Source organism: Kogia breviceps, chromosome 18 (genome assembly GCF_026419965.1).
Source record: "Kogia breviceps isolate mKogBre1 chromosome 18, mKogBre1 haplotype 1, whole genome shotgun sequence".
NCBI lineage: Eukaryota > Metazoa > Chordata > Mammalia > Artiodactyla > Physeteridae > Kogia > Kogia breviceps.
In genome coordinates, this window is record NC_081327.1 from 43,884,085 (window position 1) to 44,023,075 (window position 138,991).

Below are 138,991 nucleotides of genomic sequence, written 5' to 3' on the forward strand. Positions count from 1 at the left end.
AATCCACCTGCCAATGCAGGGGACACGGGTTCGAGCCCTGGTCCACGAAGATCCCACATGCCGCGAAGCAATTAAGCCCTTGCGCCACAACTGCTGAGCCTGCACTCTAGAGCCCGCGAGCCACAACTACTGAGCCCGTGCACAACAACTACTGAAGCCCGCGCACCTAGAGCCCGTGCTCCACGACAAGAGAAGCCACCGCAATGACAAGCCCGGGCGCCGCAACGAAGGGCATCCCCCACTCTCTGCAACCGGAGAAAGCCCGCACAGCAACAAACACCCAACACGGCCAAAAATAAATTTTTAAAAAACAATTAATTATACACAAATAATCTAACAAGAGCATTGATTGAGCACCTATGTGTAATATGATAATAATATAGAGTGATGTGTGCATTATCAGTGTAAACCAATGAGTAGACCTCAACCAGAGAGGGCCCTCTGTTAAATAAAGTAAAGAAACAGTGGAGTCAGAGAGAAACGACAGTTAAAGGGCATGTTGGCCAGGTACACTGTGCACGTGACTTTCTGGACGCAAGTGCTATTTGAGAGGCATTTCCGTGGTCTTTTTTAAGAGGATAAGTGATGAGAGGAGAGAAATTCAGTTTCCAAGAAGGCTCGGCAGGGCTGAGTGCCTAGGCCCAGCTGGGTACGTGGGATCTATTTAAGAGCAGAGGTGGGAAAGGGGGGCAGCACAGGTGAAACATGGAACTAGGATTCTAGAAAATCATCTAGAAAAGTTCAAAAAGGATTTTGTCACTACTTATCTCTAAGGTATTGCAGACTCTGAATTCCTTCCTTTTAAGAATTGCTCTCTCTCTTGCTAGATCATTGATTAGATGGGGACAGGTGTAAGGAAATGTCACTGTGCCACTGTCAACTCACCACGTGGTCCAGCTGACAAAACTGCAGATTCCTTTGCTCCTTCTGACCCATCTGACACTAATGCTTGAAATGTGTATTTCCCCGTATTTAAGTAAATGCTAAGGCGGTCGTCATGCTGTTAAGAAACAGATCCATTTTGCATCAATGATGAAAATCCACAAATATCATGGAAAAATTAACTTTGATTCTTTCGGTATGCTGTGTGCACCTTTATCCACAACACATTTTAGATCATGGGCTGAATTTTTCCTCTGCCCCAGATCATTGCTGAGCCACCTGCTTCTGCCAATAGTTGCCTGCCGAAAAAAGCAAACCAACTTAAATTTACCTTTGGTCAAGTATACTTAGAATAGAAAATTGTGTATTCAATTTAATAACCTTCCAGGGCAGTGGGGGTGGGGTGGTGACTGAGGGCACTGAATGTCTGTGTGAAATACCAAAGAAGAGTCAAGTTAAAAAGTCTCCTCCATCATGTAAATAAATCTTGGTTGACCCTGCCGCCCCTTCAGGTTAGCATGTGATTTTACTCCTTTGTTTGGCTGCCAGCATTCTCAAGTGGGTGATTTTGTCTTCCTGCCTCCTTTCCCCCATCACACATTTGTTATTTAGCTCCCAAAAAGCTGACTTCGTGACACTTGTGATGGTTAATTTTACATGTCAGCTTGACTGGGCCTTTGAGTGCCCAGACATTTGGTTATCCTAGGCATATGAGGGTGTTTCTAGATGAGATTAACATTTGAATCCATACACTGAGTAAAGCAGATTGCCCTCCCCAATGTGGGTGGGGCTCATCCAATCAACTGAAGGCCTGAATAAACAAAAAGTCTGAGCAAGAGGGAACTCCTCCTGCCTGAGCAGGGACACTGGTCTTTTCCAGCCTTCAGACTCATACAGAAACATCTGCTCTTCTTGGGTCTGGAGCCTGCTGGCTTTCAAATTGGAACTTATACCATCAGCTCTCCTGATTCTCAGGTCTTTGGGCTTGGACTTACACATCAGCTTTTCTCGGTCTCCAGCTTGCCGACTGCAGGTCTTGGGACTTCTTGGCCTCTAATTCCTTATAATAAATCTCTTTAATACACACACACACACACACACACACACACACACACACACACACACACACACTCTTTTGGTTCTGCTCCTCTGGAGAAGCCTAACACAGCAGCATTGAAGCTACACTTTCAAATGTCACCAGTGCTCTCCCTGTCTGGTTCTATGGGCTGGTCTCCACGCTCACCCTTGCTGAGGCTGACATCCACTGTTCTGCCCACCCTTTGGAGGTCCTCCTTCCTCTCCCTGTCTCTTGGTTCTCAGTCCTCCTCTCATAACCTTCCCCAATTCTCACCGCTGCCATTCCCATTTCTCTATTACATCATAACTCTGAGTTGCCCTCTACCTTTCATCACAGTATCTCCTACCACCTATTAGCCGTCGCTCCTCAATACTCCCATCTCATCTAAAATTCAGTGCCTGAATCTTCTTTCCCTTAAAATCATCTCTTTCTCCTCTTAATTCTTACTGTGGGTGAACACCTCTGTGTCTGTTTCCCCCACCCCCGGTTCCAATAATCACCAAGTCCTCTTGGTTTTTCCTTTCATCTCCAGACACTCCATCTTTTCATTCTCTCTGCTTCAAGCCTAGCCCAGCCCTCATCCCCACATGCAATAGCCTTCCTGTTGGCCTCCCCGCCTCAGTCTCTCTTGCTTCTCCTTCACCCTGCACACCACTGCCAGATAGACTGTAGCAGAACATTATTTCATCACATCTGTCCCCTCCTCAGTGACCTCCAGTGACTTAAGGAAAAGCCCAGACTTCTTTCTGAGCCTCTAAGCCTCACCACCATCTGACCCACCTTTCCAGCGTGGCTCTCAAACAAGATAGAACTCCAGGTATGGGAGCCATGTTGCATAGGACTGCCCACCTGACACACCCTATACTCCTTCCCACACTGAAAAATATAGAATGTGAATGACTTATTTTCTGATTCAAAATCCCCTTCCTACCTGCATTTTTTTTAACTTTGAGATTACATATAATCTGGGTGAAAATATGATTCACAGGAAGTTCACTATAAAACTTTTAGGGAGATAAATATTTCCTAGCCTGCTTTCAGTTGTTACTATTAATTACAGTCACCATTGCCGTGCTCAGCTGAGCGAGCTGAGAGCAGTGACTCTCAAACCAAACTCCCTGGATTTGAATCCCAGCTCTACCACCTACAGGCTGTGTGGACTTCGGCAAATCCTTTAACCTCTTGGGACCTCAATTTCTTCATCTACAAGATAGAAATAGCAATAGTCACACTCATAGGACAGTTGTAAGACTTTATAGAAAGTGGTTAGACCAGTATAAATGCTCACAATAAAGGCTGAGCTTTAACATTCTTCATGTTGTTGCTGATGGTGAGCTACCAATGTACTGAAATTACCCCATGCAGCTGCCCTCCTGCAATGCTGATATCACAGCCATGCATGAGTGGGCATCCTGATGCCCCCCATCTTGGCTCACCCTCAAAAGTTGTAAATACGTACAGGTCATAGAGGCCCCCTACCTGGAGGTGCCTCTGATTCTCTCTGTTTCTCAGACACTCCATAAGGACTGTTATATACGTTATCTCATTTCAACCACTCAACCACCCATACAATGAAACTGAGGCTCTCAAGAGACTCAGTAATGTGCCTAAGGCTACACAGCTAGAATTTCAGCTCAGATCTAGCTGTGCTTTTTTCTTGTGCCTCTCTGGTTTTGTCCTGTCTCTGCCTTACCCTCCAAGTCACTCTCGCTCACTTCCTCAGATCCCTCCACCCCATCTTCCAATAAGCTGTTATCTAGTCAGGACATTTACTTATTTTTAGTTGATTCAAACAGAGGCAAAGCAGTGAGATATCTTTTCTGGCTCTCTGGTTGTTGTAATTGGAGTTTCCACCTTCCTAAGCAGTGGAAAAAGAAGAGACTGAGGCCCTCAGAGCACCTGATACTTCTAAAGTTTTCCTGCTTATGTTATGCCGTGGGGCGTTGAGCGCGATAGGCAGGACTGACCTGCGCCATGGCTCCTGCTTAATTGTTCCCATGCCAAGGAGGCTCAGAGAATTGTACTTACCTTTTTTTTGCAGCTCAAATGCATGATTATCACAACGTTAGCAAATGGGAGAGGTTTATAATCATTCCACACAGTGTTACAAGGGCATGCAGTGCAGTCTGGGGAAGGCTGTTTCTTATGTGCCTCCAGTGGTTGTACTGTCATTACCAATTTAGTCAGTATAAGATCAACTAAGCTGAAGTAACAAACCCTGAAATCTAGTGGCTTAATACAACAAAAGCTTTTTTGCTTTTCATGCAAAGTCTGAACATTGGGCATCCTCTCTGCAGTGCCTCAGGGATCTGGCTCCCGCAATTTGGGGCATTGCCATCTCAACAGGAGGCTTCCAGAGTGACCATGGCAGGAAAGGAGAGAACACAGAGGTGGCACATGGGCTCTTAAACACCTTAGCCTGAAAGTGACACATGTCACATTCCCAAATACTCTAGTGGCTAGAACTCATCACATGGCCCTACCTAACTGCACATGGGCAGAAGAATGTCATCTTCCTGGGTGACTAGGAAGGAGAGGAGAACAGGATATGCAAGCACCCTAGTAACCGCTACCACAATATTTACATGAGAAACTACACAAACAAAAACAGAGTTCCCCAAACTTGTCCTGATGAGAATACACTTTTTTAAACTATAAAAGTAATACATCTTCTTGATAAAAAATAATTCAAAATGCACAGGAAGGTACCAGGTGAAAAGGAATGTTTCCCCTCCTGTCTTATTGTTGCCCTCTCCCTCCCATCCTTCCCAGAAGTTTCTTATATATCCTTCCTGCTATTCTTTTTTACATAATAATGTCTTAGTTTCATACCAAAATACATAGAGCGACCACCTTCTTTTAAATCCTTACATGAATTTGGTATAAATGGCCAAACAGCCCATTTAGGTTTTTTCTCATTTATTGCTCTCATAAACAATGCTATCTTTCCATAGTTTAGTTGATGTAGTACATCCTAAGAGAAATTTTTACACGTGGAATGCAGAGTCAGAGGGTACAGGCATTTTAAATCTTGAAATCTACTGCCAAATTACCCTCTCAAAAGGTGATAGTTACCAATTCGTATTTAAACAAAAAATGGTGTACCTGCTATTTAAATATTGGTGACATTAAGAAATTTTCCTGGATTTAGTTAGACATGACAATGATACTTTTTAAGTTCTTATTTGTTAGGGATAATTTCTAAAGTATTTATAGGAGAAATGATCTGAAGACTTAAATTTGCTTTTTAAAAAACTTCAAACAAAAACAGACACATAGATCAATGCAACAGAGTAGAGAGCCCAGAAGTAAATCCATGCTTATATGGTCAATTAATCTGTGACAAAGGGGGCAAGAATATACAATGAGGAAAAAAGAGTCTCTTCAATAAATAGTGTTGAGAAAAGGGAACAGCTACATGCAAAAGAATCAAACTGGACTACTTTCTCAAACATATACAAAAATAAAATCAAAATGGATCAAAGACTTAAACATAAGACCTGAAATCATAAAACTCCTAGAAGAAAACATAGGCAGTGTAACTCCTTGACTTGGTCTTAGCAATATTTTTTGGATCTGTCTCCTCAGGCAATGGAAACAAAAGCAAAAACAAACAAATGGGACTACATCAAACTAAAAAGTTTTTGCACAGCAAAGGAAACCATTGACAAAACAGAAAGGCAGCCTACTGAATGGCAGAAGATATTTGCAAATGATACATCTGTTAAGGGGTTAATGCCCAAAGTACACAAAGAACGCATACAACTCAACATCAGAAAAACAAACACCGGATTAAAAAATGGACAGAAGATCTGAATAGACATTTTTCCAAAGAAGACATACAGTTGGCCAACAGGCTTGTGAAAAGATGTTCAACATCACTAATCATCAGGTAAATGAAAATCAAAACCACAATGAGGGCTTCCCTGGTGGCGCAGTGGTTGAGAGTCTGCCTGCCAATGCAGGGGACATGGGTTCGTGCCCGGTCCGGGAAGATCCCACATGCCGTGGAGCAGCTGGGCCCGTGAGCCACGGCCGCTGAGCCTGCGTGTCTGGAGCCTGTGCTCTGCAATGGGAGAGGCCACAACAGTGAGAGGCCCGCGTACTGCAAAAAAAAAAAAAAAAAAAAAAAAAAGCAACACAATGAGATACCACCTCACACCTGTCAGAATGGCTATTATCAAAAAGACAACAAATAACAAGTGTTGGCGAGGTTGTGGAGAAAAGGGAACTCTCGTGTGCTATTGGTGGGATTGTAAATTGGTGCAGCCACTGTGGAAAACAGTATGGCAATATCTCACAAAATTAAAAATAGGACTACCATATGATCCAACAACTTCGCTTCTGGGTACTTACTGAAAGAAATCAAAACGCTAATGCAAAATGATATATGCACACTAATGTTCCTTGCAGCATTATTTACAAGAGCCAAGATATGGGATCAACCTAAGTATCCATCAATTGATGAATGGATACAGAAGATGTGGTATATACATTCAAAGGAATATTACTCAGCCATTTTAAAAAATGAAATCTTGCCGTTTACAACAACACGGATCGACCTAGAGGGTGTCATCTAAGTGAAATAAATCAGACAGAGAAGGACAAATATGTATGATCTCACTTATATGTGGAATCAAAAAATCAAAACAAAACAAAAACAGACTTACAGATGCAGAGAACAAATGGGTGGTTGCCAGAGGGGAGGGGGTTTGGGGGTTTGGCAAATATGCGAAGGGAATTAGAGGTATAAACCTCCGATTATAAAATAAATAAGAGACCAGGATGTAAGGTACAGCATAAAGAATATGATCAGTAATATTGTAACAACTTTGAATGGGAACAGATGGTTTCTAGACTTATCGTGGTGATCAGTCATTTCCTAATGTATGTAAATGTTGAATCACTATGTAGTTCACCTAAAACTAACACAATATTTTACGTCAAATATATTTCAATTAAATAAATAAATGAATATTTCAAAGATTAAAAAAAACTCAAGCAAAAAAAGTGGATTGGGAATGGATGAAACAAGAATGGCAAACCCTTGATCATTGTTGAAGTGGGTGATTCATTATACTCTTCTCTGACATTTGTATATATTTTATATTTTCCATAATAAAACGTTAATTCTTTAGGTTTATCTAAAAGGAGATGTGTGAGACCCTCATCACAGCACATTATCAACTTCCTGATTAAAGTCAGATGTGCCCTGGGTGAGAACACTGTCTAATGTGGTCAGTCAGTCGGGAAGAATTGGAGGGAGATGGAGATTTAAGATGAGGAGGAAACTAGAGTTATAAGAGAAACAGGAGGAAAAGGTTGAAGAAGAAGAAGAAGTAGAGAGGTTGCCATCCTCTCCATCCTCCCTTCCCCCCAGGCAAACCACACAGAAGCTCCTGCTTTTGAGGGTGGAATTACATTTGGGCTTATAAGACTGTGCTCAGCAAGGGAGGGTGCATGGCAGTGGATAAGGAGAGAGGAGCAGGGAGAGTAGGGAGAAAGAGAGAAGAAAGCTCACCGAGTACGCAGCACCTCCTTTGGTGAAGCCATTTGCCATGATGGGGAAGGCCTTGGGCTTTACATTCAGAATTCCGGATTCACATCCCTCCCTGGGCCGAGCAGGTGTGCTTATCTTCCCAGCAGTGCACCCCAAATTGTTTGCAGATCAGCCAGAATCAAGCCAGTATTTCGATGATTCCCCTAGTGCCCCTAAATTGTGACCATGGATGTATGAGTGTGTCTGTGTGTAAATCTGTGTGCCCAGCAGGAAAAATAAATAATACCTGTGAGAGAATTCAGAAAGAGAAAACCCTATTTTTTAGGTAAGAACATGAGCACTTAGCAGAGTGAAACCAAGTGTGAGTGCGGTTGGTGATTACATCCTCCTCTGGCAAGTTCACTGAAGAAACGTCTAATCCAAGAACTGTCTTCTCTTAGGATCTGAAACCCCAATCTCTAAGAATTCTGTGCAACAGATCACTATAAATGAAAGGTCCCTGCATGGACATTCTTAGAACTTCATGAAAGGAAGGCACTCTGCAGCCAGATGACCACATATGTGTACTGAGCATATGTACTGTGCTCTGCATCTGCATCATTGATCCCAGTCCTGTCCTTGCATCATACCCTTTTGTGTACGTAGCAAGAGCCAGCAAAGTGGCCAAGACTAGGATGTGTTGGGGTCAATATACCCACAGCAATCCAGGATGCCCACAGGAGGTTATTTTCATCCTTGACATCTAGCTGCAGTTTGACATACCCTTGTGGTTGCTATAGAAGATGCCACAGAAAGGGAAAAAATGTCTTGATGAGAAAGTGATTATCCCTTCCAATAGGAGTCATCCATTCAGTGCTGATCCATGGAAGGAAATCCACTCGGCTCATAGCCAAACAGTTCTTCTAGTGACTTTCTGCCTCTGCACTTCCACAGCCCTGCACTTCAATGGGGCAAGAGGTAGAAAGCATCATTTGCTTCTAAAGAGTCAGATCACTTTTTTAAATTATGAAAAAGAGCATTTGAAAGCTGGTCCCCTGTTTGTAAGGTCTCCTGATGAAGCTTCCACTACTCTGTCTTTCTCCTAAGCTTTAAGGCCTGGTCCTTGGCCAGAAAGGCAAACTCCCAGCCCATAAATACCAGAATGACGTCCACAGTGTTCTGGCCTGTGGTGACAGAATGAATAGTAAATATAGACTGGCCCGTGTGCCAGTCAGAATAGTATGTACCCTGATGTTGCACTCTCTAATACGGCAGCCACTAGCCACTATGGCTCCTTAAACTTAATTAAAATTAAACAAAATTTTAAATCAGTTCTTCAGCCACACTATCCACATTTCAAGTGCTCAAAAGTCACCTATACTAAGGGCTATCACACTGGACAGTACAGATCTAGAACATTTCCATCATCACAGAAAGCGGCTGGGCAGCCTTACAGCTCTGATACCATCATTTAAACTGGCATGACATCTATGAAAGGCCCCAAAACCCACGTGAAGACAAACGACGAAAAAAATCGTAAATCAGATGCTAGCCAGGGAGCATAACTACGCATACGTCCTCTCCTCCGTTCTTTCCTTCCTGTCCTGAATGTTATCATGTGTCTATACATACAGCGTACTCCCAGGTGTTGGGACTCTCAGGATCTGCCAAGACAATTCAGATTCTTCTCCTGCTCTTAAAGGACTAACAATTTGGTTCAGGAGGTAAGAACTGTACGTAAGTATCGACAATACTAGTAGAAAGTGATCGTTTCATTGGAGAAGTTTGCTGAGTGTTCATGGAGTTCAGAGGAGCAAGAACGACTTCCAGCTCAAGAAGAGGAGTGGCTCTCAAAGCAGGAGGAACGTGGAGGTGGAAGAAAGACTGTCATGAGCTGGAGGAAGGGCCTGAGCAGAGGCCCAAAGGCAGACAGCTTCTTCCCTGGTGGAACAGTGGTCCTCCTCTCTCCCAGCCTCCAGCCTGAGGCTCTGTGCGGGACCCCTGCCGGCTGGCTGATTACCTCTATGCACCCTGCCAAGCAGTGGGGGATGCGTGTCTACCCCATTTGCCCTCTGTTTTGATTGAGGGTCAGTCATAGAGAAGAGAAGTTAAAGCAGCATATTACAAAATTACCAGAGAAGCTAAAGACACAGACACGAGGTGGAGCTTTCAAGAGTGACTCTGAGCACCAGACAATGGATGAAGCTGCTGTCTGGTTTGTGATCAGGAAGCCACCGTGACTGGGAAGCAGTACAGTGAGGAAGTGGCCACCGTCAAAAACCCGGACACAGTCACAGTGGTGCCGCGAGAGAAACGGTGGCCCCAGAAAACATGGGCTCCACCCCATGCCACCTTCCATGTTTCATGCAGGGTCATCTAACTGGCAGAACTTAGATCACATTCAAAACCCTGCGTGCAAAAGCACCTGGTAAATAAAAGAGAGTATGGAAAATAATGGTTGCTAGCTTGCCAGGCTCCGAAGCACAGGAAGGAACGTTGGAAGGAGTGGGAATCCATTCTGCCTCCAACTTGCCATAGCCTCATACCCCCCAGTGATGGGAGGCTGGATGGCCAGTCATACTCCAGGCTGGTTAGAACAACCTTCAAAGGTCAGAAACTGAGATATTTGGGAAGACTGCTAAAAGCAGCAAGCGGGAGACAACAGTCATATAATCACATTAACAGGAAAGAAAAATCCAGAAAATATTTTAAGGCGACTGGGAGTCTTTTAAAAATCAAGAGTTCTAGAACTATCCAACCTCTTTCCTTGGATGCAGCCACTGTGATTTCTAGCTGTTTCAAAGAACTGCTGGAGCCAGTGGGGTTGTACAGTGTCCCACCCAGACACACACTGCTGAAGACTGAGGGAGGCTATTTCTAGGGTGCATTTCCAAGTCTGAAAAACGCCAGCAGGAAGCTGGCACCCAGCTCCTGGTTTTGTTTGTCATATCAGTCCCTGCTGAGGAAAGCAAACAGCAGGTAACTGTAGAACACACCTGTCTAGAGCAGCTGTTTGATGTTAGCAGGCTTTGATTGTCAACTGAGCAATTTGCTTAGGATTTGGAAACAAAGGAAGGCAGTTGTCAAGAGCCAGAGGAGCAGGCGACATGCGGCATGCCTATGTGCTCCCAGCAGTCCAGAGCAGAGCACAGGAGTGAGAGATTGACACCAGAGGTGGTGCACTTTGGGGGAGTGACAGCCTCCTACAGGGAAGTAATGGGATCGCTGCAACAAAGTGCCAACTCCCTATCCCAATAAAGCCTCAATGTCACTAAAGACCATGCTACTAGTAAACAATTCTAATGAGTGTCAGGGTGGGACCTAGGGGAGGAGACATGCGTAGTTAGAGAAAAACATCAGTAAAGACTCCAGAGGATGCTAGCCAAAATGGTTTATAGTGACAGATTTGTTACTTAAAAAAATGTCTAAACCTGCCTGTCTGTCCTTCAAGATCCAGCTCAAATCCCAAATCAATTCATTCATTCATTCATTCATTCGTTCATTCATTCAAGGGAATCTATTCAACTTACGACACACCATGCTAATCAGGGTGTCCATAGGGAGATAAGTGAAAGAGACAATCTTCTCTAAAGCAACTTCTCTCTAACAGGGAGATAAGACATGAATAAATAACTCCAGTACAGGGCAACAGGTAAAATGAAGTGATGTGAACATTTGAGGATGAGATTGTTAACTTCACTTTGGTGAAGGGAAATGGGGAGAACGATCTGGGAGACCTTCCTGGAAGAAGCGGCCTCTGTGAAAGCCTTCATGAGCACCCCATCCTTGGGTGTTCAGTCCCTCCAAACAACCAGAGTACTTTGCCGCTTAGCCAGCACCTCCTTTATAAAGTTAGTGGTCTGTCAATATATCTAGTCTTCTAAGTTACAGCTGACCTAAATAATGAACTTTGACAGTATTTTTTAATGAACTGAGATAATATATATAAAGAAGGGTGTTTATCCATATAGTTGATAATTAATAAATACTAGTCCTTTTCTGGGATGGAAATGGGCCCAGAGGGAAAGGTAAATGTTGTAGTTGAATATAAGCTGGAAACGAAGGACAAGTCCTGGACCAACTGCAATGTTAAGGATTGGTATTGGCAGCTTTGCTTGAATTCTTTATTATTACTTGTTTTAGAGCCAGTCCCTTCTGTATTCTGGAAAAGTGTTCACTATCATGTCAGGGAGAATTACTCTGAAAATCGCTGTTTGTTTCTAACTATGATATACAGAGGAGGCATACATGGTTCTAACTGAATTAAAAACCAGATGTAATGTGGGAAGTGTTGAAAATCTTTCTAACAACTGTTGGGAATGAGGAGTATCTATAATGAAAACGTGGACATAGTTCTTTTGACTTTTACACCTCTCAAACTCCAATTTAAATTTAAATCCGAATGCCTTGTTCTAAGGGTAATTGTTCAGCATAAAATTATGAACTCAAATTAGCGTCTCATCACCCTCGCAAGGGAAAGGCTGAGAACTGAGGACTTGGAGCCAAATGTTAGATTTCCCATCAGACACTTCCAGGTCAACGTTGAAGCACTGCTGGGGAGAGAACTGGAAATGCAAAGATGTACTCACAAATTAGGATTCCGTGACAGTCTGGGGGGCTCTGTGAATCTGTCGCACAGGTGGGGTGGGAACAAGGAGTTCTTCAGTCTGTGAAACAGCAAGTGGAGGAGCAATGAGTGGACAGTCGTCCAGAGGATCGTAACGCAGCTAAAGCACCCAGAGACACCACCACGGACAGTCTCCATGTACGTCACCGGCGGTGTGCAGAATTGGGGCCCATAAGCTACTCCCCTCTTCCCCAGGCAGCCTCCCGTCCCCCAAGGCCTGATCAAGAATGCCCAACTAAGACATGAGCTGTCCCCTTCAAGCAGAGCCCAACACTAAGTGGATAGTTCCTTGCCGCCCCAATATAGAGGAGTTGAGAAAGGAGTGCTGGGTATGGTAAATTCTGGAGGTTCACCCAATTTTTATAGGTATTCCACTGAAACTAAAACCCTGTGCTGCCTGAATACAAGAGGGTGTAGCTCAGAGGAAGGTCCCACTCATGACTGAAGCCAAGACACACCTAACACTGTGAGCTTTAAAATGCTCACCTAAAATAAAATAAAATAAAATGCTCACCTATTTTTGTCAATTTAGTAAGTCTTCTCATTTGAGCAACGCTTGTCAAATATAGAAGCATTTGTATCACAGGAGACTGTAAGACTCCTTAATCCTTAAAAAATGAACGTTCTCTCCCTGAGTTGATAGGCGAGGCAAATGAATTGACTTCAATCGAGGGAATCGGTGCCGTGGTCAGGCCTCCTAGCAGAGCAATGCTGGGGCTCTGGGAACACAGGGCCTGAGCTCAAATGCTGGCTCTGCTACTTCCTAGTGTGTGACCTTTGACAAGTTTCTTAGTCTCGCTGCGCCTCAGTTTCCTCATATGTAAGATGAGGTTGTACCTACTTCATAGGGTAATAGTGAGGATTAAATGAATTAAAATTTATAAAGTGTTTAGAATGGTGTCTGGCACCTAGTAAGCACCATAGAAGAGTTAATTGTTATTACTGCTACTTCTGTTGTTGTTGTTGTTTTCACCTGGTTCCTATAGCAACTGAGTTTGCAACCCTTGGCCTAGAACAGTGGCTCTCAACTGGGGACAATTTTGCCCACCGGGAGATATCTGGCAATATCTGGAGACATTCGAGTTGTTGTGACTGAGGTGGGGTTTCTACTGGCTTCTAGTGGGGAGAGGTAAAGAATGCTGCTGAACATCTTTCAACGCACAGGATAGTCCCGCAACAAAGAATTATCTGGCCTGAAATGTCAACTGTGGCAAGGCTGAGAAACCCTAGCCTGGATGCACCATACATGCACCTCACTCTGAGGTCTTGCCCCCCATGTAGACATATTGTCATGTCTCAGGGGACAAGTCCCTTCTGCAGTCAGGACTCCCAGACCTTTCTCTACTCCTCCTCTTCCCCTCCCACTCCTCCCCTTTCACTCTTCCCAACTTTCACTCTTTTAGGACGTCATCCTTTTGCCTTCATGTTTCTTCAGAACACCATAGACATTTGGTGAAGACAAGTCCTGCTTGTTCATTGTTAGATGTTTATCATCCCCAGCTCCTTAGAGAACAAAACGCCAATGATACCTCCCATTCGTATGAACTACCAGTAAAACTCAGGAGGGGCATACATTTCCAACACCACCTTTTAGATCTGGTGATACCCCCATGGGAACCATTATCCTAAGAACTTAAGCTTTAGTACTGTGCAAGTCAGAAAGACCTTTGCTCTGCTTGCAACGTGCCTCCCTGGACGCAGTGACCAAACTACTTGCTTTCAGGAAGAAAAGGAAAAGAAAAAAAGAAAAATTAGATTGATATATCTAAATAATATCTGGGCCACATTCAGAATACTTTCTGCAATAGACATTCAGCGCAAGGATCCCTAGAAACTTGCAGCAGCACAGGGGCTTTCTTTGCATCAGCCAGATAGCCCTCAAGCTGGATGTTTTCATGGGGCCATTTCCATGAAGCCTCATTCCAACAGCTAGTGTTAAAACTCTAGTTTTTTGTTGCTAGGCAATGTATCTACCAGACATCCTTGACCCTATCCCTGTACCACCAAGGACTGGTAGGGGAGAGGGTGTGGATGGAGGGAGGCCCAGGAAGGGTCTGTTCCTTTCATTACTCGGTAGCTGAAGGTACAGTGGTTTGTATTTTGACAGAGTCAGTATAGCTACATCAAAACCTCAAATTCCATCTTCACTCTGAGTCCTGCTGTTTCTTAGGCAAATTTGTACAGCAGGTTTCTTGCAGGAAGAACTAGACCTGCCTCCTCATTTTCCACCAGGATTCACGCTTTCCAAAGGAGAAGATTGGATGGGGTTGGGTTGTCCCCATTCAATCTGCAAAACCCTAATGAGCAGAATCCACACCAGACTTGTGCAGAGGCAGTGGCCCCTCCCTCATGCTCAACCCACAGATGGTTGCCCTTTGCTAAGGCACCAACCCCTTCCATTCGCCCATGGGCCAGTTCTTTCTGCACATAGGACTATAGCAAATTGTGCAGGGAGGCTCCCCTTTGGCTCAGAAAAGGCAGGCAATCTGGCTCTCAGCCTGGCCAGCACACCATGGGTGGTGTAAAGAACACTGCATCAAGTGTCCTAAGATCAAGATCTTGTCCTTGCTCTGCGTGATTTTGTTCCAGCCCCAACTTTTGTAGATCTTAATCTCTCATCTGAAAAATGTGCCCCACCTATATCATAAGGTTGCCGTGCAGTTCAAATAAGGTAATAGTTATGAAAGTACTTTGAAAAGCTGTAAGAACTGCAATAATGTTATTCCTTGACTATAGATTAATGAACATAATAAAATTGCTATTGTAGATATTAGCATAATAGCACAGATTGCGTTTCCCTTTAATGAAATTCATCATGGATAAACACTCAGGCTTTTTCTGAACACTCTCTTGTCATCTTTATTTGGTCAAAGGCCATGAGGTTCAGTGGTCCCCAGCCACGTACCTCTGTATGCTTAAAGTCTCCAGAAGGCCACTCTGCCTAAAGGGACATTGCTTAGATACAGATTAGACATCTTCCTGGAATCTTCCAAGGCTCGATTACCTGAACAGCTCTAGCAAGAGGATCAGCAAGCATTTTTAACTAGTAAGTGTAGAAATGATGCTTCAGTATAAATCAAACCAATTTTGATTAGAAAGCATGTTCAGTGTTGTGGATAACTCAACATTTTGCCAGTTACAAGGACAGTGCTACCCCTACCTCGTTAGAAGTAGCTTGATCTTGTTTAAAGTCCCTGATAGAGGCTGGAGGGCTGGCTCTGCCTGAGGACACCCTGTTACCCAGCCCTCTGGACGTGCAGGTGTGGGGCGAGGCTGTCTGGCAAAGGCCTTCCAGAAACTTCAGTGCAGTAGGGCAGGCACAGAGCCATGTATGCTGCCAATAGCTTGGCATGTGGTTTTCTCTCTCCAGATCCAAATGTCACACTACTTCTATAAAATTCACTACAATGCTTCCCTTCATTTCCTCTCTGGCGTCTTTTCTCTCACAGCCTCCACGGATACATCTCATCACCAAGCCCTCTGTGTAGAGTCAGCAACGACTACCAGCAGCTCATCCTAATTCCAAACTGCCATTGTCTCTCTTCTCAGTTTCTCTCTGTGTTTCCTATCCCAGCACAGCGTTAGAACAAGGGCTTCGTATGAGCTGCGTTAAGTGATTTGTGACTACATTTCCGCCCTTATTAGAGGAACCTACCCTCTAAGGGAAGCTACTGCAGAAACTACCTTTTTTATCCCTTGAAAGACCTTTCCAATAATCTCCCTATATTTGTAAGTTTCCTGTTGCTTGACCTTTGATGTGGACTGTCTCAGAGCTGGGCTCTGCCTTGTCTTCATTTGGCTATTAAAGCAGGCTTTCTGTCTTTTTAAAAGAGACATTCCCAGGCTTCCCTGGTGGCGCAGTGGTTAAGAATCCACCTGCCAATACAGGGGACATGGGTTCAAGCCCTGGTCCGGAAGATCCCATGTGCCGCTGAGCAACTAAGCCTGTGAGCTACAACTACTGAGCCTGCGCTCTAGAGCCCTCAAGCCACAACTACTGAACCCGCATGCCACAACTACTGAAGCCCTTGTGCCACAACTACTAAAGCCCACGTGCTTAGAGCCCATGCTCTGCAACAAGAGAAGCCACCACAATGAGAAGCCCGCTCACCGCAACAAAGAGTAGCCCCCACTCGCCGCAACTAGAGAAAGCCTGTGCGTGGCAACAAAGACCCAACACAGCCAAAAATAAAATAAATTTTAAAAAATAAATTTATTTTTAAAAATAAATAAAAGAGACATTCCTAAAGAGGGAAGGTCATCAGAGGGCTAGGGCCACACGAAGACTGTCAGCCTGGAGAATGCTGCCTCCTGCCTCGGAACACAGGCAGGCTGCTGACAACACCTCAACGCAGGGAGAGGTGACCCTGGGTTGGAAAGCAAGGGCTGCGCCCTGGAAGCAGTCTCCTTAGCCCCTACAACAACACAGCCACTCACCCTGGGAAGAGAAAGGGTACAGAAAACAAAGGCTCATTTGGCATCTCTGATATATTTGGAAGTGAATAAGACAAATAACTTAAAAGGGGCAGGGGAGATGGAAGACACTGCTAACTTGAGACTGTCCATATGAGAGTCTCTGATTTATCAGCCTTCATAAGAGCGGATTAAGCTCTCGAAACGAGTGCTCTGTGATCGGCGGCTGTACCTCCTGCTAATCTGTGTGGCTCTCCTGGCTGGGGGTGTATGTGTGGAGGCTGCAGGTGACTGTCACAGGGACTGAAAATACACACTTTGATTCCATTATTCACTGATCCACTGGTTTGCCTTCTTATGCTGGGGCTGTTCATTGTGGCATTCCAAGGTGCAACCCAAAGCTGGCGGGAATTATATTTCAGAACAGGTTTGGGGTGGGGAAAAATGAAAACTATTGCTGAGAGTGGAGCCCTGTCATTTTTTTTACCCCTATTATTACGAAAGCTGTGTTCCTTGTTTTAGCAGAATGGAGTCAGAGAAACCATGCAGCCATTCAGAAAGGAGGAGGGGAGTTCTCCCCAGGGCAGGGGGACATGCAGGACCCAGCAGGGGGAGGGAAGCTATTATTAAACATAAGAATAAGAAAATAGAGCTGTAAAGTGGGCGAGTAACTGGACTGAATATTGGTGCTGAACAGTGGCTGGGCACTGTCTGGGGCTGCCTGAGTAAGATTAAAATCTGCAGGGAAATTTTGTTCCTTAGCACTGGCAGAAATTAGGAATAAATTCAATTGCATTCTGCACAATAGCTGGAAGCGATTGAGGTTAAGTGGCCTCCCTCTCTGATGTGTTAGTATTACTGAGCACTCTCTGCCCATGTGACTCCCTGCAATCTGCTCTTGGAACACGTCGCCATGGCAACTGATGATTTCTATTACAGTACATTCAAGTTCACATTCTAGGCCTGTCATATGCTTGGAAATTTCCAGTTAAAATATTTATTTATGAAAAAAGAAAAAAAAAAAAAGCCACCCCCAGACTCTTTCACGAATAGAAAACAAAAAGATGCCACAATGCAGCGTGATTTATCTACAGAAGAGAAGAGATTGTTGCATTTTCACTTAGCTGTTTGTTGCCACCAAACAAAAAATTCCCCATGGGGTGGCCGACTTGAAATCTCACCTACTGTGGTTTGTGTGCAGGTGTAATGTTGGTCTGAGTGCAGAGTGACAGAAGTGGCCTGAAAAAACTGCAGATCAGAGTTTCCACTTGGCTCTTTGAGACGCATGGTTCCAATTGCAGCTTCCTACTAAGGTTCTGCATCTCTTTATCTTAGTCAACCCTCAGCTGGGAAAGAGCCGCACTCATTCCTCAGCCATGAGGAAGGGGAGGCAGGATCCCTCATTTGGTGGGTCAATATTCTGGGGTCCCCAGGGTTTCTCAAGCTGACCCAGGAAAGGAGGAGGGCAGCCGGGGACATAACAGGGCACACTGCTCTCTCATAGAAGCCATACCGTGTTCCATGATAAAGATCGTCATGGCTCTCTGTGTACACCTCCCAGGCACTACCCGCAGGGCCCCAGGGACCCCCAGCTCTTTCAGGAAGACTTCTGTTTAGGCTTAATTATGCCCAGTGATTTCTCCCCAGAGAAGGACAATCAAGGGTTAACTAAACCTTTCCTGAGAAAGAAAACATTGTTTCTTAGCCAGGCATACACAGGGAGGAGCTGCTAACAAGGCCTCCTCTACTTTTTCCCCTTAGTCAAGCACATTAAATATGTTAATAAAAGATTCCCCAATGCTTTCTCTATCAGAAGCTTCCAGGTGGCTGCAATGACCCTAGGTGCCCAATTACCTGGTGAGGGCATCCCACAACTCACAGATGGTTCTCTCCCTAGCTATTAAAATCTCCAGTATCGCGTGTGTGTGTGTGTGTGTGTGTGTGTGTGTGTGTGTGTGTGTGTGTGTGTGTGTGTGTGTGTGTGTTGTGGCTTCTGCTGTGGCTGATTGGAATCATATCCTTGTTCCTAGCTAGAACCCACTTTGTTTAGAAGGCCTGTGTTTTCTTAACTCGATCATAAGAGCCACTGGACTGCTTGTTTAAAATACGTATTCCCAAGTGTACCTCAGACTTACTGAGTCAGAATCCCCAGGGAGAGGCCTGGGAATCTGTATCTTACAATCAAGCCAATTTGAGTAGCACTGCACTTGGATTGTGAACATATTGGCAATGTGAGGGCTATCTTTCGAAAATTATCTAGTGACATACTCCTGATGTCTATATATAAGGCAGTGGGCCAGAAGCCTTCTGGGAAATTCCTCACCATTATTGGTGTAAAATGTGACGAAAAAGATTGGGCAATGTTAAAGAAATGTAAAGAATAGATGGATGGTTGTGGTTCTGGAGAGTCCCCAGCAGAAGCATGAATGAATTCAGTCCTGTTGATACGAAAGTATTTTCTATGCAACAAAATACTCATTCCATGTTTAAGAAAATAACTTTTTAAAACTCAGATTAACCAATGTGCCAACCAGAGGCTCTAAGAAAGGAGTATTGTGCATGTATAACAGATAGGACTGTTTGAGAATGAAGTCTGAATTCTGGGGTTAAATTTCTAGTGCCACTCAACAGCTTCGTCTATGAGGATTTACAGGACAGGTGTTATGTTTACAGATTGCTGACTGCACATGTAAGAAGGTAGGCGAGGCAGCATAAAAGATGCCAACACTAAAGCCAGAAACCTGACCTGAGAGATGCATGTTCTGTGTTCAGCAGAGAAGATACCAAGCGTAGAAGTAGCCCCTGCACTCTACACTCCGTGTCTCTCTACACCCCTAACACAAGTGAGTGATGCCTGGACGTGCAACTGTGTTGAGAGGCTCTAGATAAAGACTTTGGGGTTGATATCACTCAAATATTGTTCTTTTGATCCAAAAGGGTAGGTAGTCATGTAAGGTGGCCTGAGGGACACTTGGAGAAATTAGAGCAGACATGGTTAGTTTTTTAATCAATTCAAGATTTCCAGAGAACAACTCCTTCACACACACACACACACACACACACACACACACACACACACACACACATTTCTGCAAGCTCTGAGAGAGAGAGAGAGAGATTTGACATAGTCTTCTAGAGCCTGGACTGATGGATCCAGAAATTACCTTTTCAGATTCTGGGGTAGATTACAGACCTGTAGGCCCTATCTAACCAAGGAAACAACAGGACCCCCAGCCCAGAATGGCTCTGGCCAAGCCTAGCTCAGGCTGTCACCTTTATGTGGGGCAGCAGCGTCACCTAGTGATCCTGTGGTTTAAGTACAAGCTTTTTTCCTGGGACCGATCCAATTTGATCAAACTGCAATGAGATCGATTTTCCATATGAATGAGTGAGAGTAGTTGTATGTATAATCCCAGACTGGAGATGACCCCCAATTCTGTTTCTGTTTAGCTTGGAATGCATTTCATGATTATGTGGCATTTGGATTTTCCATCAAGTAACATAAAAGAGAGCATGGCTGAGCTCATGCCAGCCAAGATGGGCAGGGGAGACAGAGGGGCTGACCAGGTTAAAGGGGGGTAGGGTCCTTGTGTCAGTTCATTTCTCCAAGAAGCAGATGCTGAGGTGAAGTTAGACGTGCAGGAGACTTGGTGAGGTTAACACCTGTGAAAGGGAAAGGTGAGAGGGATCACCAGTGGGCAGGGAGAGCCTTCAGACCACCGTGCAGATCTGACAGCTGTGAAAAGAAGATGGGATAAGAAGAGCCTCAGACTGCAGTGCAGCACAGAGAAGGGGTTGGCCATCCCAACTGGGAAATCTGGTGCCAAGCTCCAGAAAAGGTGGGCCCTGCTACCACTGCTGTGACTGGTCATTGATCGGCCTCTGCCTTGGAGACATTCAGAGCAGGAGGCAGCCAGTGACATGCACTCCAGGGGGCTGATCCCCTCTTGAAGGGAGACCTGAGCAGCAGGACACTATGGTCGCCACAGGCTGGAAGGGAGACTGTGCCGGATCACACGCTCGCCAGCCAACCCGCACGTCCACACAGACACGGCCGGAAACAGAGCATGCGGGGACACTGTCGTCTGATGCATTTAAGTTGATGAGCGTAAACCTAGTACTTGTTCTCATTCCGTTAATTAACGTAAACCAGAAAGCGCAATTCCTGGGCAGTGTTTATTAATCCCACCTTTCTAAACAACAAGCTGCTGGCTATCCGCGGTGTGACACTGAAACCAAGTTCAATGTCAACAACGTGGAACACCAACAGCATCTTAGCTTCTTTGTTGAGGATGGATTTGAGTCTGAAAATGTCTATATCCTGCCCAAGGCATGAACAATAATCTCACATCTGTGCTGTTTCTCTTCTTCCTATAAACGGTCTTTGTTGCTGTTGACCATGGGACACCACTGCCCTGGTGAGATGACCTGATCTCTGTATTTAAAAACATTAAGGAACTTGCTCAAGTTCAAAGATTGTCAGAAATCCAATTTGGGTGAATTAAGAAACCCAGATAGCACAACAGGCAAGGGCACAAAGTTTTCAAATAATAGTTAAGCCACAAAGGCCCAGGATACCTTGAATAAAAAATACAATGAGCACTTGACAAAGAACCTTGGAAAGATCTAAAGGTAGAAGAAAGCCTACTGTGGAAATAGAGAAAAGATGAGGAAGAGCCCCCCCCCCCAGAAAAAAAATGAATGCACAACTCTTTCTAAGGCTTCTCAAGGAAAGAAAGATAATAGCAGTGGAGAAGGCAGAGTGAGTTAACACCCCCAAAGAGGTTAGAGGCGAGGAAAATGGTCTGGGGAGGAGGAAGCCTGGGCAATAAAGCGGCTGGACTAATAAATGAGAAGGGGAGTAAAATTAATGATGACTCTGAGTGGCAGAGATACCGAGCTGCTCTTTTAAACAGATCTTTAACAAGAAAAGTAAAGGAAGGGAGCATAGATAATTAGGAAGTAATGAAGACCTTTAAATATAGATGTTGAAATAAACCAGGTAAGGGAATACTTGAAAACATGGTACAATATGTAAATCAGCAGGTCCAGATAATGCACATTCCCCAACCTTAAGGGAATTAGTTAATGAACTTGCAGAACTACTGGCCATTATTTTCAAAGGCTCCAAGAGACCAGGGATTATAAAATGAAAATATTTGACCAGTATTTTACCAAATTTTAAAAAAGTAGCCTTGATAATTACTATACCTACCACTATACCCTCTCCCCACCTCATAGGGCTGTTGTCATGACAAACGGAGTTAGAAATATTAGCTGGTGGTGGCATGGACCATCCAGGCTGATAGACTGGAGCTGGGACGTATGATTAGGGGTAATGCAGATATTTGACTTTTTGTTCAATGGAATGTATTTGGAGGTTGTAGAATTATATTTGCGGGGTTTTGTTTGGGGGGCTGGTATAAAATCAGTTTACATTCCCAGAAAGCAAGGAAGAGAAAGTCTTCATTGTAGGTGCCAATCTATGATGTTAAGTTTTCTAAAGATAATCCACAGATAAAGCAATGTAGGCAGTATCAAAAATCTCCAAGTATTCTCTTTAACAAATAGACTGCAACAAGTTATTCTTTATTTTAATCAAGATAAGTAATGCATTATTTTTATAGAAAAAACGAAAAGTACAGACAAGCAATCATCATCATTATCATCACCTAACATCTTTCCACGCACTATAACATGCACATCCTTCCCTCCCTTTAAAATTGCTGCATAGTTATTTAACCAATAACTTTCAGACATTTAGATGATTTCTCCTTCTTTCTTCTTGCTACCAGTAACTCTGCAGCTAACATCTTTAAACAAACATCTTCATATACTTATTCTTCTCTTCCCTTAGGATAAAGTCCTATAAAAGTAATTGCCAAGTCAATTGAAATTTTCTTAGGACTTTTGTTCCATATTGCTAAATTATTTTCAAGAAAGAAGGCAGTTAGCACTCCGCAAACAATAAATCAAAATTCCAGATTCTTCATGTTTACACCAATTAGATTTAATACATTTGTTTAATCTTTCAGTTCAATAACATGTTAGACATCCTAAAGCCGTTGAATTTGGATCATTAAATAGAACAAAACACCTAAGGAAATATATGTATTTTCTATATTGGCCTTAAACTATTTGGGGATAATTCTCTTTTCTGTCTCTCTCTTTTCTCCCCCTCTCTCTCCACCTCTCTTCTTTTCTTTCTCTCCTTCCTTCCTTGCCTGTCTGCCTGCCTTTCTTTTTGAGTCATAGCTGTAGTGACATTTTTTCATTAAGGGGCAAGAAATTCAAATGGCACTGTTGAGAATAACAGTCTGGCTCTATCTTACAAAGTTTAACGTTTGCAAGCCTCTGAACCAGGCATACATGTTGGAGAAACACTTGCAAAAGAGAGTGAGAATGCCCAAGAATGCACACAGCAGCCCGGGCATAGCTAAGGAACTGCCAACAGCCCAAGTGTACATCCGCAGGAAAAGGGATGAGAAAGTTGTGCCATATTCCCACAATGGACTGTCATAGAGCAGTGAAATGGATGAACCACGACTAAATGCAATCACATGGTTGAATCTTAGAAACAACATTGAATGAAAATAGCAAGCTGCAGAAGATTAAGTACAGTACGATACAATTTTTATAAAGCTCAAAAGCAAGCACATTTTAAAAGCTTGTTGCTTATACATAGGTGAAAAAAGCATTTTTTTCATCAGGTAAATAATGAACACAAAATTCAGGACAGTGGTTACCTCTCGGGGGAGACAGGGTCAGAGGAATGAAACAGCAGGTACTCTTAGATGCCACACGGGGAATGGTTCAGGTCCCAGAGGGATCACACCTACTCATTTCATTGTTCTGTTTTATATGTGTCACAAGCATCTGAGTGTATCAACCACAGAGAGGTGGTTATGTATTGCATAGTGACTCGTTAGCAAATTTCATTTGCTAATACGTCACATAGTGCTCTTATGTCCCCAAAGAGCATAAGCAGTTTTTCACTGCTAAAACCAGGCCCCATACTTTGCCAGCTAGATGCCTGCCACCGAGAATACAGAACAGAGCCTCTCTGCAGGATTCCACAATTCCCCAGAGAAGTGGCTGTGCCCTTGCACCTCAAGTGGAGAATTCCCTTCGCTCTGGAGAATCCAGAAGGGAGGAAAATGAGCTGGCATATACTATATAGGCACAGCTTCTGGAGGAATTCCCTAAGGCTCAGGGCTATGACCTTACCCATTCTCGGCTACTTTTCTAAAAATAGATCTCCAATTCTGGTGAATGTTTAGAGGACAATAGCCTATTTTTAAAGAAGTCCTAAATAGCAAAATCATTTTGCTTAAGCAATGAGCCAAGTCACTTCTAATGAGGTTGTGGCATTACTGGAAATAAGAGATATATTTAAATAAATAGTCCATACATTACCTCAATAAATCACTTGAAAAATATTCTCGAATGTACTTAACGTATTTTTAGTGGCATGTGCCTGACCTTTCTGGAAGAAGAAAGATAATGCTGAAACGTTTTGAGAATAAACATTTATCCAAATTAGTAGCCAAGACACTAGTGAAATTGTTTCACGTTTTCTTAACACCTTTAACTGTACCCTGCGTTTCAGAAACAACTTATTTTTTCTACCTTTAATAAAATACAGAATCTGTCTGTGAAGTAGCAGGAATATGAGAGATGAAACTTTTTTGATGACCCAATGAGAAATCCTATAATGGTCCTATTACTTCGAGGCCTCGGGCAGGATGGACACAGGTATCTGCAACATTTCATAAAATGACACTCAGTCCATAAAATGTTAGTTTTTTATGACTGTGTTTCCAAGTGTTTTATAAGCAGTGTCATATTCTTTCTTAATATTATTCACAATAAAAATGTAAGTAAGACCCATTTATTCATTTAACAAACACATTCTGAGAACCTGCTGTCTGCCTGATGCTCTGCTAGGGACACACAAGTCTTCTCTCAAAGTCCTCACAGCCCAGGATGTCTTATAAAGCCCCCTGAATTAAATCTGCATCTGAACCTCTTAATATTATTTGCCACTGCCTGAAAAAAAATAATAATATTGACCTTGCTCTCCAGAAAATGCTTCAGATTGAGATTTGGAGGGAGGAGGTTCCACACCTCAATCTTACTCGTCTCCAATGCTTCCTCCAACCCCACCTCCCTCTCACTCCTCACCCTCTGCTTTTCCCCCTTCTCTGATCATTAGCCAAGGATCACTGTCTTCCCTTCCTTTTCCTTTCCTCTCTCTCTCCCCTCTTCCCGTTACTAGAAAACTCCTAGAAAAACATTCACACCACTCTCTTCTCCCAGGAACTCCTTGTCAACTACAGCATTAACTTGAGTCCTCTGTTCTACCCACACTGTACTCACAAGGTCAGCGGGGGCCTCCTCATCTCTAAAATAATGGCCTGGTTTTCCTCATCTTACTTGAACTTCTGCTGCAGCTGACACTGTGGACCCTGCCATCATTCCTCTGCCTTCCCTTTGGAGAGGACCTTCTGCTAGTTTTCCTTCTGTGGGCTCCTTCTCAGCCCTCCTCACCAGCTGCCCTTTCTCTGCCCATCCCTCCAGGATTGGCGCTCACACCCCAAACCACACCCCCTCTTATGCTGCTCCTGTGACCACGAGGGTTCTCCTTGTGTGCCACATGTAGTCACACATCAGCGGCCCTGGGCAAGCTTGTCCCTTTGCCTGGAATGCTGAGCCTGAAATTCTCATCTTACCCATTCCCCTTTCCTCCATCTGCCCAAACCCCACTTATCTTCCAGGGACTGGTTTAAAAGGAAGGCAGCATGTAGTGGGTGGGGGCATGGACTCTGGAGCCAGACGATGGGGGTTCAAATCCTGATTCTGCATTGACAAGCTGTGTGACCTTGTCAGTTAACCTTAACTTCTCTGTGCCTTTATTTCCTCAACTATAGAATGAAGATAACAATAGCACCTGCCTCCAAAGATTGTTATGAGAATTAATGAGTTAATATTTGTGAAGTCCTTAGAGTGGTGTCATTGTAAGTACCATGAATGTTTGTTTAAGGGGAAAAAAGTCAACTCTAAAACTGTTTTCCAAATGTCCGAGCTTTTAATCACTTCTTATTAGCCCACTTATAATCACGTACTGTGTTTTTAGATAAGTATTTCCCCAGTATACTCTGTGCTCCCTTGGTCAGGGACCCTGTCACCTCTGTATTCCAACCTGGCATGAGGCAATTCTCAGGAAATATTTGTTAAATGAATAAAGTTCATAAGGGATGGGTTTTCCAGGCTACTCGATCTTAATGGCAAATCAGAGAGTGTGAGCCTAGACTGTCCTTGGGAGGTATTTTGGCAGGAGCTGCGGTCAGGGTACTGTTAGGCACTAGCACTTTCCATTCCCGCAATTTCTTCAGCCCAGTAAACTGATCAGGTGACAGGAGCCATAATAGTGCCAAGCCCAATTAATCTAAACCAGAATGGCACACACTATACCTTTCTGTATCACATCAGTTGAGTTTTATTTTCCATCCTTCATACCTGTATCCTTCTCTGTGTGTAGCTAATGAGCTTTACATTTAAAACATGAAAAGCCCATAAAACATGAAAATCACAAATCAACAGTGCTTTGTTCAAGAACATCCTATTTAATCAAGAAACTTTCCCAAGTAATGCACTCAGTTCAGCCACCAGGTGCCAGGTGGCAATAGGCGCTGTAATGGGAGGGCTAGGAAGAATATAAGAGAAAAGCTGTGCGCCCTTCCCTTGAGTGTGAGGGCTCACAATGCCATAAATGATTAGAACACACCATCCCCCTCCTAGGCGAGCATCTTAAGAAATCAAAGCTATTCCCATAACCTACTAATGCATCTGTACCTTTAATTAGCCCAATCGAGCATATAACTCGGTAAAAATCTCTCACCTCTTTTGCTCCTTTCAACTAACTTCTGAACATTTCATTTTCTAGTAAGCTTTCGCTGCATAACAAGCAGTAATGAAATGACCGATATTAACCCATTGTTAGATTAAACAAAGTACGTCATTGGCTGATAGCATTCCATAGTATTGAGGCTTGAAATGGGTCCTATCCTATGATGAAAACATTTGGTATTTGTCTAATGAGACCATTCTTGTACCTACAAGGGAAGAAAGACACTGTATTAAAACATTTCATGTTAACTACGCTGCGTTCAGCACTTTCCGCTCCCAGCCACATCTGAGGGTGAGGCAGGTTTCTCGATATTAAATGCTGCAGTTGGGCCCATATTCTTAGCAAGATGTCTGATTGGCTACTCCCCAAATATAACTAAAATTGGCTTAAAATAGAACAATCACATGCTAACCCATAGCATTAGCAACTCTATTAACAGCCAATTTCACATCCCCACCAGAGGGAGTAAAAGGTAATTTGCTCATTATCAACACCCTCTGGCAGTGGAAGGAAATGACTGTTCATCAAGAAGTATTTTCCAGCCTAACAGTAGCCGTGCCCGTATGTAACCACCTCACTCGCCCTCCCTCCACAACTTGATCACTGGAGAACAGCTGCAGGAAAAGGACTTGGAAATATAAATGGGTTTGATATAAGTAGCCTACCTGCCCACCCCTTCCAAAATTAGCCCTACTTCTGAAATATAAATGGGTTTGATATAAGAAGCCTACCTGCCCACCCCTTCCGAAATCAGCCCTACCTTCATCTCACCTCGACAACCCTTTAGGGCTACAAATGAAATGTAGCCCTGTAGTGAGATCTACCCCCCTGCAACAGAAATTGTTTAGATCGAAAATGTTCCCAAGTCCCCCCTACTTGACTAGTACCTATAGGCATACTTTGACTAACCAACTGAGTGTGGACAGATCTTGGAGCCCACTGTAACCAGATCTAATCTGTATACTCATCTAGTAATTGAACAAAATGAACCATTTAGAAATACAGTATTGTCCCGATGGGGCAATTTTAAATCTCACCCACCATCAGTATTTCTTCAGAAGTGAAATTCATTTGTTTGCTTTTCATTAGTGTTCAGGAAACTTCAGCATGATGTGTTTATGTATTTAGATACACTATGGTACTAGTATAGTGAAAAAGTAAAGAAACAGATTTCTTAACCATAATTCAAAAAGAGACATGTACTACAATGTTCATTGCAGCACTGTTTACAATAGCCAGGACATGGAAGCAACCTAAGTGTCCATCGACAGATGAATGGATAAAGAAGATGTGGCACATATATACAGTGGAATATTACTCAGCCATAAAAAGAAATGAAATTGAGTTATTTGTAGTGAGGTGGATGGACCTAGAGTCTGTCATACAGAGTGAAGTAAGTCAGAAAGGAAAAAACAAATACCATATGCTAACACATATATATGGAATCTAAAAAAAAAAAAAAATGTTCTCGTGAACCTAGGGGCAGGACAGGAATAAAGAGGAAGACGTAGAGAATGCACTTGAGGCCATGGGGAGGGGGAAGGGTAAGCTGGGACGAAGTGAGAGAGTGGCATTGACATATATACACTACCAAATGTAAAATAGATAGCTAGTGGGAAGCAGCCACATAGCACAGGGAGATCAGCTCGGTGCTTTGTGACTACCTAGAGGGGTGGGATAGAGAGGGTGGGAGGGAGGGAGACACAAGAGGGAGGAAATATAGGGATATATGTATACGTATAACTGATTCACTTTGTTATACAGCAGAAACTAACACAACAATTGTAAAGCAATTATACTCCAATAAAGATGTTTAAAAAAAGAAAAGAAAAGAAAACAGATTTCTTACCTGTCACTCTGCTCAGCTAGCTAATTTTTTTTGAAAATAGTCGTCTCCTAATTCCAGTCTAGTTCTCTGGGCCTTCTCCTCTTCTTCCTACATCTGTCTACCCTGTCTCCTACACACAGAGTCCAGGCTAAACTGCCTGAATCAACTCTTGAGGTGTCACTCCCCAGCTCAGAAACTCAATGGCTCCCTATTGCCTCTAGATAAATTCCAGATCCTGCATCTTAGCATCTAAAGCTTTTCACAGACCTGCCTCTCCTTCTCTTCTGGCTCTCACTGGAAATTCTCATTTCTCCCCAATATCCTAGAATACAGCCCATCTTCCCTTAGAATCAAATGCAAGATCAAATGCAACCACCTCCATAGTCTTTCATGATTGTTCCAGTGGAAAGTGAACCACTGCACCTCTGAACTGCAGTAACCTTTTAGTATACTTTGCCACTTCATAGTGAATTACAGGGGGGCTTACCCCAGAACTTGAAAATGAGACAAAGATTTTTCTGGGAGAGCTGAACCCTATCTAGAGTCACCTTAGAGAGACAGAATAGCTTTCATATCTTCAAAATCAGACTGTACCAGAATAGCCTACTAGGAAAGAGATTATCAATCTTGAGATGCATAAAGGGTGGGGGGAACATAGTCACAGAGGGGATGATGTCTGGACCCCTCCTAGTGATGTCCAGGAGACAGAAAGCCTTGGCCAGCAGATGATAGTACAAGCTCCATTGGTGAGACCTTTGCAATCTGAGACGGTTATGTGATGCTATCCTAGCCAGTTGCCGTGCAATATTGGACTCTTTAGATATCCCTTAGTCCTAATTCTGTCACCCAAAACCCTTTTTGGTTTCTCATGTTGGTCTGCCTATATAGAGAGTGTGCTGGTCACATGGACTGAGAGTATTCCAGCTCCTGTGACAGTGATTTCTCACTGTATATTAGTTAGTTGGCCATTCATTCTTTCAATAAATATTACTGAGCATCTACTATGTGTCAGGCACTTACCTACTCATTTGAGATAAGATGGTGAACAAGACAGTCCTTCAATCTACTGAGTTTACAGTCTAGAGGGAGATACAGACAAGTATGCCTGCGATTCTAATAGAGTGTGGTGACTGCCTTGTTTAGGGATGTTCACGGGATTAGGGTGGGAGCACATTCTTGAGAAAGAACCCAGGCTCGAAGAGCCAGACAAGGCTCTGTAGAGGAAATAATATTTACCTGAATCCTGAGGCGTCAGCTGGAGTTAGCCTGAAGACGGCAGGAGGAGGGAAATGGAACGATGCACATAGCACAGGCAGCATAAAAAAGCTTCAGGGTATGTCTGAGAAACGGAACATGGTTCAATGGTGCTATAGTGGGGAATGTGAGTAAGGGCAGGCAGGAGGGTCAGGAGAGCTGCACGCAGATCAGGGAGGGCCCATATGCCATTTTAAGAGTCTGTACTCTATCACGAGAGCAGCGCAGAATTATTGAAAGGTTTTAAGCAAGTGAATGATATGCTCATATCTCTGGTTGCTGGAGGAATGGGCAGTATCATTGGAGATGAAGAGAAGAGGACCAATAGAAGATTTATTTAGAAGATACACTAGGCAGGACTTGGTGAGTAATGGGACAAAGGGCCTGGGAGTGGAAGTAAGCAAGAGAGAGAGAAAGAGAGAAGAATCAAGATGGTGCTTGAATTTCTGGGCTTGAATAAATGGGGTGGGGGGTGGTGCCTTTCACTGAGGCAGTGTGTAATAGTGGTTAAGAGCACAAGCTCCAGAGCTGGGCTGCCTGGGTTTGAATCCCTGCTTTACCACTGACTACTGTGTAGTTTTGAGCAAGTTACTTAACCTCTCTGTGCCTCATTTTCTCATCTGTAATGAAGACAGCCAGAGTACCTATATCAGAGTTGTTATGTAGATTACGTGGATTAATAGTGGCATGCGCAGCACAACGCCAGGCGTGTAACAAATGTTATATGTGTTTGTTAAAGAAACAAAATAGATGACAAAGGAGGAGTAGCAGGCTTGGAGTAGAGGATTATGAGTTTCGTTTTGGAGATACTGAATCGCAGATATTTGTGGAGCAGTCAAGACTAGCTCTCTAGATGGCATTTGCATATATAGACCTGGAGCTCCAAATGGAGATCTGTGCTGGGGATTTTGTTCTGGGAACAATCCTCATATGAGTAGGAACTGAAATCAATTACCTTCAAGCCTGGGTTCTTCCCCCAAGCATGTCCTGGTCCCCTGAACATCCCTAACAAGGCAGTCACCACACTCTATTAGAATCGCAGGCATACTTGTCTATATATCCCTCCAGACTGTTCACCATCTTGTCTCAAGTGAGTAGACAAGTCCCTGACACATAGTAGATGATCAGTAATATATATTGAGAGAATGAATAGCCAACTAACTAATACACAGTGAGAAATCACTGTCACGGGAGCTGGAATACTCTTAGTCCATATGACCAGCATAGGAAGACCCACATGAGAAACCGAAGAGGTTTTTGGGCGACAGAATAGATGGAACAGACCACAGAGGATGTAGGATGAGAAAGGGGAGGACAAGACAAGAGAGAACCTTTGAGACCATTTCAGGAATGGGCAGAGGAGAAGTACTTGCCAAGGAAACTGAGGAGCAGTCAAAAAGCAAAAGGAAAACCAAGACCAGAAAGTGTTTCTAGAAGGAGGGAGTAGCCACTGGTGTCAAGTTTGTCAAATACATTAAGGACCGAGGAGAGCCCACTGGATCTGACAACAAACGTTGACTGCCGCCAATCAGAGTTGCTGCTGTCACGGTGGGGGTGAGAGGAAGGTGGCAGAGGAAGTGTAAAGGAGACAGCAAATGCAAACAATTCGTTCATGAAGATGCGCGAGTAGCAGGGAGGAGGGAGAGCAGACAATAGATGGCGGTCAGGAGAGGCTTTTTTTGGTATAATAGAAGATACTTGAGTGTTTTTAACTGATGTTAATATGGGTTGAATTGTGCCCCCCCCCCCGAAATTCACTCATTGAAGTCCTAACCCCCAGTACCTGAGAATGTGACCTTGTTTGGATATAGGGTCATTGCAGATGTAATTAGTTAAGATACGGTCATACTGGAGAAGGACAAGCCCCTAATCCAGCATGACTGGTGTCCTTATAAAAGGGAAATTTGGAGACAAATAGGCACACGAAGAGAAGGCCATGTGAGTACAAAGGCAGAGGTGGGAGGGATGGGGGCAAACTACTGGAAGCTAGGTGAGAGCATGGAACAGACCCTCCCTCGCAGCCCTCAGAAGGAACCGACCCTGCCCACACCTCGATCTCAAACTTCTAGCCTCCAGAACTGTGAGACGATAAATTTCTGTTGTTTGAGCCACCCGGGTTGTGGTACTATGTTATGCCAGCCCTAGCAAACCAATATGATCGCTAATGGGACTTTCCACCATTTATCATATTAATCAGGAAGTAGATGGCATGCTCCAGCTGAGTAATTCATGGTATGGTTCATAAAGGGACTAGGCATAAAGGTGTGGGCAGGATGTAAGGAAGCTATAAGGTATGTACAGTGCCCAGGTAGAGTAAGAATGGGCCTTGACCATCCCCAGAACTCAAGGGCCATGGGAGGGAGCAGACCTACGTGAAAGGGGTGACAGAGCAGCTGGGGGGAAGGGCCTGTGACAGAAGTGTGACTGGAGCCGCAGTCACTGCTGGGGACCTGCCAGGGCTGGATCTAAGGACACACATGCAAATATGGCACAGTCCTCCCTCCCTATGATCTCCTGCAGATGCTCTATATCAGCCAAGCCAGCCAGAGGCCTGAGGGTCAGGGAGCTGGTTGATGCAGCGCCCACAGGTCCACCTCATGGCGCCCAGAGCAGAGGAGAGAGGAGTAGAACGTAAGGGACAAACAGAAACGTGGCCCAATGCCTTTTCCCATTTTGGAGCCACTTGGCTACATTACATATTCAAATGTTTAAACTTTTAACTTGCTAATAAAAAGAATCATAGAGAGGGAGAGGCTACAGAACAAGGCTGCACACTGTGTAGGGCCCCTTACCAGAGGGAAGTGGACTATTTTATGGCACCAGTATTCTCATAGTTATATTTGTCATTGTTCATTTCTGCTTCACCAGACGCATACTGGGTTCTTGGCACTTTTTAATTGCTAAATAAAATTTTATATTTTCTATTTCTCTTGTTTCATCTTTGGAAATATCCATTGAGAGGGACTTTTTCTGCTATCACCTAACCTCTTGATTATTTAAAGTGACTGAGGTGTATCTCTCTTCTCCTAGAATACCTTTCAGATATGCCAGTACTGTAAGGAGAACAGGTCTGGTTTACCGTATGGGCACATAAGAGGCAGGAATGGACTCCAAGAAAAGCTTCTGTTTATAGCAGAATCGGTAAGAATCATTTCTTTTTATCTCTGACTACAAACATTTATTTAACTAAACCTACCACAAAAACTATATTATCTAAGCTAGTATACGTTGACATGCTATCATTTTTATATGTTTCTATATTAGATTTAGCCAGTGCTTTATTTCAAATAGAATCTTAATTAATTACAGAAATTAACATCATCATCGATAAGAATAACAAGTCTTTTATAATAAAGGCCGACATTCACATGTTCATAGCAGTTCATCTTCAGGTTTTGCAACCTGAATAATTTTTTAATCCCACAAAGTAGCACCAGCTATGTGATAGTCTTTTGAGCCCTTGGGTTGGCTTTTCCAAGTGAAATTAAGGAACTGTGACAGTCCATCTCAGAAGTCTTCAGCTTCTTACACCATAATTAGGGCTACAATCCATCAGTTCCCTCCTTCTTGAAACAGAAAGACCAAATATGGAAGTCAGTCTAATGCCTAGACTATCCACATAAATATCTGCACACTGTATTATTTATCTATGGCAGAAATAAAAAGGTTGTAATAAAATACAGAAATTTTTATAGTGGGAGGAGAAGGTTGCTCCTGGGTAAATCATTTGAGGAAAATCAGAATTGAGCTTTGACACAATTTCTCCCTCATATGAATAATGGGATTAAGGGGAGGCGAGAGAGTGGGCCTCAGAGAACATCAGTGATGGCAAATGAGGAACCCAGGTGAGTCAGAGAAATGACCATGAAGGCAACCCAGAAAAGCAGCATTCAGAACCTTCCTGGGGAAAAGATATTTGAGAGCTGGACGGCACTGTGGGAAGGAAACCTGTGAAGCAATGAGGAAAAGCCATAGATAGCCAAAAACTTTAATTTAAAACAAAATTAAAATTAAAAAAGCGAAGACAAAATGGAGAGGAAGTGTTGAGTACCCCACAGCCCAAGCTGTCTTCAAATAAAATGCACTTCCATGAATGGTCCTGACTATTCCTAATTTTTTTTAAAGTCACTTCCACATGCTGCAATGCACAGTAATCTTTTTATTTTTCCCTTCATCTGGGGGACAGAAATTCCCTTTGAAGCCTCTTTGTGATCGGAACTGAGGGAGCGCCGGGGTTCACAGGGCCTGGCGGCTCTCCTCCCTCACTGCCACCTGTGCAGTTGATGCACCCTTAGTTACAAAGCCTTGGACCGCTGCTGCCTTCAGTCAATCCGTTTAGCCGAAGGCCTCTGATTTGTTCACATTTACTACAACCCATACAGAGGGCTGGAGGAATTTTTTTTTTTTTTTTTTTTTTTTTTTTTTTACTATTGATCTGGTGCTTTAAGAGGGGAAAAAATCTCCTTGGCTGTCTAAACACTATTGATCCCTGCTTGGGAGTCGCAGCAGAAGTGTAGAAAGGGCGTGGATGAATTGAAATTTCATTTCCGACAACTTGTTCCTGTTATTTTTACCCTTTTGGACGGGGAGAAACAAGTTGCTGCGGCTTCAGTCAATGTGGTCGATAGCTCCACTGAGAAACTCAACACGGCTTCTGCCAGAGGTTTGGCAATGAGACATGATGTTGGATTTAGAGTGTATGAAGCTGAAGGATGCTGATGAAAATCACGAGGTCTTAACGGCAACCAGAGGCAGAGCAACTGGCTTTGGGCTCGCTGAGACCCAGGGGGCTTGGGGCTTTGAAGAAAAGAAGGCTTACAGAGACTAGCGACACCCCCGTTTGGGAAAGGCCCTGAGTAGTCACACAAGAAGCTTCACCAATTACAGGGTCCTCACTTCTGACTCGTGGATGGCTGCACGTTATAACCAAATGAGAGGTAGTCTCTAGCTGAAGCTAAATTTCAGACTTCAAAGAAGAGCATTAGGTTGAGCTATTCCAGGAGGTTGCCCGTGACCTGTCCAGGAAAGGACCAACGCAGAAACTGGAGCTGCAGGCCCGCAAGGAACTAGGGGATGATACTGGCTCTGCAAGGCCACACGTCTGCAGCCAGCGGCCTCAGGAAGCCCGCCTAGCCTGGAGCACGCTGAGTAGGTGTGGTTTGGTGCCAAAAACACCAGCTTTGTTCTTACTTTTATTAGATGCTCAAAGAATACAGGAGAGAACCAGGCTCCTTCTTCCAAATGGCAACATCTGGCACTTATGCAGCCATGCACCTTTGATCCTTAAGGATCCCAAAGCCCTTTACAACCTGCTGTAGTGCCAATGGCCAGAGCAACGATCTCACAGTAAACGTGCCAAGTACTCCCCACACTGGCTCCCCTTTCTCAGTTGTGCAGTGTATAGAACAGTTCTCCACTCTGGGAGGGAAGAGTCCAGTTTGGAGGCCAAACACGTCTTTTGTCACGTTTTTTGCTAAGTTTGTCCTCCCCTTTTTTAACTAAAAGTACTTCATCACCATTCTCAATAAACAGTATTTTATTTACATTTCCAATTATTTTACAGGCCCATTTCTGCCCCTATCCCCATCCCTCCCATTGCAGAAAAAGATGGAAATTTTCTTCTCTCCTGGGAGCCAAGAATCTGCATTGCCGATGAGGTTGCAAATTCAGACACAATAAACAGAATTAAGAAAAACTGAGCTGGCGTCTGACAGAAATTGTAAAATGACACTCAGAAATGTTGCTCTTGTGGAAATTACTGATATTAAAATATAAATCAGTGTCTTGTGTTTCCCGAAGCACCAGGGGCTCTATTAGGTTATGCAGTTTGATTGCTGAGCTGAACCTAAGAGACTTGGCAGTTCAGTGCTGAAGTTATCCCAAAGAATTTAACCCCTCTCCTGCTGGAGAGCAGGCGCCCAGGCAAATGCCTATTGATCATAGCATCTCCAAAAAGCCTTTGCTTTTCCATTGAACCCTTTGAAAACTGCAAGAAGGTGGAGGGGCCCAACATGGGGAGAGAAGGTAAAGGAGTTTGGAAAATCCTTTCTCAGGATAACAGTCTTATTGCATAGGATCAAGAAGAAGGCAGCAGAGGGCAACTCAAGAAGCAGATTCTATGAAATTTTTTATTAGTTATAATGGGGAAAATAGTAACTCGGTAGACAACAGCATGACCAAGTGACCAAGGTCAATATCATTGGTAATAAGACATACTGATAATGTGTAAGATGCTAACACTGGGAAAGTTGAGGAAAGGGTATATAGGAGCTCTCTGTACTATGTTTGCAACTTTTCTGGAAATCTAGCATTATTTCAGAAAGGTCTGTATGTTCCTGTTTTTTCACCAGAGTCAACCACTGCTACCTTTGTAGAGAGACAAAGCAAGTCACAAAAAACCATAATAAAGGCAGATTGTGTTGTTTTAAAAGGTGAATAGATAAAGTGCCATAGGAGTCTGAGGGGTTACCTACCTGGCAAGGCTGCTGTGAGGATTATTGTTCTTTTATGTTTAGAACAGTACCTTACATATAGTAGCTGCCACACAAGTGTTAATTAACGCATGTGGTTGGAAGGAAGATGACAGAAATGGCTATTGAGTTGGGTCTTGAAAGTGTATGTTTTTTGGACAGAGAGACAGACACCTCATTTTTAAAAAAAGAAAGATACTGAGAAATCAGGTGGGAGAGTTCTCGGTATGTCGGTTGATCCTAATGGCAACCAAGATGAAATGGAGTGTGTACTTCAAAAGAGGAAATTTTGGGCTTCCCTGGTGGCGCAGTGGTTGAGAGTCTGCCTGCCAATGCAGGGGACACGGGCTTGTGCCCCGGTCCGGGAAGGTCCCACATGCCGCGGAGCGGCTGGGCCCGTGACCCATGGCCACTGAGCCTGCGCGTCCGGAGCCAGTGCTCCGCAACGGGAGAGGCCACAACAGTGAGAGGCCCGCGTATCGCAAAAAAGAAAAAAAAAAAAAAAAACCAACAAAAGAGGAAATTTTACCAAATGGCATAGGAATAATGATGGTGGCAGTAGAAGGGCTAAGTATGTTGCTCCCTTCCCTACCTGAATCTTCCTACTCCATACCTCAAGTGGAGAAAGAGAAAGAGGGAAAGCAATGAGCTGATGTATCAAGAGAAAACGAAGTCAAATCAAGGCAGAGAAAGGAACATTTGAGAAAAATCTTTGTAGGATCAAAGAGTTGGTCCACAATGAAACAGGGGTTCCAGAACCTATAGTAGAAGCAGCTAGTGGAGGTCCTAGAAATGAAGAGTGAATTGTAAAGAGGTCTCTTGGAGAGGACTATAATTAAGGGTACTTTATCCCTTTGTATTAGATCTAGCTGCATAAAACAGAGAAAATCCAAAACAGTGACTTAAGATAGAAGTCCCTTATGATAGAAACTGCTCTTTCTGGGGAATTCCCTGGCCATCCAGTGGTTAGAACTCCACAATTCCACTGCAGGGGGCACAGGTTCGATCCCTGGTCGGGGAATCCCTCGTGCCACGTGGTGCGGAAATAAATAAATAAACAAACAAACAAATATGTAAGAAATTGCTCTCTCTCTCCAGGTCTGGCATGGTGGTTCCACACCATCAGAGACTTAGGTTCTACCTCTTTGGGCATCACGTCATGTTCCAAATGGTTGCTGGAGCACCAGCCACTAAATCAGCATTCCAAACAATCAGGAAGGAGGAAAGAACAAAGAACTGCACATTACTCTTTAGGATTTCCAGGAAGTTCCCACAATATTTCCTCTTACATCTTACTGGCCAAAACTTAGACATATAGCCATACTTGGCTACGAGAGAGGCTGGGATAGGTAGTCTTTTGGATAAGTACATAGACACCCCAATAAAATTATGGTTCTGTTACTATGATTAAAAGTATGGATATTGGAACAGGCAACAGACAGCCTCTGTGAAAAGTACCAAAAGACATAGCCATGGGGAGAGATTTTTCATCTGCAGCAGTGAGTCTGATAAATCCTGGGACCCCTTCTCTTGTTCCTTCTAGACACTTATTTCTTCTGACATTCCAAAGTCTACTTTAGGAAGACCCAACAGGCCCTGCTTCCTCTCCAGAGAAGCCTCAGTCCTGGGGTTGGACTGTGACCCAGTCAGTAACCTTGGTATCAGGTTCCTATCACTAAGTTATGGTGCAGAGCCCCAAACCCTGGCAAAACCACCCCCTCCTACCACCTCCCCCTATCAGATATGCGCTACATGACCAGGGACTTTTTTCTTTTTGAACTGGATTTGAATCCAAAAAGGTAGATTGTTCATGCCAGGCCTCCACACAGTATGGCTCTGTCCATGCATTCTTGGAAGAAGTAATTTATTGTACAAGGAGCATCCTGTCAGTTCATGGTGTTCACATATTTTTAAATGGAAGAAACATTGAACATCCTTTCATCATTTCAATAATTAAGACCCCTAGGACCCATCACCCTTTTTTTCATTGGTAGGAGATGGAACATTGGAGAAAAATCGAAAACCTAGCAAAAGTAAAGAGAGACTCATGGCTAAGTGTAAGTAAACCTGTTATTTTGATTAATCCCCAAGGATAGCTTTAACTTTAAACTAAATAGCATCTCTTTCTGTGAAAACCTAGAAACATGTTTTAGATGAGAAAAATAGGTCCTTGATATTCTTCTGTCTAGGTCATGAAGGAGAAGGAACAGGTGGTGTGGCTTTAAGGCCAGTAGTCCCTCCATATACCCAAGCAGTTACCAGTTCCTTGGGGAGAGAGCTAGCATCAGTAATCTGTGATGATGGCATTTGTGTAACCTAACGAAGGTAGATGGTGTATGAAGTACTAACGTGTTTCCCATCCTGCCCATGCTCAACCTGTGTTTCACTGAACTGTTCACTTGTACTTTTTTCCTTCTTCCCCAACAAATAAACAAAGTCTCTCTGAGTTAAGAAAGGGGACGGAGGGACTTCCCTGGTGGCACGATGGTTAAGAATCCGCCTGCCAATACGGGGGACATGGGTTCAATCCCTGGTCGGGGAAGGTCCCACATACCACAGAGCAACTAAGCCCGTGCACCACAACTACTGAGCTGGCGCTCTACAGCCCGCGAACCACAACTACTGAGCCTGTGTGCCACAGCTACTGAAGCCCGCGTGCCTAGAGCCCGTGCTCCACAGCAAGAGAAGCCACTGCAGCGAGAAGCCCGTGCACCACAACAAAGAGTAGCCCCCACTCGCTGCAACTAGAGAAAGCCCGCATGTAGCAACAAAGACCCAACGCAGCCAAAAATAAAAATAAAGAAAGGAAAAAAAGAAGAGGAAGAAGAGAATTTGACCCTGGTAAAATCAATGAAATGGGCACAAATGGGGAAAACAATAGGACCCCAGGTAGGTTTAGCAATCCAGGGGCAGAAAGGACTTTTGACAAATACCAGGAATGGGGGACAGAGAAGTAAACAGAATCTTAAGATCCTATCCCCTTCCTTTCAACACCTTTCTAGAGAATGGTAGAAATGATGGTAGGTACAATGATGGTAGAGCGGGTCCAAGAGGAGAGGGCCTGAGACCACTGTCACGTGTGTGGGTGTGTGTCTTTCTCTCCTTCTGCATTAGCAGCTTCCTCAGAGGATGAAAAAGGGCCAGAAGACCCAAAGCTTACAGTAAGACGAAGATGCAGTCTATGCAGCCTGATGACCGGGACACAGAAAATCTCAGCACACTTCAGCTGGGAGAGATGCCCATGACCATGGACCAGGAGCCACCCCTGATGCCAGGTTGCATCCTAGGACCTCAGAAATTAGGCACACTCTGGAGAGACCTAAATAGGTGGAAGGAATCGTGAACTGCTTCATCTTTAACCTAAAAATGATGGAGTTTTCTCAGAAATAACTAAGATTCTGTTTTCTGCCATTTGGTGGAAATGAGGTTTAACAAAGAGGTTGAGTAATAGAAAAATAGTTACCTTTTCTTTGCAGACCTGAGTTCATACCTTCTACACTAGTCACCCATGTGAGAAGCAGTGTTAGGTGTTTCTCGGAAATCTATAAAGTGCTCTTTGTGGGGGCCGAGGCCAACTTCAGGGGCACAAAACATCACTAGATCCCCTGACCAAGTTTTTGTTTTCACTACAATTTTTTTTTTTTTCCTGCTCACAGCTGTCATCAAGAAAAAGCCTGCTAGAAATACAAATGGCAGAACTTTCGAATAAAAAAGAGTAGTTCCCTGGGCGGTTGCAACAGAATTGGAGATGCTGGTGGAGGAGATGAGGCACAAGGATGTGAAGGTCTCAACAGTGATGCAGGAGACAGCAGCACAGAAGATGTAGAATCAGAGTTTGAGAAGAGAGAAGACATTCAAGTCCTGGGCCCAGATATCAGTATCCACTGATCAGGTAGGGGGCCCCTCCCTCTGTGATGAGTTCTCTCCTCTACAAAATATTTGTCCAGCCACACTCCTCAGAGGGCATTGTGAAGGTTCCTGTGTTCATTTTATGAAGCATTTGAGGCTCCCTCAAAGCACTCTTCCTTATCCATCTGGCAAACATTACTGTCAAATGCTTCAAAAATTTATCATATAACCCTTCCCTTTTTTTCATCATAAACACTTCCAAATTGCCCACTGCTGTTGTTAATGACTCACAGGATTCCCATGTCTCCTTCATGGAATACAATTCAGCTCTCTATTTTTCCTCTGACTTATTTTACTTAGTAAATATATTTTCATACAAATATGAGAGCCTGTGCCTGCCACTTTTCCTTCCAAATGTTCTTGGCCCTTGCAACGATAGCTGTGTAACTCCATAGTAGATGAAACCAGCACAAGCTAGACAATCATTTTTCTGTCTTTGAGACAAAATTTCATTTGATTTAAGAATCATTTCCTGACTATCCAGTAAGTCTACCTCTAGAGGAATATTATTCTCAAGGATATGTTACTCCATTCCAACTTTTGTGTGATGCTTGGGTTAAGTTCACAACTCCTATTAAAGAAGAATGTCCATCAAAGTAGAACCCGAACCAGTAAACTTTAGAGCTAAGAAAGAAAACAGTCATTTAGTACAACTCCTCAGTTTACAGAGGGAGAAACAAAGGCATGGAGAGGTGAGTGCCTTTCCAAAGGCTACTCCTTGACCTAGGTGCTGGGTCAGGTTTAGCAGTTTACTGGCCTAGAGACCTATTCAGTGTTCTTTTAAGCCATGCTATTTTTAATCTTCTCATTTGCCTAACACTGTAGAGTACATGTTTGCATCCCCTCAAAATTCATGTGTTGAAATCCTAACCACCAAGGTGATAGTGTTACAAGGTTGGGTCTTTGGGAGGTGCTTAGGTCATGAGGATGAAGCCGTCATGAATGAGATTAGTGCCCTTATAAAACAGACCCCAGAGTTCTCCCTTATCCCTTCCACCATGTGAATTTACAGCAAAAAAAAAGAAACAGTCATCTCTGAAGTGGGTCCTCACCAAACACCTAATCTGCTGGCACCTTAATCGTGAATTTCTGAACCTCCAGAACTGTGAGAAAAAATTTCTTCTGTTGTTTATAAGATATGCAGTCTGTGATATTTTGTTGCAGCAGCCCAATCAGCTAAGACACCTTGCATGGAAATGATTTGTAAAATTCACCAATATTTCCTCTTGGGGGTAAAGGAAGAAGGTAGGCATAGCCATATGACTTGTTTTGGCCAATGAAATGTGAGCAGAAGTGAAGTGTGTCACTTCTACTTTAAGAACCTGTATGTAATTCACCTAGTTCCCTTTCTGCTGGAATGGCAACAGGCAACATACTAGATGACAGAGGTTCTACTAGCTGAGGACAATAAAGAGCAGAGCCCCAGCTGACTCATAAACGACAAGTAGCACAAATGAAAAATAAACCTTCATGGTTTTAAGTCACTGAGATTGGTGAATTGTTTGTTACTGCAACATCACCTAGCCTCTCCCTACTGGGTAAGCCCAAGCTACATCACCATTCCCATGATGCATCTCTCTGCATGAAGATGTAAGAGGGTAAACAATGCAGCAGATCAGAATACAGCCCCATAAAACATTCCAAATTCTCACCGGCATTCTTTCTTCCTCTTGGCTTACATTAGGGATGGGGTATGTGGTTCATTACAAAGAATGAGTATTTTGATAGCTTCTCATTCTTAGAACTATACTGCAGGTAAGTGCTTGGTGGAAACTTCCTCTAGTCTTAGAGTTTAAAACATAATGAATTAGATTGTTTTAATAAGTGCAGTGCATTATGACCTCAAATGCATCATCCTATACTTACACACATACATGTGCACAAATCTTTGGTTTTCCTTGAGGCTTTTTATTTAGATAATTCTCAGCACTTTACAAGTTTCCTAACTTTACAAGCGCCAACATTACAGTAACTTGATGCTGCAAAAAAATCACATTATCAGATATTTCCAAATTAATAGTTAGAAATTAATGGAAGGGACGCTCCCCATGGAGTAATAAGAGAGCCTGCCTGGCCTGGGTGAGTCACTTAGCCTCTCTGGGCTTCAGTTTCCTCCTCTGTAAAATGGGGACAGTAATAGTATCTACCTATCAGGGTTATCATGAGAATGAAGTTGGTGTGCACATTCCATTTGATTCAGAATTAGTAGTTAACTATATTTGAGCCATTGAATACTTAGAAATCTAGAAAGTAAAATCATTTCCGACCTTTTACTTTCCAAGAAGGATGTGTTCAGAAACTATTTAGCCTACCAGGTGGTGATTTTTTGGAAAAGATGTAAAACCACGGTCCTGTCTTCCTAGCAAAGGCTTTGACACACTTTTGAAAACACAAACAGATGGGTAGGCAAGTAGGTATCGCTAACAGTTCAGAAATTTTTCCAAACTCCCTGCTCAGAGCACACATCCAGGTGGGAAAATGTTTAAAGGGCCAGACTCATTTATGCTTTTTCCATCTTAAATTCTTGGACTCTTTCAGATTTATAACAAAGCTCAGGAAATGCTAAAGCTTAAAGGAGAATTGAGAGGTACCCAGGAAATGAAAGATGAGGTAAGCATCCTCACTCCTCTATGTACGTAGAGTTGAAACTTTGCTACAAGGGACATCTTTTCCAGTTTCATGATTCAAAATTCCAATAACAACATCCCAAAATGTCACAGACAGAGGTGGGCAGCAAAGCATAACATTTAAGAGCCCAGACTTGAGCTAGGTGAGTCTGGGTCCATATCTAATAGCTGTGTGATATTGGGCATGTTACTTACCCTCTCTGAGCTTCCTTTGCCTTACCTAGAAAATGTGAATAAGGAGCACCTATTTCAAAGGCTTGCTGTGAGAATTAAGGAAGATACTGCATGTAAAACACCAGTGCTTGGGACTTAAGCACTTATTAAATATCGTGGCCAACATTTTCTCTTTATCTGGAATGGTATGGAAACGGAGTGCTCTGATGAGTCTATTATTTTGGTCAAACTGTGTTTATGTATTCCCTGACTTGTTTCAGAAAGGTCTTAAAGGGGATGTTTTGGTTAGTATAGGGTTGTCCCACATGACATATGCTTTTTAACAGACCTCCTACCAAGAGGTCAGCAGCTTCTAAAAGAGGTGTTTGAGCTCCTTTCCTGCTGGATTACTAGTGGGAGCCATTGAGGATTCGCTGAAAGTTCTGCGGGGAACGAGGATCTGGTATGGATTTTCTAGAAGGGCATTTCTTCATTTAGCTGATATCTATGGGGCACCTTCACTGTGCCAGGCATTGTTCTAGGGCCTGGGGATAAATCAGTGGACAAAATCAACAAAGATCCTTGTTCTTGTGGGGGTTACTTGCTGGTGAAATAATTTCTCCAAGGATATGATGGAGAAAAGTATGTGGCAGTTGCCCAAGTACCAACAAGAATTGGCCCATATTCCAAAGGTGGTGGACTGCCTGCCATATGCCATATGTATCCTAAGCCATATACTTTCTACAGTGTGCCAATTTGTAAAGAATTTAGAACACAATGAAATATACTCAGTCTTCACTATATGAACATAATTGGCTCCAAAATTTTTGCTCACAGGCAAAACCTCATGTAAGTGCCCATTAATTCCCATCATAAGTACACAAAAACTGTAATGTTTTTATAGATGGAAAAGTAAGCTCAGGAATCAAGTTATTAATATCAATAACAATGTTTGAATGTACTGTAGATAACTTTAAACTCTTATTACACAAGTAAACTGTAAAAATTCCTGTAGCAATGTTAATTTTTAAGATTTCCTGCTTTTAATGTAAAATAGCTAGCTAGTGGGAAGCAGCCGCATGGCACAGGGAGATCAGCGTGGTGCTTTGTGACCACCTAGAGGGGTAGGATAAGGAGGGTGGGAGGGAGACGCAAGAGGGAGGAGATATGGGATATATGTATAGCTGATTCACTTTGTTATAAAGCAGAAACTAACACACCATTGTAAAGCAATTATACTCCAATAAAGATGTTTAAAAGAAATTAATTAAAAAACTAAAATTGTTGGTAGAACAAATAAAAAAAAGATTTCCTGCTTTTTCTCTTTTTTTAAAAATTTATTTATTTATTTTTGGCTGCGTTGGGTCTTCGTTGCTGCACACGGGCTTTCTCTAGCTGCGGCGAGAGGGGGCTACTCTTCGTTTCGGTGCACGGGCTTCTCACTGTCTTGGGTTCTCTTGTTGCGGAGCACAGGCTGTAGGCACACAGGCTTCAGTAGTTGTGGCTCGTGGGCTCTAGAGCACAGGCTCAGTAGTTGTGGTGCTAGGGCTTAGCTGCTCCACGGCATGTAGGATCTTCCTGGACCAGGGATCGAACCCGTGTCCCCTAGAAGTGGCAGGAGGATTCTTAACCACTGCGCCATGAAGGAAGCCCAGATTTCCAGCTTTTTAAAACATAGGTCTCACTAGAAACTGCTATATTTTGAATGGTAGTCATGGCTAAAGGTGGTTTTCCATTGTTTATTGAAGATTTGTCCTTATCCTCACAAAGGTAATTTCCCAAAGATGATGAATTTTATGGTATTGTTGGTGGACTCCAGTATTACTCTGGGAAGTGCCACCAAGCTTTCTTGTTCAAATGCCAAATCCTGGGAAATGCTGCCATCTTGAATCTTTGTAATGCTCCTAGGGCCTGAGAGTGCTACTGAATCACAAGCTTCAGTTTAACATCAGCTCCCCACAAGAAGAAGCATGAGACTATCTGTCAGTACTTTGAAGCCCAGAGCAAGATTTCTTCCTGTCTTTTGAAATACATGTTCGAGAAGGCATGCTCTTTGAAAAAAAGATCCTTTAATCAATACAGAAAATTTGCTTCAGTAAAAAACCTATTTTCCAATCACTATCATGCGTCTGGTAGCAACTGCAGCCTCGGCACTCACCATTTTGCCTGTGGTTGGTAGCTGCTGCAGATGTCGCGTGCCTTCAAATAAAGGGACCAGGTTCCGTCCCCATATAAGCAAAACTGGGTACAGGCGCGCTTCATTGTATTGAGCTTCACTTTATTGCACTCCACAAATATTACACTTTTTACAAATTGAAGATTTGTGGCAACCCTATGTCGAGCAAGTCTAACGACCCCATTTTCTTTTTTTTTAACATCTTTTTTGGAGTATAATTGCTTTACAATGGTGTGTTAGTTTCTGCTGTATAACAAAGTGAATAAGTTATACATATACATATGTTCCCATATCTCTTCCCTCTTGCGTCTCCCTCCCTCCCACCCTCCGTATCCCACCCCTCTAGGTGGTCACAGAGCACCGAGCTGATCTCCCTGTGCTATGCGGCTGCTTCCCACTAGCGATCTATTTTACATTTGGTAGTGTATATATGTATCAATGCCACTTTCAATAGCATTTGCTCACTTTGTGTCTCTGTGTCACATTTTAGTAATTCTTGCACTATTTCAAGCTTTTTCATTATTATATTTGTTATGGTCATCTGTGATCAGTGACCTTTTTAAAATTTTTATTGGAGTATAGTTGCTTTACAATGTTGTTTAATCAGTGATCTTTGATGTTACCTTTGCAAAAAGATTGCGACTCACTAAAGGTTCAGATGATGGTTACCATTTTTTAGCAATAAAGTATTTTTAAATTAAGGTATGTAATTTTTTAGCTATAATGCTTTTGCAAACTTAATAGACTACAGTATAGTGAAAACATAACTTCTCTATGCACTGGGAAACCAGAAAATTTGTGTGACTTGATTTACTGTGATATTGGCTTTATCTCAGTGGTCTGGAAGCACACCCACAACATCGTCGAGGTATGCCTGTATCTAAGTGCACGGCTTATGTAAGTGAAAGTCACCTAGCAGTGGAGGCTTGTGATTTCGGCCGTTGTTGAAGACTTTAGATCTAGGACAGGATCAGGTGGTGCCTGAGAGTCAGCATTAGTCTCTCAGTTCTTCTCATGCCCCAGTGCTGGTTACAGAGCTTTGAATGATGAAATGTCAGATTAAATCCATTCCTACTGCATATTGATACTCAAAAGGCATCTGTCTGGAATTTAGCATTCATAAAGTACATAAGATTAGAAATAGTGTACAGTGACCTCTGTGCACAATATTAGCAAGAAATTAAGTTTACTGGAACCTCAGAAACACTTGCCTTTATGGAGTTCTGAGGTGAGCACAGCCTCTTCTTACAGCTACCTACAGTAAAAATAATACATGGTTCATGGAAATCACCTTATTACTCTCCCAGGATTTTCATTCTGTTCTGATGAATAAAAACCCTTGTGTAATTTGGCCTTCAGGAGTGAATGGTTAGGTTCTGATTTCAAAAGCAAATTTTATTTGACATCCAGCAAAATACATTGTTATTCAACTGGTTTAGGGAATCCTCAAAGAAAGGATTATTTATTCCGAACCTCAAAGAAATTGCCTCAGAGACTCTGAGTCAATGCTAATGTCCAAATTAGATGAGATCATCTACATTAAAGATCCAGTTCTGAAACCCTCGTGGTGCAACCATATTGGGCTAGCAGGTCCTCTGCTCAGAGGACATCTAAAACTAGAAGGAGTGGGGATTTTAATTGGCCTGAGAGAGAGGGCACTGAGCTTTTTACATAGAGAGGCTCAAGTTGTGTTATCACTGGTACTTTGTTAATAAGACCTCAGTGTGCCAGGCTTCATATGCAACAATCTGGTGACAGCCTTCTCACCTTAGGATGCATATATTCAGCATCAAGGCAAGAGTATAGGGCATTTGACACTTCCATAGAGTAGGCATTGTATTGTCACCTAATCTGCTCATAGATGCGAAAGACAGTCCTGTGGCAAGGGGGGGAGGGGATCCCTAGGGCCCCACACTCCCTAGTGAGTCTCCATACTCTATTCCGAGTACGGCAGCTATGAGAAAAGGGATTTAAAGCACTAGAATCAAACCGCTGCTCCTTGTCAGGTCAAGGATTTTGTTTTCTATTTAGAGAACAGTGTCTGTACACCATTTTCGAGCCGTTCTACACATATTCTCTTAAGAGAGTCCCTGGTAATTGTCTTAATGGTAATTACATGCTTGGGGCAGTTGACATGCACTGTTATTTTTCAGAAAGTGGGGAACAAGGGACAGGAGCAGGAGAGGAGGAGGGAGAGTTTTGAGAGAATGAAATGCTTTTAATGACAGAGCCACACCGTTAACCTAATTAAACTGTAAAGTGGTTTTAAAAAAAATCCAGGTACTAAATGGAAATGAAGGAATAAATCAGCTGAGACAGCGGCACTTCTGGGAAACCTTCTGAATTCCGAATACTCTGACATTGCCGTGTCGGATTCTCGTGGTTATTCTCTGTCCACCCCCCTCCCCGGCCTTGTGCAGAGGTCTCTTAAACTGACCTGTCCAGTAGGCTTGATTTATGATGTCCATATCAGGTCTCCAGCTCCCCTGGGAGTGTGCGTTATATAGCTCATATATTTAAGAAGCCAGTGCAATCAGTGGGATATGGTGGCAGAGCACTGGCTACAGGGTCAGGAGAGCAGAGCTCTCCTCATTCTGGGGCTAACCACCTATGGGACTTTGGACACTGTCACTTGGATCACTTTGCCATTTCTGTGCACTCATGGCTTCTGTGTGCTTTTGCACCTGCAACTCTCTTAGAAGAATTGCCCTTGGGCTTTTGGGTTCACTTTGCTCATAAGAGCAGAAAGCTGGAAGTCCTTGGGAGCTTACATCCCATGAGGCAGCCCTTAGCCAGTGACTGGCTGATGCTGAGGCTGAGAGCCCAGCTTTCACTGCATCTAATCAGGACAGACTCTGAGGTGTAACTTACACTCTGGAGTTTCCTGTGGAATTAGGCTAAAGCCACTCCCGCAAAGCTTTGTCTGAAATTGTGTCCTTGCTTAGTTTCTTCCTCTTCTCTGTCCTGCTTCCACCACCTCCTTTCTGATTTATCTTGGGAGTGTTTCTGTAATAGATGCCATGAATCCTCACCTAAGAGCCTGCTCTGAGTAATTTAACATAAGCAAGCACCTACTATAAAAGCTCCAGCCTCAGTTCCAATATCTAAAACTTGGAGGTGGTAGTGCTTGTCCTCAGGAGTGTTACAAAAGTTTGCACAGTGATAGGACTAAAGCACTGGACAGGTTCACAGAGGGCTTCTTGCTAATTTCTTTTTACACCGTTGTCACCCACAACACTGGGAGTGGAAGGTGGCGTCCTCTATGACAGGGCACCCACCCTCTTCCCACAGCTGTACACCCCCAACCCCACCCAAGCTGCTGTGCTCCCCATTCTCTATTTTGATCTTGATCACTAATTTCCATCTGACCTAGCAGTAATTAACAAATCTTTTTCTCTCATAATCAAAGACAGGGATCTTATGCAATCAGCCCAGGGATTTTACTTTTATCCCCATTGGTGTACATCTCCAAAGAAAAGCACTAGGTTTATAGGTGAGGGAGGTCTTTGGTTTAGTGGGTAGAAGGGAAAGTTAAGAGACTTTTCAGAAGCCACATCAACTCCATCACTGATTCACAGTAGTCTTGACAAGTCCATTTGACATCTCACTATGTTCATCTCATCAGTGACAGAGCCATTAATATTTATAGACAGTCCACTAGGTACCTGAAATTATTCTAGGCACTGACTTTCTCTTGAAAAGCAGGGGAAGTGTGTATGATGCACCTACAGTAGTGGGTGAAGATTAATTAATGTAAATAAGTAATTGTCTGAATAATGCAGAGCACCCAGACACCTCACAAATGGATACTGTGTAAATATTACACTGGATGAGTAATGACAGCTAAGGGTTGATGGACAAATTTCCAGCAAATTTAAAGTCTCTGTCAACCAGTGAATGAAAGGAAGCATTTTCTTGATAGTTCATAATTGATGCTTTTGTTTTTCTGACTGCTGAGGCGGGGGAGAGAGACAGAGAAGTGAGCAGCCTGAACAGCAAGCTCTTGAGCCTGCAAGCTGACATCAAGAATCTACACAATGTCTGCAAGAGACAGGGGAAGACCCTGCAGGAGAACCAGCTCTTTGTGGAGGAGGAGATGATGAACAGCAGTCACGTAAGGGATTCAACATCCGTTTCCCACTTCTGCCCCCTCCGCTTCCACCTTTGCCCCCTTGCGCAGGACCAGTAATAGAAAGTTCTTCCACTGGTCATTGAAGAGCATTTATTGAGCAAGCAATGAGAAAGAATTAAACACACACACCCTAACACACACACACACCCTAACACACACACACACCCTAACACACACACACCCTAACGCACACACACAAATGCCATCCCCGCCCTCAGGATTTTTCAGTCTAGCTATCTCCAAGGTCATCTACATCTGAGCCTCTGTCTTTTCCTTATCTGGCCTTTCACACCTGGATTTGCAGCATCTGAGGCCCATTGCCCTGAAAAGACCAGAACATCCTTATATAAAGAGAGTAGCATCTCTTAATGGATTTTAGACAAACTTCTAAATCACCCATGAAAATAACAACCATCCCATTTGCTCCAAGGTGTCACTTCCTATCGGTGCAGCAGGAGCTCTTTATTGCCACACCTGCAGCTCTCTGCCTACAAGTTTTTCTTCTGGATGCAGGAACCCAATCATAGGACAAGCTGAAGTACAGAAGAGTTAATACCCCTAGAAGCAGCCCTCAACTAATGACTGATGGGGAGATGGTTGATTAAATAACCTATCTCCCTTGCCCTATCTCACTGGAGATAACTCCAAGCATGCTCTTTGCTCTGTCCCAGAGTTCCTCAGTGGGGCCCAGCATCAGTTGCCCAACAGTGGTAACTAGGTTGGTAACACACCCTTTCACAGTTTCCTTCCCTGCCTTGTTCATTTCCCTGCTCCCCCGACCTGAGTTTCCTAAAATCACCTTCCACATAAACTACTACTTGACATCTGGTTCCTTGCCATAGGACTTGCTTCCAGAGGTGCCCAAGCCAAGATACTCAGTAACACCTGTCCTGAACAGGAGGACCTCCTGGCATGATCATCTTTCTTGAGACTGTGATTTTGAACTAATACTTATCCATAGCCTAGGCAGTTCATCAGCTGAGGCAACTTCATTTCACCCTGAGGTTTTCTCCCTAGGAAACTAGCTCTAAGCTCTTTAAGCCAGCCTCTAAATTTATCCACACAAGCTGGGGAGCCAGCTGGGAGATATTTTCCCATAGCTCTGTAAACACTTTGGGTTGCCAAGAACTCCTAACTTGCAGTCTTCATTTCTGCTTAGGGACTTGAGTCCTTGGCAAACATAAGGCAGGTACTTGTTGCACAGACCTGTTGTTAGACCTCCAAGTTAGCCTCTTAGGTGCTGTGTAAACAATCACCATCATCTTCAACATTGGAGTCAAGGACCTGGTCTCTCTTAATTGTGTCTGTTAGAGTTTTCCCAGGACTTGCCACCTCCCAAATTGCTCCTCTGCAATGCCCTAAAAATGCTAACAACAAAGTAATTCTACCTTGTCTTACTGAGCACTACTGTCCCTTCTGTAGGAAGTCACAAATATAGAAAAATCCATTGGTTTTCCTAAATAGATCCCAGGAAGAATATTACCATAATTTATCTTCTTTCAGCGTTTTAGGATATTTTCACCATTGCTGTTGCAAGTTTATTTATTCCCCCAGTCAGGGAAAGCCATGTGGCAAATAAATGTACCTGGCAACTTGGAGAGAGAAAGGTATTGTCACATTTTTATTCTAATTGCCCAGAAGAAGGTCAAACAGCTTGAAGCAAGCTTTAAAACATGCTCTTTTTTCCCCAGCACTTAGTACAGAATTTAAATTGCAGACTACGAATACAAATACACAATTAGATGCAGACTTAACACTCATCTACTCAGAAAATCCATGCAAGATCTGCCTTCCACAAGGAAATATAATATGGGAACAAAGGGGGAACCCAAGACTTTCTGAAATTTTGACTAATATCTGACAAGGAGCTGGAGAAATGAGCAGGAGGTCATAGTTCAGGACACAGTTGTGTGAAAAAATCAAAATATTATATCAGATGTGTAACTAAAGGAGTGGCAGACGGAGGGTAGGTGACCTTGTAAACCAAGAATACATTGTGCTCCAAATCCCACAAGCAGAGAGAGCTGTGCCTAGGGAAAACCAAGGGAGGTGCCTAGGGTGCAAAAAGTGCCAACCCTGTACTTGTTCAACCCTGAGACTGAATGCCTCCTTTAAATTTGCACATCACTTGCCTCACTCTAGTCCCAACCCTGCTCAGGTATCAAAAGTGCCTCAATTAAAGTGAAAAGAGAAAAGGACAACAGAGATATCATAGTAAAACAATGATCAAACCAGAAAAAGAGCAGTTTCCCAGGCTCCTTTGGCCCTGGTGGTGGCATGGAGAGAATACCCTGATATTCAGTAGAGTTTGGATTGCCAAATTCATCTTTGCAGTGGACTGAGGAATTATTTTTAGCATAAAACTGTAAGAAATTTGATTTCTGCAGATAAAAGTAATTCATTGAATATATAAAGATTAATACACTCGATGGAAATTATCACATAAAGATATCATTTTGAATCATTGGGAATAAAAAAAATTTAAGAGAAATTGCTAAATGCAATGTGGGATCTAGCATTGGCTCCTGGAACAGAAAAAAAAAAAATAGTAGAAGAACTGATAAAATCCAAATAAAGTATGTAGTATAGGTAATAGCAATTTACCAATGTTAACTTCCTAGTTGGACAAATGTACCATGGTTTTGTAAAATGTTAACATTAGGGGAAGGTGAGTGAAGAGTATATGGGAACATTCTGTACTACTTTTGGAATTCTTCTGTAAATCTAAAATTATTCCAAAATAAAGAGGGGTTTTTTTTAAGTGAATCTGGTAAATAGAGATCACTGATAAGAAAAAAGTCTAAACCATGAAGATGTGTCCAAAAGAAATGGATGTCAGTGAAACACACAGTTCTACACTCTACCAATATAAGAAAGTATAAGAAATGCAATTTGTAGAAAATATAAAAAGTAATAGGTGAACCTATCTAGTGATATAAGGCTAAACCAGGCTTACATGGGAAATATGTCACTTCCTACCTCAAAAATAGGGAAAGAAGTTCTGACAATGAGTGGGAAAAGATGGGGCTTTTCCTCTTAAATGAAGAAAAATAAAAATTATCAGGGATTCAATTTTCAGAGCAATGCTAACCTGAGTAGAAGAGAGTCAGCACAAACTAGGAGAGAGAATAAAATGGTTTAAAAGTATTTTGAAAAGCCGGCTTTAGGTAAAGCAGCAGGGCCTGATGACATACTTCGAAGAGAAGCAGCCACATAGCACAGGGAGATCAGCTAGGTGGTTTGTGACCACCTAGAGGGGTGGGATAGGGAGGGTGAGAGGGAGGGAGACGCAAGAAGGAAGAGATATGGGAACATATGTATATGTATAACTTATTCACTTTGTTATACAGCAGAAACTAACACACCATTGTAAAGCAATTATACTCCAATACAGATGTAAAAAAAAAAAAAAAGACCCAACGCAGCCAAAAGAAAGAAAGAAAGAAAGAGAAAGAAAGAAAGAGTACTTAAGGAATTGGCAGGTGTTATTACATAGCTGCTAGTGATTATTTTTGGGAACTCAAGGGGATAAAGAAAGTCCCTGTAGACTGAAGAAGGGTAAATGCTGTGCTCATCTTTTTAAAAAGGGAAAAAGGACAATCCCGGTAATTATAGACCTGTCAGCTTAACTTCAATATCAGGGAAAATATAGAACTTAACATCAATCAATTAGCATCAACTTGAAAAGCACAAAGTATTGGGTGGAAACCAACATGACTTTTCAAAAGGCGAATCATGCAAGGCCAATTAATTTCCTTCTGTGACCAAGTGGCCACATAGGCAAGGAGAGAGCAGTAGCTATAATCTCTTTGACTATAAGTAGGGCTGAAAAGTAGTCTAAATATGGCAACAGGTTCCTACAGGTGGCCAAGTCCTCTATCTTTTAAGACAACTGAGGCCTGGACAGAAATCTATATGAGAAACACTGGTAGACCAGATGGCCTCCGGAATCATGTCCAACCCTGGATGGTCATTTTAGGAACTAATCTTACTTCCATGAGACTATTTCCGACTGCTCATTTTCTCCAGATCTCAGTTTAAAGGTCAAAGCAGAATCTAGTAAAATATCTATGTCTTCACTGTGAATAAAACTTTTTTAAAAAAGAAGACAAAGAAGCAGTAGAAAATGCATTGATGCCTTTGTGACACTGCTTTTTGGTACAAATGTAAGTGAAATTCAGGCTTAATCCATAGTATGTCATTTTCTATTCATGTAGAATTAAGAAAAATAATCTTTTGAATACTTAAGGATAAATAAGTAGAAATTTAATAGGTCTCAGATAAGTCTAGGCATTTCTCCAAGTCTTTGAAATTTGATTCCTAAGCCCATAGGTATCTACAGTGTTCAAATGTTTAATTCTCATCCAAGAAAACTCTAGTTTCTCTGCAGGTATGAGCAGTTCTTGGATCCTTATAACCAGGCAAATTAGATCAGGTGCTACCTTTGCCCTGTACTGAAAGATTTTAGTGAACTCTCATCATCTGGTTGGTCTCTTATATTACCTGAAACCAAAATTAAACCCAGAAGTTTTAACATGTCCTCTGAGGAAGAGATGATTAACAGTTCACCAGTATCACTGCCAGGTTACTAAGCTTTATACTAGGAAAAGACATTCTTTACCCACAGGAGGCTTTAAAGTCAAAGAACAATTATGAACACACCAAAGTATAGATAATGTACTTGGAGGGGAAGCCCTAAGGAAAGAGTTTGGCTTCTTTAAAAGAAGAGCATTTCTCTTATTCTTTTGGGTAATGAAGAGACAGTGGGGTCATGGAAATAAGGGGAGGCAGAGAAAGAATATAATGAGGAGACTAGTCAGTTTTCAACTGGGTCATACACATCCAGCAGTGGAGAGGCAGGTCCAAATCAATACTTGCACACAAGCACTAGAAGGACCAGGAATCCTGTTTCTTAATTTTCAGAGATCAAGTCACTTTCAACAAAGCCAAGAGAAACAGGATTGGAGCAAAATTTGCTAAGGATTTTATTGGGTATTAACTTTACTAAAATAAGCCCTTCTGGGCTTCCCTGGTGGCGCAGTGGTTGAGAATCCGCCTGCCGATGTAGGAGACACGGGTTCGTGCCCTGGTCCGGGAAGATCCCACATGCCGCGGAGCAACTAAGCCCGTGAGCCATGGCCGCTAGGCCTGCGCGTCCGGAGCCTGTGTTCTGCAACGGGAGAGGCGACAACAGTGAGAGGCCCGCATACCGCAAAAAAAAAAAAAAAAAATAAGCCCTTCTGCAGTAACCACACCCCAGATGTTCACTCCTTTGCTTTAGTTCTACCCACATTAAGTATTTATTCCTGACCATGTCTTTTTCCAATTAGCTCCCCAACCCACAGTTTACCTGTATAGACAGAGGACTTGGGCTCTTGAGAACCTCCCCCATACATGTTTGTGTGCATGCACACCTGAGCGCGCACGCGCGCGCACACACACACACACACACACACACACACACACACACACACCACTCCCAAGTCCCTTCTCTCTGAACCTCATTCACAGAGGAGTTGTAAGAATAGCACAATTCTTATCTTGAAAAGAATGAAAGCACTTAACTAAAAACATTTATTATAAATGTTGGCAATAGTAGCTACACAGAGTAAATACAAAATTCAGCTTTGTTTGGCCTAGGAAAGAATTCTCTCAGGCCAAGAGTTCAGCTTGTCTTTGCCTGGGATTTTTTTTTACCTGGTGACCATTGTGGTGCATTTTCTGTCTTCTCTTTCAGATTGAACTGACACAGTCAGCTGTTGTCTTTCTGGTTCTGAACTGGGCTGAGCCTCCCTGATCTTATCTGTGCTGTCTCCACCCACTGTCACTACAGAAGATTTTCTCTCTTTTGGGTACCAGCTCTTACTGAATTAATCTCTTTAACACTCCATCTCTCCAGTTACTCAGAGCAAAACCATGGAGTTATCCTGCCTTGGATGACCATTATCTCCCACCATCCCACATCTAACACAGAAGCAAATCCTGTGGAGTCTACTTTCAAATATATATCTAAAATCCAGCCATTTCTCCCAACTCCTCCCTTGGTCCATGCCGCCATCACTTCTCACCTGGATTCTTGCAGTAGCCTCCTCACTGGTCTCCCTGCTTCTATCTTTGGCTCCCTACAGTTCATTTTCAATCTAACAGCCAGTGTGTCCTTTGTGACATCTACAGGAGATCACATCACTTCTCTGCTCAGTATACTCCAATGGCCTTTCACCTCCCTAAAAGAAAAAGTAAAAATTTTCAGAAAGGGCTACATGGTTCTAGAGGACCTCACCTCCCTTTCCTTTCTCACCTCATCTGGTACCATTCTCCCCCTTACTGTCTCTGCTCCAGCCAGAACAAAGTGGGTCCTCAAACACCATCAGGCACCTCCCACCTCCAGGCCTTCGCGCCTGCTGATACCTCTCACTGGAGTGTTCCTGTTGTAGATTCCCACCAGGCTCCTTCCCTTCCTCCTCCAAGTCTGGACTCAGATGTCACCTTCTCAAAGCGAACTTCCATGCGAACAAAATTAATTCAAAATTACAACTTCCTTCATCCTGGCATTCCTCATCTCCCTCTCCTGCTTTACTCTCCTCCACAGCACTTTCTCCTCTTAATAAACTATGTAATTTACTTCTGTAATTTGCTACCTCTCTCTCTCCCTCTCATTCCCTCTCTCTGTCTCTCTCTCCCTCCACGCATTCCCCCCAGTAGATGCAAAATTCTTGAAGGCAGAGATTCTGTTTTATATACTTCTGTATCCCCATTACCTAGTAGAGTGCTTGGCACATAGCTGGTATTCCCTTAATATTTGCTAAACAAATTAACTAAATGAAAATATATTCACACAATAACTACCATGTTAATGTTCATAGCAGCATTACTCATAATAGAAACTGAAGCAATCCAGCTATCTATTAACTGGTGAACAGATAAACAAAATATGGTATATTTATACTATTCAGCAGTAAAAATCAGTATTCAGAACAGAATCCTGATTCTTGCTACAGCCTGGATGAACCTCAAAAACATTATGCTAAGTGAAAGAAGCCAGACACAAAATATGACATATTATACAATTCCACGTATATGAAATGTCTGGAAAGGGCAAATTCATAGAGGCAGAAAGCAGATTAGTGGTTGCCCAGAGCTGGAGTAGAAATGGGAGTGACAAATGGGCATGAGGGAATTTTCAAGGTGATGGAATCATTCCAAAACTGGATTGCAATAATGGTTGCCCAACGCTATAAATTTGCTACAAATCATTGAATTGTACACTTACAATAGTTGAATTTTATGATATATAGAGAATACGTCAATAAAACGATTAAAAAAAAGTTTATTTTAAAAAAGTTTGAAATTACTCTGTTAATGAGGCCAAGGCCACAAGCTCAAATTCTTGGGAGCCAATGAGTTGCTTATTCACTATTTTGTTTCCTTCTTTCCTTCAATACCTAGCTGTGTATGAATCTATAATCTAGGCCCTATAGGAGTAGACATAACCCCTGCCCTTTGGGAATTTATAATCTAATTAAAAGATAAGATGCACAGAGATCATTACAATGCAAGGCAGAATATGAAAGGCCACATTAAGGACATGCCAGGAAAGTGTTAAGTAAGAAGACAAGCAGAGAAGGGAGCTAAGGAGTGCCTACAGGCCACCCTCTTCATCCACCTCTCTTCCACATGTCACCATGTTACTGAAAGTGGGATCTGACTGCTCGCTACTCTAAAGCCAATACTCGAGAGGCCAGTTTGGTAAAAGGAAAGATTGCTTTATTTCAGAGGCTGGCAACTGGGGAGGAGGGCAGACTCACATCCAAAGGCTGACTCCCCCTACTGACAATCAGTGGGCAAGAGCTTTTAAAGCGGAGTTTCAGGGCTGTATATGTGGAGGGAGGGGGTTACATGCGGAAACAGCACAGTCAGCCCTGACAGTCATCTTGAAATTGGTCATCGGTGGGTCTGATCAGTGTCATCTTGATTGTTTTAAGTACAGTTAATCTTCAGTTCCAGGGTGGGTTTGTTCCCATTTCTTTGAGCCCACTTCTCAGAATTGTGGCAGCTTATGCCATGGCTACAGTCTGGTCATCATGTAATTAACTTCTTTCACCTGGAGGTTTCAGTATCTACAAGACAGCTCAAGGGATATGGCTCAGAATATTATCTATAGCCCTTGAGGAGGAACTAAAGGTCCTTGACTTTGTTTAATGACTAAGCTATTATTATTTGGTCTTGTTTGACTGCTTTACTTTGCTTCTGCATTTTCTCACTTCTCTGTTTAAACTTATTCTTTGGCTAAAGTTTTTCTACAGACAAAAGGCAGGCAGGGCACATGGAAGGGAGGACCATAGGGTCCTGCTCCATTTCAACCAGGAACATTGGGCAAGAAAATATAGAAGCATCAGTGCAAAGATCTCAATTGTACTAGAATAAACAACTCAGTGATGTGTCCTATTAGCAGAATACCTGATACAGGCAGAAAGAGGTTAGTGGTTGCCTGGAGCTGGGGTAGAAATGGGAGTGACAAATGGGCACGAGGGAATTTTCTAGGTGATGGAAACATTCCAAAACTGGATTGCAATACAGTGTAGGTGTTCACCATATGCTTATTGAATGAATGAATGAAAATGTAGGTGGGGTGTAGCAGCATTTCAGGTTGATTGTAGACTGGCAGGGAGAGATCTCACATGCACACACACACACACACTCAGCATCTGCAAGGCCACATCTGCCTTCAGAAGGAGGCAGAGTCAGTGCCTAGATGTGCCTGAACAATATCTCCGCCTCCTGTTTCCCAGCATTCCAGAAAGCTATTTCCCCAAGAGTTTGTCCTTTTATCTGGGCTTTTTTTTTTTTTCGGTACGCGGACCTCTCACTGCCGTGCCCCTCCCCACCCCCGTCGCGGAGCACAGGCTCCAGACGCACAGGCCCAGTGGTCATGGCCCACGGGCCCAGTCTCTCTGCGGCATGCGGGATCCTCCCGGACCGGGGCACGAACCCATGTCCCCTGCATTGGCAGGTGGACTCCCAACAACTGCGCCACCAGGGAAGCCCCCTATCTGGGCATTTTTAATAATCAAGTTTAGTGCAAGAACCATAACCAGAAATTCATTCCCTTCCAGGTCAATTGTGTTATCTTTATACATGAAGACAAAACATAAGCATATTATCGAGTGTATCTTTATACTACTCTCTAGGTTCTTTATATGAACGTTTTTTCTTCTGACCTACATAATAGGAATGGTAGATCTAAATAGTAGGAAGGAACGATGGTTTTTTTCCTTCTTTTAAATCCTTCCCATAGAGTGAAAGTGCAAAGTGATGTTTAATTGTGAATAGAGTGAAATGTTTAATAAGTGCTCTGGAGATGAAAAGATAAATGGATGGATAGATGGATGTGAATGGTTGAACAAATGAAAAAAACCAAAGACTGAATGCCTGCTTGGTGACAATCTAAAACCTTTCTGTATATTCGATCTCAATTACAGAATAAGAAGCAAGTGTCAGCATTTGAGGAGTCACACATGAAGTCTGAGCCCAATAAACAGTGTCATGTGAGGCAACTCCAAGAACTCAAGAAAAAGTTGCTGGCCCTTCAGCAAGAACTGGAGTTTCGCACAGAGGAGCTGCAGACTTCTTACAGTTCCCTCCTGCAGTATCAGTCCATCCTGGAGAAGGAGACTTCCGACCTGGTTATTCTCCACCATCACTGCAAGATGAAAGAAGATGAGGTATAGATAAAGTAACTATGGAAATGTCCCATATGCCCATGTACCTACAGAAATCAGGCCAAAGCTACTAGAAAGCAAGCATTGGACTTAGAGAAGAGCTTCACAACATCTTGAGCAGGTTTTATCAACTTTCCCTCTTTAATTCTTGATTTTTTTTTGAAGCTGAACAGAGGGAACTAAACAGAATGGCATAACTGGGTGAAAGCTCCAGTATTAATGCACATGGGGTATGTGGTATGTGTGTACATGTGTGGGAGTGTGTGTGTGCATGCACATATATGTGTATGGTGTGCATGTAGGTTTATCATCTCCATTCTATTACCATGGCAATTTAAATGCAAAAGACTCTGGGTCTCTGAGGGTTATGAAGGAGGTATAAGGTCCATTAAATCAATCATTTTTAGAAAAATCAGGTTTTGGTCATATATAAATTCCTGGCACTTGCACAGTTGATAAGATAACCAGACACTGAGTCTGAGTCAATCACTGACAGTACCAGATCAGTCATTTTTTTCAGGCTGGAGTTTTAGATCACGTAGACTTAGCTTAAGTACATTCTGGACATTCATTTCTATTCATGTCTGAGGATAGTATTTTTTTTTTAACCAGAGAGTATCATCCTCGTAGAATCCCAAGTAAATTCCAAAGACCAAAGCCATAGAACTAAAATCAGTTGGAAAGTGATAGCACTGGCAGTAGTAAAACCATGGGTTCAAAGGAATGGGACAGGGACTTCCCTGGTGGCGCAGTGGCTAAGAATCTGCCTGCCGATGCAGAGGACACAGGTTCGAGCTCTGGTCTGGGAAGATCCCACATGCTGTGGAGCAATTAAGCCCATGCACCACAACTATTAAGCCTGCGCTCTAGAGCCCACGAGCTCTAACTACTGAGCCATAACTACTGAGCCTGCATGCCACAACTACTGAAGCCCACGCACCTAGAGCCTCTGCTCCGCCAACAAGAGAAGCCACCACAATGAGAAGCCCTCACAGCACAACGAAGAGCAGCCCCTGCTCGCCACAACTAGAGAAAGCCCGTGCGCGGCAACAAAGACCCAACGCAGCCAAAAATAAATAAATACATTTATTTTTTTAAAAAAGGGGGGGAATGGGACAGGCAGCCTCCTCTGGCATTTTCTTCCTCTGCCTTTAAAGATAAAATTCCAAGGGCTATCTTGAATGGTGCTGTTTTAAGAACTAACTCCAGGGGTTTTATGAAAGGCCTTAAAGAACATGGAATTTTTTTAAAGGAAATATTACGGCCAATAAGAATTTGCTGAAAAGGACTGGGAGAGAAAGGAACAAAGAAAGTTTATCCTACATAATATAATCTGGGACAAAGCCTGTGAGCATAAACCATGGTTTAATAAAGCTAATGCAGGGCTGTGTTAAAACTGTCTGGTTCATCTTAACTTAAACAAGAGTCCAGCCTAGATAAAGTGACCCTGAATTAGTTGGGATTCTATTTGGCTGCATATAACAGAAAACCCCATAGTAATAGTGTCTTAAATAAGATAGTTTATTTCTATGACATATAAAAGGAGGTCGGAGAGAGGTAGTCTAGGACTGTTACAGTAACTACATGTGTCATCAGGTACATAAGGTTCTGTCTTTCAGCACCACCATCATCAGCCCAAGGGTTCCATTTTCTAGGTCACCTAAGACAGCTGCTGGAGCTCCAACCATCACATCTTCATTCCAAATAATCAGGTGGGAGGTGGGGTGGGGAGAGAAAGGCACACTCCTCCCTTTTAAGGACACTTTCCAGAAGCCGCACACAACACTTTCACTTATCTACCATTGGCAAGAAATAGTCACATGGCTACAGCTAGTTCTTAGGAAGTCAAGGAAATGCAGTGTTTTAGTGAGGCTCACTATTGTCCCAAATAAAGTCAAGGTGTGGGATTCGGCAAGCAGCAGTCACTGAGACAGAGCCCCAAATGGGAAAACTTTGGAAAAATTACTTTAGGCATTCTGCCAAGTTCCCCCAATATTTTGTTCACAGAAGTATCAAACTTCTGTCTAATGTTGGGTTTCCCAACAACAGATCTTAAGACAAGGAGATGAATATAAGTACTAGTTGATTCAGGAGGTGATCCCAGGAAGCATGGTGGGAGAATAGGGAAGTGAGTCAAACAAAGGTGGGAAGCCCATAAAGAAAATCACTATTAAGAAGATCACTGCTATGGGAAACTGGGGTTCAATCCCTCTGGAGAACTCTGGGAGATAATGTAGAACGCACCTCAGATTGATCCCAGCCAACCACCCGAGTCACTGGTTGATGGCTGCACCTGAGGGTAGTAAACTCCCCAGTACTTGTCACTTGCCTTGTCTTGCTCCTCTGCTTGAGTGGACTCCTGGGGCCAGAGCAACGCTCAGGCAGAGAGTTGAAGATGCTTATGGTTGGAATGGGGTTAGCATGCAGAGTGATGGTGAATGTCAAGGGGATGTGAGCTTCCGTTATAAATGTTTGAATATAAAATATTCCTTGCCTCGTTTCCTTACCAAAGAAACACCTCAAACGAAGTGATCTTTTCCCAAGACGAATCTCAGATGACAGGCAGCAAATATATTAGCTTAGACCAGTAAAATGTGTTCTGTCTGAATTCTACTGAACAAGTTGAACCCAAAGGAAGCCTTCCTGATGACCCTCCTGCCCTTAACTTTTTCAACACATATAATTCAAGCTGTATAGTTTAGCTCACTTAACAGTTGTTTGCTAATTTTAAATCATATCTCTCCCCGATTTGTAAGAGTTTGTAAATTCTTTGAGGGAGGAGCCTATATTATATAGGTATACGTACCCCTAAGCACCCAAAACAGTGCTCATGAGCATTCAATAAATATCTGTCAGTTGGTTGACTAATTCATTGATCAGGAAGAAAAAGAACCTAAATAACGATGCTGCAAATCCCAGAGGAACTTCGGGTCATGTTTCCCCACTGTCTCTAGGGAACTTTGCTGACATGGGTCTGTGTGCACGGTGGGCTCCACATTTTCTAAATTAGACCTCTAGAGAATACATAGGAAAGAAAGAATACTGGCATTTTAAGCCCTTAAAAAATGGAGCTATACATTCATTCTTATTAATCAGCTAACAAGTCTTTATTGAATTAACTACATACCAGACAGAATGGGAAATAGATATGGTCCCTGCCTTTAAGAAGTTTACCGTCTAAACAGGACAAATTGTTTTTAAAAAATTTCTAATCATTAACATTCTGATTTTATGTATTGTAGTTTTTAGATCTGAGCTGGGCCTATTCTTTGCATCTGGGTTTCTAGTTAAGATATGAGACTCCTCTGCATGTGGTCTTATAGCAATATCCTTTCCTCATTAGATGCTTCCATGGGTTCAGTGTTGTTGTTTTTTCCTACACCAACAGGTGATTCTCTATGAGGAGGAAATGGGAAATCATAATGAGAACACAGGGGAGAAGCTCCGTTTGGCCCAGGAGCAACTCGCCTTGGCCAGGGACAAAATCATCTCCCTAGAAAGGAGCTTAAACCTCTACAGGGATAAATACCAGACTTCCCTGAGCAACATCGAGTTACTGGAGTGCCAAGTGAAGATGTTGGAGGGGGAACTCAGCAGGATCATCGGTCAGGTAGGACTTAAACCAGACCACTCAGACCAGGAGCTCCCAGGTGGTCCCTGTAACAGTCCCAGCCTCTCTGCCAGAAACCCAAACCTTCAACCAGTTGTCATTCCTTCCCTTGAATTTTGTAGCCCTCAGCTTTGAACTTCCAGCCTTCACATCTCCTGTAAGATTGCTCCTTAGGAATTTTAAGGCTCCTTAATTAATTTAAGGAGCCACCACTTCAAATAAGGCAGAAAGTGAATTACCAAATGAGCTCTCAAATCTTCCATGTTGCCATGGGGGTCCGGCAGGGGGCTATTCCAGGTCACAGGACTCATGGAAACCATAGCTTCAGGATCAAATAGAAGGAGAAAGCCACAAAACATAGCAAAGAAGTGACTGAACTTGTTTTTTTTTCTTTCAATTGCTTTTTAAAATTACACAAGTAATACAACAATATAGGCTCTCTAGACAGAATTATGGAGATTAAATGTAAAAGTCCACCTTCAGCCTTCTCCACCCCACTCTTACCTCCTAGGCAATCACTCGAAATGTTCTGGCAATCTTCCCCATCTTATTGCTATGTAAAAATTTAGTGTTTTCTTTTTACATAAATGAGTCATTTTATAAATATGGTTCTACACTTTGCTTTTTAAATGTATATCTTGATGATTTCTTCTAGTTACTACCTTGTATTCTGTAGTATGACTGTACCTTGTACCATATACTGACCTGTTTGTCTACTAAAAACAAGCTGTAAATGAACATCCTTATCTCTACGGTGTTAATTCCTGAAGTGGGATTTTGCTGGGTCAAAGGAAATGCTTATTTTTAATGTTTAAAGATACTTCTAAATTGAACACCAAAAAGGTTCTCAGTTTACACTTTTACCAACAATAATTTCCCTACACTCACAGGGTATGTTTTCAGTCTTTTTAAGTTGTGCTAAACTGATGGATGGGGAAAAAAATAGATTTTCTCATTTTCTCAATTTTTATTTCCTTTAGTTCTAATAGCTGTGGGTTGGGTTCCCCAGAAAGCAGACTCTGAGACAGATTGGTATGCAGGACGTTTTTAGAGAAAGCTCTTGGCATTAACACCTGTGAAGGGGAACGAAGCAGGGTTGGGCAGTTGGAGAAGCTGGGCTCTGATGGTCCCAGCAAAGGCCTCAGCCAACCTCATGGGGAGCTCTGGGGCTGGAAGGACCTTTAGAGCAATTCTAAATTGGGGAGAAGGGAGCTGGCCTTTATAGCTCCATGTTGATCAGTGACTGGATGTGAGCTGTCTTCCTAGGAAGAGACATGACCTTGGGCAAAAGTTTTCTTCAGCCCAGGCAATCCCCAAAAGGGCTGACAGCTGAGGCTATCTTAGGGCATCACCCCCAGCAGCTGGAGGAGTAAGTCCTTCACTGCTGAAGGGGGTCTGGGAGGCCCATCACAGCGCCCACCTTGTGAATGAACTAGTGAGCCTGTTCATAAGTGTATCGGTCCTGTGGATTTCTGTTTTACGAATTGCTTTTAAATCCTTAACCAATTTTTTATTGGGTTGTTAGTCTTTTTTGTGTTGACTTATAGGAGGTTCTTAATATATTACAGGTAATAATGCTTCATTATATGTTATAAATATTTTCTCCCAGTTTGTAACTTTTCATTTTCTCTTATTAATGGTATTTTTCAACATACAAAACTTCTTAATTTTTATGAAGTTAAATCTCTTAGCTCTTCTTTATAGATTCTAGGTTTTGTGTCTTGTTTAGGAAGGCCTTCACTACCCCCAAAATTGCAAAAGTTTATCTTATATTGTCTTTTAGCGCTTTTTAAAAAATTATTTATTTTATTTATTTATTTTTAGCTGCTTTGGGTCTTCATTGCTGCGCGTGGGCTTTTCTCTAGTTGTGGTGAGCAGGGGCTACTCTTCGTTGCGGTGTGCGGGCTTCTCACTGCGGTGGCTTCCCTTGTTGCAGAGCACAGGTTCTAGGTGCACGGGCCTCAGTAGTTGTGGCATGTGGGCTCAGTAGTTGTGGCACGTGGGCTTAGTTGCTCCACAGCACGTGGGATCTTCCTGGACCAGGGCTCAAACCCGTGTCCCCTGCGTTGGTAGGCGGATTCTTAACCACTGCGCCACCAGGGAAGCCCTAGCACTTTTATAACTTTGTATTTTTATGTTTTTAGCTTTAGTCCACCTGGAATATACATATATATATATAATGCACACACACATATATATATTTTTTATATATACATAATGAGAGTATCATCTTACTGTTTCTTAACTTTTATTGTTTTCCATTCCTTTTTCCACATAGACACTGAATTATTTATACACTCATGGGCAGCTTTCATGCTCAGTGAACATGAACTATTTCTAACTTTGCCTGAAAAAGCCCAGTTAGGGAGACAGTTTAATGGATAAAGTATCTACCATCCAAACTAGGACTTTTTGCTCTTTTTTGCCTGTCTGCATCAGTTCACCCCATTATTAGTGCAGACCAGTGAACAAGTAGTAACCTTCATGCATGATTTCAGATGATCTAGAGAAAGACATTTTTTTAAAAAACGCACTTCTAGGAAAACAGCCATATTCATGTTGATGAGAGTGTCAATTGGTATGTTTTCTTTGAAGGACAATCGTGCAATATCAAAGTTTCAAATAGATCCAATTTAAATAGATTATTACTTCTACAAATTTAATCTACATATAAACTAGAATAGGTACTCAAAGATTTATGTGCAAAAATATTCATTTCAGCTTCGTTTTAGAAAGAACTTGGAAGCAACATATATTCCCATCAATAGAAGACTGGATAAACATATTTAAAAGCAATTTAAAAGAGCAAGATAAAAACACATGTACTATCATGGATAAATTTCTAAGGCATCTTGTTGAGAAAAAAAAATGTTTCAAAAAGACAAAATAATATATGTATTGTACAATATTCATTTATATGTATGTAAATGTATAGACAAAGTTCTAGAAGGATATGCACAAATTGTCATCTCTGGAGAATGCAGCAAGTATGGGATTAGAGGTGGTGGTCAAAGAGAAATTTAGACTTGCCTGTAATATTACAATGTTTTAGAAAGATTATATATGTGTGTGTGTGTGTGTGTGTGTGTATTACTCGTGTGGTTTGAAATTAATTTTAAAAGAAGAGTAAGATAGATCCACAAATAGCAATGTGGAAAATATCCTAAATAAATTGCCAAGTGAAAACACAACGTTTAGAATAGTATGCAGAAGACTTTCATTTGGTAGGGGAAGAGTAGGGGGTTATATACGTACACATATACGCATACATAAATATGCATAAATTATCCCCAGAAGTATATACAAAATACTGGTAACACAGACCGTCATGGAAAAGGGGACCTGTGTCATGGAGGGTCAAGACTGACTTTTCAGTGTATTCTCTTGTGAACTCTTTGAACTTTTTACCATGGGTGCACTTAATTTTTTTCTTTTGTTAAGGAAGCTCTGATTCACATATATGAATATAAACTTTTAGAATATAGGTCTAGAGATTTTCCATGCTCATGGCATTCTGAAATTGACTCGAAAATTATGAACAAAATCAACCTGTTATTTTTAAATATCCCAGAAGCCCAAGAACAAGGGTGATCATTCAAAGGTGCATATATACACTTCTCCCTGCATGATTCAGGAGCATCAGGAGACCCTGAAACGACTGTCTGAAGTCTGGCAGAAGGTCTCTGAACAGGATGATCTAATAAAGGAACTTCGAAATAAGCTAGCCTGCAGTTACGCTTTGGTAAGTGTGTCCTTCTAGAACATTTTCCCAAGAGACCCAAAATAAAGCCATGAGGAAAGAAAGGAGGGGAGAAGAGTCACCAAAAGTAATCTCTTTGCCAGTACTCCTCAAATGTCTTACCTATTCATGTCCCTGCCTCTTGTTCATATTCTCCATGGCATGCATCCCCCAACCCACACTAAGTTTGAGATTCTAAAGAGACTTAAAATCTCACACAACAACCAGGGTGTCCATCAGTAGGGAAATAGTTAAAGAGATTAAGAGAAATGATTAAAGAGCTATCCATACTATGGAATAATACACAGCCAAGGAAAAAGATTAAGCAGATCTGTAAGGGCTGCATGGACGATATTTGCGATACACTGTTGAGAAAAAGTTGCAGAATCTTATGTATAGTTCAATCCCACTTTTGTAAAGTCTTTGATCGTAATATAGAAGTACATACTGTAAATTGCCAATAGTGCCCCCTCCCCATTAGTAGAAGTGAGAGAGGGGAGTCTCACTTCTTATTTTCAATGCTTGGGTTCTATTTGAATTATTTTCAACAAACAAGAACAAAACTTTCATTTTTTTTTAATTTTAAAAAACATGTACACATTCACGCACTCTAAAAGAAACCTCCTTCTTTATTTCTTGAACTTTGAATCCTATCTTCTGAGAGATTGAGTACATCTTTCCATCACAGCCTCCAAAGAATCTTCTTCTGCCTCATAAACTGGACTGCACAGAGGATCAAGAGGGAGTCCAAAATGTGGCCATTGATGGACTTGAGACAAATCACTGTCTATGCCTTAGTGAACCTTGATATAAGATTGAGAACATAATTCCTTCTCCTTAGTTTATATAATATGAATTATATAATGCTGCAACAAACTTGGGCTGAAAAAGGAACACCCTGCAAAAATAGCACTAGTAATAAGCCAGCTGCGTTGATCATCCAGCATAACTGACTTGTGCTGGGTTGCAGGTTCTGGAGCGTGAAGAGGCTTTGATAAAATTACAAGCAGACTTTGCTGCCTATACAGCCACCCACCGACATCCCTCTAGCTCCTCAGAAGATTGTGAAGACATCAAAAAGGTGGGAGAACTTTTGCTTATATGTGCCTGGTAGGATTGGGCCGAGTTGGGTTTGATTCTGGGTTCTCCTACTTTTTAAAATTTTTATACTACATTTTATATTTTATTTTATATTTGTGTCACTTTGGTTAGCCCTGCCACAAGGATAGTGTATATAATGTATGCCAAGCCCCCAAGGAGTGTGTCTGGCATGATTAGATCTTGGAATTGAATTTTGGAATTGCACCTGTCTCTTAACTCACATCCAGGCGTACATCTAAACAAGACAGGGGCTCCTTTTGGCTTGCTAGCTTCAAAAGAACCATCCAGCCTTCTAGTTTCTGGCTGGAGTTGAAAAGCAACAAATTTAGGGAAGATTATTAATTCAAATCCACTCCCTTTAAAAAAAAAACTCTTATGTTCTCAAAATTCAAAGCCATCTCAAAAGTTGATTCTAATAATGAATAAGCATTTAAACCATGTAAACAAATCGCACGATTTGACCAACAAATATGACAGTGAAAACTAGGTTAGGGTCCCTTCTAGGAGGTCTGAAGTCAGTCATGCCTGAACTCGAGGTACAAGGCAAAGCCAGCCACATGAGGCCATGCTGATGCTGAAATAGTGGCAAGGCGGAGTGGCAGAGAGTCAACACATCAGCTCTCCAAGGGATCCTCTAGTTGGGGGGTGGAGATGCTTCTTTTTCCAGGACTTTCTGATCCCACAAGGTTTGGATGAACTTTGGAGCTCTTCCTTGTACATCTGTCAATGTTTATTTTAAAAGTCAGTCTCATGTTATTCACATCCTGACCTACAGCAAGATCTCATACACTCCGTGTTTGTTTTCTTTTTGTCTGAGAAATGTCTTTATTTCTCCCTCACTTTTTAATTTTTTACAGTGGTAAAAAACACATAACATTAAATTGACCATCTTAACCATTTTTAAGTATACAGTTAGTTGTGTTAAGTATATTCTCATTGTTGTGCAACAAATCTCTAGAACTTTTTCATCTTACAAAACTGAAATTTTATCTACTAAACACAATTTCTGCCTTAACATTCCATTTTTTAAAATGATACAGACTTCCTCAAGAAACAGAATCCACTTTCACCCACCATCTTGTATATCCTACCCAAAGCCTTCCCATTATGGGACCATTCTATTCAGACCAGAACCACCCACATCACAGTTACTGCCAGCCGTGCTCTCCTCCCTCAGCTGGCCCGGCACACACGGGGCCTTTGAGTCGCGTCACACCCAGGTCAGACGGTGATTGCCCTGCATTTCTCCAGCTGTCCCCCTGTGTCTTCATGCTGCAACCCTCCTTCATTGTCAACTGTGAAATCACGTGACTATCTCCCCAGCACCCCCTGATGCCCAGACAACTAATTGTTCCTCCTTGGCCACATGCACATGTTCCTTCCTGCCTTCTCTGGTTACAGCCCCTTCCCCTCTCCTTCAGGGTAGAAGCCAAAGTTCTTGCTGAGGGACTAAGAGCCCTATGTGATGTGACTGCCCCCTAACCTCCTCACCTCCTCTCCCCATCACTCGCTCCACTCTAACCACATGGTCTCCTCCATGTTCTCCCCCCAGGGCCTTGTCATCAGCTAGCACTGCCCCCTCCCCCATCTGCAGAGCGCATCCCTCAGATACCTCAACATGGTTCGCGCCCTCACCTCCAGCACGTGCCTGCTCAGAGGCCACCTTCTCAGTGAGGCCAACCCATCTGTCCTATTTAAAACTGTAACCCACAGCCTCGCCCCTGCCCGCCCCATACATCTCCATTCCCCTTTTGCTGTTGTTTCTTCCACAGCACTTACCAACTTTTGTTTTCTGTAAGTCACTGCTTTATGCTCTTTGTCTGTCTCATCCCACCAGAAGCTCAGCTCCCTGGGGGGTAAGAATTGGTGTCTGTGTTGTTTGCAGCACCTACAGTGCTGCACACAATGCCTGGCACACAGTAGGTGCCTTATCAATGACACTGAGTGTTGCAGGGAGGAAGAGGTGGCTCCTTTTGTGCACATTCCATTCCGTGTGAGCAGGAGAAGAAGTCTGCCATGTCCTTTCTTTTTTAGCTCTCTTTTTACTTTTTAAAATTGAGATATAATTGACATACCAGAAAACTCACCATTTAAAGTGTACAATCAGAATGGACTTGAGGACACGGGGAGGGGCAAGGGTAAGCTGGGACGAAGTGAGAGAGTAGCATGGACATATATACACTATATATACACTATATATATAGTGTATATATAGTGTATATACACTATATATACATTTACAAATGTAAATCAGATAGCTAGTGGGAAGCAGCCGCATAGCACAGGGAGATCAGCTCTGTGCTTTGTGACCACCTAGAGCAGTGGGAGGGAGGGAGACGCAAGAGGGAGGGGATATGGGGACATATGTATATATATAGCTGATTCACTTTGTTATACAGCAGAAACTAATGAACCATTGTAAAGCAATTATACTCCAATAAAGATGTTTTTAAAAATAAAATAAAATAAAAATAAAGTGTACAATCATTGGTTTTTAGTGTATTCACAAAGTTAGGCAACAGCACCACTAATTCCAGAACATTTTCATCACTCCAAAAAGAAACCCATATCCACGAGCAGTCACCACCCCCCATCCTCCCTCCCCCAAACCCTGGCAACCATTATTGTACTTTCCATCCCTACGGATTTGCCTGTTCTGGACCCTCAGAATTCTATAAAGCTTTCTTCCCCCATGTCCTCACCCTGCCCTCCTCTTCTTCCATCTGCCCAGATACTGAAGCACCTGCAGGAGCAGAAAGACAGCCAGTGCTTGCATGTGGAGGAGTACCAGAACCTCGTGAAGGATTTGCGCATGGAGCTAGAAGCCGTGTCGGAACAGAAGAAAAACACCCTGAAGGGTAAACCGCAGACCAGCGGGCCGCGGCAGAGAGCAGGGAGCCAAGGAAGCCGGAGCCCCGCTCTGAGCAAGAAGCACTCTGTCTTGTTCCTCTGCAGACATGATGAAGCTGGAGCTGGACCTGCACGGGCTGCGGGAAGAGACATCTGCCCACGTGGAGAGGAAGGACAAGGAGGTCGTCATCCTGCAACGGCAACTGCAGGAGCTGCAGGTGCAGTTCACTGAGACCCAGAAGCTTGGTTTGAAGAAAGACAAGGTAAGGCAAGGAGCTCCGTGGTTGGAACTGCCAGCAGGGTCCTGTGAGGCCAGGCCTTGGCAGGGGCGGGTTCCGTGGCCCCGCGCTCGCTGTGATGGCCTGGGGAGCACCCGCACATGCGCAGTGAGACTGCGGTGCTTCAGGCCCAGGGGCAATGCTGAGCTCTTCCTTGGAATTTCTCATGGCACGTAATAAATAAAATATCAGGGGCCTTAATAGAGATGTGGACTCTGTAAGAAAGGGGTTCTTCCCCAGCCCTGCAATAGTGAGTTTGGGACACACTCGTATTATTCCCTTATGCTTTTGTTTATGCCTAAGAGTAGAAAGAAATGCTATAAAATAATATGTAGCCTTATTCACAATTTCATGTGAATTTCAATTTTTTAATTACAAATAACTTACAACTATGCAAACCAGCCAGTTTGAAAATATTAGTGGAACTAACGCCCTAGAAGATCTGTAGTTACCAACGTAAATCAAGCTCCTAGAAAAGCCTAAGAATGGAACCAAGGGCTGAAAGACTCTGAAACCAGCGCAAGTTTTTGTAGTCAGTACTGTTTCAACTCTAAACTTTTTTTTTTTTTTAATTTATTTATTTATTTTTGGCTGTGTTGGGTCTTCGTTTCTGTGCGAGGGCTTTCTCCAGTTGCGGCGAGCCGGGGCCACTCTTCATTGCGGTGCACGGGCCTCTCACCGTCGCGGCCTCTCCTGTCGTGGAGCACAGGCTCCAGATGCGCAGACTCAGTAGTCGTGGCTCACGGGCTTAGTTGCTCCGTGGCATGTGGGATCCTCCCAGACCAGGGCTCGAACCCGTGTCCCCTGCATTAGCAGGCAGATTCTCAACCACTGAGCCACCAGGGAAGCCCTCAACTCTAAACTTTTATCAGAGCTAGTAGAAATAATCCAATTGATTTGAGTCGCTGGTCATTCAAACTTCCTATTTCAAGGTCTGGAGGTGATTCACCAGCCAAAATGGAGGTATTTGGAGAGATGTTGAAGAAGAAGCAAGGAGTCTGGATAAGCAGCTTCAAGTCACTCATATATTCATTCAACAGATAATTTTGAGCTCCTATTATACGCCAAGCACTCTTCTAGGCATGAAGAATATAATAAAACATGTGCCATCCCTATTTTCATGGAGCTTACATTCCAGTCTTTAGAGACAAACAAATAAAACTAATATACAATAAAATGTTATGTACTAATGAATTTCTAAAACAGCTTGGTGGCTGTTTTCCCCAGAGTGGTCGGGGAAGGCCTATTTGATAAGGTGACATTTGGGCAGACATTTGAATGAAGTAAGGGGGCCACCCAGGCCAAAGTCTTGAAGAATATTCCAGGCAGAGACAACATCAAGGGCAAGTGCCCTCAGGTGGGAGTCAGCTCGGAAGCAGAGAGGGTGGGGCGGCCAGAGGTGAGGTCAGACAGGTAGCCAGGTACCAGATCATGAGCATCCCGGGACGTCGTGGTAAGGACTTCAGCCTTTTTCTAAGTGAGATGGACCCAGTAGAGGTTTTGAACAGAGGCATTAACAAGATCTGACTCGCATTTGTAAAAGCCCATCTCTGACTGCTGCAGGCAGGCAGGGAGCCCAGGTGGAGGCTATTGCAACGTCCAGGCAAGAGAAGATGGTGGCTGAAGAGGGCTCAAGACAATCTCTACTGACTTCACCCTGCCGCTGCTCAGGCCTCTATCAGCATTAACACTTTGCTTTCCTCAGCTCCTCCAGGAGAAAGATGAGAGTCTGCACGAGCTAGAGAAGGACCGGGCGCAGGTTAAGAACACCCTCGTAAAAAAGGAGATGGAGTTGGAGAAGCAGCAATGCATGACAAGGGAACTCGAAATTGCCATCCAGGAGGAGAGACAGGATAAGTGCAAGGCCGAGTATGGGCACCTGGGAGCTGAGATCAAGAAGCTGAAGGACTGTCTCGAAGATGCCAAACAGCAGCACAGGCTGGCTGGTGAGGCCCCCGGGCAAGCGCTGTCCCCCCACACTCCAACCCACGGGGCCAGAGCAGCCCCCTCCTTTCCCCAAATGGCCGTGTCCCTCTCCCTCACCATTTTCTCACTCCAGTGTCTTCATGATCTCATCTCATCTCACAGCAGTTAGGACCTCCCTCTAAGCTCCTTCTTTCACCCCAAGCTTATCTTTTCTCTGAAGCCCCCATCACACAGCAGGTGCTCGGGTTGGGAAGGCGGACCGCTGCTCTCACACGCCCACCGTTTTCTCTGCAGCCTCAGCTGAAGGTCCTCTCCTTTCCTCACCACGGAGGGCGCACGGCTCTGTACCTTGCTTCTCTGCACCACATTCCTCTCCACCTTCTCTGGGACCTTTGTCACACCATTCACTTCTTCCTTCCCTGGTTTTTAACACTCTCCTTTTCTGGTGTCCACACACATTCGCTTGCAGTGTGGGTTGTGTCCTTTGCTCCTCTGCCGCAAGTGCTTTCTCAGAGGTCACCAGTAACTTCTTGCCTTGGAAATGGGGTTGCCTTTGAGTGATAAAAATGTCCTGGAATTAGATGTTGATGGTTGCACAACTTTGTGAGTCTACCAGAAACCACTGTACTGTACACTTTAAAAGGATAAATTTTATGTTATGTGAGTGATGTATCAATTTGGAAAAAAAAAGAAGGTCCAAAGCACGTCTTCCTTCCTCGCCCTCCTCTAACTCTCTGGGTGTCCACACTGTTGGTCCCCCGCACCTCAATGGTTGTTTATTAGCTTTGGAGACACAACAGGTCCCTTGTTCGTCCATAAATCTCACCATTGTTTCCTCTTTTCCCTCCTGCCCTGACAGTGGTCACCCATCTCTAAGATTCTGCCCTCTCCTTTCCCTCTACACTCATTCCTTGATGAGCGCCTCGTTCCTTGTAGCTGCATTTCTCCGCAGGTGACTCCAATGCCTAGAGCCCCAGCCCTGACTTGGCACCTGGTCAGTCTTGTCTTTAGAGACTAGCTCCACCTGACCAACCCACCTTCCCCACTAATCCAACATTCCCAAAGCGGAACCTACTCTCTTCCCTATTAAAAAAAATCCTCCTCCCTTCTTCCGGGTGTATAATTATTTCCGTAGTGACACCATCTTTCTTCCAGTATCCCAGGCTGAAAAGAATGGAGACAAAAGTGATATTTATGTAGAAATGATAGGAGAAACTACAGGAAGTGGGGAGATATTTGGTGTAGAGAAACCCCAGTAAGCAACTTACTCCTTCATACCCAGTGCAGGCAAGGATGTGGGCTAAAAGGATATTGTCAGAAGTCTTTCTCCATTCTAACCCATTCCAATTTTCCTAAAGCACTCTTTCCGTTATGGCAGATCCCTGCTCAGGAACCCACTAAATCATGTCTAAACGTTTCTCTCGGGCCTTCAACGTCCTCCAAAACCCCCTCTAGTCCATGCACTTCCTCAGTTCTGTCTCTCACCATTCCTTCCCACTTTCCTTTCCAGTTAAGCTGATGTCTTCCCATCATCTTCCCACATGCCCTCCCCATTCCCTTCACTGTGCCCCCCACCCTGAGAATTCCCTTTCGTCTCCTTCTTCTAAGGCCCAGCTCAGCCTCCGTTCCTCCATTAAGTCCATCTCCAACTGTACTTACCCGCTTTGGTCTTGCTTCCTGAGTTCATGGTCAGTGTGAGTTTAACATTACTGTGTTCTCTATGTCAGGTGAACCAATTACAGCTCCCTCACTAGACTCTAAACTCCGTGAGGGTCAGGATTTGTCCTCAATGACAGGATGAGTCTCAGAAGAGATGCCAAGCAATTTCGACCAATTTGTTTAATTTTAGTCAAGAAGGAGTTCATGGCTGGTGGGTAGTTGAAGACATAACTTATCAGAGCTCCTTAGGAGTGATAATGAAATAGAGAGAGATGAGGACAGATTGGAAATTGAAGTAAGTCACAGAATGAAGGAACAGACTTGGGTTTTTTTTTGGCTACATTGGGTCTTCATTGCTTCACGCAGGCTTTCTCTAGTTGCGGCGATGGGGGGGCTTCTCTTCATTGTGGTACGCAGGCTTCTCATTGCAGTGGCTTCTCTTGTTGTGAAGCACACGCTCTAGGTGCGCGGGCTTCAGTAGTTGTGGCATGCAGGCTCAGTAGTTGTGACTCGCAGGCTCTAGAGCTCGGGCTCAGTAGTTGTGGCACGCGGGCTTAGTTGCTCCACGGCATGTGGGATCTCCCCGGACCAGGGCTCAAACCTGTGTCCCCTTCATCAGCAGGCAGATTCTTAACCACTGCGCCACCAGGGAAGCCCCAAGGAACAGACTTTTTAACTGGTCTCATCTGAGAGTCCGATCTTCACACATACTCCCTTCACACATGGACATCCCCCGGGTTATCTCCTGTCTTCTGCAGCTCAGCAAGCAGCCCAATATAGAGAAGAGGCCATTCTGGCAAAGGGTAACCTGGAGGATTGCCATAGGAAACTGCAAAGCTGCATTTGCCTAGAGAAGCAGAAGGCAGAGACCATCCAGGAGCTCCAGAGAAAACTTCAGAAGCCGCCGAAGGATTCCCTAATGGCTGAGGAGGAACTCGCACCCAGCAGGTACCACAGGTTCCCCTCCAGACAGAGGCTCTGTCCCTCGTAAGCCAGTTGGGACCCTGTGGGCTGCTGCCCAGGAGTTGGGTAGCAAGCCCCGGGCAGCCAGCCCGCAGTCCACCGACATGGACCCTGAAGTCCATCCACCTGTTTTTGCCACTTTGCTTTAGGAAACGGATAGAGGAGCTGACATCAGAATTATCTGAGTTCTCGAAAAAACTTGAAATTTCAGAGAAGGAAAAGGAGCAGCTTCAGAAGACAGTGACTGAGCAGGATGTAAAACTGAATGACCTGCTAGATCGTATAAATCACATTCAACACCAGGTATGGAGGGCAAGTAGGCAGCCAGCTCAAGCATTTGCTCTGTGTCAGATTAAATGCATTGCTCTTGGGAATTCCCTGGCGGTCCAGTGGTTAGGACTCCGGGCTCTCACTGCAAAGGGTCTGGGGTCAATCCCTGGTCGGGGAACTAAGATCCCACAAGCCGAGTGGTGTGGTCAAAAAAAAAAAAAAAATTGCATTGCTCTTTATTTGGGAAGATGCCACCACCAATCCATTACAAACTACTTGTCCAAAATTTGTTTTAGAATGCTAAGCCAGCCAGTCAGCTCCAGTTCCCACAACCAATAATAAGCATATTCAAGGGCTAAGCTTAAAAACAGTCAAAGGACAGTATTATTTCTTTTTCTAGGACTCAAAAGCTATCCTTCTCAGTCGATTTAAAGTTTTTTAACTTTGAATTATTCCTTTTGTGCTTTTCTAAGATTTTTTTAAAATTTATTCAAAGAGTATTTTATGTGGAAAGACTTGGTAAGTGGGACCTGGATCTATAAATAAAATAAGTTGGTATTTCTAATTGAACAAAGAAAAACTGTTGCTGAAGCTAAGAGGAAACTTTTTTATTAAACACGCTAAATAACCAAGAAGTTGTCCTCATGTTTATTTCAGCCATCCCTGTGCACAATTGTCTGGGCTGGGGTTTTTCTCCCCAAAAATATGGTGCCTGACTTTCAGCCCCGTGTTTGTTTTCTCAGAACAGGAAGCAAGCCTCCTCCAAATGCAGTCTAGAAGGACAGCTTCAGGAGGAAACCAGGTTGCTGGAGGAGAAACGGGAGCAGTTGAAAAAGAGTAAAGAGCAGGAGAAGCTCCTGGAGCAAGAGCTCGAGATATTGCGACAGGAAGTAAAAAAGAAAGAAAAGATGGTGAGGAGAATCTGGGAAGCCTCGGGATTCAGAATCCAGGGCCGGACCTGAGCCCAGCTGGGCCTGGTGGGATACAGAGGCTGAGGGCGCCCAGACTTCAGGAGAGAAGGGAGGGAGGGTGAGAAAGACAAGTGAGGAGAGGAGAGAAGGCCTGAGATACACGGGGTGCAAAGTGGAGCTGTGCGTGATGGCAGAGTAGGGGCTGCTGCAGGAGTCTGAGATAACACCTCTGTCTGGGCTTTGTTTCCTTAATCGGGGAGCAGTCAAAGGAGAATTTGAGAAAGTTGGAGGAGGAAAATGATAATCTCAAATCACAGTTAAAGCAATGTTCTGCACAACTGGATTCCTCTCTCTGCAAACAAAACAGCACCCAGCAAATCAACCAGGAGCTGACTCGTAAGGTGAGTAGACAGAAACCCCAAGGGGGTGGGAAATTTGAACCCTATGACCCTTGACCTGAAGTTGGCACCTAGCTCTCCTCCATCACAGAAATGCCACTAACTGCCCAGCCCATGTGCATTCTGGGGCACCGGAGCCCCCACTTCCCTCCTGAAGTGTCACCCACTTGTTGGCCGAGAAGTATTTCTTCCACGTGTAGAAGGTCTTATTTAATATCTGGTGGAGCCCCAAACCATCTGGGCTTCGGCATCAAGTCTTCCAGAGTTGCATTTTAGACCAGAGTTGAGTGAGTCCATTGTTTGGGGCAATTTGCTAGGGAACACTTCCAAAAACAGTCCCAGAACACAAAAATGGGACAAAAGGGGACATGGTTACATTTCATTACACGAATAAAGACAGAAGGAGTAAATGGCATCTAATGTATGTGAGGCACATACAGTGCTCACATTCAGTCATCATTTATTGACTGTCTACTTACGTCCTTGGCACGCCCTCCATCTGCTGGTTTACAGAGGAGAGAAAGGCTGAGGCTCAGACTGACTGATTGGTAAGTGATGGGATGGAGCAGTATTTGAACCTGGATCATCTGGCTCTTACTCCTAACCTCTTTTCCCTTCATCATGAATGGCAGTACTTGCCCCAAATGAATCCATTCCATACTTCTGGACAAGAAAAAAACACAGCATCTTGATTAGGTAGTCTCGTGAATTATAAATGAGAGACCAAGCAGCTCTGATTCCTGCATAATAAAGAGTTCATCTTAAAATACTGTGACCATTCTAAGTGTAAGAATAGCACTATGCAATAGAACTCTCTGTGATGATGGAAAAGTTCTAAATTAGAGTTACCTGATACTGTACGCACTAGCCACATATGGCTATTGAGTGCTCGAAATATGGCTTAGTATGACTAAGGAACTGAATTTATAAGTTTAATTTTAGTTTTATTGAAATGTAAATAGTCTCATGTGGCTAGTGGCTGCCATATTAAACAGCAGAGGTCTGAGGCACTGATGTTTCTGGAGTTTTGTCACTCAGAGATATAAATCTCTCCTCTAGTGTGATCCAGAGTTGAGGTCTGAATCACTCAAATCCCCAAGGAACTGCTTTCAATACAAGGAATACTGCCTAAGTATTTAATATAGGCCTGTTATCACATTTGCCAAAAGAAAGGTAGTTATGTAAATGTGCAACTAGAAGCACTAATTTCAGAATTCCTTTGATGGGAATCCAGAGGCTGGAGGAGTTTATGTGTGTGTAAGCATGTTCAATTTTTTTTAAAGCATGCCCCACATATAACAGACTTTTTGAATCAATGGAAACAGCCGTTAGAAAGAGGCTTAGTTTTGCATTCTAAACTGCATTTCCTTTCATCAGTAGTCCATATTTCAGTGTTAAACACTCTGTCAGAACTATATGTCCAATTCATCCCTAGTATTGCCCAATGCACTATTTCATTCAGTCCAAATAAATCATTTAGTATATTTAGTGAGCACCTATTATATGCCATGCTCTGAGCTACAGGTAGTGGGGATACAGCAATGAAGAAAGCACACACAGTCCTGCTTTCATGGTGCATCAAGTCTAGTGGGTTATGTCAGGAGTTGAGGCATAATGCATATCACTGAAACGTTGCATCATATTTCCTAACCTAGAACTGGATTCCGGGTTAATACTAATACTAACCCTAATCCTCACCATGAGGCAGTTAATTAACAGAAACCATCCAGTTACAAATGTAGGACCCATGCTTGGCTGGCACGCATCAAAGGCTGCGGAGTCTGTGAGAGGGACTTTTCGTGTATTTGACACATCATGGCCCAGTACTTCCAGTACTCCTTGTATTGGGAGGACATGCTATCTAGAAAGGAAGTGTAGGGAGAGGGGTGCAGAAGAACCTGGAAAGGCAGCTCTTCCTCCTCCAACAGTGAGGGGAAGTGGGCATTATCACAGGCTACTGGGCAGGCAGTTAGTGCAGAGAGGAGAGAGCCCAGTGCCTGCCCATCTGCTGTGGACGCAGAGAATGCCTCTCTGGCCATGAACCTTGACAGTGATGTTCCCCCTCCCTAAAGATAACCCTTCAGAAGGAGACCGTGGTGAGTCTGCAGATTCAGCTGGACAAGGCTGCGGCGAAAGAGAAGCAATACCTCCAGACCACGGTCAGTAAAGAAGTCTATGAGGAGGTATGCCGGAAGTCAGCCTCCTGCCAAAACGACCTAACACAGGCCCTGGATAAGGTGGGCTACACCCTCTCATCTCCAGGGCTGTTTAATATCCAAGTTATCCCAGCAGCATGAAAGGTGAAGGAGTCAATTTCCTGCATGACTGGCTGTCACCAAGGCCATCTGCAAACCCTTGCATCAGCTGGGATGTCTGTCCAGAGAAGGCCTGCTTCTCTTTATTGAGCCTTTGGGGAAGAGGGGGATAGAGGCCAAATCTAACACGTCTTTCTGCCCATGGGTGACCCGGGGGCAAGGTTTTCCCAAGACCTGGAGTTTTCAGGGAAATTCGTGCCCCATCCCTGTGTGCTCATCATGCCTGGCTGATGGAAACAGGAGAGGGGCAGGGGAGATGCAGAAGACCGCCCGTTGTCACTTCTCACCCCTCCCTGGGACTCCAGGCGAGGTGAGCAGGACCAGGGGTGTCTGTGCCGCCCTGGGCAGAAGAGAGTAGGGGCTGTGGGACTGGTGGAACCGTTCTCCATTCAGGACTCAGCAGAGAGGCCCAAGCGCAATGACAGCCGTTCTCCCCCCAACCCTTTGTCTTTACCAAAGCTCAATCATTCGACCTCAGAGACACAGAGTCTTCACCGAAGTCTGACACAGGCCCAAGACAGGAAGATTCAGCTGGAAGAGGAAGTCATCGCTTACGAGGAGAGAATGAAAAAGCTCAATGTGGAGTTAAAAAAACTGCAGGGCTTCCAGGAGCAGAGTGAGCTAGAGGTGAGGAGCGGCCGGGGGCTCCGGCTGCCGTCCTGCCCAGGGCCCCAAGGTCTCCTCTCGCCCCACAGCTGTGTACTTCGCACTGAGCCGTTCCCTTCAGCTCACAGGTGCCCGCCCTTTTGCTGGGCTCTGGGAGCCTCAGGCAGGCGGCAACTATCAGAGCAGGGGCGCCCTCTGCTGGCCGCTGGAAGTAAAACTCCCTCATGAACCTCCCAGAGAAAGCGCCCTCCCGCCTTGTCGTGGGTCCTCCAGGGTCAGGGTGGCAAGCCGGGGTCTTCCTCCTCACTGTGCGCTACCGAGCAGGTGCAGGCCTTCGACAAAAAGCTGGAGGACATGAGCAAGCAGGTGCTGCAGTGGCAGACGCAGCACCAGAGCGACCTCAAGATGCTGGCCGCTAAAGAGGAGCAGCTCAGGGCACTCCAGGAGGAAATGCGCGCCCTGAGAGAGAACCTCCTCGAGGACGAGAGGGAGGTGGGCACTGCTCAACTCTGGTCGCTTCCTGCCCCTCCCCCCAGAACATCCCACGACCGCCTGGATGACAGACACCCTTTGGTGGGGGTGGGGGTGCCTGGGAGCAAGGAAAGGACACCCCCCCCTCTATTCAGTACAAAACGGGGTCTGGGTGTTCCAGGCCCACAACGGCTGTCTCGACCCAACCATCTCCCCGTGACTTTGTTGATAGAGATATTGAACAGAGCAAAGGTCCCAGTCCAGAGGACAGAGAGTGCCATCTCCATGTCAGGTACACCAGCAGCCCTGACTTAGATAATGCACTGCTCAGTCATCCTCCAGAGGCCCTCCTGACACTTTCAATTACCCTGCGGTAGAATCGGCTAAGAGCTCTTTGGGCATGCCCAGCTCTCTGAGCAGTGAAGTTTGTAGCAGGAGGCTCCCGGATATCCTTGGGGCGGCCACAGGGCCTTTGCCCAAATTAGAAAAAAAGTCCTCCCTTTTCACCAGATATTTTTTCTTTCATCTATTTTTTAAAAGGCTTAACATATTGCTATTTTAGAATAGGTCACTTTGCTACCTTTGGCCTGAAAATCATTATTATAAATGTACAAACCTACTTTGTCTCTACTATAAGTGGTGTCTGCTCACAGATGTCACCTTTGTGATAATGCACTGCTGGAGGTGGAGGCCTGCAATGGCAATTCCAACTCTGGCCTCAGGGTTGGACAGCAGAGTCAATGTTTCTTCTCCCAGGAAGAGAGGAGACCTGTTTTGGGAGAAGGGAGGCGACAGACCTGTGCTCCCACCCCCTTACTATCTCATTTACTTCTTGTACCGAAGTCCTGTTGCCTGCCCCAGCGGTCTGCGCCCAAAGATACCTGCAGGCTCCACCGAGAGAATGATCAGATGATGTCCAACATGGAGCAATGGGCAAAAGAGCAGAAGTAAGTGAGGAAGAAAACAGTAAGGCAGCGTTCCAAGGGCTGGAATCACACGTGTGCCAGAGAGTAGCGTCACACACACACACACACACACACACACACACACACACACACACACACACAGCCCTCCAGGGAAACGGATCCAGTCTCAGCCCATACCCAAATGTTGGGAATAAGATGAAGGCGCTGCAACCCTTCAGGCAGGTTCAGGAAGCCCCGCCCACTTGGAAATGGAGCAGCTTCCAGACAGAAGGGATGTTCCTGGGGGTCACATTTCCTTTTCCCAGCCTGGTGTCGGGCTTCACTGCCTGGATCCCCTGAACTCACCTGGGATCGCAGTGATTTTGCATGGGACTGTAGAGAGTCCTCTTAATTGCCAGCTGCTAAGAGGGCTGCAGCTCCGGGGACTGGGGGATGAGCGGGGGATCTGGGCGCAGAAGAGGCCTCTCCAAGAACACCCAATGTCCTTTTCAGCCAGCTCATGCTCTTGGCTCACAGGGGTCTGGGAACTCTTTTCTTCTGTGAACTTTATTACAGGATCACCAATGAGAAACTAGGAAAGAAGCTCCGTGAACAGGTCAAATATATCGCCAAGCTGACTGGTGAAAAGGAGTAAGTGATCCCACGCCCCCCTGGCTGGAGCTTGGGCCCCAGGGAGAGGAGCCAGCCAGGAACCAGGGCTGGCTTTTTCACTGGATATGTGGAGAAAGACCCCGAGTCCCGAATCTGCGTCTGTGTGACCTTGGGCATACCACTTGACCTCTTTGGGCCTTAGTCCCCGCACCAACAATAAAATAGGGGGTTAATAGTCTCTATGTCCCTCTCCACTGTCACCTTCCAGAGTTCTCAGAAGTCAGAATGCTGAGAAGGAAACAGGAACTGAAAAGCAGACCATATTAGTTAGGGTAGTGGCTAAGCTGTGGTAACAGAGAGCTCTCCAAGCAAAGGGACGTAGAACATAGAAGGAACATCTCTATGAGGTGAGCAGTCAAGGCTGGTGGGGTCCTTCTGTCCCATGTGGTCATTTGGGTCCATCTACCTGCAGCCTTGGTTCACCCTCATGGTCAAAGCTGGGTCAGCATAGAGTGTGGTACGGGAGGAGTGTTAGAAGTTTGGGAACAGAGGCAAAAGTATGGATACATGCATACATACATACATACATACATACATACATCCGTACGGATGTCTGAAACTGAGACTTCAGAGGGGGCATAGTAACAGGTAATGACAAGCTCCAGGGCAGTGTTTCCCAACCTTTTGTCAGGGAACACTTAGAAAATGACCACCTTTGTTTGGCACACTGGGAGGGCCTTGGACGGGGCTGCTTATGGTAAAGGTGACCAACCAGCAGCTGGGCCAAACCCTGCTCCAAGGGCTGAGGTATCGCAGCACACCTGGGAGCCATTCATGCAGCCCCGGTTAGAAAGCTGTGTCCTGAGCTGGGACCGTAGGAAAGCGTCTGGGTTGAGGGAGAGGAAAAGATCACTGGAATAAGGAGGTCAAGGAACTGAGGGGCCAGGGCTTGGATGAAAAGTACAGGATGCTGAAAGCATCAGGGATGCTGACAGGAGTGGACCAGAGAGAGTGGCAGAGAGCCAGGGAATTCGAGGAGCCCACCTCCAGGCCCAGCGGCCCAAGGAGCGTGGCCACAACATGAAGAGCTACAAGGGAAGGGGTGTCTTCACTGCCAGCCAGATTTATACAGAGCAAGAGAGCAAAGAATACGCCCAGAGAAGCAGTTGAGGATGAATTCTCTATTTGATTTCCTCTAGAAAAGATCGTAAAATATTTCACTAGGACAGAAACATTTTCTGAAAGGATTTAACTCAAGGAGAAATTGTCAGAATCTGAAGGTAGCCGGGCACCAGGCTTTTTCTTATGTTGTGCCAAGTTCTGGAAAGTTCTTTGATTTTTCTGTTTGTTTGTTTCACAAAGAACTCATTCTTGAGTTGGCTTGATCCTATTTGAAGGAATACCATCTTTTAATCATAATAACAAGAGCTCAACTAATATTTATTGCTTACTCATGAGGAGCACTGTTCCAAGTGCTTTACACGTGTTAACTTATTTAATCTTCATAAGACCTCACACGTTCAGCGCACGTATAATCCCCATTTAAGGATAAAGAAAGGGAGAAACTCAGGCTACATAATTTGCCCATGGTCTCATGACCAGTAAGTGGCAGAGTCAGAATCCCAACTTGGGAAGCCTGGTTCCAGAGCCCACGGTCACCCACTTCTCTCAACACTGGTTTGGAGAAATAAGGCTGTTAGTATTAACAGTTGCCGTTTATTGAGCCACAGGAGGTATGCTCAGTTACCTTCCCCTCACCTACATTGGAGCTGCCATTTCTCCCATAAAATGGGGACAGGTAACTTGCCCAAGCTCTCAACAGAGCCGGGATCCCCTGTGTTCTCAACCTTTCAGCAAAGGGAGGCAAAAGAACTTGGGCTTTGGCATCAGAACTGGATGTGAGTGTTTCCTAGGCATGGCTGTGAGAAACTGAGGACACGTGATCAGAGTTGTTCTGGCTCTTTGAATCAAATTTCTATCATTTGTCAAACTGGATTTTTATATGAACCCCAGAAGGCAGATCAGACTCGATGGTCCCCATCTAACAAGAAAACTAGCCCAGAGCTGACATGACACAGTGGGTCAGGAGTGCTGATTCTGGGTCCACCCCAACCCCAGGCCTGGGCTTCTTCCCGGGGATGCACATAGGCCTCCATTTCCACAGAACATGTGTGACAGCACCAGCTCTGGAAGGGACTGGGCGTCCACGGAACTGAAGCAGACCAAACACCCACCTGTCCTTCCCTCTCCTTCCCCAGCCACCTCCACAATGTAATGGTCCATCTGCAAAAGGAAAACAAGAAACTAAAGAATGAAATAGAGGAGAAGAAGCTGAAAGCTGGGCCCTCAATGGTAGATACCAAAGGCCTATGCCCAAGCAAAACAGACCCCACATCAAGGGGGAAGGTGTATGGCACTCCGGGCTGGAGGGTGATGACCCAAGATGTAAGCCAAAGAATGGACATCACCAAGTCTGTTGGGATGCCCCACTGCGCAGGTATGTCCACCATGTGGCTTTTGTTACTTACTATGGTGCTGTCTTTCTTACTCCGTTGGGTCAAAAAAAAAAAGCGTATTTTTAAGAGATCACTGGATTGGAAATTCAAATAGGGGAAAAAAACAAATCTTTTGCTTAGCTGTTCTGGACCAGAGATCATTGTTTTCTCCTCTGTAAAGGGGGAGGCAAATGAAATAAGGCTCATCCTGATTTAAGAATCTTTGATGATACCCAAGTGCCTCCTATCTCAGACCTGTCCCTTCCCTTGACCCAGTCCCTTTGGGGAGGCGTGAGGATAAGAAGGCAGAACAGGCATTTTTCTCCTCTAACGTGTTTTGGAAACCTCACAAGAATGCCCTGGTCTCCTGTACAGCCTGGGTCCAAGGCTACCTTTTCTGCCACCTGTAGACTCCATGGTACCCCCAAGGGAAGAAGTCACCTGCAACAGAGCTGCCTGGCCACGAGACTAGTCCTTGAGGAATCACTTCATTCATTTCTCCTCCAATCAAGAATGCCGTTTCCTCCCTGTTCCCTCAGGTTCCTCATGTTGCTAGAATCAGCGCCTTGCCCTGAGCATCATTTCCACGCATCTTTTTCAGAGGACAGTGAGTTCCTATTCCTCTCTCTTGACTTGGATCAGCTCTAACCGGAATATGTCAAGGTCCCAGCCTATTCTGCAAGATGCTAACGTTTTATTGAGTTTTGTCTACTTCCTGCGGCAGAGTGAGCCTTGGAACCATTCCACCATCTCCAGGCCCAAACTCTAAAATAAAGACATGAGCACAGCAGCCTCAGTGAGCTCGTGGCGTCTTGCAGACAATTCTGCCCCCTCAGGTCCCCAGCAATGAGTTCATCCCTATTTTCCCTAAATTCTAAAACATATAGTTCTCTTTGACGTATACAGGGGAGCTGTAATTCCCAAAGCAAGCTTCTGGATTATCTGGATTTGTTTTTAAACCAACAAGAGATAATCAGTTCCTTTTTTATTCCTTCCATCTCTGTCTGGAATTTAAGAAGAAAAAGAAATATCTAAAAACCTCCAAAAGGAAAGTAATCCTGAGACCCAAAAGAGAGGAAGAGAAATAAATGATGCATTTTCCGAAGGCAGGAGGGAGAGATAGCCATCTGCTTTCTCCATGGCTGCCATATTCCTTCTTTTAACAATTCTATTTTTCTCCCCAGCCAGCTCAGTACAAGAAAAATTCCATTATAACAAACTCCAAGGACAGCTAAACTATTTTATTGTGGCTAGAATTTCTATTTGTACATGTCTAGAATTTCTATTTCTAGATGTCTAGAATTTCTATTTCTAGTCTATAGAAAATTGAGTGAAATAGCTAAAGGTAAAGTAAGAGAAAGAAATGAAAGAGCTTGCACTTCTGGAAGAGGGGAAAGGAAAAGTGAAGGAAGAAACCCACTAGTTGATAGCAGTTCTTAAATATCTTGCCTCCCTCCCCAGCCAAACAAAAGCCAAGAAAATTTTCTGCTAATAGCAGCAACGTGTTATATAGGATGCCCCTGCTAGGACTCGGGCAGGGCAAATTCTGGAAATGCAGGGCGAGGCAGGAGTGATGGGCACGTCTGGTGGTTTCTGTTGTGATGCTCATTGTCTGGTTTTTTATGCTCTTTTGACTGTGGTTCCTTCATTTGGTTGAGAATAAGGATACGTCTTCTAGAGAAAACAAAGACTGAAGGGTCTGGTACTAACGAAATGGCTTCCAGTTCTAGCCTGTGGCCCATTTATTCAAGCAAAAGTTCAATGTCATTAAAATCCCCAGTAGTCTGCTGAAAAGGCATTTTGTCTCTTTAATTTACAAGAAGTTTTCATATATGTTGGCCAAAGGGACAATATCTGGGTACTTTGAATGTTGTACTTTTTCCAAAGTTGACTTTCACTTCCTATGGGGTGATTACACCAGAGGAAAGCAGGTAGCACGCTATGGGGAGCACAGGGGCAGCAGAGCCGGAACCACGTCAATACATCACCCAGCCGTGTGGCCTCGCAAGCCCAGCCAGGCAGGAGACCCAACTGAGTGGAGGGGCTGGGCTCGGAGACATGCAGAAAGGTAGGAGAAAGGGCAGGGAGCCCGAATGTTGCCTGCTTCTAATGCTTTAAGGAATAACCAAAGAAGTGAGTTCTTTAAAAGCTGACATTAAAAAGACATGGTCTCTGTATGAAATTATAATGGTGGATGCATTTATCCTAACCCATAAATGTACAGACACCAAGGGTGACCCCTAATGTAAACTATGGACTTTAGGGGATAATGATGTGTCAGCGCAGGCTCATCAGTTGTTAACAGTCGAACCACTGCAGTGGGGGATGCCGATAGTGGGGAGGCTGTGCAGGTTTGGGGGCAGGGGAAGCAGGTATAGGAGAAATCTCTGTACCTCCTGCTCAATTTTGCTTTGCAACTAAAGCCACGCTAAAAAAATAACAAAAAAGAAAAAAGAAACGATTATAAAGCTAGGACTTAGCCGAGGGGATTATAAATAAAGTGCTTCAGCCACCCAGTCGGAGGGTGTCACTCAGATTCTGATACCTTGGGGGCCGCAGAATCCTTTGTGACAGATCCTCTTCTACCCACCTGGAGTATAATTCTTCTCCCCCTGAGCTAAAGGAACCCAGAACAAACCCCAGCCACCGCCTTACTAAAGGGAAGGGGGAGCTCCCTAGAACCACCATGTGGCCACAGACACTTGCCTTTGAGCCTCCTCTGCACAGCCCATATGAGGAGGAAGCTTCCTGCCACAGGCACGGCCCAGCAAGCTAGCCCCGGGGTCCCCAGAATGAGCCCCCTATCTCACTCAGCCTGAGACCCTCAACTGCTGATATTTCTAAGATGTCTAAAGTATCCTGCTCCTCTCAAGTAGGCATTAAAGGGTAGACGCACATGGCTGAGAGCAAGGCAGGGGATCCCTGTCCAGTTCAACAACCTCACTGTTCTCCCACACCAAATCTGAAAACCAGTCTCAGGAATCCACTTCCGGGTCGTTGCCAAGAAATGCTTTTGTACCTCTAGAAAAAGAATCAGTTATCATCTGAGGAAGAGATGGTGGAAAGCAGAGTATTAAATCAGAATATTAAAGCTGGAAGGAACTTGAAGGTAGATCTGAATGGAAAAGGTCCATAGTTAAAAAGAAAGCATTGGAGACAGAAGTGCAAACAGATTCTTGGGCAGAAGTCCAGAAGCCAAAACAGATTCGGGTACAGCTGCTGGGGGCGGGGAGCCTCCCCACTTATTATGTGGCATCTGTGTATGCCACATGTGCCTCCCTAGGCGTTCCTTACTTTAAAATTAGATTTTCAAAACCTCTCTGGCCTCTTTTTTCTTATCTAAGGAACTTGAAGGTGAGTTTGTGACCGAGGTCACAGCCTGTTAGTAGTAAAGGCAGTAACTGGAACTCGATCTTCTTCCTGTTTTGTTGCATCCTGAGCCCAAGTCTGTAAATAGATCACATACCCAGCTTACATCTCTCCGCAGGGCGGGTAGACACCTTCTCCTAGCCCTTCAACCCAGGGCCAAGATTAGAAGCCTTCCCAGGCCAGCAGCTGGAAGCCCTCTCTTCACTCCAGAGCTGTGAAAGTCAGTTTCTACCTGCATTCCCAGTAAAGGCGGTTAGAGGTAAAAAGAATGCAAGTAGAGGTGGAAGCTGTTGCTGGCTGGCAAAGCCTGGTTTCCAAACCTATCCATAAAATTGGCTTAAATTTAACTTATATTGATTTATAACAGAAATTCAAATCCCAGGAACAGAGTGAGAAACAGAGTGGAACCAACAGTGGCGTGCGTGAGCCAGGCACCGAGGCGCTCTCGCTGAGCCCGGCCCAGTATCCAGGTGCTTCTGAGCCCCAAGCCTGTTGGGGGTCTCAGCCCCAACACAGGACCTCCCACCCAGCACACCTGGCAGAAGCCCAGCCCTGGGGAGTCACTAAATAAGGACCAGGGGTGCCCAAGACGTCGCCTCAGCAGACTGTTGAGGCCGCTTAACAACAGAAAAGACTAGTGATTCTAGTGTAAGGATCATCTTTTACGTGAAAACCGATAAGCAACATTTTACACTATTTTCCATGAATACACAACACATAATGGTAGAAACTCCGGCCATTCTGAGCAATAGAGCAGCCAACCCGCCCACGGGAAAGGACAGAGGGTGCGCGGCTGCTCACCTTCCTCCCACTTCCCGGCCACCGTGGCCAGCCTTGCCCCAGCCCTGCCAGGTGCTGGTGCCCCCGGCCATTCTCCTTCCCTGTCAGCTGAGTCCCACTGCATCAACCCCTCCTCTAAGAGGCACTGCCTGGAGAACAGAAATAAGGGCGAGCTAAGGTTCTAGAAGGATCCATCCAAGGAAAGTCAGCATTCTGCCTGTTCTCTAACGTGTGATATAGGGCAGTCAGGGGAAAAGAGTCAGACGTACAATAACATTTTACAAACAATAAATTTATTTCCAAATCCTGAATTATAACCAAATTATAATTCCCTCTAGGTCTATTGTGCTGTTTTACACAAGAATTTTAAAAAACATAGTCACAGCCGTGTCATGTATACACAAAGTGTCCCGGGGACAGTTTATTTGAATACGGTGGGTCCGGCCACCTCTCGTGGTCCTGGCAGCTGCTCTGTGGCCCCACGCCTGCACCGAGAAACTCCCACCTCCTCCATGGCAGAGCCTGGCATCTACAGGTGCCCCCAGGGCCATGATGTACACAAATGAAAGCACACAGATGAAACGGTTTTGTCTGTAGGCCTGGGCGCTCCAGCCACGGGGCTCAGGACTCAACACCTGGTCCCCCTCCTCTCCAGGGACAGCCTCAGCTCAGAGCCCAAAGCGGGCTGGTGTGCGGCGAGGGGTCATGGGCTCCCCTTGCTCTTTCCGACCTGGGGTGTAGATCTTTGTAGACCTGGAGACACAGAAGGGGCGTTAGGAATAGCACTGCTGCTTACTCCAGCCGGGACACACAGGAGGATGGGGAGCCTGAGGTCTTGCTGTCTCTGTGTGTTGAGCAGGCTTTGGGGCTTCAGGGTCTTCTCCCCTAGCACACTTCCACTCCCCTCGCCTTCCCTATTTGTGATCGGGAGCACGATGAGATAGCACCTCTTTCTGATATCACTGAGGCAGGTTATGAGGTTTTGTAACAATTCCCTTCCTATCCCCTAGGTGAGCTGTGGAGGTAGTCTTCCGTCCACCTCACCAGGCCACCAATCCAGCTGTGGCTGGGCTTTGTCCCCAGTTCCAGGAGGTACCTCTAGACCCTTGGAATTTCCCAAGGGACTGGAGTGTCTCCGTTATTCACGGTGGACCACATCTGATAGTTTATGCAAATAAGATGACTCAGGAGGGTGGCTGCCCTGCCAGAAAAACCAACCTGTGATTAAAGGGCTGTGCTTTGAGCCTCGTGCTATTAGCCCAGCCTCTGGGGAGGGAAAAGGGGTTGGAGACTAAGTCAACACATGGGTCCTGCCCAATAAAACTCTGGGCACCAAAGCTCCAGTGAGCTTCCCCGGTGACAATACTCTGTGTAATGTGCCAGGAGGGTAACATGACCCCAAGGACAATGGAAGACTTCACATCTAACACCCTCTCAGACCTCACTTTATACATCTCTCCCTTTGGCTGGTTCTGTGTCCTTTTGCTATAATAAAACTGTAATATGTATAGTACCTTCCTGAGTTCTGCGAGGTGTTCTAGCAAATTATCAAACCTGAGGGAGTCCATGGGGATCCCCAAATTTGTAACAAGTTGGTGAGAAATGAGGGTGACCCTGGGTACCCCCCAACTTGCAGGTGGTGACTGAGGTGAGGGCAGTCTTGCAGGGACTGTGCCCTTCACCTGTGCGGTCTAACTCCAGGCACCAGGGCAGACGCAGGTGCCCAAGGCTCTCCCCGCCTTGCCTCTCCACTGTGGTGTCCAAGCCCCACCCTGCTGGTAAAGCTGTGAGACCTACTCTGCCGCGCCAGCCCACCTTGGGCCCCATCACAACATAACAAACAACGACCAGGAGTTGCAGCTGTATCACCACCCCTTGAAAGTATGTCCGAAACCCCTCCCGTCTCCACGGGACCACAGTCAACTTGTCACCAATTCACCTCTGCACATTTAACTTCTCTTAAATCGCGACCCTGCCTCAGGGCCTGGTCAGTCCAGCTGGCGGGCTCCATCAGGACGAGAGTCCCGAGACCACAGCTCACCTGACACTACCCAGGGGGCTGCGCTTTTCCTGCTCCTGCCGCCGGGCCCGCAGCTGCTCCTCGGCCAGTGCCATCTCCTCCTCCATGGCAGAGGCTTCCTCTTTGGCCCGTCGGCGGTTCTCCTAGAGAAGGGAGAGGTACTGGGGTCACTGGGGATTGGTGGGTGAGGAGAGCCGGCCTGCACCCATCTCCCTGCTGCAAGCCAGGTGCTGGGAAGACCTTGCCAGCTCCCAAAGGCAGGGACACACAGCTCCCTGCCCCAGCACTGAGGCCTGCTTTTCTCACTGATCCAAGACAGACACTGGATGATTGAGTCCTCACCCTGTCATGCCTCAGCCCTCCACTCAATTTGCTAAGTGCTTACATGCTCTAACCAAGTTCATAACCATGCCAGGAAGTACAGGAAATAGAGAAGACATGACATCTGGCTGGAGAGGACGGACATAGGAAGATGTGTGCAGGCCCGGTGTGGGAAGGACTATGCTGAGAAGGGGAGAAGCTAAAGTCCGCAACATTCTGCAGCCCTAAATCCAGGCGGAAGCCACCAAGGGACACCAGGACTACCAGGAGACCAAGAAGCAGGTAGAGAATTTATAATGGAAGGATCAGGTGGCACCACTGAGCAATCTTAGCGTCTTCGAAAGTGGCACCACCAGACCTTATGTGCCTCCTGACTGGATCTAAAAGGAGGTTCACAGCGCCACATGCATTTATGCATCCTTACCCCAAACAGCTGAATCTGAATCTAACCAAGGCTTTAGATTAATGACTAGCTTACAGAAAGTACATGGGATAGAGGCAAAAGTTCAATACCTTGAGGAAGCAATCAGCTCAAAACAGAACATGGAACATTCTACAAGATGACCAACCTGTTTTCTCCAATAAGTCAATGCCGTAAAAAATGAGTGGGGGCAGAGCTTGTTCCAGAATAAAAGACTTAATATATATAATGACAAATTTCAACGCCTGGATCCGAATTCAAGCAAATCAATTATAAAAACTTATCTTTGGAATAAAAAAGGAAATATGAATAAGAACTGGAGACTTTAGCGACATTGAGGATTAATTCTGTTGCGTCAGATTTGCGTGGAGGTTATGTCTTAATCTTTGAAAGTCCTTTTAGAGACACAGATTCAAGTGTTTATGGGTGAAAAAATACAATGTCTGAGGTATGCTTTACAATATTCCAGGAAAAAACTCAATATGTATGGAGTGGGGTAGGAATAAGAGAAACAAGGTGGGGCAGAATGTTGATACTTACGGAAGCTAAGTGAGGAACTCGTGGCTCATTATACTGTTTTTGTGCACTTTTATGAATATTTGGACTTTTCAATAATAAGTTGTTGTTTTTTTAAGGCTCAGCAGACCAAGCAAATGGAGTGGGTGGGGGGAGATCGGACAGACTAACCTGCCTGGATCACAACTTTTATGTTTGACAGAGAAGTGAAGGGAAGCCAGATGATGATGCGTCTTTAATACCAGGCTGAGGGGAATGCGGATCCCAGAGACAAACAGATCCTCCATAGAAAAGCACAGGATCCTTACCTGCCGAGACTTTCCTGCCTGTTTCACGCTGTAGAACATGGGGCCCAGCTCTGCCAGCCACTCTCCATCCACAGCGGTCACACACTGCATGTACTCCTGCAGGCAGAAGGGCCACAAAGCGGTGGTCACAGAAGGACCAGTGCTTTGAGCTGTCCCTCCCAGAGCAGCTCCACAATTAGCAGCTATGTGCGAAGGGGCCTACCCGTAGCCCTGTGAGGCTGAAAAAGGCAGGAAAAGCCGCAGACACTGGGATTCTAATCGCTTCTCCCATCCAAATTCCTCCATGCTTGAGAAGAAGCCCCCCACTGTCCAACAGAAAAGGCCCAGCCCCTCAGAAAGCCCTTCTAACAACACCAAAAGGCCTTGCTTGTCCCAGGCAGCAAGTAGGAAACAATCCTGCTGGCACAGCCGAGGCCACTGGAATCTAGAGGTTAACTGTGTATCTATATAAACTTTCCCAAACCCCCAACTGAAAACCAACCTCAATTTCCCTCCAAGCAACACATGTGGCCTTAAGCCTCCCAAGCTCAAAACCCATCCCAGAAGGCAGCAAAGGGTTATTACAAAGGCCTGGCCCAGCCAAGTGGGCCTACAATCATGCAAGCTGCCTTGGAAAAGACTCACCTTGGTGGTCATGACCAACTCGTGATACACAATGTAGTCTGGGGTATAGCCCATTCCAAAGAGGGAGCTGGTGGGGTGCAGGTGGCAGGGCATGCCTGTCCGGATATTCACATACTCCCCGATTCCCTAGGGAAGAGATGCAACAGGTGGCTACAGAGCAAAACACTGCACATGTGGGCAGCTACCCAGTCCAATAATGTCTTGACACAGGCTTTTGGGGGAAGCCCAGATCTGCAGGACTGTAAAATGAGACAAGAGACCTCTGCCCTCGAAAGAAGTATCAGGCCCAGAGGGGCCATAGCTCCACTGGGCTCACCTTGAGCTTGGCTGCCTGGTGGAAATAGGCAGCACAGATACACTTCCTGACAATGTCCCAGTCGGTGCCACACGAGGCCAGGCTCATCCGCTGCTGCACCATGATATCCTTGAGCTGAGCCCGCACCTCCCGGACCTAGAGCAGGACACAGGTAGACAGGATGGAGCCCTCCTTCCCTGCGTCCCAGCCCTCCTCCCAACATGCTGCTTATCTCGGCCACTGCCCCCACCTTCCGCATGGCCTTGGCATGGATGAAATGATCGTTACACCAGATGGTAGAGTAATTGTTGTTCTTCCATTGCAGGTAGACATTCAGGTAGGTCAGATGGTCACTCTCAGGGACTGCGAACTTCTCCCGGATTTGATCGCTCTCCTCCTCTCGGCCCTACGAGGGAAAAAGGGAAGTCCAGGTCCGATGAGCAGAGCTATCTCACACTATCATCTACCCTCACCACAACTAAAAACACATCAACGTAGTGCCCTGACAATGTAGGAAAAAATAAATTAGTTTACAACAAAATATTTATTCTAAAATGTGAGGGCTCAGGCACAGCCGTCCTAGAAAAAACTGCAAAACACTCCCTGAGAACCATGGATCTAGCCAATCCGTCCCCCTACCCCAACCTGCTTAACATAAAACTGCAAAACCACTCTTTGGAAACTGATTCCTGCCCCTCCCTCCACTCCGTCTTAACAACACAGAGAGAAACTACTCCCCTCTCTCAACCTTCCTTGAGCCCATAACCTCCCGAGACCCCTGGGAGGAGGGGAGCCGGACAGCATCTCCCACCTTGGGCCTGTAGAAGATGGCTGGGACCGAGAGCATGGAGACGATGAGCAGGATCTCGGAGCTGCAGCCCATGTCACAGGACACGATGAGCATCTTGGACAGGGCCGGGTCCAGCGGGAACTCCACCATCAGCCGCCCAGTCGAGGTCAGCCCGCCTGGGAGAGAGGAGCAAATCCGCACGGTCAGTGGACACAGTGCCGTAAGAGGGAGAAGCCAGGCGCCGGAGCCCACGGGGCCCTGCCCGGCTCCCGGGGCCACAGCACCTGTGTTGTCCAGGGCCCCGAGGATCCAGAGCTGATACATGGAGTTGAGCATGTTGTCCTCCGGGGGCGGGTCCATGAAGTGGAACTGCAGCAGGTCCTGCACCCCCAGGGACTTGAGCAGCAGCACCACGTTGGCCAGGTTGGTCCGCTGGATCTCGGGCACCGTGGTGGTCAAGAGCTCATTCTTGTAGGCGCTCTGGGTGTAGAGCCTGCGGGGGAGAAGACACAGTCCAGCCGCTCTTCCCACCATGCTGCCTGGCTGAGCCCCTCAAATATGCCCGGCTGTCTACACAGGGACCAACACTGGGCTTGTGCACCCAGAAAGGCCAGTGCAGATGAAAGCCACGGGTAAGGAGGAGAAGTCCTCATTTCTTCTCCCCACCTCCCCCTTTCCCTTGCAATCACAAATCTCCACCTACTCAAAACTCAGTCCTGCCAATTCATCATTCTGCTGGAGTCTCCTATGTACTTGTTTCATTTCTGGAACCAATGAGCCTGGGACTAGAACTATGGCTGGAATTTTTTTTCTTTATATTTTTCTAGATTTTCTGAATTTCTATAGTCAATACATTGTTTTTACAAATCGGAACAAAAAAGAGAGAGAGAGTAATTGGAGGAGGAAAAAAAGGACCGGTGCTGTAATTTGTTCACATTTATCTTCTGGGAGGAGGCACACTGTAATCACTGGTCATCCGCTGCAGATGCCTTCAACACAGGTCTTCCTAAAACCCAAGGCTGCTCAGACTTCAGGGCTGCCTGGGAGGGCAGCTTCTTCCACTCAGCAGCATGTGATGAGAGAACCACCAAGTGGCAGCCCCACCATTGGTTCCCAGCCTCAGGGATCACCTCTCTGCAGGATCACAGTCCAAGCCTTCCCACCCCAGCTGGGGCTCCACCCCAGAAAGCAGGCTGGCACAGGGCTCCTACCTGAAACACTGACCTGGGCCCGTCCTGCCGGCTCGCCCCGACCTCTGATTGGCATTGGCCTGGCTGATGGGGTAGATCTGCAGAGCATCCATGCCAATCCTCGGGTTGAAGACCTAGGAAGCGACAGCAAAGACCTGACTAAGGACAGAGTGAGGGGAAAAAGGGAGGCAGGCTTGAGACAAAAACAAACCCCGGTTGCTACTCATCACAGAATGAAGTGTCTTAGCGATATAAGCGGCCATCTTTCGGAACCAGGAACCTCAAGAAATCTCCCCTAAACACCAGCTCCGCAATCTCTATCGAGTTATGTAAATTGTCTACCTCGAGTTATCACAAGGATGGAATGAATCAAGCACATGGCAAAACCAGCGCTCAATAAACACCACCACCACCACTTCCATGAGCAATCGTCGTTTAAGGGCCAAGGACCCAGAGCCTGCCTTCCCACCCCCTTGGCTGAGTTAGCTTTGGGTGAAGGCCCAGGGCCCCGGTGCCTGTGTCTCCTCTTACCTTTAATTTACAATAACCAGAATCGATAACAAACATGATGCCATCGACAGTCAGAGAGGTCTCAGCAATGTTGGTGGCGACAATACACTTTCGAACGCCATCTGGAGCCTGGAGCCGGACAGGACACTCATGGAGGGAAGGCTGTAGGCCTTCAGGTAGGAAAAACCCCACAAGGAGAAAAGTACACCGCACCCGTGCCAGAAAAGTAACACCCGCCCTCTTGCCCTCCTTTGGGGGAGTCTAGGGGAATCCCAAGGTGGGGACCCATCTCACCTTCTGGAAGATTTTGGCCTGGAGGTCAGAAGGCAGCTGGGAATAGATGGGCAGCACAGCCAAGGCAGGCGCGTTCTCCAGTTCTTCCAGATGCTCCACAATCTGGTCTGAGGTCACCTGAGGGCACAGAGAGGAGCTGTGAGACACCAGATCCCCCAATTCTCACACAAAGGACACACCCGTTCATCCCAGTCATGACCAAGGCACGTACCTCGATGTCCTCTTGGCCGGGCATGAAGATAAGGATGTCCCCGGGGGCCCCCGACAGATGCACCTGCAGAGACTGCTTCACTGCGGCCTCCACATAATCCTCCTGGGGGGTCTGCAAACCAGTGAGGGACACCGTCAGAGAGAATGCAGGCCAAGCCCCCACTGGGAACCGGCGACCCAGATCCTGGTCAGGGGCTAGACCCGACGAACTCTCAGGGCTGCCGCACCTGCAGACGGGGCTGATGGCCCTCCCGGAGCCCTGCACATCCACTCCAAAGAAACAATCAAGCGAAACCTCCCCAGAGCACAGTCCTTCACCTTCAAGCCCTATAGCTGAAGGCTCACAGGGTCCCCACAAAACCTCTCCCGACTCAGTATGCCACTCCACATCCCCCAACCAGCTCATCAAAGGTCAGGTCAGTTCCAAAACAGGGCCTCAGTACCTTGCTGAAGAGGATGTCAACAGGAAAGGTACGACCAGGGATGTGGAAGATGGGGACATTCCCAAAAAAGGAAGCAAATTTCTCTGCATCCATGGTGGCCGATGTGACAATGAGCTTCAGGTCTGAGCGCCGAGCCACCACCTAAGAGAAGAAGTCAGTCAGAGGCTTCCCCACGGTTTTGGGACCCTCGGCTTCTGCCCTCCAGTCTCATCAGCGTCACTACCAAATGAAACAGAAGTCAAAGCTGACGGGTGCCTCATTACGTTCATAACAATCCTGAACTGAATCCGTGGAGCCACAGCCAGGAGAACCGAGAGTCGCTCAGCTGAGCAAGAACAGAGGAAACCACCACCGGGTCTGAACCCCACAGCCAAGGGCCTCAGGGGCAACTCAGCCTGTCAAAGACCCCCCTCAGCTTCCCCAGGCTAGACCCCAGCCCGCCTGGAGCGCCTTGTCGCTAACGCCTGGCAGGGCGGTGGTCCAAGCCCCGCAGCCCTCACCTCCCGGAGCAGCCCAAAGAGCACGTCGGTGTTGAGGGAGCGCTCGTGGGCCTCATCCATGATGATGGCGCTGTAGTGATCCAGGTCCGCTTCCCGGAGGGACTCTCGCAGCAGGATTCCATCAGTCATGTACTTGATCAAGGTGCTTTCTGAAGTGCAGTCTTCGAAACGGATGGCATAACCCACCTGGAGGCCAGAGAGACCGCTCAGAAGCTCTGGGCGCGCAGTCGCCACTGCACACCCCAAGCTGGGTCCAGGCCTCAGCAGATCAGCCCAAATGACAGAAGCTACCGGGCAAGAACTACACAGCTCAGCCCTTGCACCCACTCACCTCCTCACCAAGGCTGCCCCCCATCTCTTCACTGACTCTCTTGGCCACCGACATGGCAGCCACACGGCGGGGCTGGGTGCACCCGATCATCCCATAGTCCGTGTAACCATCTTCGTGCAGGTACTGGGTCAGCTGAGTGGTCTTACCACTCCCTGTCTCCCCAACCACAATCACGATGCTATTATCTCTGCAAGGAAGAGAAGATAAAGGGTGAATCAGCCCGAGTGGAAGGCCACCTCCTACCCCCACCTGTAGCTATCCAAGGAGCGTGCCTGCGCAGGGAGGAGGATTTCCCTGGGAAAACGGTCTCATACTGAAGCACACTCTAAAAGGTCTGGAAGACAGTACGGTTTAAACAAATGAACTAAAACAAGACGATACCATCTTGCTTACTTCAAACAGGATAGCCCAGGGCACCCAGGTGAGGGGAAAAAATCCTTTCCCTTCTCCATCAGATGTCATACCCAAAAGAAAAAGAGCTACAGAGTACACACAGGAGAAAATGGGACACCTGATTCAATAGTGGAATCCCGACCCAGGGTGGATGCAGTTACCTGATAATCGTGAGCAGTTCCTGCTGCACAGCAAAGATGGGCAGGTACTGCCTCTGCTCCAGAATAGACTTCTTCTTTGCGAATTCACTGCTGGCTTCACTCTTCTTCTTCATGTGGTCTGCAAACTTCTGCTCTGTCCTGAGAACACACAGCAGCCTAAGCGCCCTGCACGGTTTCCCACATCTTCTTTCCTGACTGGGTTACTGCCCTGCTTCCTACACCCAAAAGTGAGCACTGCTTCAAATATGCAGTAAATCTGTGAGACGCTAGAGCTGCCAGGTGCTGCTCATCTCCTCTGTCCTAAGGGACCAGACTGCTGTCTGAGAATCCATCATCCAAAACCTACTCAACACCCCCAGGACAGACAACTGCAGAGGGCTCAGAGGAGCTACAGATTAGCGAGTGGCAAATCCTCTGCCCTGAAAGAGTTCAGCCCGAAGAGGAGCTGAAATCCACGGGTCATTACCGTATGTGGAACAACCTCGGGCAATTTCAGCACCACACTTAAGAGGCTGAAAGGAGGAATTGTGGTTACGGTCATGACCAAGGTCAGACTCCCGCCCACCTCTTGGTGCGACAGCAGAGTCCGTAAGGCTTTATTTTTAAAGAACTGGGAGAACAATCCCACTTGATGTTTACCTACAGCTTCCACTGAAAGCACTCAAGTATCCAGCACACGTACATCCCCAGGCTGCAGAGCGAAAAAGGTACCAGTCCTACCTTACCTACACTAGTCTACAGTCTCCACCCATCCCTTCCCCAAGACACTTTTCCTCCATCAGACTGAACCCACGCTCTGTCAAGCTTCCTGTTTCTAACATCCCAGTCACTCCCGGTCAGCTAACAATTAACACCTATGGGATTAAATCAACTAGAAACTAACAAGGGCTGATCAATGCACCTATTTCTCACTTCTCACAGGGTTATAGAGATTAACTTAGATGACAGTTTTGTAGGATTTCAGAGTGTTCAATGAGATTCAGAAGGAACATATGAGTTCAGCCACCTACACAATGAGGAAAGCCCAATAAGCAGTTATCCAACATCTGCTTAAATACCTCTATGAATGGGGAGGTCACTACCTGAGAAGACAACCCTTTCTATTTTCAAACCTCTGTTAAAAATAGTTCTTCCTTAGATTGAACTAAAATCTAAGGGTGCAAAGCACACTTCCCCACACTGAGCATCTGAAAGGCGCTCTAGCAGAGTGGCTAAGAGTGTGGGCTCTGAAACTAGACTGTCTGGGTGTGATCCTCACTCCACCATTTACTAGCTGGGTAACCTCAAACAAGTTACTTAAGCTCCCCGGACCCCATCCTCCTCACATGAAAAATGGGAAAGATTACACCTGTCCCATGGGACTGTCATGAGAATCCAATGGCTGAGTATCTGTGAGTTCTGTGGTGCTGCCTGGCACAGAAGCAGCTCCTGCAGTATCAGGGGCGGCAGTAGGAATGTTATCTCAGAAAAGTTGAAAAGACCAGGAGGAAGGGACCAGAGACTGAAAATGACATCACTGTCCTATTCGTGAGTGACGAATCCTCTCAGACCCCTTGAGGCCCCGTCTTCAGAGACACCACCGCTGGCGAGACTCCTACCTGTAGTCCACTTTACCGTCCTCTGTCAGAGCTTTATCCGGCTCTTCCTCTTTTTTGACACCCATTATATCTCCCAGTTTGGTTCCAGCCAGTTCCCAGTGTTTGTGTTGAGCCTGAAAAAGACACAAAAAGTCAATCTGCTCCATCCCGTGACACAGCTGTGGGCCACGGAAAATCTATCCCATATGACAACCTGCTAGGCTTCACCTAGCAGGCAGTAAATTCCCACAAGGCAGCAGTGGCACCGAGCTGTGCCTCCCAATCTTATGCCTGAAGCTCCCGAGACACCAGGCCCCAGATTATCTTAACTGAGGCCCTGGAGGAGGAATGCAATACCCTCCCACAAGGGCTGTTTCTTGCTCTATGAGTTTCCTCTAACTGCCAATAGGGACCCTAGCTGTGAGGTGGAACGTGATCTTTAAAAAGAAGAAAAAAAAAAAAAAAGGCAGATACTCTCTGGCCCCAGAAGACAAGAAACCAACCTTTTTGCGCTCCTTTTGCTCCCTGTGCTTCCGCACTGTTTGACTGCCTTTTCTAGCGATAATGGCCAGGTCAGAAGTGGCGTCCTTGACTGGAATCACAGGCTCTGGCTGCAGGAGGTTGAGGAAAAAGAGAAATTCTGCGCTGACCATTAAACTCAACACAAAGGTCCACTTCGTACTGGCCCTAGTAAACGAAGGGTTGCTACCCTACCCCTATCGTGATGGGGCTTTTTTCCTCTCCTTTCCTTTCCCTTCTTCCTTTTCCCATATCAGGCTTCTCTGAGCATTCTTCTCTGACAACAGAGGACCCTCACCTGCTTGGTGAAGACGATGCGCCCGTCCAGAAAGGGAGGCACCAGGTTATGCACCATCAGATGGACCTTGGCTGCACTGTCCTCTTCAAAGTCGTCGTCCACCTCCAGCCGATGCACCACCCCGCTGGTGAGCATGCGGTTGGTCTCCCAGCGTTCGTTATCCTTGGAGGACACAACAGGAGGCCACGTTAAGACTGCAACTGCAAGGCCATCCTGAAAGGTCCCAGGCGAGGCCACGCAGAGGGTCCTGACAGAAGGGCCACAGGGGCGGCAGAGATTTCACGGGCCTCTCTACCCGCAGCTCCTTAGACAGAAGAATCGCTGATCCCAAATCAGCTACAGTACTCTTCCCAGAAGCAACCCGTTGTATCTAAGACAGAGCCGATACATGGATACACAAACGCTGACTGTCTCTGGTCCGCGCAGAGACACCAAGGACACACGAGAGCCGGGGCCTGACCTCCCAGTCCCACCAACAGTGCCCCGCAGGAATTACTGCAGAAGACGGAAGTCATGATTTGGGTCGGGTTTTTCTTACGTTACTGATAAGTTCCCTGCCCACCCCTCTGCCTCCAGAGGAATCGCTAAGTCTGTGACTTCAGCAGCGGGGAGACAAGCTGTGCCGTCGGCAGGTGCGTGTGACCTGTCGCTTCTCCAGCTGAATCTGCTCCACCTGCTGTGGGCAGCCTCACCTCACTGATCTGCCTCCGCTTTGGGCAGCCTCACCTCATTGATCTGCCTCCGCTGAGCCGAAATGCGCTTCTGCTTCTGTTTGTGCAGATGCTGCTCCCGCCTCCTCACGTAGTCCTCGGACGAGTAGGCCAGGGGGTTGTGGAACTCATCATATCCCTCATCCATCATGTACCAATCCCGGTCGGCTTGCTGCGGCACAAGACACAAAGCAGTAAGAACAAGGCGCAGATCGAGTTTCTGCGCAAGACGTGGCCAGAAGGGGAGGAGGCGTTTGGTAAGAAGTCACTGGGGCAGCACAGCAATCCTCGTGAGAGGTGTGAGAGGCGCAAGAGCGGCTGTAAGACGAGCCACCTAGAGGGGAAGCACAGTTTACAGCGCAGCCCACCACGACGGCACTTCTTACATTTACCACACGGTGGCACCAGCACGCAGCCGAAAAAGTTAAGCCTGACCTGCATTTGGTGAGGAGTTTCACCACAGAGCCTTTGCCTGGAAAGAGGTTCCATGGCTTCGAGACTGAACGTGGCCCAGCGTCCGGTTCCACTACAGTGTCACCCATGACCCTTGTGTTCAGACAGGCCCGGTCACCCACTCACCGACAGATGGCCGCCACCCCTCACTCAGCCCTCCAAGACGTAGCTTTACCCTCTGGTCATCCTCCCATTGCTGCCGCTCCTCTTCTGTGTCAAATGAAATTCCTTCCTCGCCATCCTCACGTCTCCCTGCAGGAGAACACGAGGCAGCTCAGTCTGCGCGGTCCCAGCTCATCGCCCGTGGCCTCGCACAGCCCTGTCAAGCAGCACAGCCCCAGCCCGGCTTTGTCCAGCCCCACCAGGAAGAGCACCCTGCTTCCTGCTTCCCACTTCCACCCCGCCTTACCTCGGCCCCTGGACAGACGTGGGGTGGACCCCAGATGTCTTCTGTCATCGGCCCACTCGTTGTATTTGTAGGATGGGGTTGGCAGAGGTGTGTCATCTGAGTACCTGCTCCTCACAGACCTGGGAAACAGTATAACCAGCCTCACTAAATAGTCACTAAGCTGAGATGTGTTCCCCAGTCACCATCTGCCCTCCCAGCCCCAACACGCCCACCCTGTGCCGCCCCCCCCAGAGGACCTGGGCTGCTCCACCCAGAACGTCACCTGTCCCTATCTCGACTGGACAGCCGATGACTCCGCTCAGAATCCCGATAGGAAGGCGTCGGGGAGGGCGATTCCCACTGTGAGCGCTTCGAGGAGCCATAGCCACTGTCCTCTTCATCCCAGGTAGACCTTGAAGGGGTGGCTGCATCTGGGCCACAAAAGACACATCCACAGGAAACGTCTACGACATGGCTATAGAGCCATTAGGTAAAAGTCAATTCACCAAATTTCTTTCTTTTGCTATTTATAAACTTTGCACCTATTTGCAATGGATAAGATGGTTTTGACAGCTTTTAAAGATATCTGAATTTTAATGGTCCAGTTTTCATCTGTGCTCACATCAACATTTTAAGGAATATCCAATTCATCTCTGCAAGCATATCCCTCTTGAATGTACATATTTCTTTGTAATAAAACCTTCTTCTGCCCCTACCCCACCCACCCCCAGCTCCCTATTCTTTCCTACCATTTGGAAAACTGGCCACTCAGCAGACTGGCAAATCATGTTAAGGGAACATATCTGTCTCCACAGAGAAGTCCACAGCCTTCCCAACTGAATCAACTGACTCAGAACCAAGTATTCCCAGAAATTCATGGTGGAATCAGGAATTCCAACCCAGTGCCACTGAGGATAAGAGTCACTCGCCCTGCCTCTCATACACTTGGCTCTCACAAACAACCACGAGCAACAGCTCAGACTACCTTTAGGCCGGTGTCGGGGGCTCTCAGGTTCGTTTCTTCTGCCGCTGCGCTCTGACCCTCCATCTCGCTCCGACCTGCTGCTGTGCCTGTTTCTATCCCGCTCATCTGTGAGGAGTCACCGGCAGAGCTTAGAAAACAGGCGTCCCATCCTAACTTCCACCCATCTTCACCCTAGAGAAAGGACAGGCCTCCCAACTCACTCACAGGTGCAACCTCACTGCTCTAATGCGATCCATGGGCTCCTGAAACTCACATATCCCCATTCTTTCAAAGGCAAAAATTAGTTACTGGCTAGAAAGTTTCAAACTCACAGTAACAGTTATTTTCCTGCAAGAATTCAAAAAAGAATAGTTACAAGTCTATAATGAATAGTTATTTAATAGTTACAAGCCCACAAGCTACAGAACTCAAACAACACTGAGGAAAGCCAGTATTGGATTTTATGTCTAGCTTTGCTCCACAGCACCGTCCTTTTTCTCTCGCCAACACTAGTGTCAACTGATTTCTCAAACATATTACCCATTTTCACCTTTATCACCAATTTTCAGGATAAAATGAGGACCACACACTCAAGCAGAGCAGCTATGCTGCAAGTAACAGCTCTTTTCTTAAACTGCCTGCTAATCCCAACACGAACAGGGTCAAAACCAACCAGGCTGACATGAAGATGGCGTTCCCTAATTAACGGGTGTTATAAAAACTGCCAGAACAGGAGAAAGGCCGACGTGTGAAGTCAGGCGCTTAGTGGGCACGAGGCACCCTGCCGGGCAGCTTACCTCTGTCTCTCCTGCGGTCACAGTCTCGATCCCTCGACCTCTCCCTCTTCTGATCCTTTCCTTCTTTGGACGAGGCGTAGACACCATGTTCGCGCCACTCCCGCTCTCTCTGCCGACTGCGCTCCCAAAACTCTTCACTCACACCACCAGGATGGGATGGAGTCTCGACCCGAGCCGATCGATAATGTCTGAAACAGGGAGGGCAGCTGGTAAAGGGCTCATCCATGGAAGAAAAACCTGCCCCAAACCTTTGGCCAGGCCAAACATGCGACCTGGCCTTTTCCACTTTATCTCCCTGGTACGGCAGGTTTGCATATGGCAACAACCATAAGCGCTTCTAACCTCCTTCCTCTACGCTATCGGTGCCTTTGAATGTTCCCCCAGATCTGAAGAAAATACCAATTCCCATCTAGCCTCAACGTTATAGAATCATAGCAAAATCATAAAGTCCTAAATGCCCAACAAGAAAACCGAGAGATAAACATGAGATGCTATTTTCTGGCCTCCATTTTCACTCCCTTTGGGGCAATCCACCCAAAGCTCTTACCTGTCTTTCCGGCTGCCGTGGCCAGCCTGGTCACTGCCCTCCTCCTCCGCATCCCTCTGGTCATCCTTGCTCTCTTCCCAGTCCTTATAGGAAGAGATTCGGGACTTCTTCTTGTCCTCGCCATCATCCTTCTCCTCTCTCTCCCTCCTTTTCAGGGAAGCCAACAAGTCTAGTCCCAGCAATGAAGGGCGGGGAGCAGGAGCCTTGAAGACATGCTGCTCACTAGATGCACTTTTGGTCCTGAAAATAAGACCGCCAACCTGGGAGTCCACATCAGTGCCTTCCAATCGATGGATCGAGGCATCCTCGCTGGTGTCCTCCATGACAGGCTCTGGGATTTCTCTGGAAGGAAAACAAACCATTTAATATCAGACATAAGAAGGGAAAAGGCTTGGCTCTGCTACATCCCAGAATAACTGTAGGTATATGGATCTCTGGGGGGGTTGACCTCCCCCTCAAGATCAGAATTCCTTTAGTTATCTCTTACCACGACCTATCCATCAAGTCATCGACAATCTCAAAAGATCTTCCTCCTTCCACCCCAACACACATCAGAAACAGATACACACACACACACACACACACACACACACACACACACACACACCCCAGGATCCAAGAGGGTATCATCCAGGCAAGAACAGACCTCACTAAGGGACACTTACTAGAGCATTATGGCATCTATAAAGGGAGTTTGGGGAAAACACCACTAGTTTTTAAATCAGAAACCGCAGTTAGAACCCAGGCTCTTGACGTTTTCTACCTGTATGATTGTAAGCAAATAACTTAATCTTTGGTTAGGCATAATTTCTATACCTGCAAAATGGAAGTACTTTTTGCTCTATCTAACCCATGGAGTTATTTTGAGAATCAAACAAGAAAGTGTATGTGAAAGCACTCTAACCATAAAGAGTTACATAAATGTCATCGTTACATTATTTCACTTGCTGTGGTCCAAGGTATTGATTTGGGTCCCTCACCATTTTTTTACACAAGTTCTTCCTCCTCTCCCTTCCTTTAAACTACAGATATAACAGAGTTGTTGACGTATAAGACTACCATCCATGTGATCCATACTTTAATGGATTGTGTTTTGCAGAAAACACTTCTCTCACAGCAGTCGAAATCTATTTAATAACAATTCAAGTTCACCAAAAAAAAAAAAATTAATGAGAATCACCAGGCTAGGAAATGATATTTCTGAAAAGTAGGTAACTGTAGGATTTTCTGGCACTCAACTTATAACAAATTCCTCTTTACCTCCCACTATACATAATCTACTTATAAACATATCCCATTCTGAGTGCTTGAATAATTTCCCTCATTCCAACAAGCCAGTAAAGCAAAGAACTGTCAAGGGATAGGGCACCACCAGAATCCAGAATGTTTCACCCAGCTCTAATTAACATATACAGCTCTATAGAAGAATATTGCTAAATAGACTGAACATATAGTATGAACAACAGTTGCATTTTTTAAAATACCATCGGGCAGAAAAGGGAAAGCTACCTATTGGTGACATCTGTATTCATGTGAGGAAATGTAAACAGGAAGGTAGGATTTACATGCTCTGCTCAGTAGTCTGAACTAGAAAATATACTTCTAGAATGTCATTTTATGCAGGAGAGACAACCTTGTCTGTCTTGTTGACTGCTTTGCCCAGTGCCTAGCAAAATAAACGTTTGAGGAATAAATGAATGAATGAGTTTAAACTAACTAAAGGAAACAGGGAGCCAGAAATTTCTAGGGACAACAAAGAAAGATGCCAGCAGCACAGGAAAAGGAGTCTGACAAACAGGACAACTAACAGCTGAGAAAAGTAAATAAGCTAAGTGTTGGCTTGTGAAGAATAATTAGTGGCAAAGAAGCCACAAAAGGTACAAGAAAAATAATGAAGAAACAACTGGATACATTCATTCAACAATTACTGAGTGCTTTCTGTGAGCCAATTGCTGTTCTGGGCATTAGAGATAAAGAAGAGAACAAATCAGACAAAAATCCCGACCTTTTTGGAATTGACATTCTAGTAAAAGATATCACCTGGTAGAGATACCACTGTGACAGAGAAGAGGAAGACAAAAGGGTGACCCTCCCGGGCAGCATCCCTGGACTTCTGCGAGGCCACGCCAGGAAGCTGGATCTGACCTGAGCAAGGAGAAAGGCCGGTCTTGCAGGACCTAGGCAGCATCCCTAAGGTGAGTAACACAAGTTGGGTGACAGGGACAAGACTTTCCAAACCTGGGCCCGAACCTGAGCAAGGGGCCGATATCTGCCGCTTGGAGCCGCCACGATCGGCGAAGAAAAGGTCGGAAAGGAAGAAGGGACACTCACCTCACCAAGCCCGACTCTAGGGACCTTCTGTCCCGGATTCTGGGGCGCTGGCGCCGCCACTCCTCGCTCAGACCGCCTCAGAGAGCCAAAACCCGCACCTTGAAAGCGGCCATTATTGTCCCATAAGACTTTGCGCTGCCCCCTCTATCCGTCCAGAGATACCATAGAGAACAGCCCGAAAAACGCCCGTTCCTAGCGCGGGACAGAACGCTTACAAGGCGGGACTGTCTTTCTCTGCGGCTCTGATCAGAGACACTTCCGAGTCTCCTGACGACCAATCACGCTTAGTGTAAGATGCGACGCCCCGCCTCTAGTTGGGATGTGGGAAGGAGAAGTTAAAGAGATCGGTCATATTTAATAAGGGCGGAAGTGACCCTAGGGTTTCCGGTCAGAGCCGGGGAAGGTGGGCGATGACTGGAATAGCCTCTTCTGCTTCTTTGAGCGGGGCCTAATACGAGTTCATCACTGCGCCTGTGCGTTTTCTTTTTCCGTTTCCGTCCCCTTAAAGTGGACCGCCACAGTTGCTAGGCAACTCTAGCCCGTGGGTTACTTTGGTTTGCGGGTAGCAGCCGCGGCTGGGGGAGGAGGAAAGAGCCTCCCCAGTCGGCTTTTTGGAGGAAGGGTGGGGGTTGCCGACAACCCTGAAGTGGAAGAGAGGGAGCTGACGTGTACAAGTAAGTAAGTATCGTTTTCCTTGGCAGTTGTGGGCCAGGAGTAGCCCAACCACTGGCATCATTAAAAGTATGTCGGAGTTCCCTGGTGGCGCAGTGGTTAAGAATACGCCAGCCAATGCAGGGGACGGGGGTGCGAGCCCTGGTCCGGGATGATCCCACATGCGCGGAGCAACTATGCCCGTGCGCCATAACTACTGAGCTTGCGCAACAAAAGAAGCCACCACCCCAAGGAGAAGCCCACACACCGCAACGAAGAATAGCCCCTGCTCGCCACAGTTAGAGGAAGCCCGCTCGCAGCAACGAAGACTCAACGCAGCCAAAAATAAATGTTTTTAAAAAGTATGTGGGCTTCCCTGGTGGCGCAGTGGTTGAGAATCCGCCTGCCAATGCAGGGGATACGGGTTCGTACCCCGGTCCGGGAAGATCCCACATGCCGCGGAGCGGCTGGGCCCGTGAGCCATGGCCGCTGAGCCTGTGCGTCTGGAGCCTGTGCTCCGCAACGGGAGAGGCCACAACAGTGAGAGGCCCGCGTACCGCCCCCCCCAAAAAAAAGTATGTATGTCGGATATTTGGGGAAAATAAAGATGCGCACCCCAGTGTAAGTATAAGTCACTCGTCTGTTCACACGCAGAGACAGCCTCTGATGGTCTTTGGGGATATTCATTTCTAGTTATATTTATATGTGAATATGTACATGTGTATTATAGTTAGGTTTTGTACAAAAGTGGGATCACACTATATACTGTTGTTCTATAACTTTTTTTTCTTTATCATGAGGAGTTTTCAATTATTCATCTCTATTATGTGTACATTATATACACATGTACACGGTGTATAATGACACTGTGCTAGTACGTTGCAGTGGCTATACTATCATTTATTTTCTCAGTCCCCTACTGATCGCTATTTAGCTTGTTTGCAGTTTTCACCGTTATAAATATACATTGATCTTTGTGCATATGTCTATTTATATACTAGGAATAAATTCTCAGAAGTGGAATTGTTGGTCAAAGAGTATTCAGGTTTCTTTCTAGAAAAGTTTTGCTTCTCTGCATTCCAGCAGGGACTCTGAATGCCTGCCCCTTCACTCACACTCTTGCCGTTATCATTTAATCTTTGCCAAATTAATGGATTTGAAAATATATCATGTAACTTGCTTTCCTTTGCTTACTGGTAAAGCTTAACTTTCCCAGTATATTTGTCCATTTTTACCTCTTCTTTTGTGAATTTTCTGTTGGTATCGTTTGCTGTGGACATTTTCTTAGGTGTGGTCTCAATTTCCCTCTCCATTTTCCAACAGTCATCCAGTCCCACCCTCTTACAGGCTTATCTCCCCACTCCCCGTTGACAGCTTTGCTCTCCCACCACTTCCTCCTCTTTATCAGTAACTTACAGAAGTTGCTGTTTGTTTGAATTCTAGTGGTGGGACAGATCCATCTTCTCTCTGACTTTCCCTTACATCAGTAATTTGTTCTGCCACTGCGACTTGAAGAAATCCCTTCTGGCAATCATCTTCTCTATTTAAAGTATGACCTATTGGGACTTCCCTGGTGGCGCAGTGGTAACGAATCCACCTGCCAATGCAGGGGACACGGGTTTGAGCCCTGGTCTGGGAGGATTCCACAGGCCACAGAGCAACAGCCTGTGTGCCACAACTACTGAGCCTGTGCTCTAGAGCCCGCAAGCCGCAACTGCTGGAGCCTGCACACCTAGAACACGTGCTCCGCAACAAGAGAAGCCACTGCAATGAGAAGCCCACGCAACACAACAAAGAGTAGCCCCTGCTTGCCTCAACTAGAGAAAGCCCACGTGCAGCAAGTGACCCAACACAGCCAAAAATTAATTAATTAATTTAAAAAAATAAAGTGTGACCTATTACTGGAACAATTTCATTTCCCATGTGAATTTTTAGTAATTCATATCTTAAAATGTGACTTGTCACCAAAAAAAGAGAAAGAAATCCTCCCTTTTCGTAGCATAAGACAGATTTGGGACTGAATTTAAAAATTAAGTATCAGTGGAGTCTCTGATGGATGGATTAGAAGTAAAGCTCCTTGATCATGGAGTTTCTCAATCATAAAAAAATAGGACTTGTTGTAATAGAAGGAACACTGGACTAGAAATTTGATGGCGTGGATTCTAGTCCTTTTTTTTGGAGCTAGAAGTGTAACTGTGAGCAAACTAGTCTGAAAATGAGAGGCCCCTTCTATCTCAGTATTGTACTATTTGTTTTGTGTGTGTGTGTAGTTTTTACACACTCTTAATTGATCTGTTGGCCATGTGATGAGGTATTCTCAATAAGACATACACCAAGGATCTTTAAACCAGGACTCATGATAATAAAAATGTCTGTCAATAAAAGACTGTTTAAAAAAGGATGGAACGGGCATGAAATAGTATGGCACTGTGACAAAAAATGTGTGAGTTTTCTGCACAGAGATACGTGATGGTCTTCACATGTGAGGTAAAGTGCAAAGTGCAGAAGAGTGGGTAAAGTATGTGTGCTGGACATCTGTCATTTACTCCTCTGGATCCACCCTTCCTGCTTCTCTAGACTGCTCCGGGACAAGGAGGCTTGTTTGCCTCTGCAGCTCACCTGCCCTCTTTGTTCCAGGTGGAGTCAGCCAGTGGGAGCATTAGCAGATCAGAGAGAGGGTGGGAGGAGAGCATCTGCATCCCTTAACTGCAGACTGACCTCTTATACAGCAGCCCTCTCTGTCCAGCAATCTCAGCCACAGAGTTCTGGTAACTACTCCCTCCCATGGCTCCTTCAGGCCTGCGGGCGAGAACAGCGCCCTGTCCCGCTGCTACTAGCCCAGGGTCCTGCACTACACCCTGCTGTTTTCCTATACGTTTCCTTAGTGAAAGTCTCCAGATTACCAAATTTGAGGACGTCATCTCTTTCCTGCTGGAACACTGATGGAAAGAATACACTCTCTTTTGAGTAAAAAAGGGAGAAAATGTTGGAACCCATTTGTATTTTCTTGTGAATGCATAACAAAACTCTGGAAGATACGTGAGAAACTAATGAAAGTTGGTACCTTGTAACTCCTTACAGGGCACTGGGAACTAAGCCAGTCGAGGGGAGACAATATACCTTTCTATATTGTTCCTTTTTAACTGGTGGACTGACTTGCCACCAGTTTGTGCATTTAGTGCGTTCCTTTTACTTTGTTGTTACTGTGTTGTGTGAAACCTTTTTTCCTCTGGAAAAAAAATATATATATACATGTTACCTACTACAAAAATTTTTAATGTTTTAAAATTAGGACTCATGCACTTAATGTCTTTAAACATTTCAACTTTCAGGACTGACAGTGAGGATTGATACTTGGATTATTTCAATATGAGCTTCCTGTTACCCAAGCTGAGTAGCAAAAAAGAAGTGGACCAGGCGATAAAAAGTACTGCAGAGAAGGTGTTGGTTCTCAGGTTCGGGAGAGACGAGGATCCTGTCTGTCTGCAACTAGATGATATTGTAAGTGAATGTTTTAAGTAAATGGTTTTTATTAAGAACCTATACACTCTCACTTCCACATCTGCAAAATGAATGAAAGGGAACAGGCAGGGCCCGGGGATACAGCTGTTCATTTGTTAGCACACCTTCACTAAGAGCCGATCATGTGCCTGCCCTGAGCTGAACCCCCAGATCTGTGATTGTGCTGAATCTGCCCTGGATGCCCTTCCCCAGTAGCAGCTGCCGAAGCTCAGTTTCATCAACAATTCAGTGGAAGACCAGGGACATTATTTACAAGAGTCTATGAACATTGTCTTACTCAGTGTTCACAACAGTGGGATAATTGCTATTACTGTTCCCAAGGCGGGAGATGAATGCCGGGAAGGTCAGGTGACTTCCCACCACTCAATTGCAGAGCTGGGATTTGAATTTTGTTTTCTCTGCCTGCAAATACGCTTTTCGAGTGTGCTGCCTCCAGTGTGTGCCTGATGATAATCTGATTTCACAACAAATCTTCACAGTCTGATGAATAGGAAGGGGAGTATGGGACAGAGTAAGTTTATCCTTGTCTCTGTTTATTGTGGAGAGAGACTTACCCAGGACTAAGACCTCACCCACCATTTCTACTGCTGCCACCCTCAGTGTGGGTACAGTGTAAGAAACCCCACTTCTGTGGTTAAAAATGAGCGTGTGATGTGTTAATCTGGGGGGAAGGGGCCACAGCATTTTACCCTCAACTACAGAGGATGTGGAATATCACAGAGGTCGAGAGTATAGACTCTGAAGCCAAGCTGTCTGAGTTCACATCCTCACTTTACTGCGTACAGCCGTGTGACCGGGGGCACATTACCTGCCCGTACCTCGGTCTCCTCGTCTGTGAAATGGTGACTGTGGCAGAGCATACCTCATAGGAATGTTGTAAGGATTAAAGGAGCCAACAAGTGTAGAGCACTTAGAACACGTGGCACATAACAAGTGCCATGTAAGTGTTTGCTATTTTTATCATAATTATCATCTATGGGGAGATTGGAAGGAAGAGATGTGGGGGAATTCCATTGTCTGTAGTACATATTTCTGAGTTGTTTTGTTTTTTATTTAAGCGAGTATATGGATTTTATAAATCCATAAAAAGTTTATAAAAACTTTTTACAATCAAAAATAGAAGAAAAAAAAGAAGCAGAAATATATTCACACAATTTGCCTAGGGCCCTTTCATTACCCTGCCAACAGTCTGAATGATAAGGTTATACTGTGTCTAATGTGGAACTCAAACAGGCTAGATTCTTGGCCAGGGAATTTTTTTCAAACAGAAAATTCTCTTCCAATAAAAAGGTTCACAGAAGAAACGTTGCTGCCCTCAAGTTGTAACCCACATCTCTCTCTTCATTTGCAGCTTTCTAAGACGTCTTCTGACTTAAGTAAAATGGCTACTATATATCTGGTAGATGTGGACCAAACCCCAGTTTATACACACTATTTTGACATCAGTTATATTCCATCTACTGTGTTTTTCTTCAATGGGCAGCATATGAAAGTGGATTATGGGTAAGTTATATTGACATGAAGTTTTTATCGTCTTAAAAGTTTCTTCCATCCAGGCAGTTTCAGTAGCTCACCTATTTGCATGTGATGGGGGCTTTGTGAGTCTTATGCTGGAACTGTTTCCTGAGTTGATGCACTCTCTAATTTTTTTATGTGGAACTTTGGTGCAAAATGAGAGTGTTTCCAGTATGAGTGGTGAATTTTAACTTACTGTGAGAGAATAGCACAGTTTGTGAAGCACTCACCTCTTTCACTGTAGAAATACAGAACAGCTTTTTTAAAAGTTTCCCAGGAATTTTATTTAAAACAAAGTAGGTCATTTGTTCTTAACCTTTTGAAGTCATAGGCTGCATCTATAAAAGAAGTAATCCTTCAGCAAATTAAGACATGCTTTTTTCTTGCCAAGTTTCCTGTCTTCTTTCACTCAGAGAATTTTGAAGTCATTCTTCAACAAAGTCTGTCAAGAATAAGTAACATGAGGGACTTCCCTGGAGGTCCAGTGGTTAAGGCTTCGCCTTCCAGCACAGCGGGTGCAGGTTCGATCCCTGGTCAGGGAGCTAAGATCCCACATGCCTCGGGGCCAAAAAACCAAAACGTAAAAGAGAAGCGATTTTGTAACAAATTCAGTAAAGACTTTAAAAATGGTCCACATCAAAAAAAAAAATCTTAAAAAAAAAAAGAATAAGTAACATGAAATCTTTAATGCCTTCCCCTGCATCCAGTTGTGATCCCAATACTTACTCATTTTGAATGTATCCGTAATAATCCTATCATTTCTTACTGTGGTCAAGGAGTCCACTTGTCTAGATCTGTGTGCCTGCTTTGTCATCATTTATTTGAAAGTGTATTAAATATAACCTGTTTTAAGTGTTTTATAGCTATTTATTCTCCTAGAATACAGTTGATATATGTATTAGTTTGGTGAATACTTTCAGAGGGTGATTTATGATACTACTTACCACCATAAAACGTATACAATTTTTTGGGCTTCCCTGGTGGCACAGTGGTTGAGAGTCCACCTGCCAACGCAGGGGACACGGGTTCGTGCCCCGGTCCGGGAAGATCCCACATGCCGTGGAGCGGCTGGGCCCGTGAGCCATGGCCGCTGGGCCTGCGCATCCGGAGCCTGTGCTCCGCAAAGGGAGAGGCCACAACAGTGAGAGGCCTGCGTACCGCAAAAAAAAAAAAAAAAAAAAAAAAAAAAAAAAAAAAAGGTATACAATTTTTAACCCAGCAATTGCATTTCCAGGAATTTATCTGAAGGAAAATAGTCATGAAAGTGGTCAAAATTGGCTACGTGGATGTTCATTCATCCGACCATTATTAAGAAGACAGAATACTTAGAAAGAAGCTAGATGTCCACAGAAGGATACTAGAACTTAATTTAATATGGTATGGGAGATGCATGTTTAATGGCTTTGAAAGAAATATATGTTTGTTGAAAAAAGCACCTTACAAGATAGTTTACATGATATAATTCCCATGACTGTGAAAAAAAGAAATGCACACACACACACACACACACACGCTTGAAAGGGTATATACCAAAATGTGGCCTCTAGCCTCATTTTTTTTTTCCTAAACTGTTTCTACAGTAAACATACTTGATACTTGAAAAGTAAAAAAAAAAAAAAAAAAAAAAAAAAAAGGTAATATTGCACCTGTCACTCAGAAGTATAAGTGACTAGAACTCAGAGACAACGACAAGTTAATGGACTTTGCACAGTGTCTAGTCAACAACAGCAACAACAAACTAAGCCCATGCTAACCCCAGGGAATACTACTTGACGTTGAGTTGAGAAGTGATTAAATAGGTTTTGAAGCAGAAGCTTTGCACCTGGTAGGGCTTACATGAGCTCCCAGCGGCCCACAGCACTGGTTTTAGTCGTGTATCAAATGGGCCCTGTAATCGCAAAGGGAAAATCAGTGTCAGGCTTTGTGTCTAAAGGCTCCCTGATCAGAAGAAAATAACAGAGCTGCTGTTTATTTTGTTTATCCTGAAGGTCTGACAAGTAATTATGAAAAGTTTTGAGCGAGATTGTTTCTCTCCTATGCTATTTAGGTCTCCAGATCACACTAAGTTCGTGGGAAGTTTCAAAACCAAACAAGACTTCATAGATTTGATTGAAGTAATTTATCGAGGCGCAATGAGGGGAAAACTTATTGTTCAAAGTCCTATTGATCCCAAGAATATTCCCAAATATGACCTCCTCTATCAAGACATTTAGCACTTGCACTACTGTCAAAGTTGAAGAGACAGGCCCATCGTGAAACAATGCCTGACTCCAGCTGTGCTGTCTTTCTGGGGTCTTTCGGAAATGTGGTCAGCGTCCCGGCAGAGAAGAGGTTTAACGTGTATAGAAAATACCGGCCCCCAAGTAGAAGACCACACTGGTGCTGTGACAATCGGGAATGCCCAAGTGTCTCCTCCCTGCAGACCTCAGAGCAGTCAAGTCAGCCGTGGTCAGTTTCCCCAGCGTGGTTATTGTAATTTCTCTTTATATTATAGCTTTCTTTATTCTTTAAAATAATAACAGAATCCTTCTAAACCTTGGCTAGTACAATTTGATTTAACTGTGTTTATTTGGTACACAAGTAAAATAGAAAGTCAATTCCCATAAGAGCAAAAATACTTCTTTTCGACCGTGTGTGTACACACCCACCCCTTCATCTTCCTCAGCCTCGCCACTCCTCCACTCGTGTATTTATCTCGTGCTCACCTGTTATCCCAGTTCTTTTGGAATAAATCATTCTTTACTAAGAGCAGACACGTTTGTTTTATCTTCTAGCTTTTCTGGCTCAGACTTTTAAAGGTATCCTGGCTTGCTGATTTTATCAGCTTTTCTATTATTAAATTGCCCAAGAAGTGAGAACTTGAACCTTTACCGTCCAGCACCCAATTTGAACTAAACAAAGAATTAACTACCCTTAGTAGGTAGGAGCTGATCTCTCCCAGAGCTCCATCTCTTTCTGAAGAGAAAACTGTACTTCAAGGACTCAAGACTGGAAAGAGGTCTCAGAATTGCTAGAAAGAAGTATCATGTTTATAGGACTTGCCTGTGTTAATAACTTTATGAAGAATTCTCCCAGGGTCCTCTGGCACAGCCTGCCACCACTTGGGCAAGTTCCTGCTCCTGTCAAAACCTTGTGGGGCTAAAGGTACTGACTTTCTAGAATAAGAGAATAGACGTAGAGCCAGAGGGCAGTGTGCGAGGCAGCACGTGACCTGCTTGGCAGTTTTTGCCACCTTGATGACAGAAACCCAGTTCTGTGCAGGGCAGCACTGTCACTGCAAGTCTGTCCCCCTTTGCCAGGTGCTTCCTTTCCAAGCCTTTTCTGACAAATGTGGAATAGAAGGAAGGCTGCTGGGCACCTTTGTGGCCTTCATTGATAAAGGAGAGACCCACTCCAGGAAGGAGACAACAGAACCCTTTCGCCACCACCTCCGTCTTCTGGCCCCCACTTCCTGCTTTCATGGTGATCGTGATGCATGGAACTGCAGCAGCTGTCTTAGGACCACGAGGCAACCAGCACTGGGATGAAGAATGAACATGCTGAGAAGAGCAGTGAAAAGAGCCTGGGTCCCTGATCACGATACTGAGCTACTGAGGGGACTCTAGACATGCCTCCCTTCAGATTTCTATGAAAGAATAAAATGTCTTCACTGCCTGTCACTGTTAGTTGGATTTTCTGTCCCTCATAGCCTAAGTCACAGAGCATTTGAGGTGTGGGAAGTGCTCAGATAACAGCAAAACCTCGGAACTTTCATGCATAGGATTCTTATATCTTCTCTCCTCCTGAGGGCTTTAGGGAATGTTTCTCTGAAGTCCTGGCTTATGTTTTTGTTCCCATCTTGGTTGCTGTCCATTCCACAAGTATTTATTAAGTGTATACTATGTGCCCCGTCCTGTGCCAGATGCTACATAAAAACGAATACCTCCTGGATGGAAGAAAGGCTGCTTAGAAGAGACAGTGCCTGAGCCTTAAAGAAGAGTAGGAGGTACTCGTGGGAGTGCTTTTCAGGAGAGGGCACCGGCGGAAGAAGGCACAGGGGCTAGAGAGAGCACGCGTGTTGAGAGGGCTCCACGGAGTCCAGTGTCACTGGAACCCGAGGGGCAGGCCAGGCGGGTGAGGTGCTGCTGGGAGGAAGGCAGAGGAGATAAGGGAATTGGGGGAAACGCCAAAGGTTTTCTTTTATGTTCCTCCTGAGGGGTGAGCAGGGGCCACTTAGTCAGATTGCTCTTCACGAAAACTGGAATGGTTTATTCTTTAAGAAAACTTAGCGCTGAAGGTACGATTAGAAGAAATAGGTGCCTCCTGAGGGCATCATTTCATGTGTTTGTATCATTTTTCAGTTGCTAGCGGTCGTCTCTTCCACACTCTCTAGAATACAGGTCTAAGTCCTTCATTGGCCTACGAGCTGTAACCTGTCGAAAGTTATTGATGGATCTGGAGAGTGCATGTGAGGAGAAGGTCATGGCAAAGGGCAGAGCCCGAGTGACGCATAGTGACATTTGAAGCCGTGAGCGGGAGAGGCCCTGTTTTGGTGTGACAGGACGACATATTGGTGACGGGCCAGCATACCAAGCACAGGCTTAGAAGAGCTTCATGTGCTGGGTTCTAGCACCTTTTTTCTGGGAAACCCTTAATGATGAGACCGTTATCGTTGTGAAATGAAAGACTCGGCTTGCATTTGACGCCTGGCAAAGGGTAGGTTTCTTCCAAGTGGGAAAAGCAGCCCCTCCTAAGGAAGAGGCTTCTAACTTTACCCGGCCCCAGAATGTTTTTACTGATGGGCACTTTAGAGATTGTCTGGCTTAAGCCCCTCATAGGAGAGACCTGGGGACTGATGGGCAGGGAGTTTAAGGAACTTGGCAAATGTATCGTCGAGCTGTGATTTGGACCCAGCAAGGCCAGAAATCCTGCCTTTATACCATCTTACTTTGCCACCTGAAGCACTGGTGTGTCGGAGCACAAACAGCGAAGTACTGTCTGTGTTAAGGCACTTGTTTTCATGTCCCTTTGAGCTAGCCTCTTCCTCACCAGCCTCCACTCTTTCTCCTCCTTTACCCTGAAGAAGCAAAAGGATGCGGTGAAAAGAGCTCGGGATTTGTGTTTAGACCTAGGTTAAAGGTTCAGCTTCACTATTTGATAGCTATGCACCCTTAAGCAAATCACTTAACTTCTCTGAGTCTCTGTTTCCTTGTCTGCAAAATAAGGATAACAGGGACCTCTCTGAGGCCTGCCATGGGGTAGGCACTCATTCAGTGACCATGAGCCCCACAGCGGGGCAGTTTGTGTCACTTCAGGGATTTCCAGTTGCCCTGGGGGTGGCTCTGCCACACTCCCAGTAAACTCTAGAGCACTTGGCGGCTGCTGTACTATATAAATGAGAGAATTTTAAAAGGCCCAAGGCTAAAAGCAGCACAGAAATGAGTCAAAGGAAGCTCTTTATTGATCAACTCAGTAATGCAGGGCTGGAACCCGTCAGCTTCAATACCACGTTTTTGTCCCCTCTGCTCCTGTCCAGCTTTCCCTCGGCCTTTCAGGCAAAGGCTTCCAGCCAGCCTTGCATTAGTTGTCAGCTATGGTTTTCTGAACCCAGTCCAGAATGGAGGACACCTTCACATACACACCATACTCGGCAGTAGCGCAGCTCTTGTCAAAGCTCAGGATCCCAGCCGCATACCAGGTGTCATCAGCCTCGTCGTGAACGGCAAAGGCGCTGCCGGCATCGCCGTAGCAGGTGTCTTCCTGATACTTGGACAAGCCAGCACAGAAGGTGTGCTCATTCAGTATCGGCTGCACCCCTACGGGGCTCTTTGGTGTCTTCTTTTCGGGTACTGTGCTGCCTTCGTAGTGCTTTACACAATTGTCTTGGTCAGCCACTGGCAGCATGACGTACTTCAGATGCTCAGGAAAAACGAAGTTGGCATTTCGCCCCCAGCCAGACACATAACCCACACGCCCCACTTCCGCATAATCTTTCGAAGGCAGGCAGATGGGCATTACTGTCTCATCAATGGGCACCTTCTCTCTGAGTTTGATGAGCCCAATGTCTACCTTGGAGTAGTCAGGGTGGAGAAGCACCTTCTCAATCTCCACAAGCTGCTTCCTCCCCACGTAGAGTCTTAAAGTAGGAGCAATGTCTTTTGCTTTTGTTTTATTATCATGACCCAAGAAGAGATTTGTAGCTGTGGTCAGCAGCCATTGTTCATTGATCAGCGTGGCCCCCGAGGTGAGATTATGGTGGGAGACCATCTTAGCCTGCCAGGGAAAGCTGCCTTTGGCATCCAGTGAGCCACCAATGATCCTTTGCACCTGAACCACTGGATGCTTGGGCTTTCCGCATACTGTTGAGGAGAGTAAGAAAATTATGGACAGAATGTGACTGTCTCCCAGTCTTTCCCAGGGAAAGATAAAAGGATCGACTCTTGCTGCTGTCTGAACGATCACTGTTCATTTCTTCAGAGCTAGAAATGTTTACATGCTTTGCCCTTACCTTCTGCTCCACTTGTTCCCAATGTTTACCGTTTAAAATGATTCTTTTTTTTTTTTTGTTTACATCACTAAAGCGGAGTTGTTTCCTGCTTTTCTAACTCACAAAGAAACAAATAGCCCTGAAGTTTTCAAACTCTGGCTGCTGAACTCTATGTATATTTAAACAGTCTATCACAGCAAGATGTCCACAGTTCCCTTGAATTCATTGTAAGGACAAGGAGCTACCATGATTCATTCTTTCTGAATAAAGAGGGATGTGTTATTGCATTTAATAACAGGCAGGTTAGCAGTGCCGCATCCCTAGTAGCCGAAGAGGATAGGCAAGATCCCCTTGTTCCAAGAGGGGAAAGGAGAGAGCATCAGCTCTTCCTAGTAACAACAGAGTCCTAAGCCATCTCCAGCCTCTTGTATCATATTCCCACAGATTAAGGTTTTGTCATCCCCTCCCTTGACCTGTTCTTCGTGGAGCTTGCTTTACCCTTGGCCCAGGGCTCTCTAGGCGGGCTATATGTACACACAGAGTTTCCTGATCCTTTGTGGGCAGTGTAGACAGTGGATTCAGTCAATGCCCCTCAGGCCAAATGAACAAATTCCCTAGTGACCTTTATGGGGAAGTATTACCTGCCTGTGCACTTCTCTGCCCAGCCACCTGTGGATCTCCCTGGTCCCTCCCCTCGGCTCTTGTGTGCCCAGAGGAAACCACATAGGGAGGATGTGCCTCTAGGACATTTCAATCCCTGCTGGTGCACCAATTCCTCAATACCCACTTTCCGTCTGCTTCCCGGGACCCATGATTTCCTACCTGCTTCGCACTCGGGGAGTTGCTCTCCAAGGTCCTTATTTATCCACTGCTTCTCCCTGTTTAAGGTGTACACTCCTGAAACAAAAAGAAAAAAAAAAAATGAACCAAAAGGGAAATTGTATCTGGACCTAGCATGGAGAGAGAAGGTATTTAAAGAGCAGAATCAGAGAAGCAGGAAGGGGGAGGGCAGGGGAAGAGGAGGAAGGGAGGAGCTCTGTGCTAGCAGCTAAGTGCTGGGGGCGGCAGTGAAGCCCAGCAGGGCAGAGCAATGGTCAAGGTGACCGTGGCGATCATAGTGACCGTGGCAAGGCGGTACGGGGTCGGAATCGGGGTTCAAATCCTGACTCTCCCTCTTACAGGCTACCTGAACTTGGGCAAATTACTCAAGCTTTCTGTGTCTTAGTTTCAGCAGCAGCAAAGTGAGAGTAATAACAGTATCTCTTGGGAATCCCCTGGCGGTCCAGTGGTTAGGAATCTGCACTTCCAGTGCAGGGAGCACGGGTTTGATCGCTGGTCGGGGAACTAAGGTCGCACGAGCAGGCCAGCGCGGCCAAAATAAATAATAGTATCTCTGCGGAGGGGTGTTGTGAGGACCTAGTGAGCAAGTCTGTGTAAAGCACTTAGAACAGTTCAGGGGCGCAGTGCTCGCTGGGTAAGGACCCCCTGTCGTCAGCACCGTCACCGTCATTTTGTCGACGTAGATGTCACTCTGAGAGGGTAGGCTACATGGCATCACCTCCCTCCCCTTAACAAAGGAGAAAACTTGAGGCTGAGAAAAGTTAGTTTGCCCAAAAGGCCACAGCTACCAGTGACAAAACCCTTGTTAGAATCTAAATCTCCTGGCTCCAGAGAACACGTGCACTTTCTGGACAGACACACTGGCTCCGCTCCTTGTGGAAAGGGTGGGACAGAGGAGGACCCGGAGACATTCGTTCCGGCCTTACCATCTCCAGCGCGTAGTGTGTAGTGGGTTTTACACTGATAGCGAACCCAGTGTTCCAGGTAGCCATTGGCAATCTCGGGGGGCTTTAAGCAGCTGTCATCTGCAAAGAAAAACCGGAAGAGAAGGTTCGTAGTCAGAAGCTGCCCCTAGAGACCCAACAAGTCAGAGGAGAAGAAGCTGCTTTGCACATCAACCTCCCTCCGCCCCTAATGGAAGCCCTGGGGAGGGCAATCTCCCCTTATTTCTGGCTGGCTCCCCAATTTTCTTCATGATACTGAAAGACCAGAGAGTAGGATGAGAAGGAGCAATTGGATCTTCCCCAAGAGAGGGTGCAGGTCTGATGGGGTGAGAGTGGATGCAGCGGTTCTGGGAGGTACAGCTCTCGTCCAGACAGAGACCTACCTGTGGCAGTTGTGGGCTCGACGCTGACTTCCACCGCGAAAAGCTGCCCGCAGAGCAGGAGGGTGACAACAGCTTGCAGGGCACTGCAGAGAAGACGGAGAGGAGCGCACAGCTCATCTCCCCGCTTCACCACACACACGCACACATGCACACACACGCTCACGCTCACACACTCACACACACACACACACACACACACACGCACACACACACACCCCTCCCATTAGGCAGCCAGAAAAAATAGATACGGAAGTGCTAGGACCTAGAAGCCCTTCACCCACCCACATGCATAGTTTAGCAGCTTCCCAGTCACCCAGGTTCCAACATGTTCTGTGCTGCTGGGAATTCTACAGAAGCTTCAGAGAAGAACAACCAAGATAGGAAGGCACATGGGGTTTGGGCCTCAGTTTCTGGCAGCATTCAGGAAACATTAAATTGTTAATATATGAGCTCTCCAGCAAAGAGAAATCTCACTTGGGCACCCTAAGGTGCTGGGCTACAAGGATAATGCGAATGAAATGTGGATAACTGCAAGATGGGGAAGTGGGGGGTGATTATGCTCTTCTCTCTACTTTTTGAAATTTTCCATAATAAGAGGTTTTTAAAAATATATAATTTAAAACACTGATATTGTTTTTTCTATTATTTTATAATTTGACTTCAGCAAATGGTATAGCAAACCCCAGGATTCCAGGTTACCTGGAAGGTAACTGGCTCCCTGAAAGGTCGACTGTGCACATGGACATCAATGCACAGGCCATAATCACCAGTTAACCATCTCCCTGAAAGGTGTCAGCTACTCAAATATTGCTCGGTTAAGTTTCTAGTCTCGTTATTTCAACATTTCAAAAAGTTTTTTTTATTTTGTTAAAATCTGAGTGCCTGAATTGTGTCACTCAAATGTGTCACTATTGATCTTTCTTATTATACATTTTTTAAAAGATTAAAAAATCTGCTAATAGGCATATCCAAAATGCCAGGGGAAATTCCCTGGCGGTCCAGTGGTTAGGACTCAGCACTCTCATTGCCACGGGCCCAGGTTCAATCCCTGGTTGGGGAACTAAGATCCCACAAGCCGTGTGGCGTGGCCCAAAAAAGAAAAAAAAATGCCAGGAGGCCTCCCACAGAAGCTGCTGGCATCCCCCGTGAAGGTGAGAACTTCATAACCTCGAGGAAAAAGCTATTCCTTAGCGAAAGTCACATCTCATGGAAAAGACAGCACCATCTGAAAGCATTACCCTTTATGGACACGGAAAAGCAGAGGATTTAACACAGAAAACACTTTATTCACTATAATTTAGCCCATTTGCCTTATTCCTTTGTTATATTTTTACACCTCTCCTATAGGCCTCTCCTATACCCGGGCTGTCATGTAGATAAAAGATATATACAGAGAAGGATGAAATAATCCAGAGGAAAGGGGGGACAGGGCTGAACTGTGGACTCACCTCATCTTTGGTATGTCTGCCTCTGAAAGAGCAGTGCTGTGGGACACCTTCCGATGCTTTTATGCCTCCGGTATCTCACTCCACCCACTTCTCAATTTCATAATCCCTATGTCTACACACTTTGGCCTTGCTAAGGTCACTCGCATTTTCCGGTAACAAAGCCACAAACAACATCTCTGTTAAGAGTCGAGCTCTTGCTTCACGCTTGAGTTTCCCCTGGTATTCTTCGTGCTTGAGCCAAAGAAACCTGGCCACATCATGACCCCATGTAGCTGCCAAAGTGTTTCCCAAAATCAGTCACTGTGCGGGACTGGGGGAGGAACGTTCAATCTGTGTCTCTTTGTTTTGGATGATTTTCAGCACTGAACAGAGCCTTTCCTGGGGTTATTTCAGATCCCTTAGAGACACTCCTGCAACCTAGCTGAGACAGGGCTCTAAAGTAAGCATGTCCTTTTCAGAATCATTTTCCCCACTCTGTCGCCATCTCCTTCTTGCTGCAAAGCTCTCCAACCGGAAATCAGTAAAATGTATTTATCGTGTCTTCTCTGATCTCTTTTTCCAAGAAATCACGCAAAATTGTTAAAGCTGTAGTGTAGACGCAAACTGTACTCAGTGGCCGTGGCTATCGTGGTTTTATAGTCCAGTAACCAATCCAAATAGGCAGGTGAGAGAAATAGATGTGCTTTAGTCAGATGTCTGCAGCTGTGTACCCCAAGTACTGTTCAACTGAAATTTAATATAAACTCAACTCATTTATAAAAAAAACCAGTGGTTCTTAAATTAGAGTGTGCAGAAGAATCCCTTTGGGATACCTAAGGTGGCACTAATGTAATAGCAAAATAACTGGAAACAGCACAAATGTCTATCAATAGGAGAATGGCTAAATAACGTTGGTATATTTGTATAACAGGACATTGTACAGCCATGAGAATGAATGAACTATGAAAGAACATGGATAGTGTTATAAACGTAACTTTTAAAGAGAACTTCAAGTTTCAGGAGATTATATTAAGAATGATACCACTCCTGTAGAGCTCAAAATCAGGCAAACTCAGCAATGGATTCTAAGATATGACACCGAAATCGCAAGCAACAAAAGGAAACATGGATAGATTGAGCTTCATCAAGATTAAAAACTTCGGTGCATCAAAGGATAATATCAAGAAAGTGAAAAGATAATCTATGAATAGGAGAAAATATTTACAAATCATATATCTGATAAGGATTTAATATCCAGAATATATAAAGAACTCTTAGAGCAACAAAATAAAAAACAAACAACCCAATTAAACATGGGCAAATGACGTGAATAAACATTTTTCCAAAGAAGATATACAAAAATGGTCAACAAGTACATGAAAAGATGATCAACATCGCCGGAAAATGTCATTAGGGAAATACAAGTCAAAACCGCAAGACATCACCTTACGCCTACAAGTATGACTACAATTACAAGAAAAAATATATATAATAAGTCTTGGCAAGGTTGTGGAGAAATTGGAACTCCCATACATTGTCGGTGGGAATGTAAAATGTAGTAGTATCTGCAAAACAGAATGATGGTTCCTCAAAAAGCTAAACTAGAATTGCCATATGACCCAGCAATTCCTCTTCTAGGTATTTAACCCAAAGTAATTTAAAAGGGACTCAAACAGATTCTTTTTTAAAAAATAAACTTATTTATTTATTTATTGGCTGCGTTGGGTCTTCGTTGCTGCGCGTGTGGGCTTTCTCTAGGTGTGGCGAGCGGGGCTACTCTTCGTCGCGGTGCGTGGGCTTCTCATTGCAGTGGCTTCTCTTGTTGCAGAGCACAGGCTCAGTAGTTGCGGCTCACAGGCTTAGTTGCTCCACAGCACGTGGGATCTTCCTGGACCAGGGCTCAAACCCGTGTCCCCTGCATTGGCAGGTGGATTCCTAACCACTGCGCCACCAGGGAAGCCCTCAAACAGATTCTTGTACACCAATGTTCATTGCAGCATTATTCACAGTATCCAAAGGTAGAAACAACCCAAATGTCCTTCAGCAGATGAGTGGATAAAAATACATACAGTGGAATATTATTCACCTATAAGAAGTTCTGATACATGCTGCAACATCAAACTTTGAAAACATTATGCTAAGTGAAAGAAACCAGAAACAAAGAGACAAATATGATGTGGTTCCACTTGTATGAAATGTTTAGACAGAAAGTAGAATAGAGGCTCCCTGGGGCCGGGGGAAGGGAGGAAAGGGGAGTTATTGCTTAATGGGTACAGAGTTTCTGCTTGGAATGATGAAAAAGTTTTGCAAACAGTGGTGATGGTTGCACAATATTGCAAATATAATTAATGCCACTGAGTTGTATACCTTAAAATTGTTAAAGTTAGAAATTTCATGTTATATATATTTTATCACAATAAAAAAATTCAAAAAAAACCCTTCTTTTTCTTAGCCAAAGAAAACTTTGTAAAAACAAGCAAGACTGAACAATATAGTGTATAGGCATAGATGCCAAGAAGACAAAAACTTTACTTTAAAAAATATTAGTAGGGCTTCCCTAGTGGCGCAGTGGTTGAGAGTCCACCTGCCGATGCAGGGGACACGGGTTCGTGCCCCGGTCCAGAGGATCCCACGTGCCGCGGAGCGGCTGGGCCCGTGAGCCATGGCCGCTGAGCCTGCGCGTCCGGAGCGTGTGCTGTGCGACGGGAGAGGCCACAGCAGTGAGAGGCCTGCGTACCGCAAATAAATAAATAAATAAAAAATATTAGTAGAACGGAAAACACAAAATGTAAAATGTTACCTCTCATAAGGAGGCAGAAGGAAGGCATGAGAGAGAAGCACACAGGTAAATATAAACATAAATAAATGGGCTGGGTAATAGGTTCATGAAAGTACACTTTAGTGTGCTTTATTTTTAAAAAGACATATCACACATACACATATATATATATCACATATAATATTTATAGGTATCAAATAACATTTAAAAATATGAAGGAGGGGGAAATCACGTGATAGACTTATTAAGAAGCAAAGCCCAGGCCCCTCCTTCCAGAGATTTTGATTCGATAGGTCTGAGCAGGGTCTACAAATCTGCGTTTTAAGTGGCCATAACTTCTCCCAGCCCCGTATGCACGCTACTGCGCGACGGTGCAGCTCCATGGTCCTATGAAATGGAGGGGGAGGCTTTCTCTTTGGGCTGCAGCTTCCCCTCCTAAGGGATCTAAAATGAATCATTTCTGGAGACATCTCTGGTGGCACAGTGGCTAAGACTCTGCACTCCCAATGCAGGGGGCCATGGTTCAATCCCTGATCAGGGAACTAGATCCCACATGCATGCTGCAACTAGGAGTTCGCATGCCACAACTAAGGAGCCCACAAGCAGCAACTAAGACCCAGCGCAACTAACTAAATAAAAACTTTTTAAAAATAAAATAAAATGAAACATTTCTGACCACCACCATAGAATAAAAATTCAGGTGCACAAAAATTTGCATTTCTCTTTCCAGCAAAACCTGAACTCTATTACACCACCCCTGCTCTTGGGCAACAAGGGAAATTTACAGCCTCCCTGACCTGGAATTGTTTATTAGCTTGACAATAAAGAGTGTCCAGCCCAAAGGCCTTCGCTCTTAATCGGGAATCACGATGGGTCAAGATGAGGAGATGGAAAGCGAGAAGCCTCCGTGTAGCCGGCCATAGGAAGTAGTGAATACATTTTATAGGGAGAACAGAAAGCAGAAAAGTTTAAAAGATCAATAAGTCAGGACAGCAATAAGTGGAGGAGCTCAAAGGGCAAAGTTTTGACTTTGGAAGAAAAAATCATTTTTAAAAGTGTGTTCTGCCAATATGGAAGTCTTGAAATGTTGTAAGTTACAGAAAAATAAAAATAAGAAAAAGTCCTCCCATTATTTCACCACCCCAGACACAAGACAGCCGGTAACTAATCACTGTTAACACTTTAGGGTCACTTCCTTCCAGGCTTTTCCCTGTACACATTTTTACATAGTTTTGATAATTCTTTATACAGAATTTTTGTGTGGTCTGCCTTTTTCACCGAATGTTATAGGCATTTTCCATCTTGCAGCAAATCTCTTTAAACCATTTTTAATGCCATATTATATTTCTAACTTAAATATCCCCTCATTGTTGCAAATTTAAGGTGATTCTAATTTGTCTTTTATAAATATCTTATATAAACACAGGGAAGTGAGGTAGGAGGCCAGGCTCACTTTATTCCGTATGTATATACAATTGATTCCGGCATCATTTACTAAAACTCTTAAGTGTTCAGTTTGATGAGTCTTTTTTTTTTTTTTTTTTTTTTTTTTTTTTTTTGCGGTACACGGGCCTCTCACTGTTGTGGCCTCTCCCGTTGCGGAGCACAGGCTCCGGACACGCAGGCCCAGCGGCCATGGCTCACGGGCCCAGCCGCTCCGCGGCATGTGGGATCTTCCCGGACCAGGGCACGAACCCGTGTCCCCTGCATCGGCAGGCGGATTCTCAACCACTGCGCCACCAGGGAAGCCCTGATGAGTCTTTATATAACTCCTGTGTAATCAACACTCAGATCAAGATTTAGAATATTTCCAGCCCCCAAGAAGCCTACTTTGGGTTTCTTCCAGTCAATGCCCAACCCCCAAAAAGTAATCATTGTTCTGACTTCTCTATCTTGATAGAATAAGTTTGCCTGTTCTTGAACTTCATATAAAGAAAATCAAATAGTAGCCATTCTTTGTTTCTGGCTTCTTTTGCCCGTCATTATGTCTGTGAGAATCATCCATGTTGACATATTAGTTTACTTCTTTTTTTTTTCTTTCATTGCTGAGAAGTATTCTACAGTATGAAGAAACCACGATTGATTTATCCATTCTCCTGTTTATGGATGTTTGAATTTATTCCAGTTTAGGGCTATTATAAATAAAGCTGCTTTGAACATTCTTGCATGTCTTCTGGTGGATGCATGCACTCATTTCTCTTGGATAAATACTTTGTTGTGTCAACGGTAGGCATATATTTAGCTTTGATAGATACTACCAAATGGTTCTCCAATGTACACTCCCAGCAGCAACACGGCAAAGTTCCAGCTGATCCGTATCCTCACCAATGCATTATCATTTTAGCCATTCTGGTGCAGATGCAGTAAAATATAATAATGACTTTAATTTGCATTTCCCAGACATCAAATGATATGTAGAACACTTTTTATACCCTGTTGGTCCACTTAGATATTCTCTCTATTAAATGTCTTTTCCTTGTTGATTTGTTAGGAGCTGGGGTTTTTTTTAACCCTAATCTTTTAGTGTTATTTTGAACACTAATCTTTTGTTAGGGAAATGTATTGTCAACATCTTGCATTCTAAGGCTTGTCTTTCACTCTCTTAATAGTGTATTTTGATGAACAGAAGTACAGTATTTTTTTTAAATTTATTTATTTTGTTTATTTTTTAGTTTTGGCCGTGTTGGGTCTTCGTTGCTGCGCATGGGCTTTCTCTAGTTGCAGCGAGCGGGGGGGCTACTCTTCGTTGAGGTGCGCGGGCTTCTCATTGCCGTGGCTTCTCTTGGTTGTGGACCACGGGCTCTAGGCGCTCAGGCTTCAGCAGTTATGGGGCACGGGCCTAGTTGTTCCACGGCATGTGAGATCTTCCTGGACCAGGGCTCGAATCCATGTCCCCTGCGTTGACAGGCTGATTCTTAACCACTGAGCCAGAAGGGAAGCCCCAAATTACAATAGTTCTGAATTTTAATGTCCTAATTTATCAGCTTTTTAAATTTTATGGTTAGTGTGTTTTGTCCTAATTAAGAAATCTTTGCCTATAAGATTATGACAACATTCTCTTACATTTTATTCTAGAATTCTATCTTCACATTTAGGTCTGTGATCCATATGGAATTAATGTTCATGTATGATGTGAGATGAAAGTTCAGGTTCGTTTTTTTCCATATAGATAAGCAATTGCTCTGGTATCATTTACTATAGTGGTCATCCTTTGCTCCTAATTTGCAGTGGTATCTTTGTTAGAAGTTAGATGACCATATATGTGTTGGTCTCTTTCTGTATTCTTTATTCTGTTCCATGAATCTATTTGTTTAATCTTAGGCCAATGCACAGGCTTAATAAGGAGTAGTTAATAGTAAATCTTGCTATCTGGTATTTCAGGTGTTCCAAATATATTCTTCTTCCTCAAGATTGGTCTGACTGACTACTATAGGTCCTTTGCATTTCATCCTCATATAAATGTTATTATTTAATTAATTTTATTGGAGTATAGTTGATTTACAATGTTGTGTTATTTTCTGCTGTATAGCAAAGTGAATCAGTTATACGTATACATATATCCACCCTTTTTTAAGATTCTTTTCCCATATAGGCCATTACAGAGTATTGAGTAGAGTTCCCTGTGCTATACAGTAGGTCCTTATTAGTTCTCTATTTCATATATAGTAGTGTGTATATTTCAGTCCCAATCTCCTAATTCATCCCTCTCCCCCCTTACCCCCTGGTAACTATAAGTTTGTTTTATACATCTGTAACTCTATTTTTGTCTTGTAGGTAAGTTCATTTGTACCCTTTTTTTTAGATTCCACATATAAGCAATATAATATGATATTTGTCTTTCTCTGTCTGGCTTATTTCACTCAGTATGACAATCTCTAGGTCCATCCATGTTGCTGCAAATGGTATTATTTCATTTTTTATGACTGAGTAATATTCCATTGTGTGTGTATATGTCTATATATATATATATATATATATATATATATATATATATATATACCACATCTTCTTTATCCATTCCTCTGTTGATGGACATTTAGGTTGCTTCCATGTCCTGGCTGTTGTAAATAGTGCTGCAATAAACATTGAGGTACATGTATCTTTTTGAATTATGGTTTTCTCTGGATATATGCCCAGGAGTGGGATTGCTGGATCATATGGTAGCTCTGTTTTCAGTTTTTTAAGGAACCTCTGTACTGCACCAACTTACATTCCCACCAACAGTGTAGAAGGGTTCCTTTTTCTCCGCACCCTCTCCAGCATTTATTGTTTATAGATTTTTTTGATGATGGCCATTCTGACTGGTGTGAGGTAATACTTCATTGTAGTTTTGATTTGCAATTCTCTAATAATTAGTCATGTTGAACATCTTTTCATATGCCTCTTGGCCATCTGTATGTCTTCTTTGGAGAAATGTCTATTCAGATCTTCTGCCCATTTATTGATTGGGTTGGTTGTTTTGTTTTGTTTTGTTTTTTTGATATTGAGCTGCATGAGCTGTTTGTATATTTTAGAGATTAATCCCTTGTTGGTCTCTTTGTTTGCATATATTTTCTTCCATTCTGTGGGTTGTCTTTTCATTGTGTTTATGGTTTCCTTTGCTGTGCAGAAGTTTTAAGTTTAATTAGGTCCCATTTGTTTATTTTTGTTTTTATTTTTACTACTCTAGGAGGTGGATCAAAAAAGATCTTGCTGCGATTTCTTGTACCTCTTTCATTAGATTTACTCCCAAGTATTTGATTTTTATGCTATTGTAAATGATATTTTAAGTTAATGTGCTAATTGTTTATTACTAATATAGGAAAGTACAATTATTGACCTTGTATACAGCAATCTTGATAAATTCACTAACCAAATGTAATACTTTGATTAATGCTCTACATTTTTAGGTACACAGTCATGCCAGTTGCAAATAATGGCTCTTTTACCTCTTCTTTTCCAATCTTTAACCTTTATACCTTATTTCTTTTTCTCACTTTATTGCACTAACTAGGATTTTCATTACAGTGTTAAATGGAACTAGGGAGTGGACATCCTTGTCTTGTTCCCAAACTCAAGAAGGCAGAAAACATTCAAAATTTCACTCTTAAGTTAGTTGTAGGCTTGTTTTGTTTTGTGTTGTTTTGAGGTTGTTGTTGTTTTGTTTTGTTTTTTAGGTATCCTTTATAAGATTAAGGAAGTTTCTTTCTATTCTTAGTTTGTTGAAGTTTTTTTTTTAACATAAAGACATGTCAAATGCTTTTTCTTTATCCACTAAAATTTTCTCTTTATTGTGTTAATGTGGTGAATTACATTGATTGATTTTTGAATGTTAAACCACCCTTGCATTTCTGAAATTAACTTCAATTTCTCATAATGTAGTAGAATTTTTAAATATTGCTGGGCTTCATTTGCTGATTTTTCTAAAGGATTTTTCCATCTGAGTTCATGGTAAATATTGGCCTATGATTTTCCTTTCTTGTAATGTCCTTATCCAGATTTCATATTAAGGTTATATTGATCTCGTAACACAAGATGGGGAGTGTTCCTTATTTCTCTATTCCATGAAAGAGCTTATGCAGGATTGACACTATTTCTTCCTTAATTGTTTAGAGGAGTTTGCCAATGAAGGCCTACAGGCCTATAGTTTCCTGTGGGAAAACTTAAAATTTCAGATTGTTTCTTGAATAGATAAGGGACTATTCAGAGTTTCTGTTTTTTCTAGTGGTAGTTTGTGTTTGTCTAGAAATTTACCCATTTCAGAAAAGTTGTCAAATTTATTGGCAAAAAGCTGTTCCCAACATTACTCTATTATATTTGTAATACCAGTAGGATTAGTAGTGATGCCCTGTCCTGATATTGGTAATTTGTGAGGGCTTTTTCCCCTTTTTTTGAAAAATCTTGCTAAGGATTTATTGATTTTTTTTAATCTTTTCAAAATTCAAACTTTTGCTTTAGTTGATTTTTTCTATTGTTTGCCTCTTTTTCTTTCAGTGATTCCCACTCTTAACTTTATTATTTCCTCTTTTTTTCTTACTTTAATTTTTTAATTTTCTTTTTTGAACTTCTTAAAGCAGAAACATTTATCAATTTTAACTTTTCATTTCTAATGCATGTATTTAAAACTATATATTTCCCCTTACATGCTGCTTTACCTATATCCCATAAGTTTTAATATAATTTTTATCAATCAGTTTTAAATATTTTCTAATTTCCATTTTATGTCTTGCTCATTCCATGATTATTTAAAAGTATGCTGTTTAACTTGCAAACATTTGGAGATTTTAAAATTATTTTTCCGCTGTTGATTTCTAGTTTAATTCCACAGTGGTCAGAGAATATACTCCATATGATTTTTTTAAATTAATTTATTTATTATTTATTTTTGGCTGTGTTGGGTCTTCGTTGCTGCACACCGGCTTTCTCTAGTTGTGGCAAGCGGGGGCTACTCCTCATTGCAGTGCACAGCTTCTCATTGCTGTGGCTTCTCTTGCTGGGGAGCACAGGTTCTAGGCGCTCGGGCTTCAGTAGTTGTGGCACGTGGGCTCAGTAGGTGTGACATTCGGGCTCAATAGTTGTGGCTCAAGGGCTCTAGGGCTCAGGCTCAGTAGTCGTGACGCACGGGCTTAGTTGCTCCATGGTATGTGGGATCTTCCTGGACCAGGGCTCAAACCCGTGTCCCCTGCATTGGCAGGTGGATTCTTAACCACTGCACCACCAGGGAAGTCCCCTCCATATGATTTTGATCCTTTGAAATTTATTGAGACTTGCTTTATGGCCTAGCATATGACCTGTTTGGATAGGTGTTCCATGTGTAGTTAAGAAGACAGCAGTTCTTGGGTATAGTGTTCTAAAAGTGTCAGTTACTTCAAGTTTGTTAATTGGGCTGTTCAAGTCTTCTATAGCCTCACTGAGTTGCTTCCTGCTTTTTGTGTTAGTTACTGAAAGAAAGATTATAAATTTGTCTATTTTTTTCTTTAAGTTCTGTTATTAGGTACATACAATTTAGGTTTGTTATGTCTTCCTTTCAAGTTGACTCTTTTATTTTTTTTGCTGCGTTGGGTCTTAGTTGTGGTGCACAGACTGTCTCATTGAGGCGCACAAGCTCAGTAGTTGTGGCACGCAGGCTTAGCTGCCCCGCAGCATGTGGGAACCTAGTTCCCCGACCAGGGATCGAACCCACGTCCCCTGCATTGGAAGGTGGATTCTTTACCACTTCACCACCAGGGAAGTCCCTAAGTTGACTCTTTATCATTATGAAATGTCCTTGTTTATCTCTAGTAATTTTTCTTGTCATAAAGTCTCTTGATCTGGTGTTACTCAAGACACACCAACTTTCTTTTGGTTAGTGTTTTCGTGGTATATTTTTTCTATCTATTTGCCAAATAATTGGTATTTGATTTTTTTAATCAATTCTGACAATCTTTGCCTTTTAATTGGAATGTTTAGTTTATTTACCTTTAATGTAATTAATAGAATTGGTTTCATCTACCATCATGCTATTTGTTTTATATTTAATCCTTAAGTTCTTTTCTCTTTATTTCTCCTTTCCTGCCTTTTTTTCTTTGTATTACTCAGTTTTTAAAAATATCCTCTATTAGCATTTTTGATTATATATTCTTGTATTATATTTCTAGTGGTTACCGCAAAGATTTCAAAGTATGCATCCTTGACTTATTATAATCTACTTTAAATTAATGCCTTTACCACTCCCCAAATAATACAAGAACTTTACAATTTAAATCTCTTTACCTTCTCCCATTCTTTATGCTACATATTATAACTCCCATAATCATTTTTAAAAACAGTTGCTAGCAGGTAGATATGATATAATTTGAAATGTGTGTAAATAGAAGCCAAGAAGACAAATTCACTGTTGTGGAAATTAAAAGGAAGGGATAAAATCAAGAGAATTTTCAGAAAAACAAATTGCAAAACTCAGTGAGTGATCAAATATGGGGAGGGCAAAGGAAAGACAAGGCTTGAAAATGACTCAAGGTTATAACCTTGAGACTCAGAGTCTCAAGTGGATAGATACGGGAAGACTAGGACTGGGATTTTGGGGTGTGTATGGGAAGAGGAAACACTGAGCTCAAGTTTTGAAATGAACGTTATGTAAAATTGGGGTGTGAAAGATGAAGCAGAGGACCAGATTTGGAAATCATCTAAATATATAACAATTCTACTAGAAATTGCACGAGGAATGAGTTTATCAGGGCACCAAATATAAAAGGAGGCATATTCATTCATTCATTCATTCATCAAACATTTATCAAGTGTCTACAATGTGCCTACATGTCCTAAGTGCTGAGGACATAACAGAGAACAAATCAAACAAAACCCCTGCCCTCCTGGAGCTGACATTCTAATGGGAATATAATGGATGATTAGTGGTTGGAGTTAAAAATACATCATTAATTGAGACAGAGGAGTATGCAGTATATAAGCAGAATCTGTAAAGATGCTGTCCATGAAACCTAGGAGTTGAAGAAAAGCTTGAATAAGGCAGAAATACTGTACTTCAATGGCTCCCAAACTTTGCTGTACTTTAGAATCTCCTGGGGAGCTTTTAAAAATCCTGATGCCCAGGTCATACCCCATCCCTACTACATCCGAATGCATGGGGGTAGGTGCCAGGCATGAGCATTTTTTAAAGATAGCCAGGTGATTCCAAATGCAGCAAAGTTTGGGAACCACTGTCATATTTCATCGAATTTAATATGCTATGAATTGTAAGAAAGAGAAAATTCTGCCAATTAAACTCTGACAAAATGCTTAAGATACCATCAATGCAAGATGCATCTCAATTTCAGAGGTGTTATAATGGAACGATAATCAGCATCTTAGAATTGATGAGACCCTCTGGTCACAGGTGCGTGGGCAGCCATGGAATGAGACCATTGGATTTTCCCAGGAGTGCACATGACCTTAGAACAGAAGGACTCGTTGGGTGTCGAATTCAGAACAGCACATGTTGTTCAAAATTTCAGTTCATCTTGATAAGAAAATTAAACAAAGACGTTCCTGCTATTATGCCTCTTTCTAGGTTATCTCCCTTTTCCTCAGGGACCAGGAACTGCGAAATCCTAGTGTGCCCAGAACATAGACATTTGTTCCCAGAGATACTTCCTTAGTGCCAGCAATTCTCTTTGCAAAAACTGGGCCACCAGCAGACATACAAACAGATATTTTAAGCCTTTTAAAAAGCTTCTTAAACTAGCACCAACCCTGACACTTTATAAATGAGGAACTTCCAAGTTTCAGACTTCTAAATCAAATATTATCCTCAGACCAGCTTCCTATCAGTGAAGACAGCCAACCAGAGATGGTAAACCCACAGTCTGTCAAAACTTCAAACGTAATCTGCCTTCCCCAGGGTGAAATTGGTCAGAAGTCAGAGCGTAAGGATCTTAGGATAAGTTTAAAAAACTATATTCCAAAGAGTTCATATAAACTTTCCTCAGTTTCTCCAACTGCACTCATAGGACAGAAAGCAAGGACTTCTTCTAGGTTCCAGGAAACAGGTAGGGGCCAGGTTGGCCTTTGTTTTTCCCCTTAATCACTACACCCAGCAGTGCCCGACACACACACACACACACACACACGCACACTCAGTTCAGTTTGCTGAATTGAACAGGTGATAAACAGAGCCTCTGCCCTCAGAGAGTTCAGAGTGGCAGAGAATGAGTATACAGCATGATTACACGCTGCCTGTCACGTCAGCTTCTCTGCAGTAACGAGCAGGCCCTCAGGGGCGTGCAAGCTGTTGGTAGAAGCAGCCCTCCAAGTACCTCAGCAGAGAGGGCTCCCGCCTCGTAACAGTAACAGCTCACATTGTCAGCGTCCTTCCTGTGTGCCAGGCGCTGCTGCGCGAGCTTTCTGTGTGTTTGTTCGTTTAATTCTTCAACAGCACCTAAGCAATAGGTCCTTTTATTATCTAACAACCCCGTTTTTAGAACTGGGTACAGAGAAGAGAAGGAACTTGCTCGAGGTAACACAGCTACCTTGAGGAAGGATTCAAACCTGGGCGGAGCCCTCGGCCACCTTTAGGTGCTCCCTCCCCTACACGAGGGACCTTACAGGATTCTCAAGGCCCCTCACATATCCAGCCTTGAGTTCTCACAATTAGAGTCACTCGTAAGGGTCGACTAGGGACAAATCCTGTACTGAATTAAGACATTATTACCTGGAAGGGATAACAAACTTGCTAGCTAACCTCACTAGTCAGGGTAAGGATATCAGTTCTGAGCGGCTATCAAAGCCCATTAAGAACCGTGTGTATCATGAAAACCAGGACCCTGGCAGTGATACCCAGCAGAGAGGGCAAGGAAGCCCCTAAAGCACTGGCACCCGAAGCTGGAGAAGCCTGATGCTGCAAAGAAGTGAGCCCTTGTCCAGGCCCTGAGAGCGCCGCAGCGGGGGAGCAGGAAGCGCCACGCGGGCCTCGGCTGCCAAACGCGTTAGAAAATCGACCAAGGAAACTGCCTGGCAAACATTTGGGAACAGTCACCCCTGGGTGCCAGCCACATTCTGGGTGGAGTTGAGCCACCCACCCCGGTCCCATGACAGATCTCTCTAGATGGAATGGGGTCAAAATGGAGCTCTGCTTTTGGATCAGTGCAAGAAATCAGGAATTTGCGTAATGATGGCTCCAGGAAATAGTATGAAATTAGTCCTGGCCACAGAGAAATCAGCGCAGCTGTAACCTGCTAAGCCCCCAGGTGGCCCTCCTCTCCGCTAGGGAAGCCCTGGGCCCCTTCCTCTGTTGTTGGGTGTAACCCAGTGGATTCCGGCCAGTTGTGTTTGTACAGCTGACCCTTGAATAAGGGTTTGAACGGTGTGGGTACACTTATACACAGACTTTTTCAATAAACACGTACTACAGTACTGCACGATCTGTGGTCGGTCGAATCCGGGGACCATAAAGTTATACACAGATTTTTGACTGCACAGAGGTCAGTGCCCCAACCCCTGCGTTGTTCAAGGGGCAACGGAATCTGTGTCTTCTGAGATTTGGAAAGATGGTGGAAAACTCAGCTATCTTCATCCTCAACACATGACACGGCCACCGGCAGGAAGTAGGATCTCAATAAATGATGCTTGGAAGAATGAGTGAGTGAAAGAACAGATGAATAAGGGTCAGCTGTATTCACACATACATATGTGTATACATACATGTGTGTATGTGTGCATATGAATATATATTTGTATGGTTGTGTGTTTGTTTTTTAATGGTTATGTTAGAGTCTCAACTGTAGTTGAAATTCTCATCTAACCAGAGTGAATTTTTTAGGATCCAAGACATGGATTCCACACTTTTTGCTCTGTTGAGGTAGGAAGGTGTCACTAGATCCAGTAACCCTACAAATTCCACATCCAATAGAATGGACGAAGCTCAGCAGGCGATCCAGCTTCTTACATAACCAAGGGCTGAAATGGCAGCACCTCAGTTATAGCTTGTGCTTGTCTGGGCAGGAAAGGGGTTGTGCTGCCCCAGGAGACCTTCTGACCCTCCAGGCACAGCTTTGTTCCTGGACCCAACCAAGTCGACCCTAGTGATTAAAGGGGTGGCAGGTGGTGCGGGCAGGTTGCCTTCACGAGCTGTAACTCTTTCTGTTTCCTGTGGGACACTTGCCAAATGTGGCTTTCAACACCCAGGAGACCCCTCCCTGGCTGGCAAGAATGCAGGGAGCTTTCATGTTAATTGCATTTCCTCCCCAAAAGGCCCTGCCCTTCCGGGCCTGGCCCCTGTGCTGCTGCCCAGGTATTTCACCAACACCCCCTCTGCCGGCGCTAGGTCATATTCCCACCCTGCCCCTGCACACACACCTCTTGGCCCTGTGACCACCGGTGTCCTCTTAGCTGTGACAGCCACACTAGCTTCATCTCCCACATTTACAGCCCCAAGTCTCTTACAAAAAATTTCCCTGACTGCCAAGATTCTACAGGTGACATGATAGTCTGAGCGCATTCTCACACTGTGCTGGCACCAGAGATCTGCACCTGGAGGAAAGAGAAATCTTGACATGGGTCTTAGCCAAGCAGATAGTAGATAACATATCTTCCAGGCAAGTACAAGATTACAGTAAGTCTCAATCTGGCTTCTTTATTAGCTAGGAAAACCCCAATTGACAGTGACTTAAGCACACAAGGTTTTATTTTCTCAAATAAAACAGGTAGGGAAATACGCAGACAGAGCTGGTATGAAGCCCTTTCCAGCTTATGCCTCTGGGATGACCTTGATCCTCGGGTCTAAAAAGGCTGCCAAAGCCCCAGGCATCATGATCCGGGCAGCGGCAGACTTCCCAGAAGTTGCACACAGTACTTTCACACGTATCTCACCGAGTAGAATTTGGTCATATATCCACATGCAGCTACAGCAGAGATCAAAGGCTAAAGGAAATATAGCCTTTATTCTGGGAATCCAGAATGTGGAACCATTTATAAGACAACTCGCCTGATGTCTTCCGAGGTGACGGCTTTAGATTTAAAAAGACTAAAGAAACATACAGGTGAGCTTTGATTGACTCTAGAAGTTATTTTTAGGGCAATGGGGAAACTTGGAATATGGACTAAATGTTAGATGATATTAGGAAATCATGGCTGTTTTCTTAGGTGAGATCATAGAGTTATGATTTCATAGGAACATATCCTTATTTTTAGCAGATGCAGGCTATGAAGTCCTTAGGAGTGAAGTGTCCTGACATCTACCATTTCCTTCAGAATGGTTCATCAAAATACTGTATATAGGGCTTCCCTGGTGGCTCAGTGGTTGAGAGTCTGCCTGCCGATGCAGGGGACACGGGTTCGTGCCCCGGTCCGGGAAGATCCCACATGTCGTGGAGCGGCTGGGCCTGTGAGCCATGGCCGCTGGGCCTGCGCGTCCGGAGCCTGTGCTCCACAACGGGAGAGGCCGCAGCAGTGAGAGGCCTGTGTACTGCAAAAAAAAAAAAAAAAAAAAAAAAAACTGTATATAAATAGACTAAAAAGATTGGTAAGAAAAGCATGGAAAAGATAGAATTAATGAGTCTAGGTGGAGGGGGTATAGATGTTTGTTACACTATTCTTTCAACTTTTCTTATGTCTAAATGTCTTATAATAAAAATTGGGGGAGAGTAATTCTCTATTTGGTTTGGCTGTTCCACAGTCTTTTTCACAGAAGGTTGACTACCTCCCGATGAACAGGAATGCTGTTCCTGTCGGCACTCTGAAGCCAGTCAGTTCAGAGCGTCTGCGGGCAGTGGCTTGAATCCTGAGTCTTAGCCAGGGTGGGTCTCAGAGTTTGTGGGTGTGGAGAGAGAAGACGGCATCTTGGCCCTCAACTTCTCCAAGGGTACCCCCTATCGCCGAGACTGCAGCACAGCAGCAAGGATCCACAAGTCCCATCACCTATCTGAGATAACAGATTGAAAATGAATCCAAAATATCCTGTAGAGCGGAGGGCTCAGTGGTATATCAGGATGCTACTGGCTAGAGTAGAGCAAGTGCTGGCCTTGAAATTAGGAGACTCTGTCCTTCCTCTACCACTTCTGCACATATCATCGTGGGGCAGGCACTTAACTTCAGTTTCCTCATCTGTAAAATGCGGATCATAATCTCTGCCTCACCTACCTCACACAAAGCTGTCTGAGATCAAAGAAGACACTGTGTGTGATTTGCTGTAGATTTACCAGTGCACGAGATAATTAGGAAGATGACCTTTCTTGTCCCAGAACTACTTCATCCTATCAGGCTGCCATGCAGTTACCACAGACACCAGGACCAAATGAACTTTTCAAAATTCTGCTCATGGTGGTTTAGAAATATCTCCACAAATTCTTTTGACATTCCTCCCTTCAAGAATAGAAACTAATTTCCCTCCCCTTGTATTGATATGTGTGCTGGACTTAGTGTCTTGCTTCTAACATAGAGTTGCCAGCTAAATTACATTATGGCCAATTAAATTTGGATTTCAGAAAAACAACAAGTAAATTTTTGCATAAGTATGTTCCAACTATTGCATGGGATGTACTTATACTTAAAAGCATATCCATTGTTTATCTGGAATTCAAATGTAACTGGGTATCCCATTGTTTTTGTTTGTTTTACTAAAACTGGCAACTCTATTCTAATGAAGAGAATGAAAGTGACATAAGTAATGGTGTATGACCACCAAGACGAGGTCATAAAAGGCATGGTAGCTTCCACCTTGCTGTAGGTCACTGGCTCTGGGAGAAGCTGGGTGCCCTGGCATGAGGACACTCAGGAGCCCTTCCTGCCAACAGCCAGCACCAGCTCCCAGGCCATCTTAGAAGTGGATGCCCGAGCCCCAGTGAAGCCTCAGATGACTGCAGCCCTGGCCAAACCTCCTGGGAGGCCCTGAATTCCTGACCCGACACTGTGTGGAAGAGTAAATGATTGTTGTTTCAAGCTGCTATGTTTTGGATCCTCAGGCTCAGCCCTGGCTGGCACTGTGGTCCCTACAGAATGTCCCCCACTTCGACGGGGCTCTGAGCTTCCATCACTAGATCTCACTTGACCACCTTATTTCAGACCAATCAAGTGCCCAGGGCGAGTATCTATGAAAGCATTTTCATAAAAAGTAATTGCACACAGGAAGTCTATATGTTAAAAGAAGATGAACTTTTGAGGGAGAAGAGAAGGGAAAGGGGACTAATAA

The 138,991-nt window shown here is 44.6% G+C and overlaps 4 protein-coding genes across 10 annotated transcripts; 2 read left to right on the forward strand and 2 right to left on the reverse strand.

The window, feature by feature from the left end:
• Window positions 1-58,591: 58,591 nt before the first annotated feature.
• On the forward strand, window positions 58,592-85,556 carry PMFBP1 (polyamine modulated factor 1 binding protein 1). Of its 2 annotated transcripts, XM_067018220.1 has the most exons (18): window positions 58,592-58,660; window positions 62,046-62,267; window positions 65,839-66,009; window positions 66,977-67,087; window positions 69,839-69,965; window positions 70,063-70,220; window positions 71,941-72,181; window positions 74,579-74,768; window positions 74,933-75,086; window positions 75,797-75,964; window positions 76,228-76,365; window positions 78,435-78,599; window positions 79,137-79,304; window positions 79,608-79,775; window positions 80,598-80,701; window positions 81,236-81,310; window positions 83,530-83,768; window positions 84,306-85,556. In XM_067018220.1, the coding sequence occupies exons 1-18, from the start codon at window positions 58,646-58,648 to the stop codon at window positions 84,320-84,322; spliced, it is 2,631 nt and encodes an 876-aa protein (XP_066874321.1). In that variant the 5' UTR covers window positions 58,592-58,645; the 3' UTR covers window positions 84,323-85,556. The 2 variants fall into 2 exon arrangements, with proteins under 2 accessions (XP_066874321.1, XP_066874320.1); XM_067018219.1 differs by lacking the exons at window positions 58,592-58,660; window positions 62,046-62,267; window positions 65,839-66,009; window positions 66,977-67,087 and having other exon boundaries at window positions 69,726-69,965; window positions 76,225-76,365; window positions 84,306-85,536.
• Window positions 85,557-88,191: 2,635 nt separating this feature from the next.
• DHX38 (DEAH-box helicase 38) lies at window positions 88,192-106,151 on the reverse strand. The gene is made up of 27 exons (XM_059043923.2): window positions 105,827-106,151; window positions 103,496-103,837; window positions 102,949-103,136; window positions 102,173-102,277; window positions 101,471-101,618; window positions 101,209-101,327; window positions 100,975-101,051; window positions 100,363-100,518; window positions 99,637-99,798; window positions 99,323-99,430; window positions 98,841-98,953; window positions 97,243-97,380; window positions 96,689-96,875; window positions 96,358-96,543; window positions 95,858-95,998; window positions 95,416-95,526; window positions 95,205-95,321; window positions 94,932-95,039; window positions 94,422-94,534; window positions 93,495-93,703; window positions 93,232-93,386; window positions 92,671-92,826; window positions 92,442-92,576; window positions 92,126-92,251; window positions 91,502-91,597; window positions 89,957-90,078; window positions 88,192-88,668 (listed from the first exon to the last, which is right to left on the reverse strand). Exons 2-27 carry the CDS (start codon window positions 103,816-103,818, stop codon window positions 88,584-88,586), a joined length of 3,684 nt encoding a protein of 1,227 aa, XP_058899906.1. The 5' UTR covers window positions 103,819-103,837; window positions 105,827-106,151; the 3' UTR covers window positions 88,192-88,583.
• A 52-nt stretch (window positions 106,152-106,203) lies between these two features.
• Window positions 106,204-115,173, forward strand: TXNL4B (thioredoxin like 4B). Of its 6 annotated transcripts, XM_067020342.1 has the most exons (5): window positions 106,686-106,839; window positions 109,115-109,245; window positions 109,810-109,978; window positions 111,351-111,502; window positions 113,562-114,260. In XM_067020342.1, exons 3-5 carry the CDS (start codon window positions 109,847-109,849, stop codon window positions 113,725-113,727), a joined length of 450 nt encoding a protein of 149 aa, XP_066876443.1. In that variant the 5' UTR covers window positions 106,686-106,839; window positions 109,115-109,245; window positions 109,810-109,846; the 3' UTR covers window positions 113,728-114,260. The 6 variants fall into 6 exon arrangements, with proteins under 6 accessions (XP_058899971.1, XP_066876441.1, XP_066876443.1 ...); XM_059043988.2 differs by lacking the exons at window positions 106,686-106,839; window positions 109,115-109,245 and adding an exon at window positions 106,204-106,504 and having other exon boundaries at window positions 113,562-115,173; XM_067020340.1 differs by lacking the exons at window positions 106,686-106,839; window positions 109,115-109,245 and adding an exon at window positions 106,213-106,500 and having other exon boundaries at window positions 113,562-115,173.
• Window positions 115,174-116,932: 1,759 nt separating this feature from the next.
• On the reverse strand, window positions 116,933-121,624 carry LOC131744478 (haptoglobin-like). Its single transcript, XM_059043983.2, has 5 exons — window positions 121,596-121,624; window positions 120,148-120,230; window positions 119,747-119,845; window positions 118,803-118,877; window positions 116,933-117,852 (listed from the first exon to the last, which is right to left on the reverse strand). Exons 1-5 carry the CDS (start codon window positions 121,598-121,600, stop codon window positions 117,074-117,076), a joined length of 1,041 nt encoding a protein of 346 aa, XP_058899966.2. The 5' UTR covers window positions 121,601-121,624; the 3' UTR covers window positions 116,933-117,073.
• Window positions 121,625-138,991: the final 17,367 nt, after the last annotated feature.

What these genes read in the sequence shown, in the direction of transcription:
- TXNL4B (XM_059043988.2), top strand. Translation starts at nt 109,847, where the DNA reads ATGAGCTTCCTGTTACCCAAGCTGAGTAGCAAAAAAGAAGTGGACCAG. An exon ending in GTCTGCAACTAGATGATATT is followed by an intron (nt 109,979 to 111,350) that starts GTAAGTGAATGT and finishes CTTCATTTGCAG; the next exon opens with CTTTCTAAGACGTCTTCTGA. An exon ending in CATATGAAAGTGGATTATGG is followed by an intron (nt 111,503 to 113,561) that starts GTAAGTTATATT and finishes TATGCTATTTAG; the next exon opens with GTCTCCAGATCACACTAAGT.
- DHX38 (XM_059043923.2), bottom strand. Translation starts at nt 103,818, where the DNA reads ATGGAGGACACCAGCGAGGATGCCTCGATCCATCGATTGGAAGGCACT. An exon ending in AGGCCAAAATCTTCCAGAAG is followed by an intron (nt 95,040 to 95,204) that starts GTGAGATGGGTC and finishes GTCCGGCTCCAG; the next exon opens with GCTCCAGATGGCGTTCGAAA. An exon ending in CGGGGCCCTGGACAACACAG is followed by an intron (nt 93,387 to 93,494) that starts GTGCTGTGGCCC and finishes CCTCTCTCCCAG; the next exon opens with GCGGGCTGACCTCGACTGGG.
- PMFBP1 (XM_067018220.1), top strand. An exon ending in TAGCCTGCAGTTACGCTTTG is followed by an intron (nt 66,010 to 66,976) that starts GTAAGTGTGTCC and finishes GCTGGGTTGCAG; the next exon opens with GTTCTGGAGCGTGAAGAGGC. An exon ending in ACAGCAGCACAGGCTGGCTG is followed by an intron (nt 72,182 to 74,578) that starts GTGAGGCCCCCG and finishes TGTCTTCTGCAG; the next exon opens with CTCAGCAAGCAGCCCAATAT.
- LOC131744478 (XM_059043983.2), bottom strand. An exon ending in CGAGCCCACAACTGCCACAG is followed by an intron (nt 119,846 to 120,147) that starts GTAGGTCTCTGT and finishes TTTTCTTTGCAG; the next exon opens with ATGACAGCTGCTTAAAGCCC. An exon ending in ACTCCCCGAGTGCGAAGCAG is followed by an intron (nt 117,853 to 118,802) that starts GTAGGAAATCAT and finishes TCTCCTCAACAG; the next exon opens with TATGCGGAAAGCCCAAGCAT.